The sequence below is a fragment of the Agelaius tricolor genome, unplaced genomic scaffold, assembly GCF_023055355.1.
Source record: "Agelaius tricolor isolate 1412-34295 unplaced genomic scaffold, bAgeTri1.0.p SCAF_14, whole genome shotgun sequence".
NCBI lineage: Eukaryota > Metazoa > Chordata > Aves > Passeriformes > Icteridae > Agelaius > Agelaius tricolor.
In genome coordinates this window covers 4,985,533-5,115,705 of record NW_027269274.1, presented here as the reverse complement: position 1 = coordinate 5,115,705, position 130,173 = coordinate 4,985,533, and the positions used below count along the sequence as shown (strand labels likewise).

General features: G+C 42.5%; 1 protein-coding gene across 2 annotated transcripts; it reads right to left on the bottom strand.

Annotated features, from left to right (window-relative positions):
* Positions 1-53,403: 53,403 nt before the first annotated feature.
* Positions 53,404-129,949, bottom strand: TAFA4 (TAFA chemokine like family member 4). 2 transcript variants are annotated; one of them, XM_071439376.1, is made up of 6 exons: positions 129,489-129,949; positions 105,765-105,901; positions 102,668-102,783; positions 62,355-62,510; positions 58,365-58,448; positions 53,404-55,488 (listed from the first exon to the last, which is right to left on the bottom strand). In XM_071439376.1, the coding sequence occupies exons 2-6, from the start codon at positions 105,842-105,844 to the stop codon at positions 55,235-55,237; spliced, it is 690 nt and encodes a 229-aa protein (XP_071295477.1). In that variant the 5' UTR covers positions 105,845-105,901; positions 129,489-129,949; the 3' UTR covers positions 53,404-55,234. The 2 variants fall into 2 exon arrangements, with proteins under 2 accessions (XP_071295477.1, XP_071295478.1); XM_071439377.1 differs by lacking the exon at positions 129,489-129,949 and adding an exon at positions 129,053-129,327 and having other exon boundaries at positions 58,324-58,448.
* Positions 129,950-130,173: the final 224 nt, after the last annotated feature.

Below are 130,173 nucleotides of genomic sequence, written 5' to 3'. Positions count from 1 at the left end.
GAAAATACTTACAGTGGGACCACAATACATCCATCCCTTTTTCCAGCATGGAAAAAAGCTGCAAAGGTAAATAAGACTGATAAGATTTCTTACAGTCAGTGCTGTTGAAAACCTGGTGGCAAAATTAGGAAGAGCAGCCTAAATCTGCTAGAACGGTTTAGCCCCAAAACTAGAACTGGTTTACCACAGAGTTTTCATTGATTTCTAGTCCTCATGATCTTCCTTTAACATCTTCCTGCAGGCTACAGCAGCTCCACCTTTTGTTGCTCTACCATTTGGAGCCTGGACAATTGGCAAGGAGCCCCAAAAATCAACCTCACAGAAATGAGGGTAGGCCTGGTCTGTGTGTTGCTGTCTCCCTTCCACCTGCTGCCTTTCACACCCAATAGAATTGTACCAGAAGAGCCATGAGAAAGTTGCTCTTCCCAAGACATGAAAGTCATCTTGTGCCTGAATAACTGAGGCACTCATCCCTACCAACAGCCAGGCATTTCTGTACCCCCAGCACCCCTGTTCAAACTGATCTAATTAGTCCCTTGCAATCAAAGGCAGTGGTTTGGGCAGAAGACTTTAAAAATAGGGCTTCACAACTGGTAAAGTTCTTGATCAGGATTATTATAATTTTTTTTTCAAATCAAACCCAAAGTTTGCATAATGAGGATTTCTGGGAAGACAGGGTCTATTACAGAAAAACCAGCTGTTCACCATTAATTGACTCCATCCTTCTCAGACACTTTTTTCAGACACCTGGAATCAGGATTTCTGAGCACATACAAGCCTAGCATTAAGTTAAATGAAAATTGAGGAACTGACCTGAAAGCAAAGATTACCAACCTTAACTTTCAATTTATCAGGACCTTGCCATGATTTAAACACAGGCTGCTCTGCTGAAACACAGAGAGTTTCTCCTTGCAGCTCTTGCTTTCCTCTCTGCTCTACAATGCAGAAATGCTGTTGAAAACACTCTGCACACCTGTGAGGTGACTTTCCTCAGCAGTTAGCACTGGAACACCTCAGACACAGGGGAGCCCATCAAACATGACCTATAGAGAGCCACAGAATCAGCAGGGTTGGGAGAGACCTCCACAATCATCAAGTCCAACCATTAACCTAACCCTGCCAAACCCAGCACTAAGCCATGTCCCTGAGTGTCACATCCACACGGTTTTTGAGCACTTCCAGGGCTGGTGATCCCAGAACTTCCCTGGCAGGCTGTTCCAATGTTTGCCCAGAGTGAAGGAAGCAGCAATTCCGTTTCAGTTTCATGCAGTAGAGAGGCAAACCAGACTCCTAGCAGGAGGAAATTGGTATTAAAACCCTGTCTGGACAGCAGAAGATCCACATCTCACTCAAGACTTTCATATAGAGTGAGTCTATACAATAGCTGTGCTGATCATTTCCTTGGGTTTTAGAGAAATTAACAACTTTAACTTTACAGACTTCATGGTTGCTTGATCTCACTACGGTAAACAGCTCCATATTTTTCCTTTTCATGTTTTATCCTGAAGCAACAGAGCATTACATTAATTGACTTGTCTTATTAATTCAATAAGCTGCTTCCAAGATGAAATGCTTAGCTATGCTTGCTTGTTTTTGGCACTTTTTGGTTGTTGGAAGAAAAGCTTTAAGGCTAGAATTGCTCTGATGTTTTCCACAGTTCACTGAATAATTTTATGCGCCACTGAAGATTTGCCACATTTGGAATTACTGCAAACTGCTACTTTTTCATCATATTATAATTTAATTCACACTTTTAGTATGATAAGAAAACATTTAACAGTTTGCATATTTGAGAAGTATATTTGTTCTGCCAGAAAGTTGTGGTTAAGAATTCATTATGGGTCACTCATTTCTAGGATTTGTAATTTGGGCTTAAGATACATTTAGAAGATTAAAGATGACATAGAAGCCACCCCATTCAAATGAATTATATGCAAGAAATCCAGGGAGAAAAAATTGACCTTGCTGTAAATATAGGGCAAAAATAATTTATTGCAAGCTTGAGTGAGGTTGAGGATTTTTTACTATTTCAGCAAGATATTGGAGGGGAGGTGAAACTATTTTAAGCTTTAAAAAACAAAACCCCGACATTCCTTGAGGGGAAAATATTCATGTAACTATGTGGATTCTTAGATTTCAACTTCTTTAGGAAATGTGAACTCTTGGCTTGCCTTTCAGCTGGTGAAAATGCTGATTTTTTTTCCTTTTCTTTTTTTTTTTTCTTTTTCTTTTTTAGTCTCTACTGGGTGAAAATGAAATTTCTTTTTGGTGTCCCTTAACCTCTCTGTGTCCTTTTGAGGGTCCTGTCACACCATGGGCTGCTGTCCTAGACACAAATATCTCTCCCATTTTATTTCTTGGACTTGGAGTGGAACCTCACAGTGAAGTCTCTGCAGGGTCACTGTGAATATTCTCCCTCTGCTTCTCACTGGCTTGTGGGACCTCCACCCTCCCTGGTGGAAGATGGACTGAGTGGGGGACCCTTTATAAAGCTCCTGGAGTCAGTCCCTGGAAAAACACTTCAGCTGTTCCTGCTCCTGGGGGTAGGAAGGCATGGCTGTAAAAATGTCCTTTACACTCCTTCTCAGCCCAGAGCCAGGTACAATCCCTGCTGCAGCAAACCCAACAAGGTTTTGAGTTAAAGACTTTGCTGGCAGCGAGGTCCTGTTTTTAAATGAAGGTTATTGATCAAGTTTCTGGCCTTAAGAAAAGAAATCAAGACCTAATTTATGCTCAGAGTGACCTGTAGGTGTTTGCACAACAATTAATAGCCACAGTTATGGTAATGCAGCTGGACACAAGGCAATTGATCTTTTCCTTGAAACTTTTTACCCTTACAGCCACTACCTCTAACTCCTCATTATGTGTCCCCATACTCGGTGCATTTCAAAATTATCACACTGAGCAAAGCTCAATGCACTGTTTAAATGAGTAAGGAACATCTGGTGAGCTGAGACTACTGGGACTCCATGGACAGATAAAGTTGTAGCACTTTTCCTCTGTCTATGGAAATGCATTGTAAATTAAATCTGCAAATTGTCTGAAAAGGCCCAGGTCGGAAGGGAGGTGGAGAAGCACCATCATTTGTGCCAAGGTCAAATTCCATGCAGCTTAGCTGAAAGGCAGTGTATTCTAATGCACTCAGTCACAAAGCTTTGTACTGTTCACTCATTATTTTGTACCTTAGAAGTTTTCTAAAGGTGCTTGGGACATCCTACTTTGGCCATCACAAAAGAAGTGCCAAATACACTATAAAACTGACAAACCTTGTGACTATGAAAATATTTCTCTCCCAACCTTTTTTTTTTTCTTCTTTCATTTGCTCTAAAGTAATGTGGGATAAAACTGATATCCCAACCCAGAGCTGCTGAGACTGAACCACTACTGCCTGCTGATCCACCTTGGTTAAAAAAATAAAAAGGAAAACAACAAGTTGTGCACTAAACCATCTGCCATGAAACATAAATGTCTTGTAATAGCAATAAGCCAAGAGCCATGAACCACTTAGCCTGAGGGAGAAGATGTTTCAGCAGGGTGAGCAGCAAGGAAAGCCTCAAAGAGTCGGGTGATGCTCCCAGCATGCTGGGGCAGCTCTGCCCAGCCTGCAGAGTTCCTGGCCAGCCCTGAGCTCCTGCTGAGCCCCCTCTGCACCCCTGCATTCAGGCTGAGAGGCTCAGCCCTTGGGAAGATGGGAATAATTTTTGTTAGTGCTGCTCTGTGGTCAGGGATCCCACACAGCCCCTGTGCCAGGAGAGGATGTGACCGTACCTGGGGCTTGTCCCCGCTCCGTGCCAGGACATCCCTGACCTGCTGCCACCATTTGTGCTCGTGTGTTGGCAGGCCTAACTTCCCTGCAGGAGGCAAAGAGAGGGCACTGCAGGCTGGTGGGACTTTGGTTCTGTTGATCAGAGCTTCTCCTGGAAGACACAGATGTGCCAGTCTCTGTTGTTCCTGCTTCTTTCCCATCCCACGCGAGTGTTTGCAGGACCTTCATGCACATTTTGGCTTTTGTTCTTGCATCACAAAGGGGTAAAAGACAACTGGGAGAGCACAGCCTCCACCTCTGGAAGAAATTTTACCCCTCTTTTTTCCTAAAAGCATCAAAACACCTTTTATTCCAGGTACACCTGTAAGGACTTCTCTGGCACAGCTTCTAACCACAGCCCCAAATGTGAAACCTGACATTAATATGAACCATTTCCTACTGTTTACTCTGTGACAGAGCTAATAACAAAAGACAAGCAGTTTTCAACAAAAGGTAGGGTTAGCTCATGTCACAGCAGCTAAGGAGTATCATTTGAAAACCCCAAAGGGAGTATTTAAGAAAACGTCTTCCAAAAAAATCCCTGCTCTTGTTACCATCCCAGGAAGAAGCAGCAGGAACGTGACACCTTTGCCTTGTTGGTGCAATAATGGTACTGAGAGTGTGGCAAGGCTGAGTGCTGATTGTTCACTGGGTGATCAGTGACATTCCCAGGGGGCTGCAAAGGCAGAGCTTGAAAGGGGAAAAACAATTCTTTGGATTTCCCCTTTCAAGAAATCATTTAAGCAGAGGCAATAATGAAAGGAGTGTCAGGACTGAATCCACAGATGGCTCCAACGTCAGGGAACATTTATCTGAAAGCCAATAAAAATGTGACTGTCTCCTGCTTTCCCAGGCTCTATAACATCACCCTGATGGGTGTTTTCAGCCCAGACAGGTTGGTGCAGGAGGGCACATCTGCTGCTCAGCACAGCTCCCCTGTTGCTTCCTGCAGCCCCTGCAGCCCCCCAGGGAATGGCAAACAAGGCTTTGGTTCCCCCAGCCCCCTGTCTGCCCCAGCCTCCTCCTCCCACTGTCTCCATCATCCCCACAAGGCTCAGCAATTTGGCTGATCCTTTTCTGGGCCTGTCCATCCATTCCCAGAGCTCCCACACTGGGATGTGCCAGCACCTCACTGTCCTGTGTGCACATTAATTCCCTTTAAATCCTGCCCCATTCACCAGGTACCCACAGCCCTGATTTGGGGGACATGAACAGCCCCACATCAGCTGCATCTTCCACTCTCATATTTGGTAACCCACGCCCAGGTGCCCCTCAAACATTTTTCTTCAGAACCACAAGCTCCCAGCCCAACCCCTCCATTTGTTGCTGTACCTAGGGATGTGTTATTTTTAAGTCAGTAGCCCAAAATCCATCTGAGTATTTGGCTTTGATTTCCCTCAAAAAAGCACTTCAGCATCTGGTTTTACCTACCCAGCATGCAGGGCTGTGATATGGATGAACAAATCTTCCACTCCTTTCAATGTGGCTGAGGAGAGGAGAGCAAAGATGCCCCACATCTGGACAAAACACATCTGCTGCCTCTGGAAGGTCTGAAACTCACTTGGTATCAGCTGAAGGCCACACAGGATGGTGGAGAATCACTCTTGGGGCTTTCATGTAAGAGACTGCCTGGCACAGCTGATGATAATCGATGCCCAAGGGCAAAGTGACTGGTATGAACCTAGCTGCCCTCTCAATGCCATGAAAAATAATTCCATCCTTTGTATATTCCTAGAAGAAGGAAAAAAAAAAAGCCAGAAACAAAGTGCTTAAAAACCTGCATTTGTCAGACTGATCCTGTTTAATTAAACAGGAAATTGCAGGGCAACGAAATCAATCTTTACAAAGAAAAGCTGTTTCTCTGTTTACAGAAGAGAAACTTGTGGTGATTTATCTTTAAGAATGTAATTGCCAAATGATTAATAGTGACCAGAGATAGAAGAAAATGAGAAACAGGAGTGACTTCTCTTGGTGTGTGAAGCATGGCAGAGTTATATGCCCTTGCCACAGGGAGCATTAAGCAAGAAAAAAATTTCTGGTTTACACCAGGAACCTGCTATTCTTCTTCTAGTTTCTTCTTTTGATACAGAAGTTATCACCACTGGAGAAATCCAGATATGCTATTGGATATTAGGAGATTTGGGTCCAGGTATGCATTTGTTTTGGGTTTTTTTTTCTGCTCATGGTAATTCAAAATCAGATTTCATCTTCCTTCCCACCCCTTTCCTGTAATCTGCTATGGAAACCAGTGGGCTTCACAACTACATTGTACTTCAGTGAACACCACAGTGAAGTGTCCCAAATACTTCTGCAGTCCCATCTCTTGGGGGTTTCATTCTGGTTCTGGATCCTGCCCTGGCTGCAGGACACCTGAGGCAGAGGCAGGAGCTGAACCCAGATTAGTGGAGGGCCTCAGATGCCAAACACCATTTTCCAGTGTCTGCTCTCAGCTTCCCAAGACATGAATGAAATTTGCTGGTCACTAATGATGGCTTAGAAGTGGGGTTTAGAAATGTGGATTTCCCACACAGAATAACAGATACTGTGGCTGCAGAGTGCTGGCAGGACAGTAAAGACTCCCCCCACCTCCACAATTGCATTCAACACCTGATCAAAGCAATGCCCTTGAATTTAAGCAGGAACCAGATGATGCCCGTAGCTCTGCAGGGAAGGGAAAGGAATCACCAGTGGTTTGTCAGAGGAGAGCACACTCTGGGATGCTGGGCATGGAGCAGGGCATCCCAGACAGCACAAGGGGGCTCTGCTCAGCCCTGATTCTGACTGGAAGCAGCCACTCAGCCACTCTTGAGTGGGACTTGAGAGTTTGACAAGTCACGATTTAATTCTGGAGCACTTGATGATGTCATTAACAACATCCTCTGCAGCTCATATATAGAAATGATACAGAATATAATATGGTTATATATATATATTATACAGCATATATATATATATGTATATATAGCCATTATACAGAAATGCCACTGCAGCCCAACCCAGAGGGGCCATCCATGCCATCCCTCTCACCTTACCAAGCAGATTTAACAAATTTAAACAATTTCTGTTCACTTGGAGCTGGTGAAGGTGAGGATAAGACTGTAACATTTTACAGACCCATAGCTTTTTGTTGCTTATGAGGAAAGGCAGACAGAGTTCTCACAAACCAGTTTAAAAGCCCTCAGTAGTGAAACCTCATGCTTTAAGAAAATGAGGATGAAATAATAAATGTTTATTATTATTCTAATGGGTGTATTATTACTCTAAAGTAATAATACATTAATAATCAATAATACACTATTAATTGTGTATTATTACTCCAAAGGTGGCTTGCACTGAGATGAGGGTTTCAAAGACCTGTAACAGCTCTGAAAGTCGTGTCTTCCACTTGGCCAGAGTGTAAGAGAACCAATTTTACAAGTGTTTCACTATTTTTCTGTTGTAGCTGAACCCAGGCAACATTCTGCTTGTTTTCTCAGCTCAGTCAAGATTCATCTGCACCTCTAGTGGGACAGTTCTGACCCTGATAGCTCATGCCCTCTCCCAACAAAAGTGTTCTGCCAGCATTTCAGTGCCTTACACTAAAGCTCCATGCTATTCTCTCAGCTACACAATTTTTCCCCATTTCCTTTAAATGACTCAAGGAAAATCTGCTCTCAGTGTCTTGCAGAAAGGAATCTGTCAGGCTTTAACCCATAACCTTTCTCTGCTTTACTGACCTAAAATTCTCTTGCCTGTAAGGCAGACTCACATTTTAGAGCATCTATCTCCATAGTTTAGGGAAGGTCATAAAACATTGTCCAAGCACATCCACTCTCTTTTCCCATAGATCATTTACTGATTATCTATGGGCAGCATCCCAGCTACCTGTCTGACAAGTGCTTTCATTCCTGTGCCTCCATGTGAACCCATCTAGACTAATATCCACAGACTGCAATATAAATTCCCTGTTAAATCCCAACCAGTGTAATTACTCAATCCTAAATACTCTCATTTCTTCCTCTGTAGGGTCCAAAAATATCTAGCACGTGAGGATCTCACAGCCACCCTCACTGATCCCCTGCCACCACTTAATTGAATTATAACACCATAAATAATCTGGAGGCTATCTCAGAGGCCCCCCACACAATTTTCAGAGATGTTGCCTGGTGGGTGACCTATCTGGAGAGGTGCAGACAGATTTCTCAGGATTTTCTTCAAGCTGATTATCTCCATATTCCCTGATGGGCCTTTGTTGCAAAAGAATTACCAAAAAAAAAAAAAAAAAAAAAAAAAAAAGTGCAATTTAATTTATTAACAGCTGGTCCCAAACCAAATTCCCACGGTGGAGAAACGCTGAGCAGATAAACCTAAACTTCTGGAACTGAGAATGTCAGGGCAGCAAAGTGTTTTAAGATGGGGATCTGCATTTTGCAGCCAAAGACCATCTTCAGGCAATTTGTGGATTATGCAGGGATACAAATGCATGAGGCACTTAGTGCCAAGTACCTCCTGGCACTCACAAACATAATCTCCACAAAAAGAAGGTTTCCACCACAAAGAGATGTTTTGTATAGGGCCAGAAACAAGGTTGCTTATTTGAATTAAACCTTCCAAGGGCATTAAGGCTAATCTACTGGCAGCAGTAGGTCTGCACTTCAGGTAGATGGAGTGCTTGTGCTCTATTGTAGCCCTGCATCCTCTCAGCACAAGGTATTCAGAAAATTGCTCTTCTCTTTGCTTGCCCAGCTGCTCCAGGGACACTGGCACACTTGTCAGACAATGGATGTGCTATGGGAGCAGTTCACATCCCAACCACACACCCACGAGTGCTGCTGTGTTAAACAGAGCTCTGCAGAGCTGCACAGCACCACAGCCCAATCTCCTTTTGTCAGCAGCCTCTGCCAGCCTGCCCGGGACACCTCAGGGCTGTGGCTGACACACCTGAGGGATGGGTGCCACCAAAGGGACCTGGATGAGCTCAGGAGCGGGTCCCTGTGAACCTCATGAGGTTCCACAAGGCCAGGAGCAAGGTCCTTTGTGTCACCACAGGCTGGGGACAAAGGGGCTGGGAGCAGCCCTGCAATCATTTGTCTCAACGTGACCACAATAAGACACCCTGTAACCTGAGAGCATTCACAGTGATCCAGTGTAACAAATCCACTGAGATTACACATGGTTACAGGTTACATGGTTACAGAGCAGGTTAGACCCCTTCCAGGCACAGTGCTGCCTCTCAGGGACCGTCCAGCAGCAGCAGTGCTCTGTCTGCTTAACCACACACACAGCTGAGCCATAGATGTGGTACAGGAGCAGTTCACATCCCCACCACACTCCCACGAGTGCTGCTGTGTTAAACAGAGCTCTGCAGAGCAGAGCTGCTCAGCACCACAACACACATCTCCTTTTGTCAGCACACATCTCCTCTGCCAGCCTGGGTTCTCCACATGCTTGCTCACATGTTCTCCCCATGCTTGTTCACATGTTCTCCACCCACTGTGTTCTCCACATGCTTGTTACATGTTCTCCACCCACTGTGTTCTCCAGATGCCTCCTCTTGCCTTGCTCCTCCCTGTCCTCTCTCAAGGGTCCAGCAGGAAGGGATGCTCCCTGGATCATCCAGGGAGTGATCTGGTGGCTCTGGCTGCCATTACATGCAGCTGGGGGCTTTGGTTTCCTCTCTTCTTTCTCCCTGTCCCTGGCTGTGCCTCTGTGAGTGCCCCACACGTGGAAGCAGGGATGTGTGCCTGTGCTGCCAGAGATCACAGACCTGTTGAGACTTGATGATTTCCCAGCCCCTCTGCTGCTCTCTGTTTGTTTTTGTGAACCAGAAGCCATTGAAGCCTGATGTATTAATATATAATCCCTACACTGGGAAGCAGCAAGGTCTCCCCTCCTGCTGCTCATGGAGTACTTTTACATCTTCCCTGCTTCCCAAGGAGGGCTTGAGGAAAAAACAGCAAAGGCTCAGGAAGGAGTCTGCTCTTTTTGCCTTCCCATCAAGCACAGCTGCCTGCATGTGTGAGGTCTCACGAGGGGTGTGAGCCAAGCCTTATCCTCATCCAAACCTTCAATTAAGGAAGGACTGAGCAGCGAGCATTGGCGAGCACCAGGCCCACACCAAAGCCCAGAGCTGTCAGTGTGGCTGCCCACAGCAAGCTCCCAGGAGCTCTCTACTAATATTTAGAAAACAAGGGCAAACAAACCCAAAACAAACCCCTGAGCCTGAATTTCTGATTAAATAATACTAAAGTGCACATAATCCAAACTGCTGCATGCCAAGGAACATGCAAGGTGGGCAATCTCTGGGATGCAAGAGTGTCCCTGCTCTCAGCCAGGAGAAGGAAGAGGAGCTCCTGCAGGAACATCTCTTTGGGGCCAGAGATGGCATCCAAACAGAGAAACCAGCAACACCCAGGGCTGATCCTCACCAGCACATAAGGGGCTCCATTTCACCTCTTTGAGTGACTCTCTGCTAACTTCCTCAGAGGTTTTACCCAGCCCAGAGGTGAGTGCCATACCAAATCAGGGTTTGTAACAGACCAAAACCTTCTTTCCAAAGTTTCAGGAACTCCTGGGGTACAGCAGGGACTCAGTATAGAGCTGACCTGCACGGAGAGGAGAGGACACTTTCAAGTGCAAATTCCACATATTCAATTATCATCCACCCAGTGCTGAACCACGTGATGGAAGGGAGGGAGGTACAGGAGGATGCACAGTGCCCTGGGTACCTGTCTGGCTTTATTTTTTTGGGGAAGGGAAATCCCAAATCTGCCTCTGTGCTCTGCATCCCTGAATTCCCACAGCAGTGGGGTCAGACACATCTGTCTCACAAAGGAGAATTAAACTAGGTTACCAATTTAAAAATACACTTATCCTGTTAAAGAAAGTAAGCAAACACCCTCCAGTGAGTGATTGATGTGTTGGGAAGTTACACAGCCTAATGAAGAGCACTATGAGCTGTTGGCATTATTACATTTGCTGTGACCTTAAAAAGGAATAGCTCCAGTTGTCTTTGGAGTACAGCTTTGTATGTTCTTGGATTTCTAATACTAACAGGAGCACAAAATCCTGCACTGATTAAAATCATTCAAGCTTTTGCTTCTACACCAAGGAAAGAGAGAGAATGGATTGTATTACAGGCATTTTGACAGAAAAAATATTTGCTTTCACAGAGGGAGATATAAAGTGTCAGTCCTCCAGTCACAGAGCAGACAGGCAGCTCCCACTCCAGCAAAGTCTGCTCTGACTCTGTTACACATTTCACAGCACCAGAGCCCAGGCCCTGGGCAAACACCTCCAGGAGCCCCTTTGCAGATCCTCCTGGTGCCAATGGAATGGGTCAGGCAGGGCAGGACTGGAAGTTTAAAAAGGTCTGTGCTACAGCATGGCCCAGAGGAGCTCATCCACCACGGGCAGCTCATGAGCCGCACACGAGGCTGCTCTGGAGGGGCTGTGCAGCAGCAGGGACTGCCCTGGATGCCCTCAGTTGTGCTGGGGAGTTTTTTCTAAAACCTACTTTTCCCAGCTTTCTAAAAATCATCTTACTTTTACTATTTCCCACATCAGTGGGTTTGTCCCTCCTCCTGATACCATCTCCACGGTGTCCCACAGGGAACAAAGGGGATTGCTGAGAGTTTCCCACACTGCCAGCCCCTTGAGCATCCCTAGCCCAGTTTCCTGAGACATTTCTCATTCCATAAGCAGCAAAAAATGTTGGGTTTGTGACTCACATTACCAGAAATTTCCCTGTGCAGCCATGCCTATGTGAACATGGGTTATGCTTACATCAGGTTACTTACCCTCCCTGGTCTGAGAACATTTAGCAACAGGGCTGCTGTGAAAACAAATCAGGCTCAGCAAAACCCGTTTCAGAGGCAGCAGCAAATTCCAATTGCATTTCCATTTCTGCAGAGAGGCTGAGGGTGGTTTTTGTGCATCTAACGTCAGTGTTCAACCGTAGGTGACTAATTATACCAGAAATGAAACAAAGTCAATACATTTCCAACTCCATTGGCTTCCAGTTGGGGCTTTACTAAACAAAAAAAGAAGAAAAATAAAGATGAGGCTTGTCTGTTTGAGATTGAACTAGAAGATTTAAATGCACATTTTCAGACTTTATACCATTCTTTCATATTTAATCTTTCTTTTTCCAGTGTTGTTATAAGCTTTCAAGTGATCACAATGCCTGAGTCTTAAGATGCTCATTTGTTTGGGAAAATATATGGGAAGATTTCAGGAAAGAGAAAGTTAAGTTTCACCTGCTTTCTTCTAGAGTAGAATACAATATTATAATTAAATGTATTTATAGAAGAGTGTCTGGCAAAGCATATTTCTGCTGTTGTTGAGAACACAGTGGTGCTTTCCCCTCCTTTATTATATTATCTAGAAAATTAATTATTTCCCTCATCCATTGTTTTTAACAAAATGTTTTTGTTTCTATCAATATGAAATGTCAGACTGAAACATGCAGCTATTTGCTGTGGAGTAAGCACAATATTACCCACAGCTCCAGTCAAAGCACCAAAGACCATAATAATGTTAACTATAATTAGATTATTTTCCAGAGAGTTAGAAAAATTCATTGTAGAGCAGGGGTTTTCATAAGGAAACAGAAAGACTTACTTTATCAAATAACTCTGCACAAAATAATTTTGGAGCATTAACTCCCTTTTGTGCCTTGGCTTTAATTATTGTCTTTTTGGCTTGGTAATGTGTGGATTCCAATTATCACATTTTAACAACATAATAGATGACTCAACAGACAAATGTGTTTTCAGACTACAGAATTATCTTATCCCACTGCTACTCCAAACCCCCTTTACCCACAGCACATATCACAAATACTCTCGAGAACCACCCCTTACCTTCTGCACAGCCCAGTAGCACCAAACACAGGTTTACACCACAGAAATATTTCCTGGCAGGCTGGCCAGCACCTCTCAGGGGTCAGCATTTCACTCCTTCCCTGGACAACGATGGCACAACACTCTTGCTAAAACAGTTCTCTCTCAGCACGGAGCTGCAGGCTTAAAAACATCTGAAGAGACATTACAAGGAATCTCAAGAGACCTTAGAAAGGGGCACCTTCCTGACACAAAGCAGGCAGGCCATCACAAGGAATCATATCAGCAATTTCATCACTTATTTCTGAGCAAGCAGGTGATCGTGGCTGAAATTCTTTTATTCCAGGAAGTCTCTGTAATTGTTTGTTGTGTTTTCCTCCACCTGAGGTCTGTGTCCTAATGGATGTTCCGTGGGCGACTCATCTGGCACCTGGATCAGAGACTGCAGCCTCTATTGACCTGTTTGGTAGGAAGTCAGTGCTGATCATCATTGCATCTGACAAGGTTTAGGAAAACCCAGATAAACAGAGGCTGATAAACTACTTGCTGCTATACACCTGGCACTTAAGGACTTACAGGATTTATAGTGGCTGTTTCATCTCCAGTATTCTTGGAAATTAGAAGAAACTCAGGAACTCTTGAAATGTAAGATTTAACACAACTTCAGCACTAAATTGAAGGACTCTGCACAGCTCAATGACCATTTTGCTAAAAAGGAAGCAAACTCTTTTTTTGTGAACTATAATTATTTTAAATTTTCAAAAATTATTTTTTAATTTTCAAAAATCCTAAGGTATGGTGTTACCGATGGAAAAACCCATCACTGTGGTTCTGCACAGCTAGTCTGGAAATCAAGATATAAGCACTGGTGTTCTTTATCTCACATCCAGCTGGACATTGTAGCTCAATCAAATTCCTCAGTATTGGCCTGGATTCCCAAATAAAAATCTTTTCAGTTCTTCTCCACCCCCACGTATTTTAACTCTCCATGAACACTGAAAGGGTCAATCTCACACCTTAATGGCTTGCAGGAAGGGAATTTTAAGTGAGAAAACACTAAATATTGAACCCTAGAGTTGTGCATTCAGTTGGGGGCTCCTGAGGGTAACCACAGTCAAAAAAAAGGGAGAGGAAATTTCAAAATCTTTAAGTCAGACCAGAAGATAAAACTAAGTGTAAACCAGTAATTAATTTGAGAAACTCATCAACACTCCTGACCTCCAGCACAGGTGAGTGTAGTTTTGTAGTTTCTTCTGGGGGAAAAGTTGCATGTGCCCATGTGGGTCAGTGCATCCCCATTCAGCTACACCCTCAACTACTGAAACATCTTCCAGCTCTCTCTGTTCAAAGGGCTGAGGAAACTGGTGACAAACCAGGTTAGCAATGGCCCCTGGTTTGGAAAAGGTGTTCAATGGTCTCCACTGACACATTTCACACCCCTCCCTAGCAGTGACTCTGCTCAGAGCAGAGGAACCTGCCCCAAGCCATGGGACCAGCACTGAGTGCCACCTCACTGAACTACATGGGCAACTTTACCTGCACCCCAGGCTGCTCCTGGAGGTCTCCTATTCTCAGTGGGCAAGGTCCAAATCAGCTTGCCTTGCAGGACTTCTGCCCAAGCTTCTGTGGCTGCAGATTTGTGAACAAATCTGCATCAGAGAGAGCTGAGAGCAGCAGGAACTGTAATGATGCTACCGCTGGCAGTGAGCTAAATTTCATGTGTCAGCACTGGGATTCACAGCAGCACTGGTGTGGAAATTGGATTAGTAGCTCCATCTAAACAGAGCTTAAGCCATTATAATGTCAGTGGGAGGTTCTGATTGACCTCAGTGGGCTTTGGATCAACTCCCAGGAAGAATATGACCAAACAGTGTTACCACAAAGTGTTGTTCCTAGAAGATTTCCTTTCCCATGACAAAAGAGGTTCTAGTGAACAGCTTTCTAATGGAGAGCCTGGGCCACTGGGAGGATTGTCTGGCTGCTTTTTGAAGGCAGCTTCTTGAGCTGCTGGCTCTTGAAAGCAAGTGCCAGACACGGAGCAGAAAGTTTGGTCTAGTCCAATCTTCCTTCTGCTGTGACCTAGTCAGCCCTAGGTATTATTATCCACATTTTCTCACCGTTGTTTTCCCTGTCCTGAAGTCTCCGGACAGGACTTCAAGAGAGTGGAGAGCTGGAGGGTTTGTGAGCACCAAGCAAAGTCTCCTCCCTGCTTCTTCTACCTTGCTGTCAGAGCAGAACAGGATGCCACTTGAGATGAACATCTAAACTTTTGGACATCTGTTTATTTTTGGAAAATTAAATAAATACAGCAAATATATCAACTTGCACCTTGACTTTCATTTTCCAAACCTGTTAATTAACTGTGGGGGAAAAAATATGTTTTATGGGCACCAAATACCCTCACTACTGACACTGTACAGAAAAGAAAGACATGGTCCAAAGGCTGCCATTAAATGTTTTTAATGATTGCTTGTTGTTAGAAGGGAGCTGCAGCTATGCTTGTACAGTGTGCTCTCTACAAAAAACCCTGTAACTGGGACAAGGCAGCCACAAAGCTTCCTGCAGCTGGCAGGAATTGTGACTGTTCTGTTCAGCTTTAATCATGGCTTTTAAAGCAGATCAGTAACAGCAACAATTAGCCTTTTAGATTGGTCTCAGAAATTACCATTTTTAAAATATGGTGACTCTGCAGGCACAAACCCAAAAGCTCTGAGCTATGCATAAAACAAGCAGCCCCACACTCTGCCTTGTTTGTCACTTGTTTGCTTGCTCCTTTGTCTCTGCAGAATTGTGGTTCTAAAAAGCAGACAGGAACTTGTACAGATTCTCAAGAGGCAATAACTTTAGCCACCTCCTTCTCCTCAATAAACCCACCCTTGCAGACAGCTTCTGCTCTGAAGGAGTGTCTGGCACTCTGGCTGTGAATGAGGAAAGGGAGGCACGGCCGTGGCTGACTGATGCCTGGAAAGGTTGCTGGTTCACACTCAGCAGAAAAACTTGGAATCTTACTTAGTAGGAAAGCATTGTAACAAAGCCATTCAGAATGGAGACATGAGAGAACAAAGAGGTGAAATAAACAGGAAAACTTTCATTGCAGCCAAGATCCCCGTGGGGAGGACAAGGAAAGCACTGTAGGAACAAGAACAAGCACCTCGTTAGAGCAGATGGTGGGGTGTGCACTTGCTGTTGAGAGGCTCTTTCCGTGCACCTCCACCAGCAGCAGCAGCCAGCCTGACAAGGCTGCCAGGAGCTGGTTTGGCTCATATCTGCCTCTGCTAAGCCACTCAGAAGTTTCTGTCTGCACAGCAAGGTTACTCATGGCCCTGGTATCTTTTGTGAACCCTCTGTGTTAGCCACACAAGTCCTGGCATACAGAACTGGGTATCCCTATCTAAGATCTCTCTCCCTACTCTGTGTGGGATTACAAACGCCTCGTTCCTTCTTGGAGGGTTTGCCAGCACAGCAACACAAAGGAGCCTTTTCAAGTACAGATCTGGCCTTTGTGCCTCAGGGCTTAATTCTCTGATGCTGCCACTGCTTTGTACCACTGTGGCTTACAGAGTCTTTAAAGTACAAGTGTAAGTGCACTTGGATGTGTCTCGATGTCAGGTGGTAACACGATGTTTCTTGCCTACCTCAAAGAGCGAGGGAGCCGTGTTATCAACCAACACTTCCACCAGGCTTTGATTTCCCTCAAAAAAAGCACTTTAGCACTGACACTCCTGGCTCCATCTCCCTGAAGCCTGCTGCAAACCCCACACGTGATCTCCAGAGCAGTGCAGCCCTGGCAGGCTGGGGTGCCAGCTGCTGGCCAACTTCTTTATTCCCAAAACTTCATTACCTGTCTCACGAGCCGCAGGTGCCTCGGGCAGCAGAGGGTTTGGAAATGAAGCACAGCATTGGATCCCTGTGGCAGACAGGAGCAGCCCACAGTCTGCTCTGTGTTGTCCTACTTCTGTGAAAACAACAGGAAGATGATGTTCCCTGAACCAAGATTTCCAAGCAATGCAATTATAAAACCGCCAAAGGATAAAATCCATATATATAAGAAATACTGACAAAACTCGCAGCCCAGGCAGCATATCCCTAAAGAATTCTGGTATTTCCTTGGTTTATTTCTGTCACAAAATTGGGAAATTTATAAAATCTTCATTTTTCAACACCATAATTTGTCTTTTTCTCTACTCACTATGGACCTAGGAAGAAAAGAGTTGAAGCCTCAATTACAGGAGGCTTTCAAAGAAGCGAAGGAAAATCAGCTTTATGGAGCAATCCTGCATGATGAATGACATGTGGAGCTGAGGCTGAGCCTTTCATCTCCATGGGCTGCAGGACATGTGGACAGCAGTGCAAAGTACCCACTTTGTGCTTCAAGCCTGTCAGTCACCACATCTGCTCAATCAAATGCCATTGAAAGGTGGAAATGCTGATTTTGTCCGTGATGGCTGATAATGGGTTTAACACCTCCCTGGGAAAGTGCAGTAGGAATTGGCAGGAATATAAACCTTATGTTTCCTGAGGTCACACTTTGCTTTTAAATTGGGACTTTTTGCTGCTGTAAATAGGGTGAATGCTGAGCCAGAGCCATCATTAAGGTTTGCATGTTCTGCACTGCCCATTACTTCACTTGTCTACATCAAAATCTGCACATAGCAGAGACAGCAGGAGTCTGATAAACCAAATGCCTCTGAATGCAGTTTAACATTGGGCTTTCAATTATTCCCACTTTATGAAGTTAATCATTGAGGCAATGTGCATTAACAGCAAACCAAAAGGCACCTTCACCAAGGAGGATGTGCCAAGGACAAATGTTATTGGAATAACTGTGAATGATTCCTATCATAAATAGCAAAGCAAAGGATAATGTGTTTATTTAAAATGTCAAAATGGGCTGCATTCCCACCCCATAACTCTAAGGGGCCAGAAACCATCTTTTTTTATGCATTTGTATTAATTGACATGAGGATGGAGCACAAGAAAATGACTTAGTGCTCGTGTTAACCTTGCCCAGCTGACTCAGCTCCTCCCTACTCACCAGTTCCCAAATTTCACATCTCAGGCACTCATCTCTTCACTGCTTTGCCTTCACTCTCCATCTTCCTCCTCATTCTGTGCTATCTCCCAGAAATGCCAGCACCAAGCACTAACAGGAGCATTTTTGCAGCAAATTCAGGAACGCTTGCCTGTAACAAGAGCAGAGCCTCATTCAGAGCTGTATGGCCCTCGTGGATGTGCAGTTGCTGAAAATGTATCAAGTGGGTGCTGTTGCCTTGATGTTCTCTTTTTATGCCATTCAGCAAAATGTGCTTATTTAGATTCACAATTCCTGTCCTTGGGAAAATGAAAAGCTTTTTCCCATCCTTCCCATCCCAAAATGGAATGGAAAACATCTTAAAAAGTTGATTTTTTTTTTAGCACAGATTTCCAGCCTGTTTTTAGGAACGAAATAATGTAGGTTGGTGCAACAACTGTCCTTGCTGGCTCACACAAGGTGAAGTTTTGTGTCTCATTTAGGCAGGTTCTGTTTCCCTGTGTTGCACAGAGGCTGTGGTGTTTGGTGGGAAATTATGTCCCTTAGATCATCAAGATCTCCTAAGTACGTTTTCTTTATCATAATTCAGGTTTTATACACAGTCCTTGTCTAAACTTCACAAAGTTCTTTTCTCAGAAAACCTTTTTTTTTCCCAGCAATAACTGATTAAAAATTTAACATCTTGTGAAAAATTCAAGAAAAACTGTTCCTTATAATTAAAATTTTAATTGATATCTGCTTGAACATGTTATCCGATTCATTACTGAAATTCTATTCTTACTAAGCTTTTTTAAATTTAAAAAAAAATCAGGGTTTCATTAAAAGAAATGTGACAGGTCTGAATGTCTTCAAATGAAAATTATTTTACATAATGAATTGTGTGGCATTCAAGCCAACCTCATTGTCTGCTCTCATATCTGATAATGCCATGTGGTACAGACAGCCTCTCACATCTATAGAAATCTAATATTTGACACCACTATTTTTAAAATTGCTGTATTAGCATGTAATGCAACTGATTTTCATGAGGTTTCAGGATGAGGCTTATGGAATTGCCCAAGGGGATATTATGCATGGCACCAACAAATCAACCACCCTGCCCACAGCTTTAACTTCTTGCAGAGAGCAATACTTGGTGATAATGCCAACTCTAAAGAAAAATCTAGCAATATTTTCTTCATCTGAATGTGGAAGCCACTTTATTAATGAAGAGTATTTAACTTGCTGCTTGAATGAAGGAAAATGTTTCATAAAAACAGCTTGGAAAAAAGACAATTGCCTATTTCTTCCTAAGATGGTCTATAACTTCTAGACAGTGTCCTGCTAATTGCAAAAAACCTGACGCATTCAAGTAATAAATCAGCATTTCTCAGGGCAGCCAAAATAGCCTTTAAAATTCATTGGGGTAGGGCTGCTTTACTGCAGTGCTGAAACCACAGTTTCTCAACAGCAGCCTCCTGTTCAATCCAAAAATCTCTGCCAAGAGCTGGTAAGACAAAGAGGAAAGCTGGGGCAGAAAAGCAGGAAACAATGAAAGAAAACTTTGCTGCAAATGATACACAAAATGATTTTCAGTTATCTCATTTCAAGTGTCTTCTGCCTCCACAGTTAACCCTTTCGGGAGGGGTGGGTGGTGCAGATCAGCCCTGACTCACTCCTTGCTCAGGCAATCTCCCAGGGGCAGCTTTCCCCACCAAGAGATGGGGAGGCTCCTTTAGGATTTCACACACTTTGTTTGAGGCTGTAGTCAGGACTTGACCACAGAGCAACATGCAGAAGATAACTCTTTCTGGGGATCTTCCTCCCTGCTATGTTCTGCCTGATTCTGTCTGTCCCATCTCTGCTTTGATTTCTATTCCTTTTTCTTTCCTTAGTCAGCCTCTCCCTACTGCACATCATCTCCCTGCATCATCTCCCTGATCAGGAGGAAAAAGTGATTCTCCTGTGGCTCCCACTAACCCTCATGTCCCATCACTTGAAAGGTTTTTTAAGGGTGATGATTTCCAGCCTTCCTGAAATTGAGTGAAAATTAACACTTAGAAACGCCAGGATCTGTGTTCAGTTGATCTGACCCCAGGCAAAACACGGCTCTGGCTGGGGCTGTTTTACATCTGATCACAGCAGAAGAACAGCTCCCACACAGCCTTATTTGTAGCTTTTTATCTCACTGTCCAGCTAAGTCAATCAATTGCTGCAAACTGTGTTGTGCTGCAGGGTAAAGAATAATAGAGAAATATTCAGCCAAACTGTACAAATGTTCCTCCTACTGGTGTGTGTCTGTATGGGAACAGCAGCCCAGCCCCTGCTTGCCAGGTAATGCCACTGGTCCTTGGCAAGGCTCTTACAGCTCTCCAGTTTCAGGGGGTAAAACATAACAAGAGCCATCATTCACCTCAGGAAGCATCCATGGAATAATTACTCCCTCCAAAACAATTATATCTGCAAAATGCTCCTTTTCCTCAGAGGGAAAATCCTCGTGGAGGCTGTTCCCAATTAAGGTTAATATATGCCTCTATTTCTTCAGGAGAAGGGTTGTTCTGGTCCCCACTGGAACCACTCAGAAACTTTAATGGTCTTTGAGGCCAGCCCAGTGACAATGTGTCTTCATTAGTGGTAGGAGTGCTCCCTTGCTTCAGTTTTGTCTGAGGTTTGGATGCTTATCCATCACACTGTGGCATGCTGGGGACAAGAAATTGGACATAAATTTATGGCAAGAACTGAGATTTCCTACAATTTGGCCGCGCCTCATGCCTGATTCAAGGGCTGCATGGAGGATGGCATTTTCAGTAACATTTGCTCTGGTGACACTGCTGGGACCAGCCCCTGCCTCCAGCTTCAACGTGGCTGGGAAATCACAAAATCATGGGGTGGTTTTGGTTGGAAGAGACCTTAAAGCTCATCTCAGTCCACCCCATTGCCATGGGCAGGGACCCTTCCCATAGAGCAGGGAGCTCCAAAATGGGGCTGGGCAGCTCAGCCCTGCTTCTGGACACACTCCAGCATCCCCAGCTCCACCACGGGAGCAGCACATTCTCCTGACTCATGGGCACACTGAAGTCATCCTCTGTTGAGTTTTGGGGGCTGGAACTGCCAAGGGAGGGGAAGGAAAATAATAATTATGCAGCAATCTTTCTTGCTTTATACCTCTGCAAAACAGCTTTGGGCTGATTTCTGTGTCAGTAGCCCCAAAACTACATCTAAGGTTCCTGGGAGGAGCAGGGATTTTGTTGGGTTATTTTTTTAAATGGAATTATTGTTTAATTTCAATGCCATATTAAGCAAACAAACTGCCAGGCTGCTACCCTGCAGCAGAGTCACTCTTACCAATGCCTGGAAAATTTGAAGACAAATTCCCTCTGACTTTCATGGGCTCTTTTATCACCTCGTCCATGCTTTCATCACCCTGCTTATGTTTTCCTGTATATCCCATTACTGTTTACAACAAACAGGGTGCAGTTGTTACTATTGATCACCAGTCTTCTTTCTCTCACACACAGAGTTCTCTCCCTCTCCCTTTCATCATACAGTTGTCAATCTCTACTCTTACCCTGGTTTAGGTATTGTACAAGCTTTTCTTTCTATTTTCTATTATTCAGTAAATGACTCCTCTAGATTGAATCTGTGCTACAAAATATCTGCAATGTGCTGGTACCTGAAGTTCCCCCTAATTGTTCCAATGCTGTGGTTTCCAAAGCTTTGCTCTCTTGCCATGGCTGTCTGTGCAGCATTTCACACAGGTCCCTTGCAGGATTGCTTTTCTCAGCTCCTCCAGCAGAGTAGAGTTTCCTTCCAAAATATCCATGGCATCCAGGTGCCTGTAGCACATTATAATGAATGGGGGAAATAAGTCACTTGTGAGCTGCAGACAGATGAAGGGGTTGTGCCAGCCTTTAAATCACCAGAGCATCTAAATGTTTGTTAAAAACAATAATAAGCACCCTCTCATCAAATGTAGTACTCAAAAACCTATTGGATTTTAATCAAATGAGAACAAAGGCAGCACACAGTGACTCCCATTCATCTCGAGGCATCTTAATTCTGGCTCCAAATATTGCTGCAAGTGAGATGAATGGGAACTGCTGACACCACTGGCAGAGTCAGCTCTTGGCTCCTGATCACTCTTAAAGCAGCTCAATCTCTAATGCTCACCCATCACAGGGTTTGAAGGGAAAGCCTGTGCCTTGGAGTAATAGAGACTTCAACTTCTTAATATAAATGTGCAGAATTGAGCCTCCATCTTCATCCAGTCTTAACTGTTTTGGTGTGTGCCTCTGTGCAATATTCCATAATACCTCCCTGGAAAGGGAGCCACCATGACCAGCCTGGTGGTGCTCCCAGGACAGGGCTCATCCCTGCCCTCCTCATGTGCTGGGCTTTACATGGGTCTCTCTGCAGTGGGACAAGATGAACATTGTAGGGCCCTTCCAAGTGAACTCCTTCCATTCCATTCCATTCCATTCCATTCCATTCCATTCCATTCCATTCCATTCCATTCCATTCCATTTCCATTCTGATAAACAAGGAGCTGCAACCATTTCTACACAAAACATCCCAGCTGGCCCTGAACACCCAACCCAGTCACACCACACACTTCAAGAACTCTCTTACCTCCAGATCCACCTCTGCTGACTGTAACAGCTCTGGGCTCTCTGAGTGTGCAGCCTGCTCTGAAATACACCTGGGAGCTGGAGGGACATTTGCAATTTGGGATCCAGGTAGAATATGTTGAAGAACAACCAGGCAAAAATAACATTGAGGCTGCTTGGACCACGCTGCATCAGCACAAGAGGGATCCCACTGAGAATTCCACCCAGCTCCACCAGGATGGGATCCCACTCAGCACTTGCATCTGTCTGAGCAGTCATTTCCAAAGCCTCTGAGTTTCTCTGTGCTCAAATGAAAGCAACACTTGTGGACTATAAACCAGTAGTTGGATTTTACAATATCTGTGTTGCTTATCAAACTCCTGAACTCTGTGAGAAATATGAGAAACACATGTGAGAGTTGCTTGTGAATATACAATGAAATTGTTCCTTTCTGAGCAGCAGAGCTGCTTACCAAATAAATGAATAAAACAAAGTATTCCTTCTTAACATGGAACTTACATCTTTAATAAATATCAGCCTTATGTTCTCATGAGAATCTCTATTATACAACTCCCTTCACTGATTCATGTATTAATACCATTTTGTATTAAGCTGGTACATAATTGATGATATGGAAGTGTTTTCATATAACAACTCCTTCACTGCATAATATAACCCACTTATCATATTTTCAGCTCAAAATTCAGAAAGTTCACACATGCATTATACACTAAAATGAACACATTAACTGTATAAAAGTACAGTATATCATTTGCAAATTGCATGCAAACCAAAGTAAATATACAGTACTAAATGCTGACTTTGATACAGCTCATGTTGAAAGGCATAAATCAGCTAATAGAAAAAAAAATTTTGAGCTCAGTTGAATGGAAAAATCCCCTGCAGGAAACAAGACCCAGCCTAGTGATTTGGGTGCAACCTGTGTCCTGTATGGCTGTGATTAACACTTGTGTTACCCATTCAGAGACAGGACTTTCCCCCAGAAAACCAGTCCTGTCTTTCAGTACCACTCACTAGAAGCAGGTGAAATCCCCGAAGAAATTTGACCTTTAGGTTTAAGACATTATTGGTTTGTTTTGTATTCTTTGGCCTGCATTTGTTTAACAGGATTTAGCCATACTTCAATATCTAATATGGTAAAATTACCTAAGGCTCAGAAGGTTGCTCTGTTTTATAAAACCTGTTTAAAACTAAGCCCAGGAAGACAGGGAAGGAAACCTCCTTCCTGCCAAACAGCACAACAGGGCAGTGACAGCCCAGACCAGCAGTCCCTGTGTTTACTTACAAGCTTCCCATCCTGTGGAGCTCCTTTTACAGATGCTCAGGCAAAACCATGGATATTGGAGAGCTCTCTGGAGTAAAGAAGGTGATGGTTTGCAGGGGGAGCACATGTCACTTCAGCCATACCAAACAGAGGGAGAGTTCATTTCTGTGCTGCTGCTGTGTCCCAGCCTGGCAAAGGGACACGTGAGATGCCACTGTGGGCTTGTGCCAGCACAGGGCTGGCTCCCAGTTTTCAGACACAGTTCAATTCCCTGTTATCTCCACAAGGGGAAATGGCTTTAAACTGAAAGAGAACAGGTCAGGTTGGATATTGGGAAGAAATCCTTCACACTGAGGGTGGTGAGGCCCTGGCACACGGTGCCCAGAGAAGCTGTGGCTGCTCCTGGATCCCTGGAAATGTCCAAGGCCAGGCTGGATGGGTCTTGGACCAACCTGGGACAGTGGAAGGGGTCCCTGCCATGGCAGGGCGTGGGACAGGATGGTCTTTAAAACCTCTCTATGATTCTGTGCTGCACCATTAAAAATATAACAGTCCTGAATCTCCTGGCTCTCCCCCTCCATCCACCCCAGCACTGACTCATCCCTTCTCTGCTGTCAGAGAAGGTGCTCAGGAGCCCGGGTTCCCTTCCAGCTCCCTTGGGCAGGTGAGAAGCCACAGCACCCCACCTTTTACCTCCCTGCCCTCCAAGTGACCTCTCACTTCCCAGCCCCTGCCTCCTCTGGGCAGTGAAACAAGCCCTGCCCCAGTGACAGCGTGATCCATTATTAATCCAGCATCTCTGCATCTGGGACTCTGAGGCCAAGGCAGAAATAAAAAGACAGCAGCACAGGCAGGCTGGGAGTGCAATCAGAGCAGCGTCTGTAATTTAATAGAGCTACCTGGAGTAATGCTGTAATCTCAAACAGCCTTCCTAAGTTCTTCAGAGAGAGATTCCCTAAATCCTCAAATCAGCTACAAATATATAGTTGCATTACTACCATGGATTTAAATGCCTTTGAAGTCAATAGGGAGATTCATAGGGATTTTTTACAGGCTTATGTGGTATTTACATATATACACACACAGAGAGAAATACATATATATATGTGTGTGTATATATATATAAATCTCCCTAGGGGTTTAATCTGGATTAAGAGTCCCTGAGGAACTCATGGCTGAGACCCTAAGGAAAGGCACAGTCAGAAAGCTCTCTGACTGTAGGGTTTTATTATAATGCCTTTTGAACATAGTTTTTATTCCATTAACCACCATCTTTCTTTCCTTTTGTCAAGGCAAGAGTTGTCTCTATTCTGTAATGTAGACATCACCAGCTCAGAGTATGTTCCCAAGAAGGCCAATTTAAACACTGACAAGAAAATCACCCATTCCATTTGGACAGAGAAAAATTGCATTTCTCCAGCTGGAAAGGAAGAAAATCCTGCCATGTCATCTTAATCAGGTTTGCTGGACAAGTCAGGGAAAGATTGAGGCTTTGCCAAAATGAGGATCAAAATTATTGGAAAAAGTAAATGAGTTTTATTTGCTTGTATCATTGCACTAATTTTCCCAAGGCCCTGGTGCTACCCTGGTGCAGAAGCAAGGGCAGCTGGATGCTTGCATTACCTGCACAGGTTCACTCCCAAAGCTGGGCTGGGTCACCCATTCCTTTTTCACCCCCTGTTTTTATCTTGCCCATTTTGCTCCCTTTCTGCCCCATGGCTCTATTTCCCCCTCCTCACCCTGTACTGAGCAGTTCCTCCTCTGCCTCTCCTCAGCTCCTGCTGGTGCTGGGGATGGCCCCAGGTCAGGGCAGCCCCAGCCTCAGCCCAGCTCTGCACAGGTTCCAGGCAGGGACAGCCACAAACCCCATGGAGCAGAACCCCGTGAGACACCAAAAGACAAAGGGCTGGGGCCCAGCTTCTGCTGGAGGGCTCAACAGGCAAAAGGCAGCGAGGCAAGAGGCAGGGTAAAAATAAACCCAGGTGTCCTTTGGAGGGCACAGATCAGATCAGAAGCCTCTGACGTTTTAACTGACATCTCTGAAAGCTTTTCCAAAGCAGAGAGCAACTTGCTGTGGAAGGGGGAAGTGTTCCAATGAGGAAACATCCTTTTTTTAATTCAGTAAAAAGGATGGTATTATTAAACATTTTTGTTTCATACTAATTTGGGGATAAGGGATTAAAAGTAAATTAAAAGCCTGGTTTGCAGTACAAAGGCTGTTTCTCACCTCAGTGGTTCTGCCAGTTGGGAAGCAAATCTTTTCATACAAGTCCAGGGTGGGTTTAGCACACCAAGCCCTGCTGCTTACTCTCAGCAGTGGCCAAAAATCCTGTGGGAAGCCACAGCACCAGCATGGACAAGGTCTGCCATCACTGCAGGATCTCAAAAAGCTCTGCTGGGAGTCACACAAGGATTAACCCCCAGAATTAGGCACCACTGCCATACAAACACAGGGAAAGGGTAATACAAAAAATCAGCTGAAAATCCAAGTGTATTTCTTTAACCAGATAATTTAAAATTTTGGTCTATATTTCTTTGTTTCAAAGCAGAAGGAAAAAAAAAAAAGAAAAACAAAACTAAAGACGAACAACAGAAAGTGCAAATGTAGACCAAGAACAAAAGGCTGAGGTGTGTGTCTAGTGGATGAGTAAAGCATGAGTAAGGAGGAAGAAACCTCAAGCTTCTTTAAATGTCCTTCTATTGCTAATTAAAACATTGTGCAGAATTTCCCATGGGAAGAATTGTGGAACTTGAGCCTTGCAGCACAATTCTGATAGAGGGGTAGGACACAACTGCCTCTCCCTCCAATAAGATCCTCTCCCACATTTCTTTCCACCATGCTCTCTCAGTCCAGCTTCCCACACTCCTCACCACACTGTCCACCCTTTCAGTGAAGAAATGTTTCCTCATATCCAATCTTAATCTTCTCTGCCATTTCTTCTGATCCTATTGCTTGTTCCTGGGAGAAGAAACTGCCCCCCAGCCTGCTACAATCTTCTTTTGGAGAGTGAGCAGGTCCTCCCTGAGTCTGCTTTTCCCCAGGGTTAACACCCCCAGCTCACTCAGCTGCTTCTCATAAGACTTTTTGGTACAATTTGTCCCAGGGATGTGTCACGTGCAGGATTCTGCAGGTCAGAATCATGGGGCACCTTTGCAATCCTCTCTCTCTGCTCCCAAAACCCTGACCCAGTGCAGCCCTCCTGGCACAGATCCTCTCCTTCCCCCCACAGCCCTGCTCACCAGTGGTTTCAATGCACAAATCCCAACCTCTGCACTTGCTGGAATAATCTTGTATCATGTTCCCAGAGATCAGACAGGATTTATTCCTAGATGAAACTCAGCTGATAATAAAAAGCAAAGTGATTAATCTGCTCACACCAGCCATGCAACACCCAAAGCCCATTACTCCTGCTGGTTGGAAGGAGATATTGGATTGAATCAGAAGGGTCTTTTAGCTCTGTCTTCTTGTTGGAGTTAGAAGCTGCATAGAAATGTGTAGCCAGGGTTTGTGTCCCTGCATCCACCACCTGACTGTTGGTGACTGAGCCTTTGCAGTAAGAACAGGAACCAAAGTCAGGATTCAAGTTCCCTCTGCTACACTTCCATTTAGTACCAAGATCCCAGGACTAGAAATAAGGCCAGTCCTGATTAATCATGTAATTTTTTTGTCTTGAATATTCATTAAACGTCTCTTCCCTTTGGGCTCTGAGCTCTGTTTCATGCCTCTCCCTGGTTTATGGCTCACCAGCTCTCAGTCTCCCCCTCTCCCAAGCTGATGTCCCCCCTGCCTCCCTCCTTTGCCCCATCTTTCAGCCTCCCCCACATGGACAGGCTGTTCCTGGGATCTTGGCACATCCCCACAGCCTTGCCACAGTCCCCAAGGGAGATCCCCATGCCCACAGGCTGGGCAGGATGCAAGGCAATACCCTGCAGCATTTACTGCTCTTCTGGTCATGAAAAAGCTGCACCATAATAGTTTGGGGGGCACAGATGCTTTGAAGATTGGTGTAGCTTCTAACACTTGTGTTTTTGTACCTCTGTGCTGAAAAAAACTTTGATTTCTCCATAGGAATGGTTTAGATCTGTCAAAACCCTGTGTTTAGCTGCTGGTTTAACCAGCAGGGACTGGATTTTCTCTCCTTTTCTGTCAGAGGGTTTGATGAGAGAACTGGTATCAAGAGGATCAGCCAGAGAGTGATGATAATGCTTTTAGCATCTGAGCCAAAGCCCACTGCCTTCAGAGAAAGCCTTTTCATTGACTTCAGTGGAGTTTGATCAGCCCTGTGCCTCACACAGGACTGGGCAGGCTTTGCTTTGAACACAGCTTCAGCATCAGACACCAAAGTTTCCAAAGGCCACCAAGTGGCCTGGTCACAGAAGTTTGAGAACAGGCAAAGGAGAAAAGAATTATTCTTTTTCCCTGAGCTTTCAGTTCCTTAAACACCTTTCTCATGCCTCTCTCAATATATTTCTTTTTCAAGTATTCCCCAGCATCTCCTAAAGCATCCAAAAAGAAAAAAGACATCGACTCATTTTTAACAGATAGCTGATGTAAAACCCAAAAGATTTTGTATAAATAAACAAATAAATATAAGAGGAGTGAAGAAAGCGAACGCAAAAAAAAAAGACTATTAAATGCTTTGAGAGGTTGACAGGAAGGCATTAGTTGAACTCCTCTCTCACACAGCCCGAAATCTGCTAAATGCACAGAACGCAGTTCTGCCCGTCTCTATTTATTGCATTATGCATAAACTCTGCTATCTGGGGAGACGAGCAGATCCTGACACGCTGTGACAAGCTGCCAAAGTTCCTGCAAACAGGAGGTTCCTGAGCAGCCTCCCTGAGCGAGGACAGCCCACACGTGCTGCTAATGAAGGAGCAACCCGCCTCCCTCGGCGCTCAGGAACGCGGCGACAAACGGGGATGGAAAAACCTGGCAGTGGGAGCAGCACTGGAGCAGAGGATGGGATCTTCCACACCTCTCAACAGCCATTGTTTCTGCTTGAAATCAGAAATTAAATGAGCAGTCACCATTGTTGCTGCCTGAAATCAGAAATTAAATGAGCAGTCACCATTGCTGCTGCCTGAAATTAGAAATTCAATGAGCAGTCGTGAGCCTGCGCCTGTGACCATCCAAGGGGTTAAACTCAGTAAAATGCTCTTTGACTCCACGGTATTTTTTGGGGGTGAGACCACAATTCCCTTCTTAGGTTTTCTGCCTCGTTACACACTAAAAACTGAAAGCTAATTAGCAGCTTGCATAAAATGCAGGAGGGATGAGGAAAGGTGTGACAGAGACAGGTGGCTGTCACCAGGGAATGTCTCTTCCCATAAATGCTGGTGCCCATTCACAGGCTCCAGGAAACCTTGTCCCTAAGAAAACAAATGCCAGCTGCAAAGCACGTGGTGTGTGCTCTGCTCCTCTTCAGCAGCTTCCCCTTTGCACCCCCAGTTAATTACAACTTTGAGGAACAGCAGCCTGTAATCATGGACGTGTAAACTCATTTCTCTTTAAATGAAACCTGGCTAACGGTTGAGTTTTACTGGAACAATTTTTAAACAAACAAGCTCTGAAAGTTAAAAGGAATCTTGAACTCCATTAAATAATACAGTTCCTTCACAGGGATTTCTCCTGGGAAGGGATGTCTTCGATTCAAGTGCCATGTTATGACAAGCATGACAGACTTGATAGCGATCTGTTCCAACTCATGACATTGCCTAAATTAGGTTAGATAGAATCTGTGCAGGCTTCCCAAGGAAAGCTCCTCTGGGTGAAAGCACTATTATTTTTATTAATGGCATTGAATTACGATTTTCTTCTCCTAGGAGTCATAAACTGTGTTGCTACACAGTACTACATCATGTAATGTATGTAGTACATGATTCCTTAGTAGGGGTGGAAACTGTTACATTTGCATACATTAGAGCCAGAGTTGTAATCAGAATGTTTTCCCGCTTCCTTCATTGAATATTTATGGATTTCTTTCCCACTTCCCCCTCTGCTGCACATGTCTCTCCTTGACCTGGTGTCTTGCTCCATCTCGTTCAGGCTGTGGAAGGGCTCGTGCAGAGCCTGGCTGCCTTTCAGGCTGCTCTGAGCCTCACCCACCTCCATGCACATGCAGCCCCAGCCTCAGCCATGTGGAAAGACAGATGGAGGCACAAAGCAGCTCCACTCCATTGCTCTGGGCTCAGGAGCACATCAGGCCAGGCAGCTGCTGGTGGCACCAAGGATGCTTGCAGGTAAACAAGGAGATTTTAAGGTTGTAGCAACACCTGAGCAAGCCTGGAAACACTGCAGGGTAGAAAGGCACAGGGTGATGCCTTCAGTGCTGTGCCTCTGTGTTCAGTACATTCCATACAGTTATTTCCAAGGGCTCAGCTCTCTAAAGGCGCTCCTAAATCACTGAGGCTTTACTCAGAAATCCTATTTAGCAGCCCACCAAGCAAACCCATGCCTGTATTCTTCCACAGCTTTGGTGGCTCACATCTTGAATTTAAAAAGAGTCATTCAAGTGCAAACACAGAAGATAGACTTAAAGGATTTGTTCTGAGCTCACATGAGCATACCTGTTTTCCCATCAAGACAGGAGACTGACACCCATCTGTAATTTGCAGAGGGGCTGGGGCCATCTGAGCAACCTGGACAAAGGAAAGCAGCAGGTACGCAATGCCACATGTGAGCACTGAAACAAAGCAGCAAAGCTGGAAGGCTATCAGGAAGATCAAGAAGCAGAAGAAATTCAAATTGCTTTTGAATGCTATGAAACAACAAGAAGTACATAACATTCTAAGAAAAATGCTTGGATCCCAAGTACACAAACCCACTCTTGGTCCATTTTGCTAAATACAGTGTCTGCACCTGGTGTGACAGCACATCTCCAGTCTCCCCTCCAGATACAGTCTGTGCAAGTGCCTGAGCTTAGGGGCAGAATGGGAGCTGGGTGAGATCCCTGGCTCCTGCTGGAGCACTCAGGTGCTGCCCAGGGCAGGGATTGGGGATGTGCTCCCAAGCACATTGGTGCTGATCAAAACAGAGTAGACCTTCCTGATGTCCATCATGCTGGCAAGGCTCAGCCAGGTTAAGAGGAGGCTTCACACCATGTGTCAAAAACCCACAGTAATAATGGGCTGCACATTCAGAACTGAATTATTGCCCCTGCCAGGAGGCTAGAGAGAAACCAAGAGCATTCCTTACAGGCTCAAACCAATTTAAGCTCAGGTTGCCAGAGTGACACGTTGTTATTTCTTAGCTGAGAGATGGTTCAAGGCAAACTTGAGCCCTGCAGGCAGCCTGTGGGCAGCCCAGCACACAGCCAGGGGCTCCTGCGTGGGGCTGGAGCACTGCAGGCTGGAGGGCATTGCCTCCAAAAGGACACAACAAGATCTCTGTGCTGCCACAGAGAAATATTCTCTGCCCCAGAGAGGATTTATGGCTGGGCTGCCAGGGAAGAGCTGCCTTTAATGAAAAGGAGCAGAGAGGGTGGCTGCAGAGTGAGATTCATGAGGGAGTGCAGACAAGGAGGTGGCAGTGCATGGTAGTGCAAGGGTTTTAATACATGACCAAAGATGTACTCACAGCTGAAAGATGACCAAGGGGCTAAAAATGCAGGGAAACATATGGAACCAGTCCTCTGAGGAAGAAGGTTTTTCCTGGGATGGGATTAAAGGAATTTCCAAGTCCTCACAGTAAAGGGAAATGCAATGACAGGAGCGTGGCACCTCTCTGCTTCTTAAAATTGCAGAAATAGCTCTGCAGAACTGGTCTTTGTGCTGAAGAGCAGTTGCAAAACTAAAAGGGAAAACAAATTTTAAAAAGGATGTTGCAATTCCTGTGCCATTGGGAAAGGCACAAAGCAAATAGCATCAGGTGGTTTTACTTCCTGCATTTGAATTTGTGACAAGTTGATGGTAAAAAAAAAAATGAAAAGCATCTTGAGATAACTTTAGCCTCTCTCTTCCCACATGAGACACTAGTCACAATTATCTAATAATTATGTTACAGCCATTTGCCATCCTGGGAAGGACAGACACTGTCACTCAGCTGCTGCATTCATCCTGGAAAATCATTCATGTAATGCAAACAAGGAAGGAACTGGCTTCAAAATGCTATCCAAACTCACAGTGCCTAAAGCTGGAGGAATCACACACCACTGAGCAGACACAAGCCCTGAGTTCCCACCCAGTTCAGGTCAGATGCCCCTGCAACCCCAGTGTATAGAAACATTTGCTATTGTATTGGATCATGGTTTTTCAGCTGTTAATCAGCAGACTGCAGTGCTGTTAATCTAAGATCTTTATGAAAACAACTTTATTTTCAAATAGAACTCTATATTTATGGCTGATAAGTGTCATTTGATCATTTTTGTAAAATTAAATTTAAGTTCATACTGCATGCTCTCCAAACTACTCTATAAAATTACACCTAAAGCAAAAATTATATAAATAATAGACAAACTGATACAGTCCTTAGCCCTTAAAAGTACTGCATGGGTATTATTTAACCATGATATATGCAAACAAAATGCAAATTAAATGGCAGTGGGTGTGGTATATATGCAAATTTCAAACCCTCCCCAGTCCCAATTTCCCCTTCATGAACTGCCTTACAGCTATAACTCAGAATTTATAAGCCTCTCAGTTTCTAATGCAATCTCTGTCATGGGAATAAGGCAAAAAGAATGGAAAAATGATACAAAGTCAACGTGCTGCCTTAGGCCTTCTTCCTACCCAGGGATTTGCCACCCAAGGAGGAATTGGCTTGCAGATGGCCAAGCAAGGTGAGGCACAGGCAGGTGTGGGACTCCTGAAAAACCCCGTGTGCAGTGGGCACCTGGAGCTTTCTGTGTCACCCAGCAGGGAGCTGAGAACTTGAGGGCTGGAATTCACACATGGGAAGCACCATGGACAGAGCTGGAATTCATTCACACATGGAAGCACCATGGACAGAGAGCTGGAATTCACACACAGGAAGCACCATGGACAGAGCTGGAATTCATTCACACATGGGAAGCACCATGGACAGAGCTGGAATTCATTCACACATGGGAAGCACCATGGACAGGGAGCTGGAATTCACACATGGAAGCACCATGGACAGAGCTGGAATTCATTCACACATGGGAAGCACCATGGACAGAGCTGGAATTCATTCACACATGGGAAGCACCATGGACAGAGAGCTGGAATTCACACATGGAAGCACCATGGACAGAGAGCTGGAATTCACACATGGGAAGCACCATGGACAGGGAGCTGGAATTCACACATGGGAAGCACCATGGACAGAGAGCTGGAATTCATTCACACATGGGAAGCACCATGGACAGAGCTGGAATTCACACATGGGAAGCACCATGGACAGAGCTGGAATTCACACATGGAAGCACCATGGACAGAGAGCTGGAATTCACACATGGGAAGCACCATGGACAGAGAGCTGGAATTCACACATGGGAAGCACCATGGACAGAGAGCTGGAATTCACACATGGGAAGCACCATGGACAGGGAGCTGGAATTCACACATGGGAAGCACCATGGACAGAGAGCTGGAATCCATTCACACATGGGAAGCACCATGGACAGAGCTGGAATTCATTCACACATGGGAAGCACCATGGACAGGGAGCTGGAATTCACACATGGAAGCACCATGGACAGAGAGCTGGAATTCACACATGGGAAGCACCATGGACAGGGAACTGGAATTCACACATGGGAAGCACCATGGACAGGGAGCTGGAATTCATTCACACATGGGAAGCACCATGGACAGAGCTGGAATTCACACATGGGAAGCACCATGGACAGAGCTGGAATTCACACATGGGAAGCACCATGGACAGAGAGCTGCCCTGCTGCTCCTTGCAGCAGCTCATGGGGATCCCTCACTGTGGTATTTGCTGGGTCTCTAGGACGAACGATGGATTGATGAATTTGACTCTATGTTCTTAGAAGGCATATATTATTATATTATATTATATTATATTATATTATATTATATTATATTATATTATATTATATTATATTCCATTACATTACATTACATTATGCTATACTAAAGAATAGAGAAAGGATTCAGACAGTATCTGAAAGATACTAATGAAAACACATGACTGACTCCTCAGAGTCCAACACAGCTGGACTGAGATCGGTTATTAATTAAAAATAATTCACATGTTGGATAAACAATTTCCAACCACATTCCAAAGGAGCAAAACACAAAGAAGCAAGGAGATAATTATTGTTTTCGTTTTTCTCTGAGGCTGCTTAGCTTCCCAGGAGAAGAAATCCTGGTGAAAGGATTTTTCCAGAAAATATGACAGTGACACCTGACCAAGGGGAAGCCCTGCAGCTGCTGTGCCCCTCACACCCTCAGCCCTCTCATTTCCACCACAAATATCTCACTTTCCCATGGCACAAATTGCTTTCATCAGCATCTCCCCACGGCTTCAATGCAATCTGTCTCCTTGTTTCCCAGCAATAATGTGAAATGACAAATTCCATGAAGAACTCTATCACACCTCTACCTAGAGGGGATATTTTTTATGTTGCTAAGGCCTAAGAGCCTGGATTTAATTTCTATGAAGACAGAGCCCAGGTGTTTGGACAGAAAATATTCTCCATTTCAAACCAAATTAATATTTTGGAGAGTTGTCACTGCTAAGGTGAGAACTGGCAGTAGAAATGACCTGTGCTTGGGGCACATAGGCCAGTATTTTTCTGAAGGAAACATGAAATTCATCCTTTTGGCTGACCCACCTGCCACTGACACAGGACATCATCACACTCACCCAGCACTGAAGGAGAAATGCCAACAGCTTGAGCTGAGCCCTATACTTCAAACCCACACTGGTCCCAGAAGGAAATTTTCCATATGCTAGTCTGACAAAGCATTACAAGTGTTCTCCTCCATCTCTCCTAACACTTGAAGGCCTCCCTGCCTTTGACTCCCTTTAAAATTTTCTTTTCAAGCATTTATTTGAGCCTTCTCTCAAAGGCTGTGGGACTTTCACCCTGTGACAGCCTCACTGTGTTTTCCTCAAGAGCTTTCCAGTGGCCTTGTTTCCCTCCAGGGCCCTCACCAGGGAGCCAAGGCATCACATTTAGTTTCAAGAGACTCAGTAACAGAGGATCTGTCTGCCAGACAGACTCAGACTTAACAGATTTTTCCTTCACAGTTTCAAAAGCAATAGGACAAAGCAGCCCCTAAGTCTCCTTCACCTTGCTCCTAACTCACACTACAAAAGGAAGTTGGTTGTTTTTCATTCCTTTATTGGGCTCACTGCATTTGTCCTCAAGACCTTTCCCTGAGGACAAACCTAAGTACACACCTAAAGGACAGAAAGGAAGGTTTTCCTCATCCCACTGATGGAGGACTTGGAGAGGGAGCAGAGCCAAACACACAAGGCAGGTCTGTAAGTCTGTCCAGTTCAGTTCCAGGACTCCCAGCTGTACCTCACTACTCACAGCCCTGGCCACTGAGTGGATTTGCTGACTGTTACTACATTTTCTGCTTTTATTAGACCTTCACAAGCCCCACAGCCTTCACAGTCACAGCCATGTAGAAAGGAAACTTAGTATATAGAGCAGAAACAGGGCTCAGAGTACAGAGGACTAAATAATTAATTTTGGTTCTGAGAAAGTACCTCAAAGAAGCACAAATGAGAGCCTATTTTTTAGTTCAAACTCAGTGAGGGCAAACTTTCTGTTCCTGGAGACTGGCAAAGTTGCTTTTTCCCCTGTGAACACCTTTCAGAGATAGCACAGTTTCTCTGAGTCCAGAGTAGCCTGAAAATTTCTGCATGAGAAAAAGGTATTTGAAGAAGAAATCAAGGAAAAATGCAGCTTTGAGCACAACATGCTTGAAGCCCCATGCACTGCAAATAGAACACCCTAATTTGTGACTGCAAACCTGGGAGTAACACGATGATCAAAGGCAGTGTCTGATAGTGCAGTACTTGTGACTTGTTCCTGTCTGTTCTGTTCCCACCTAATTATCCCCTCCTGAAGTGAATGGAAAATAGTTTAATCTGTTTTTACAAAGCTCTTTCCATCAAATTAGCCAGTGAGGTACATGGTGCAGTTACTGCTGGTAAAACCTACACCTAGGAACAACCAAAGACAGAGAAACCATCTCTCAGTGTCTTGGTTTTTTATTTGACAAATTTAAATTTAAGGGGAGGTAGGGGGAAAGTGTGCAGGAAAAGGCTCAGCAGACAGCACCTTGCTCTGGCACACAGGTGCCAGGATGGTGGTGCACATACAACACACCAGCTCCTTTATCCCTATTGATAGAAACAAACAAACCACAGCACCTCTTTCTCTCCCCAGTCCTCTCTCTGCCCACAGGAGCACAGGTTTTCCATTTCTGATGGTTAAACTCCACCAAGGCTGCTGTAACACAGGATGCTGTCCTCAGCCCTTCCAAAACTTCCTAAGGAATGCTCCCTCACACCAGGGATTACACAGCTCTGGTGAGAATCCCACAGCTCCCCAAGGATGGAGAGAGCAAGCAGTGTTTGGGTAGCAGGGTTTCCCACCATTCAGGAGTGTCCCAGCCTGTCCTCTCCCTTGGAAGGAGCAGCTCCTACCCAAGGCATGGTCTCGTTGGAGCATGAGCAGCTCCAGCTCTGGGAGCTCTCATTAGCAGCCAGCTCTTGCTTTATCAGCTGCTGTTAGGCTGCACCTGTGCTTTGGTCTCCTGAGTCTGTCAGAGTGATAATCCACTTGACATCTCCTCAGTCTGCTGTGCATTTTATGGTTTTATGGCTTATTCCTCTCTACCATCACTGTGTACGTGCACTTCGGGTGGGCTGACCTTGAGAGGCAAAAGCTGCTGTTGGATAACTACACCCATAAATCCAGCTCAGCCTCGTGTCCTGCTGATCCCTCTCCAAGCTGAGCCTAACCCAGGCCTCACTGAAACTCCTGGGAAAGCTCTGGCACCAGACATTTTCTCCTTTATCCTCTCTTCATGCTTCTCTGACCAAGTAAGCTGTAGTGTTACTAAGCTTTCCATCTAAAAACAATCCTTCCTTATTTGGAAATAAATTTAAAGCAGTGAATTAGGTAATTATGGAAGACAGTTCCACAAGGGGACAGAAAAGGTTACCAGCCTGTTCCCCTGATCCCAACAGAGAACCACATCTTCTTAAACTATTCATGAAAGGCCTTCTTTAAGCTCTTTTGAGAGTTTTCAGGGGTGAACCCTGCTGCACTTGTATTTAGACACCATTTTTAAATTATTCACATGGTTTAATCCTTGCACAGGTTTTCATCTCAATTCTAGGTTCATAGAGTGAATCAAATCAAAGATCATTAAATTTGAGGGGGTGCCAAGGGCTGGTGTTTGCTTTAAACAGGTGCATAAAATACACGAGACACTGTCAAAACAAGCTGGGAGTCTCTTTGTCTGCACTTTTCAATCTGAAAAGATTCCAAACTATACAGCACAAAACACACAAAGTTGGAAAGCAACCTGTGGGGAGAAATAATGAATAAAACAACTTGATGCATTTCCAATCTGACAAAACAAAGAAACATTCTGAGCAGCAGTTCTAAGGGATAAAAATAATCCAGCTTTTCATTATATGTGTTAATTTATTCTTTACATATTTTTAAAAAACACTGAATTTTTAAATTAGAAACCTGCTATTCCATCTCACTCTGAGTGACACTTGGGCAATACACAGAGAAGCACTGGTAGATCCAAGCACTGAGCATGGTGCATTTGCAGTTACTAGCAACACTTGCTAATTTAGCAAAGGGTGGGGTTTTGCTGAATAATTGGTTTTCCCAGCCACAGATGGCCATCTCCCTCCACCCACAGCTCTGGCCTTGGTGGCATTGGTGGGAGGAAGGCCTTTGAGCATTTGACTCTGTCACCTTACAGCATCACATTCTTTGACCTGTACTTTGATTTGTTAAACCAGTTGCACCCAGTTGAAAAAGAAATGCAAATCCTGCACAGAGTCCAGCAGAGCAGAGAGAAGCCAATCCCACTAGGGCTCAGGAAATAGAAACCACCAGGATGGAGTTGCTGTGATAGCAGTGCCCTGAACCTTCTCAAATTGCATAAAATATTTCTTCCAACTTCCCCATTTACTGAATCAGTTCTGAGGACAGTTGCTCATTCTGCAACACCATTGAACAGAGCAGAGAGGGGGGAAGCCTGACTCTGTCAGGTGACTGCAAGATCAGGTGCCAATAAACCAAGTCAGACTAGGCAGGATTTCAATTTGGCTGCTGCATTTAGTCATGGCTGCCTCGCTGAGACATGACTCAATGCTGTAGACTCTTGGAGAGACACCCCTCTCACCTTTGCTCCTTCTCATCACAAAGTCTGGGACACATTCCACGCTCTGGGGTATATTTTAGTTCATACCAGATGAATGAAGAGGGGTTAACTGTTCCTCAGTTTCAGATGCAGAAAGTATTCCTGCATTGAATAATCAGATTTAAAAATAAACACATGAAGAAAACCCATACAGCAAAAAAATGAGATTATCAGCATCATGTTCTCCTCCAAAAAGAAAGAATTCTGACTCTCTTAATGAAATTATAGATCAGCTGCCTACCACCACATGGAAACTTCATATGAAGACATTCAGCTGTCATGTTATTATCTGGATTTTCTTATGAGGTGAACATATTTTGCATCATATTTTTAATGCAAAATCTGAAATCTTATATTCTGGAAGCACTAGGAATTTCAGACTCTGATGGAATTATTACCAACTAATGAGAGCAGAGATCAGACGTTAAACTACACACCAGCATGGCTTAGAACAACTGAAACTGCTTTGCCTTTCAAAGAAGCCTCAACTTGTCCTAAGTGAGCAAACCAGTCAGAAAAAAAACATCATTGTGTATTTTCTTCTATTGTTTAGATGCCCCCACTCTGCCTATTCCCTTTATTCCTTCCAAGAAGGTCACCCCATGAATCTGTAAACCAGCAAAACAAAAAGTTGTGGAGAAGTGTCAGCTTATTAATCAAGTACATATGGCTCTCCCTGGAAAAGAAACTTCCACCTACAACCAAACTGATGTCTGTGTTTCTGTGCTCCAGAAAAGTTCTTTTTTTTTTCCCCCCAAAAAAAAAGCCAGAATTCAAAATAAATATTCAAAAAGTCAAGTCTTCTAAGTCCTTCTTTCAATGATAAATAATTTCTTCAACCTTTTCAAAAGCTGATCCTTGACCTTGAAGATTCTGAGATGTGTTCTCCTCTTGATGCCTGCCTCCTCCCTGTCAGCTGGCTCACTTTGGCCAACATCCTGCCCAGAACAGGGCTGCAGCCCTTGAAACAGCACAAAGGGCTCTGCTGACACCCAGGTCTTGTTGTCACCACCTCCCTTCCACTCCTAAATTAGTCTGCAGCCTTTGATATAAAAATTGAAGAAACATTTCATAGCAATAACACAATAACATAGCAATAATAGAAGTGGAGAGTTCAACCCCAACACAGCTGCTGTCAGTGGTGCCCAGCAAACCTAAGCATGGGGGCAGGCTCTGCTCTCCCATCCTTGAACAGCCCACAGACATCCATGTATCCCTTCTTCCTCTCTTTTAACTAGGAAGGATGGCTGGGAGAGATGGAGAAGGTGCTGCAGGCTTGCTTAGCAGCAGCCTGCAGAGGACAATGGCCTCATTCTCCCCACTCTCAGCACACCAGAGCACCTCCAGGAGCTCAGCTCTTGGAGAGGAGCAGATGGCTTGAACTGCATCCAGGGAGGCTGAAGTGAATGAAGGCAAGCACAGCCAAAATGCAGGATGAGGGGAAGGATTTCTTTTAGCAGCTCATGGAAATGTTGCTTCCCCCTCTGTGGAAAAGCACACTGCTCACATTTGTCAGGGCTGTGCCTTGGGTCTGACACCTTGCAAAGTCTGGCTGCTTAGGTGGCATCAGTAATCCATGAATTTGTCACCTCTGGGCTGGATTATAATAACTCAATGTGTTTTGAAACTCAGCGTGGAAACTGTACACCAGCTCCAGCTGGTTGGGAATGGGGAACAACTGCTTGTTTGATGGCTTATGTTGCCAAGGGCATATCTGGTTTGTGCTCAAGTCTTTCCCATGGCTCCCAGCCAGTATCTGATGCCAGCTTAAGGCCCTGGTTCTATTTTTCAAAGCAATTAGTGTCTCAAGTTCCAACCACATCAAAGTTTGAATTCTCATCCACGAACCCCCATGGCATCTGTGAGATTTTGAGAGGTCTTAAAGCTCAGAACAAAGCACCTAGGGGAGCTGTGAAGAAAATAAGGTGGGTTTTATCAATAGCTGTGGAATATTTTTCTAGGGGGTATCAGGCAAGTCCTGACTCTGGTACACTTCAGGCATATTTCTTTAAAGTGGATTTACTTCCTGACCTAAATTCACAACCCAGATAACTGTTTCATGCCAAAACTCTTCCCAAAGCCCTCAACATATCAAATGCCACGAGTTCCTACTCCCATTTGGAAGAACTACAGAGCCCATTAGCTCACACTGCCACTGACCTTGCCCACAACATACAGATGCTCCAGCAGGTTAATACCCATAGAGAAAGTACAGCAAAGTAAGAGCAGCGAGAGTGTGTTGAATGCTTCAACCCATTCTTGACATTTTTTTAGATGACAGACCATACCAGGGAGGAAGTTAGAAATTATTTCTATTTGGTATAAACCTACCTTCTCACATCTGGCAGTTTTGCAGCTTCATCAGATGAATTCTTTTGTTCCATTCCTATTACAAATTACAGAAAGATTTGGGAGGTTTGTTATTTACTCCTCCAGGTTAAGCACCTTGACAAGAATCCAGGGTGATGTTATCCTACCTAGCACACCAGCCTGCAGGCAGACTGAATTGTCTCCAGTATCACCTAGTGGAATTACCAGTTTGTTTCCTGTGAAAGCTTGGTTTTCCTCCTCTCCATAATTTTAAGAATTACAAAGGGATGTTCTTTTGCAGATGAACAGGATTTTATACATGGCATGTGTGTCAAGCAGACTTTAAAATGCAGTTTCTTCAGGAACTGTATTTTTTCTACATGGCTGTTTTCCCTCAATAATTCTCCTGCTGTTTTCCTTCCCTTCCCAGTGCATCCCTCTCCTCTTGAACTTCCTCAGCATCAAGTCCTGCTTGTGGTAGATGTGATTCTCTTGCTGTTCCCACCAACATCCATGACATCTCTTGTTAAAAAACAAACCCAGAGTAGCACAGGCAACTCCTCACATTCATCATATTCTGCCCTCACTCAGACAAGATTAAAGACCTTTCAGTAATTAAAGATGGAAGGGTGTCATTGAAAGGCACAGGGCAGCAGGGGAAGGTGAGTTATCCAAGCAACACATCCATGAGTCTCTTGTCTCTTCTGACCCCTTGTTCTGAAGGCTGTTTGTAAATCAAGATTAATGAGAAGAACAGCACTTAAGTGCACCTGATCATAAATCTGGGAGAGTTAGTACACTCTCTGACAAGATTAATATATTTTATATCTGACACTGTCTGTGAAACATTCTGTGCTCAATTTACTACCGTCTCAGACCTGAAAGTGGAGCACGGATTTCCTTGCAGAGCAAATTTCACTTTTTGCAGAGTGTTTCATTTGCAACTCTGTATCCATTTTCATTTCTCTTGAGGTTATTTTCATTATGAAATAAACTTTTAATATAATTCCAGTATAATTATACATAAACCAACATATTGGCAAAAAGCCACAGAAGAGTGCTGTTGGTTAGATCATTAAAACAATTTGGGAATTTTTTGAGGAAACATCAGAAAATGCCATTTCACCTAATTCAAAACATTGCAAATGAAGAATTGTTCAAAAATTTGTTAGCTGGGGAGAAAAAAAAATCTGTAACCTAAACTACTTTTCAATATACTTTTTTACTTGAAACAGACTGAATTTCACATAGACCTGCTTTCTTCCTTTGAAATTTATAATGATCAGCAAATACTTCATTTACATTTTAAAAAGTCTGAACTCAAACTGCAGTAATTGCAATTTACTGAAACAGGTTTTTTTCAACTAAGCCAGCTCCTCCCTTTAAATTCCCTCAGCTGATGAATAAGAATGGTTGAGATTTTGGGTTGCTGTCATAATTTGAGATAACAGCACTTTTCAAATCTTGAATTTCTCAGCAGTTAAGAAACCATTCCCATGGTGCCATAACAGCCACAAGGACTCTACAACAAATTGTAGCAGATATTCAGATGTCCAGAAGTTCTTGAGCATGGTCAGTGGACATGGTGATGATTAATTAGCTCCTCAAGTTCTCTTTGGTGGGCTGAGCACAGCTGGGATCAGCATCACACATTGCAGAGAGAATTGTTTTGTGCAAGGCCACACCAGCTGCAATGCCAGTGTGACACAACACAAAACAAGCAGAGGTAATGCCACCCAACTCATCCCTTGTAGCTGAAATATAATAGAGCAAGGGGAAATGGGATTCAGTCCAACTGAAGGAACTCCTCACCACTTGTTTCCTCCCAAGCTGCCCCCAAGGTCCCAGTGAGTGTGCCCCAGTCATGATGGGCTGGTGGCACAACTCCTCCCATGGCCATTCCCTCCTCCCAGGGCTGCACTCATGCAACCATGCCAGGAAACACCTCCTGTCCCCTGCTGAACCAAAATCAGACCTAGAGAATAACCAGAGGGCTCAGTTTTATTCCTCTGAAGAGCAACCAATGCACGTAGAACATCCATCTTCAGGATGCTCCTGCAATTCACACCACAGCTCCTGTGGCCTCCAGGCTGACACATGCCACAGGAAGAACACACCTGGCAGAAGGCAATTTCCCTCCCAAGGCTCATCCCTGTTCACAGCTCCTGTCTTTAACCCTGTTTGATTCCCCTTTGCACAAGCAGCCCCGCTCTCACCAGTTCCTGCCCTCTGACACTGCATTCCTAAAGGCAGCACCCCACAAAAAGTTTGCTTCTCGTTATATTTCTTGATCTTCACTGCCACTGTCACCTCCTCCCACCACACCATATGTTTCCTCATCTCTTCCCTGCTGAGCAGTCTCTGGTCTCTGAAATCTGACAGCTGAAGTGACCTCCCCCTCCTGGTCCCCAGCCCTGTCTCAGCAGAAGTCAGGGACTGCAGTTGGCACACTCTGCTCTCCTCAGGAGCACACCTGCAAACAAGGGTAAAAGCACGTCCTCATTCCACCCTTAATCAGCTCTCTCTCCTGATGCTGTGGGGGTTTTGGGACACAGAGGTCTTCTGTTATTTGGCTACAGAGTATTTAAGCAGGTCCTCTCACCTGGTTGAGGTCACTGGATGCTTCACAACACAGAATCTGCCCCCAGTATTACTGCAGAATATCCATTTCTAAAGCCTTTTTGTCACATTTTTCTCACCAGCACCACAGAAGAGCTTCTGCCATAGTGTGTGAACTCTCAAAGAGATTCTCAAGACACAAGGTCACAATTTCACCCATATACAAACCAGTTACTCCTGTTCGTGCTTCAGCTCCACAGCCAGGACTGAAATAAAGCAAAGTCAAGTTCCCTAATCTTCCACAGGATAAAACACCCAGCAATCAGAGGCTTATTAGCAGATAATGATTTACTTTCTACCCACCAGTTATTTGAAAAGATCACCCACTCTCCCTGTCTGAAGTATCATCAGGGTTTCTCCAAAAGTCTACTCCATTTATCATTAGGGGGATTTACAGTGTAAACAGGACAACTGCATTACTAAGTCTAATTACCCTGAGAAGACAAAGCACCGTGTGCCTACACATCACCCTGGAATTAGAAGTCCAGGTAGAACAGGAGAGAGGCTTTTAATTAAACAAAGTCAGTTTCCTCTCACAGAAAGCCTACAATTTAATTTAAGCACACACACAGGAAGAACAGCAGGTCAAGCACCTTCCCCATCTCGTGAACCTGGCGCCTAGTGATTGCCACACACTGCAATCATTCCTACCCACCTGCCTCACATTTCTCTTCAGGAGTATTTCATTCTCTTCTTGGCTTTCTTTGCTTTAATTAGGAGTAAGGAAAAGGTTGTGGTGACTTCATAGCATGTCAGATTTAATCTGCATAAGACCCCACCACATGTTGGGGGAATGTGTGGCAGGAGTTTTTAATAAAGGATTACAGAATGCACCTGCTGTGGCTGAAATATTGTGAGCTTTTTTGAAGCTCTGGGAGGCCTGCATAGGGTCAGCTTTGACTTGAACATTTATTACTTATCAACCTTTGGCATTGGGATGGAGTCTGGAGCATGGTGATGATATCAGCTGATTTAAATTGCCAAAAAAAAAGTGATCAGGTTGTTTGTACAAAACCAGAGAAGTGTTTGTCTTGATGCCTGCTGCAGAGATGGGTAGGATTCCTCTGCCCCAGACAATATTGGGGTTTTTTTGCTCCCAAATGTCATCAGATAATGACTTTTATGCCAACAAGTTAATTGCAAAAGCAAAGCAATGAAAATATATACTGAACCACAGTCACGTATTTTCTACATTTGCTTCCAATTTAATGTAATGAACAGAGAGTTCTGTGAAGGAAGATTGCAGATGCCATGGAAAATAGATGCTGTTTCTGAGCAAAACCATCATGCAGCCAAATGAGCTGCCAGCTCCTCTCTTCTGGTGCCTCTTGCACTGTTTTCTTCTATCTTCTACAGGGTGTGGGGTCAGTCACCTTCTCCATGGGAAGGAGCCCAGCCCAGAGCTCCCCAGGACACACCCTTGGCCATGTGGTGCAGGTTTGGGACAGATATCCTCACTCCAGCCAGCTGCAGCAGCTCCACACTGCTCAGGCAGGTCCAGGATTGCTGGGGCAGCACCTGCACACTTCCCTATGTGTTTGAGATGCCTCCTGCTCACACTTCCTTCCCATTTTCTGGTTTTGAGGTGATCTGAGCTAAGAAAATCCCGCTGTAGAGCACTGCTGGGATGTGCAGGTGCAGTGCCTGGTTCAGCAGCTCTGGCACCCCGAGCAGAGCCAGGAACCAGCAGTTACACAGCCCACCTCCCCAGGGCTCAGAGCTGGACCAGCACACCGGGAAACAGCCCCCTTTGGAGTGTCAGGTGTCTCCTTTTGGATAAATCACTTGTCAGCTCATCGCTCACAGCTGCCAGGGTGCACCAGACTATTTACTGCATCCCAGCCCTGTGGTTCTAATGGCTCACAAAAGAAGTGAGAGACATCCTGAAAATACACAGAGCACTGACAAGTGCTAATGGGGCTGCTCTCCTGCTTTAAAGCAATTCTATTAACACATTATGCTGCAACTGAGGGTAATTATTTCCAAGGGAAATGGCTCCATGACCCAGGATGGGCTCTCCTAATGGCGATTAAACTCACATGTGACTAATGCACAGAAGACATTAACTGAAGTTTGAGGATTTATTAAGATTTGCAGAGACATCTCCAGGGCCACAGAAGACAGTCTGCTTGGGTTGCAGAAACCAAATACAAAGTAAGAAAAGTTGGCTCATAAAGCTGAATAAATTAATTTCAGATTGTTCGTAATACTCTCAATTATAAAGAAATGCCTCTGCAAATCCAGCATTTTATTTAGTAAGCACATGAAAATGAAAGGGTTGCCACTCATAATATGTAATAAATGTAATAAAGTATTGCATTTCACCTTCAGTTAACACTAACCTACAAAAAGTGTTTGGACAACACTCTCAGGCCCATGGTGTGATTTCTGGGGCTGTTCTGTACAGGGCCAAGAGTTGGACTTCAATGATCCTTGTGGGTCTCTTCCAACTCAGGTTATTCTATGATTCCACCAATAAATATTAAGATAATTTAGAAAAATTAGAAAGGGGTTTAAAAAATGGTGTTTACATTGTTTCTCATCTAGCATTGTCTTTCTCTGCCTTCCTGCAATCTGATGGCAGCACAGCACTGTGCATTCAATCCCATTCAATCCCTGCCATGCATATAAGCAAAATACTGATAAATGGGGTTCTCCCTGTTCCTTTGCAGCACCCAGCTGGCTAAGCCAGTGCTGGAGAAGAATGAAAACCAGCAGCTGATTCCTCTGCCACTGGAAAATCTCCACCTGTCTCCCCCCTGACACTGGCTCTCCATTACATGCCAGTCATGCTTTCACCTACCCCTGATGCAAATCCATCCCAGCAGCAGCTATAAACAGGGCCAACAGAAAAGTGATAATGCAACTTCTGCTGTGCCATGCATGCTGCAGCTCAGAGTAACAGCCTTACCAGCAGCATGAAAGGAAACCCTTCCAGGGCCTTCCACAGTGAGCTCTGCCACCACAGACTGCTGAGAGGGTACCAGGGAGCCACCAGCCTCCCACACCTGCCAGGGTGGCTCTGCTGTGTCAGGATGGCAGCTGGTGGCAGCTACAGAGCAGTTGGCAAACCTTTAGCCCTTTAGAGGAAACCATTCTGCAGCACCTGTCTGTAAGAACCAAATGCTCTCATGGAGAGTTTCCCCGGCTGCACAATACTGTAAACGTTCCTGAAGAATAAATTGTGCTGTTTGGAAAGGATAAATGACTCTCATCTAATTCTGTCCATGCAAGAGCAGTGCAGGAGGCTTTAATGACTGTCTCTCATTGCCTTTTGAATGTGTGTTTATGCACAGTTTGGATATAAGGAGTGGAAGGGAAAGGAGAACAGAAATGAGGAAAATTTAGATCTACATCTCAGGCTGAATGAACATAGCAGCAGCTTTTACCACACAGCCAAATTTTCCAGTGCCTGTAAAGCCTCACAGTAGCTGCACACAGTCAATATTTGACAGACAAGTTGGCTAAGCTCTTACATCTCACATTACCTGCTTGCTACACAGCAGACTGGCTTGTAGGCACTTGGGCTGCAGGAATCCACATTTGGGAATCACCAGTCTGGCTTCTCCTTGGACCTGTGCCCTGGGGACAGGATGGGAACAGCCCTGGCTTCTTAGCTCCCACTGTCACAAGCAATAGAGCAGAGGGGGATAGAACTGCCTTCCAACATTGATGGAAAACCTTTGGGCTCCATCATTCATTCAGGATTTCTATGGATAAAGGTGCCCACCAGGATATCCACTGCATTTACCCACCTATCTGCATTTATTCAACCAGTTTGGCACTGCTTTGTGTCACAACCTGCAGCTGGATCTCAATCTCCATGGTAGGACTCTGGCTAGGAGCAGCACCAAATCCAGCATTCCTCTCAAGCTGGTGACACTCTCTCCCAGCCTCCTGCTTGGGCAATCCCTGAAATCAGCTGAGAGCCAAATGCCAAAGGTGCAGAACTGGATGAACATTGACAGATTAAAAAAATTAAAAAAAAAAATTTAAAGGAGTGACTTCATCAGTCATCAAATATTGATTTGTGCTAGATCTGAGGATACAGGGAATCACACTCCAGAACATAATGTGCAGTGGGAAAAAAAACATTAAGAAAGGAAATAGTTCATAATTTCACAGGCTATATATATGAATAGCAGATCTATCTATCTATAAATTTATATATCTACTTATCCAGCAAGTAAAACACAATTGGTAGGCTCAATAATGTCATTCCTTCATTAAAAGCACCTCTAGAATCTCCAAAGCAATCCTCAAATTGGGCCTCCCATAAGGGAAAAAAAATATTGTTGGAGAATACAGAAAACATTCCTGCTTCTTTCAGCTTGTCTGACAGAACATAATTCTGCACACCTATGGATCAGCAGATCAATGATCCAGGAACATAACTCTGTTGAAATATTCCTGATGTGGTGAGCATTAATGGCTCAGAATAGGCCTATAGGGTCTCACCCATCAGTGCACCTGCAGCAATTCAGAAAACTGTAGCATCTCTGAAAGTGCCATCAGCCCATTAAACCACAGATCTACAGAAGTACCTCTCTCTAAAGGAGCAGCAAAATCTGATTTGATTTGGCAGACTCAAATAACCTCATCAGAGCTATAAACTAAAATATCTTCAAAGGTGCTTATGGGATCGTGTTGGATCGTGTTGAAAACCCCACACCTTCTGCATGCTGTGAATCCAGAACTCCATTGGGTAAACCAAGATTCCATTCATGAATTCATGTCAAAACAACCCAGAAAAACCTCCCCCCACAGCCCAGCCAGCCTTCCCCATCCATCAGGGTCTCTCCCCAAAGAGAGAACATCCAAAAGGGATTGGATTTGTGCCATCACTGCTCAAGGTTACGGGGGGAAAAGACACAACATCTAGAGCTATACCCAATCCATATTTAAAGGTTTCCCTGCAAAAATGCTTACAGATATTTGGATAAAGCCTCTCTAAAATAGAAACTAAAATATTGATACATTAATCATAAATAAACATGTACCACAAATGCAGCTTTGTAAGAAGAGGCCTGAAAGGTATTGTAAACAGCTCAAAAAATTTCTCCTTGCATGAGCTCCAACACTCCAGATTTGTTCGTTGCTAGGCTTAATTTTCATTCATGTGAAAAAAAAGGTTTTGCTAAAAGAATGCAAATATTCCTATGCTTCATAAAAGAAAGTTCCTTTTTTGACATGATTACCCTAATCTAATTAAAAACTGTGCTTGTCACATCTTGGAAAATTAACTGTCTTCACACAGGGTGAATGCTATCATTTCAAGAGGTCACAATAAATTACTTATAAACAAGAAAACAAAATTAATTCCTGATCTAAGCACCAAATTCTTTACAGACCTAATTAAAGAGCAAAACAGCATCCTGAAGTGACTCTGAACAGAAATCTGCAGAATAGAAATCTGTGTGTTTAAGGGAACAACTCAACACATTTGGGAAAGAGATGGAAAGCACCAAATGAATAATATAAAAGATGAGAGACAGGATTTTATGCAAATGCAATATGAATATCAATACACCCCAACACTAGAAGAGTGAGTGCATCATTATTGTGGAAACTGGGGAATTGGCTTTGTTGTCATTCAATGCCAAAAATCAGTGCTCAGTATCCTTTTCTCATGACACTGTTACAATTCATAAATTATTAACTGGAGTCTTTTGTAAAAAGTTCCTGTTTACAAGGTTACTCTGTAAGTTAAAATGTTTGTTTGCCCTCAGATCTCTACTGTAAAGCATCTGTGGGTAGATTTACATGATGAAGTTGACAGATTTGTATTTTGACAGTACATCTGTCATCCTCGCTTCCCGTGTCAAGGGGTCAGGTGTGCACTCGGTGTTATCAGGTGGCTCATTAGTGTCCTGTGGGATGTGCTACCTTGTCTGCTTTGCTTTAAGTGACAAAAACCGTTCTTTCTAGCCCTTGCTGCAGGAATTCACATCCCCTCTGCAATTGTTTGTGTTTTCCTGCTGTCAGAAGATTGGATTCTTAGCACACGAACAGGGAGAACGTCTCTGGACACAGCACTATGTGGGGGCAGAGCTCAGTCCTTTCACACACCCCCTGATCCATCTGAGGGCGTGAGTGCCCCCTTGGCCTCTTCTTTGCAAGGCCTGGAATCCACATTTTGACACTCAGCACAGCCACACTACATCTTGCACCATCCCTGTGTAAAAAATGCACATTAAGGAGAGCCAAGAAGCCCTGAGCTCACTGCTAACCCCGGGCAGGCACTCGTGCTCCCTGCAGGGGCAGCACCTAATCCTCAGGCTCTGAAAGCCATGGGCTGCTGCAGGAGCAAGCAGTTTTCCCATGACTTTCCAAAGGCCCTGTAAAAGTTGTTGAAAGCAGCAGTACATTGCTCTGCTCTTCCTGCACTATTCCTCACGGATTTGCTAATGCCTCCTGCTGACTGCAGGCACATCTTCAAAAGGCAGAGAGAGAACATCATTGTGCATTCATCTGCACCCGTGTGAACTCATCAGCTCCAGGAGTTCCACAGGAATCCCAGTGACAGCAGAGTTTAGTCCTGTGAATAGCAGGGCTGTTTTACAAAGCACCGATTTTATTTTGTTGGGAGTTAGAGTAATGCATTTTACATTGATTTTACCACTGTAGTAGATTACTTTGTGAGCTACTTAATTTAAAGGGTAAGCAAACAGCTGACAATTTTGCTTGCAAATCACTTGTTCTGGTGAATTTTAAGCAATGGGAATATTTGTCGAAAAACATGGTAAAGAAAAAATCATCGTGATTCTGTAAACTGGAAAATCACCCAGTGCATGATGAGCTTGGGTGGATCTGCAAAGTACTGTACAGCAGATAAATAGATTCTGTACCTAATTTTGTGCTGCCTTTTAGGCTCTTTTTCCACTGCTTTAATGTTCATCTCCTTCTCATGGTGGCTCATGGATGGCCTCGTAGATGTTCCTTTAAGTTGCATGAAAATTATTTTGCAATTTATTGTGGCTCTCTAAGGCCTCAGCCATATGAAGGCCACAGGTTAAGAGTCCTTGAAATGTCTTGAATAATGCTTTGTATCAATAACAAGAAGTGTCTTGAGGTAAAGTTATCTTACCCATGTCACATTGCCACTCTTCTGGCTCACTGAGAGCGTTTGTGGGGTTGGATGAACTTTGCCCCTCAGATTTCTTTTCATGTCTGAGCCAACCATTCTCTCTACTCAGAAGACCCAGTAACAAGTGTCCTGACTGGAAGGCATTTCTGTGAAAAGCCTCTCTGGTGGTTCAAAGTTTTTTAAAAAGTGGAAAAAAAGTACATCCACCCACAACCTTGAACTGCAAAGAACACAAATCAGGATTCTATAGCCAAGAGCCAGGAATGGGAGCCCCAAACCTTCACCCAGAGAGAGCACTAAAGAGCAGAAGGGATGCTGAATAACTATGATTTATACAATTTTGTATAAATGTGGCTGCAACTTCATGGCAGCATGGATTGTGATCAAGTGAAGCTCAGCTCCAGTAAGCAAACAAAACATTTGTGTTCCTGTTTCTCTGCTGGAGGCTTCAAGGCATAAACACTAAGCATGTAAGTGGGGCCAGTACTGCAAAATTTCATCCAAAAAGATAAAAAATTACATCCCAAAATTAAGAAGTCACTGCTAGTGCTGGATTATCCAGTTTCCCTAAATAACCCCAATGAGGCAGATACAATGCAGGTTATGGCTGAGACAGAAAACTGAGAGAGTTTAGAGAACTTTAAATCAGCAACCTTCACAGCAGCCTGAGGTACCTCACTTTGCTTTATAACCACAAGGAAATATGGTACCTGCATTTCAGCTAAAGCCCAGTGTCCTGATAAGATCACTGCTTCACCACTTGTGATCTTAGACATCTTCCAAAATGGAAAACTTACATTGGCTAGAAGAGATTTATAATCTCTGAGCTTCAGCCCAGAAAAGTGTACAGACTGAAGGTGCAAGCATTTTCTTCTCTGTTATGGAGTGGGACAGGAGAGTGAAAACAGAGCTGATTTTCCAGGTAAGTCTCCCTCATGCCTGCACCTTTTACAAGTCATTACATCTCAAAAGACCAGAAATATATATTCATTTCCAGAACCCATCTTGGGCTGGTAAAATGCAACAGTGGCTTTTCACAGGCTTGAGCCTCCACATGCAGAGCAGCCTTAGTGATTTTCCTGGCAACATTTCACTGACTGTCATTTTGCATAAATGATTGTAATAACAATATGCTACCAATAAAACATGCTACCAAAACTGCTCTTCTTTTGAGTGCTTGTGATTTCTAGGTATTAATGGGAATGTCACACTCATACACACAGAGCACAGCAGAATGGCCCCTGAAGTGTTTTCACTCAATTTCTCCTGGTGGGTGACTTTGTCCTCATAACCATAATAAAGCTGTGGTACTTTATAAAATGCAAAAGGTCTCCTGAAGGTTGGTACATGTTGTTATTCTAACCCCCATTTGTGAAATTTCATGCAAATTACAAAAATCTGGTAACTGAGACGTATTCACACAGCAGAGATCTAGACTCTAAAATACAAGCTGCTAACTCTGCCCAGGCACTTTTTTTGTTTGTCTTTTTAAGTAACTTTAACAGCAAAAAACATAAAAGAAATTATTTGGAGATATGCTGCTTATTCATCAAGGCAAAGTCATCATTTAGAAAAAAGCTCCAAGGTTTATCATTGTTTAGTTAATCCTGCTCTTGAAAATGAGGTTCTGAAACTCTAAGGTAACTGAAGTGAAAAACAGTACATACTTCATGTTTTCAGGTGTAGGACTCTCATTTCCAGGCAGGGAGAATCCCTGCAGCCTTAACCTTCAAAAAACCACCCTCCTGAACATAACCAATATATTCCAAATTCCAAGGTGAGCACATCCATTCTGAGTTTGCCCAGAATTATTACCCCAATGCATTGCTGAGAGACACTGTGCTGCAAAAAGCAGTTCTTTAAATGACATTACTACAGTTTAGAGGTACTAATTTATCCCAAATATTTGTTACAGGATCATCTCTATCTCCATAGATATAGAGGCATCTATTGTTATGACAGAAATCTTAACTGTTCTCTTACCTCAGGGTCTTTTCAGTCTGCCAGCAAACTGTGAGTCTTCAAAGTCATTTTCTATTGTTGTAGGTTTGTTATAAACTAACCCTTGAGAAAATTTACAGCAAGTGTAAAAAATTTATCCACTCTCTTTAGATCCAGATTTGAACAAAAATCCTTGAAGATAAGACTTAGAGGTAAATGGAAAATGGAAAAAATCTATCATGGATTTAACAGAGTTGTATGATGCAAGGGAAACCTTGAATGGAGTTATATTATGATAATTTAATTTCTAGATAAATAAAATGCCATAGATCTAGTTTAATCTATATATTCAAGCATTTATTTTGATACCACAGATATTTCCTTATCTAACTGGAGAAGAGAAGGATGGTGGTAAGGAATGGCTGAGGGGTGAACAGTGGCACTTCCTGCCCAAAGTGAGACAGGATGGAGATGGAGCTCCTCACCAGTCAGTCCTGGCAGTGTTCAACACTCCCAAGAAGCAGCAATGGCAGATGCCAAATAAAGCACATAATTCTGGCAATCTGTGTTCAAAAATATTCACCAAAACTGCAAGGAGGGCTACAAAGACAGGCAGAAGGGAGAAAAAAGGCCATAAAAAAGCCACAATTATTTTATGCCTATTCAAATGTCACCTGGAGGCAAGGAAAGGCATCAGGGTCATCCTGATGAGGGACAAAAAGAACACAGTTAATAAATAAGATAAAGGTATAATCAGAAGATGAATCAGTTCAGCTTGGATATTAATATATCACCAGAGAAGTGAGTGTCTGCAATAATCTTTGTTTGACACTGCATGGAAAGACACTGATTGCCACTTTTAGAGCAAGAGGATTTTTCTCTGAACCAGCACAGGAGAGTGTCTGTCCAAACAAAACCCTGGGTGTGATGAGCCACAGGATTTGGCCCCCAGAAGCTCAACAGGGGGAGCAGCCTGAGGCTGCAAGGAGCTGGTGAGGATTGCTGCTTACCAGAACTGCTCTTCCTGAGGATTGCTGCTTACCAGAACTGCTCCTCCAGAACCAGCAGGGAGACACAAACTGCTCCAGAGAGAGCACAGCAAGGATCTGAGGCACGGATCTCTCTCTTCCACTGGCAGAGCAGCTGGCACAGATTTAATTCTGCTGCCTCTCAGCAGCAGGGCAGAGCTGGTGTCAGATGCCAGACAACAGCACTGGAAGCAGCAGCAATGCTCCAAAAAGAGAGGCAGGCACACATCACAGCACCTGTGCAACGAATCAGAAAAGGCTGTAAATCGACCCAAGATCCTCTGGAACAAAGCTCCTTTAGGAATAGAAAATCTCTGCCATGGGCTGGGCTTCTAGGAAGGCAAGTCATTCATTTGGGCCATATTTCATAATCCCATGCTACCAAATTTATGTTGTAGTTTTCCCCTATCCTCAGTGACAGCAAAAGCATCTTCCAGAGGCCATTTCATGGTATGTGACATACTGCACCCCTTTGGGGTAGGACTCAATTACAGAAGTTCTGGTTTTGTTCTCAATTCCACCACAAATCCAGTATATGACCACTGGAAGTAACTTGTTTTCTTTGTATTTACCTTCAAAAATAGACAACTTTTCTCTAAAACTCTTTTTTTTCCCATCTAGTACATCTCAGCAATGGTTTTAACTAAACATCACCATAGAACGCTTACCAAAATAAATAAATTCCAGTTACAGGTCAATACTGTACAAATAGCAAATGAAAAGGATCTTCCCTGATGACACCAGGAATATATATGCAGAGAAACAATAGAAATAGTAAAGGTAATTTTAAAATTTAATCAGAAAATCAAAACAACGGAAAAATATTGGGAATGTAGAGCTCATTAGGGCAAGCAGAGTCTATTAACTGTTCAGCTGTCCAAGCACAGAGCAGAAAATCTCTTGTTTGCTTATCACTGAGTACAATGACCACTATGATCCCAGCTGTAATCAAATACACAATTGAAAGTGACCTAAACCAAGGAAATCAAAACCAAAAAAAACACAGGGCCAGATCCTTCCACCACTGACTGTGGTGGAATTAACTGGCTGAATGCTCCCACTCACTCCAGCAAATCAGAAGTTAATAATTATGATGACCCTGAACAGCTTCCCACTGCTGATGGGACCTTTCCCCTACACTAGAGAGCTTATGCACAATCACTTACATAAGTACTGGACAGCTTTTTTTTTTTTTTCCCCACCTTTCAGTCTATATAAAAATTGGATGTGCATTGTTACCCCAATATTTACATAAAGCATAACAATGACTTCTGTCTCTGGGTCACCAGCAGTTCATCTGCACCACTGCACTTCAGCCTGCTGCAATGTCAGGGGAAGCAGACTGGCTACAGCTTCACCTCTACCCTCTATTCTATTTATGAAGACTGATGACAAAAAATCTCTAACAGGCAAATAAGAAAAAGAGCATGAAATGCATCTACAATAATAGGGAACAATTATGTGTCTCAAAATGTAACCACTTGGAAATTCAGTCTGTCAAGGAACTGGACATTTAATTATTATAATCATTCTAAACAAGAACTAATTGAAACTGAAAATTTACTTTTATCTAGAATTTTGCTTATGAATTTTAAGTATGTTACCTATTAGGATATAACCAAAGCAATGAAAATCCAAACAAATTACTCCCCTTCCAGTAAGCCTTCCTTATGCAGTACAAGCCTGCTTTCCTTTTTTTGAGGCATCTCAATGAATATTTCTAGCTAATGGCTAAATTCTTTCCCATATCTAGATTCAAAGAGGCAAGGAATATGTATACTTTGCTATTCCCCTAGAGAATGGATTTATTTTAGGACAAGAAAAACTATGCCTGCTTTCAAATTTTATCTCTTCCTCATGCTTTCCTGCCATCACTTATGAATGTAAAGGTTAAACTACCTAGAACTATCTAAGGAAATAAATCTAATTGCACAGCTATAACCAAAGTTTGCCCTACAATAATTGCTACTAATTCTATAAGTTCCATCTTTTCACCTTCATACCACCTTGATAGGTTCTAAATTACAGTTGAAAATACACTAAGACATAATTTACTAACACAGTCCCATCGATTCACTGGGATCAGCTTTGTATTTTTATGTTGTACTGTATGCAAGAAACACCTCAGACAAATCCATAGAATCATAGAGGTTGAAAAGACCTTAGAGATCATCTGTACCAGTTCTAACATCAGCATTTTCTTTCTATGATCCCCTAAGTTACATTCATGACCTGAACTCATTTAAAACAATTTTACATATCTTTGTGTCATTAGGAAAGTCTTATCCTTGGTGCACCACGAGAAGCTCAGGTGTGTTCTTCCACTGGTTTCAGCCAGGTCTCAGATCCTTGGGAATCCAAGGTGCATTTCAGGTAGAATCAAATCTCCCTGTTTTTTCTTGTGAGATTGTAATGTACCACTGAACAGCAAAATCCAGGTTCAGGAGCTGCAGCCACAGTTGAAAGGTTGAAAGCCACAGTTGCTGTCTCTTTTCCCAACTCCTTTGCAAGTTCAAAGGGTGAAGGCAATAACAGCATGACAAAAAAGGGTCTCTGTGTGACAGCCAAGGAACAGTTCCACGTGCCATAATTCTGGGAGTGGCCCTCAGGTTTAGCCTTGGCTACCGTGTTACCTATAAAAGAAGAGGAAAGAGTTACTTACACAGAATTGACCAAAAAAAGGATTATATCAAGTGCATTGTTACTGCAAAAGAACTGTGCACATGAATAGACAATAAATGAACTCGCCCCAGCCACACCTTTATATCAGAGAAGCAGAATCTCCAAAGAAATGTCAATTACATGTTATTTGATAGCATGAGGGGGATTTGCAGATAAAGAAATGGCAGTTCACCATTAAATTTGCCACCAACCTCTCCTGAACATCTGTTTTACTTTGCTTCATGTCATTCCCAACACCAATGCCTCCAGCACAAGTGTAGGATTTACATCCCAAAGGGCCATTCATGCAAACTGCTGCCCATTCCCAGGGGTCCATCCTATGGGAGGGAATCAGGGACCAGGCAGCACATGGGAATAAATTGTTCTTGCAGCAGAAATCTCCCCCAGCCAGCAGAACTCCCACAGGACCCTGGAGGGGCTGCAGGGACGTGTTCAAGCCTTGATGTACACACAGGGCACAGCTCTGGCTGCACAGTGAGGAGGGTCCTGCTGGATTTCCTGTCCTGGAAATGGATGAGAACAGGCAGCTGGAAGGAGGAAAGCTTTGTCAGCTCTGCTCTGCAGTGCCTACATGTGTCACAAAACCAAACAGACACTCAGCATAGAGAAGTTTTTATTTCCCTCCCTGAGGGAACTGATGGAAGATGCGAATTCCTCAGATTTGCACATTTTAACTGTCCCACTCAGACACTAACTGTTCATCTAAACACTGAGTCGTGTCAGCAGTCTCCTCTGCTTCAAATATTTTAGTCACCCTTTTTTTGCTTATTTTCATGGAATAAGAAGATAGAGGACTTAAAGTTGATTAAATGACATTTCCTCTTTCAGTGTATAATTAACCTGTGGAAGCCACTGTCCCACGTAGCACTGATCCCAGGGTCTTAAGAAGCTTTAAAAATTGATTACAAATTTAAATGGTAATGAGATCATCTCTGGTGCATAACACAGAAAAAGAATTAGTATGGAATGGATCTCAACTATTGTGTTTTAGACATAAGGCAACTATTAAACTGGAAAAAAATCATGGATGCATTCACTTTCTGTAATTGTCCCAAAGGGTTTTGATGTGTTTGATTTGAGCATTCCATTGCTGAGGCTCACAGGTGGCTGAACAATGTGGGCTATGGGTCTGACAGTTGAAATAGCTCTCTTTGTGTAAAATTTTAATAACATACCTAAGAAATATTTTGTTTATTGATCTGAGACAAATCTTTGGTTCATTTCAAAATAAAAATATGTTACACCATCTTCCCTTTTCCCTGTGACAAGGGAACTTGTCTTTCCATTCTAGTTTCCTTACAGCTGTCCAGAGGAAGGAAGAGGCAGCTGCATGAATGAGGATCTGACAATTCAGACATCAGTGCCAACATAAAAGTCTTTGTTCTGCCCCCCACCCCTCGAGAATCTGTCCAAGGCATCAAGGATAATTAACCCTCGCTCAAGGATAATTAACCTGACTCACTCTTCTCCAATAAAGCCCTTTTGGTATAAACTGTCAGCTCTCTTCTGGTATGTCCAGAGATGAAGTTGCCTTGTACAACATCTAGAACTCCTGCTCACCAGTCTCACCCTTCAGTGGATGCTACAAGGCTACACCTGATCTACAAATGAGTAGGTAAAAATCAGCTCTGGGAAAAAACTGAAGGGCTGAGGGTGATCTTTATCTTGCAGTAACTGAGTGCCAGTTATCCACATTGATTCCAGAGTTTGCAGGCTAAATTCCAGGTGTAGTGTCCACCACAGGAGATCAGCAGGACCCAGGCATGCTATGAACTACATCTTTGGCACTTGATAAATATCACTGGCCATAGAGGCATAGAAAGGTTTGGGTTGAAAAGGTTCTTGAAGGTCTTCTAGTTCCAACCCCCCTGCCACGAGCAGGGATGCCACTTCCTTTGTGCAATGTCTACAGACCACCAGTGCCACACCACAGCTGCCCAAAACATCCAATTTCCTCTCATCCATGCAGAAATTAGTGCAGTTTTCACTCCTCAGAGCAGCCTCCACTAAACAACATTTGGTGACAGTATTGCTTATTAACTCAGACTGTAAGCTAATGAAGAACATTCTTTCCCAGCTAGAAGAGGCTGTAAAGGGAAAAGCTGAGCATATGTCTCTCCTTGCTATTGCCTGCTAAAGACTCCTGGTTTATGATGTATTTAGACATGCAGTTTGCTGTGACTTGTTGAACTTCAATGCACTGAACTCATTTTAAATTGCCAAGCAGACAGGGGACATGATATTTTCTCTCCATTAATTAAGAAATAAGATGACATAGCAAAGGGTTGGTTTAAAAAAAAAACAAATCAGGCCAGCTACAGGGTGGTCTGTAATTAGAAATATTCTGAACCAGCCTGACTTCCAGTGATACTCAGTGTCATCAGTGCAGGTTCCCAACAACTCCCAAGCCAGACTAGTACTTTCAAAAGATAAAAGGCTGTCCAGCACAGGAATCTAAGTTTATGTGACAGTGGTAAAGATCTTGGATCCCTGTACTCAGCCTGCAAATTGAAGAATTGCTTGTGGAACATGATTAGCCCTCTAGCACTGAGCACAATGAAACAATTTCTTTGGCTCACTGCAGACTGAATCAGGACCATTTTCAGTGTGACTGCAGGAGTGAAGGGGCAGCTCTGACCTAGTATTTCCTCTCTGAGAGCAACTAATTAATCACCGCTTTCCAAAACTTTGAGAAGGCCAAGACTGGTGCTCACACCCACAGATACAATGCAATAAGACCAATCAGCAGACTGGCACCTTTAAGTATAGGTGATCTCTGTACTTGCCTTTGTGGTTTTGACTTTATTTCCACTGCTGCAAGACCAACCTGAATAGTCTGGTAGTACTTTACAGTCCTCTCCATCCAAACAGGGGTTCATGTGACACCACCACTTCTGCAGGACAATGGAAGCTAAAAAACAAAGAAGCAGGAAAGAGAAATATCTTTTTTATCACTGTTGGGTTTTTTTGTAGGGAGGTTGTCTGTGCCATGTTCAATTAGTTGATTTCAAAAGGTAAAATCAACAATGACTGGTTTAATAGTTAATTACATGGAGTGTGTTTGAGGTTAAAAAGTGGCTGAACACTTCACCAGCTCTCCAGAAGGGTAAATGCCATATCCAAATGAGAAAGAGGCAGGCACCACCAGAGACTGATTCCAACATTTGAATTGACCTCTGGAAGTGCCTTTCCATCTCCACAGACTACAAAAATGACTTTTCTCCTTCATTTGCATGCTTTAATCAAGAACCTGCTGTAAGGGGGAATGAAGCTGAGGCTTCTTCTTTAATCCATTCATGTATATGGGAGATTGGACAGAGAAATCCCAGTTTCTTCCTGCACTGGGTGAGAAAATAGAATTGCACAGAGATGTAAACCCCAGAGGTGTGTCAGCAAATACTGCAGGTAAGAATGGGGAAACCTCTGGCAAGCACTAGAATATTGACTAAAAATCCATTTGCAGTCACACTGCCACTTCTGCAGTATGTTTTGGAAGGCCACAGTTGTACACCTTAACTGGGCAAATTTATTAATTCTCTAACCTTAAGCCAATTTCTATTAAGACCATGCCTATTATTTTTAGAAATGAGTCATGACCTTATAAACCTGCTGTTAACAACAGCACAAACACCTGCATGCATTTCTCAGTTTTGCTTTGTTCATGGCACTCATCAAATCCCAGAAAATTGTTATGAAATATATCAGTACACAATCCTACATAATCTATATTGGATTTCAAAATAAAATATGGCTTAAGATGTGGATTCAGCTAGTCTGCATTATGCTACTATGTGCACAAACTATTGAATCACATGCCTTAAAAGATAACACACTCAGATGAGATGAACAAAAATAATGGAGTCTACTTCTTGTAAAGCACTTTTTTTCCCTTTTAATTTCAAGACATATTTGTTCTTCTGCAACCTTTAAATTGGGGTGTCAAGCAGGCAAGCTGACATCAGGATATTGCTGAAATGTTCATTCAATTACTTTTGTTTTGCACTTTTACTGAAAAGCATTATGAAAAAACACACTTCTGGAACACTGCTTTGGCTTTTATAAACTAAATATTTCAGTCTTATAACATTACAAAATAAATGTATGAACTTTCACCAGTCATCTGGGTCTCAGATCATTTGCATGCTTCAGTCAAGAACCTGACTGATTGTGGACAAAAAATGGGTGAAACCTGACTCTGCTTCCTGGGAGGTGAGAGATCATTTCTGATAAGGTCAGTAAAGGTGGAATGAAAAACACCCAGAGAAGATGGCAGCACCCAACAGGGCTCGGGGCACAGAGAAAAACACAAAACAAGGGGGTGTAGGAAGGAAGGAAGCACCATGATCCTTCCTGGAGCAGGGCTGGGTGATTTCAGCTGGGAACACCAGGGACCAACCACAGCAGTGATCAACAGATAAACAGCAGAGATTGCTGACCTATTGCAAATTGTCACCACTACGGGATAAGGACTGAAGTTCAATAAAAATTAAGAAAAGCTACAAGCCAGTTGCTTTATAAATTTTTGTTTTGTTGGAAAAATAATTATATTATTTGGGTGTATCCTTTCCTTTAAACTCCAGGCAAATGAAACAAGCCTGCATTCAGGACAAAGGTGCTGGAAAAAGCCCCTAAATGTCTGTATGAGTCTGTAGTATGCAAAATGAAGACTCAAACAATTTCTTGCTTTCACAGTATAGGAGTCTACTGAAGGGAATGTACAGAGTGGGAGAAAACACATCAGATCCTGAGGCTGAGGAAAGGGAGTTTCAGCTTCTGTGCTGCAGCAACTCACTCCAGTCCCAGATGCTGGCAAAAATAAGCAAAGCCTGCTAAAGCATTACCCTAAGGAGTGAGGGGGAATCAAAGGCTTCCACTTGAAAAGTCAAAATCTTACATTCATAATATTTTGTTGCACCTAATTGCAACTATACTTGAATAAAAAACCAGCTGTTAAAATCCTTCAGCAACTGTTGACTGAATCAAGCTTCTGCAGTATTTATATATTTCTGCCATAGAATGACAGTGTCACCTTTGCTGTCTTTGAGTTTAAAATAATGCCTGACTTCTACTATCTGTTACATGTAAAAGTATTTCTGCTATTTGATGTCACCTAAAAATGCAGAAGACACTTCTGATTTAACAAAAAAACTCCCTAAGAAAATGCACTGTTAAACTTAACTGTATTGCTGAATTATAAAGCATAAAACCACTAGGCATCTAAAATTTTTTTTAAATCTACTTTTTAAAAATACCTGTTTCGACAGCTTTGTAATAGGTAAAAAAAAATCAAAAAAAAAAGATTCACGTTTACACAGAACACAGATTTACATAGAACATATTTACATTCACATAGAACACAGTTCTATGTCTGACACTAAATATTTCTGAATACAAGATTAGAATTGGACTTAGGAGCTTTTTGTTTTTTTACGTTTAAGTGAACCGGTTGCAATTTTGTGTGCAAAAGAATAAAAATGGGATCTTGCTTATGAATTAATGAAATGAGGGATTTTGGTAACTTTAAGATTAAGAAAAAGTCTGTCTTAACATGAGCAGCAACCTCTACAAAAAATAGGCAAATTAAATGGTGAAATATTGATCTAGAGAAAAGCTCTCCATGTCAGATGTCCCAGCTCCATCTGCATTCCCAGTCTCAGGGTTGCATTTATTATCCAGTGAATTTTTAGCCAAGCTACTAAGTCTTAAGACATCTGGAAGAGTTAATATCATAAGCTTGAATTTCTTGGCTTATGCTGCTTTCAAACTAGTTTTAGAGGAGAATTCTTCTGCGGGAAAAAATTAAGAAGTTTTATTGGCACAGACATGAAATGGACCAGCACATATATTAAGAGGATTAATTACACCAAGATTTATGCACAGGCTCATTATCATCAACACACAGAGATGTCTCTAAAATTAACAAAAGGAAGGATTACACTTTTTTGAGGCAGTGGGAAGTCAGACATCAAGGAGAATAAACTCAAGCAATCTAAGGAGGCAGGAGTGAGCAGAGGCTCTCACTATTGGAATATTTACCAATATAGCTGGACAGGATGTGCCTGAGCTTGTCTGGCCCTTGGTGCTAAGCCAAATAATGGCACTGTGGTGTTTCACCCCAGAGACACTTTTGGCTGGCTGGGTGTGTGGTGTTTCACCCCAGAGACACTTTTGGCTGGCTGGGTGTGTGGTGTTTCACCCCAGAGACACTTTTGGCTGGCTGGGTGTGTGGTGTTTCACCCCAGAGACACTTTTGGCTGCCTGGGTGTGTGGTGTTTCACCCCACAGACACCCTTGGCTGGCTGGGTGTGTGGTGTTTCACCCCACAGACACTTTTGGCTGGCTGGGTGTGTGGTGTTTCACCCCACAGACACTTTTGGCTGGGTGCTGCAGCTGGGCACGTGGGGATAAGTCCAGGCCTGCAGGAGCTCTGGTGGTGCTGGGATGGAGCCTCCTCCCTTAAGAGGGTCTGCTCCTCAGGTTTTCCCCTGATGGAGAAGCTTTAAGGTGATGGTGAAGGAAAGGAGTCAGTTCTGATGGAGGGTTTGGATCCAGAGCTTTATTCTGGCCCAGAGGCCTCTGAATCCAGCAGCAGCTCCAACAGAACTCCCCAAACCGTGTCCAATGCCCTCCCAGGGGTAGAGGGCATCCTTTGAATCTGCCAATCACTCAACACCCTTCTGGAATGCCAGGACTGACAGACAGCGCTGGGAGGGGTCAGGATGGGGAAAGGAGAGGGGATTGACACACTGGGAGGGAATCTTCAGGGGAGGGACCCAAGGTTCTGAGGTAAAGCCTGAAATCACAAGGCAGCTCTCACCTTCCACGCAGGAGGGCTGAGCCCGCGTGGTGCCGGCCACCTGGCCCGGGAAGCAGGAGCACTTCACGGTCTGGGAGCGCTCCTCGATCCGGTTCTTGTTGCAGCACCGGTGCACGGCCACCACCTCACACGTCCCCTGCTTCACCTGGTGCTGCCCTAACAGTCCCAGAGGTAAGGCATGGAGAGAAAAAACACATCAGTGCCTGTGAGAAACCATCGAAACGGGATGACTGTCGTGGCAAGGAGGAACGATGAGGAGGCCTTCATCTTATTAGAAGGTGAAGCTTTCTAGAAGCTTTCTCCATGGCCTCAGGTCAAATGCAGTGTTCTCTTGGGAGTCAGTGTCTGCCAGCACAGAAAGCCTAAAATTCTCAGCAGCCAGGGTTCCAACAGGATCTGGATCATTCCCTGAGTTTATATACTGTTCTTATGAAATTAGTTTTTATAAGTAGTTTCCCAATCTATCTTCCCTCACCCTTACAAAATCAGACCAGGTTGGCGCAATCAGTTAAATGATGACGGCAAAAAGAGCACACTCATCTTCCTTTGCTTTCCTGACATCCATCAGGTTTTATATTTAGATCTTTCCCTTCATAAATGAACTCAGTGGATAGGATAATATTTAATACAAGAGAGACATCTTAAACAGTAGGGAAACTTTTGACACATCCACATGTAAGAACTGCTTGCTATGCTTGTCATCACAGACAGGCTGAGAACAAGGTAGGCTGTAAAGCTGTCAGAGACAGTCAAGTTTTGCCCAAAAAAAAAAAAAAAAAACTACCCAAACTGCATGAATTTCTTCAGTTCCCTCCCAGACCATTCTGAACAAACCTCTGATAAATATTGTGTCCTCCTGCTTTTCTCATGAGTCACTGTTCCCTATTTCTCCAAGATGATTTTTCTCCTACCTTTCTCTTCCTTGCTCCTGCCTTCACATCTCACCTCAGTGCTCCTTGCAGCTGATCATTTTCTTCCACTGCCAAACTTCCTCTCCATCCTGCCTAAACCTCCTCTCAGAAACTCCACTTCACAAGCCCCTCAGCTCCTTGCATAAAGTCATTTCCATGTCCTCACTCTCCTGAGCAGCCCTCAAGTGCTTCATCTTGCATTTGTCGTGTCTTATTTAGAGTAGAGCCTTGGATGGCTCTTATCTGTGTTTGTAAAGCACCTTGTAAATTAACAGCACTACAGAGCAGGGTGAGTTATTTCATAAGAGAGAGACAGAGACAACACTGAGAATAACAAAAATAGTCACCATCAAAGCAGCACAAAGCATGAGAAGAGAGACAGATATTGGTGTAGGTGTGGCTGAAATCAAAGGCACAGAGAATAAAGAAATGCAGGGGGAAGGCAGAGAACTCTCCACAAACAGACAATCCTCCAAGTGCCAAACCTCACAGTATCCTGCTTCCTCCTCCTCAACTCCATGTTTGCCCTGTTTGGAGATTTTTGTTTGGATATTTTGGGGTTTTTCGGTTTGTTACAGTATCTGCTGCTAACTAACATCAGGCACACCTTCACAAATGAAATTTTCCTGAGGGATAAAGAGCACTGTAACTTTTGTGCAGAAAATGTTATGACTTGATTAGTGTGAGATCTTAACTTTCAAAAAGAGTTAGCAATGCAATTTAGACTTCTAGGGGGGTTCTTAAAAAAAAGTATTAAATACATACATATAACTTTTTTAAAAAGTTGGCTTGGCAGTGTTCCTTGCTGTGTATGTTTTGGTTTCACAAGTATTTCAAGCACAGCTGAAATACTTGTGAAAACTCTTCACTGCTTGAATTTTGTTGCCAAATTTGTATTCATAACAACCTCAATGGACAAGAAACTATGCATATTCAGTTTTGGAGTGGAAATGTGGTGTTCTACTTGAGCACTCAACTTTTTAAAAAATTATATCTACACAGAGCTTTTTGGGGTTTTTTTCCTTTTTTTTTCCCCTGAGGACAAAGCTACACTACTTTTAAGCAAAATGTGCTACAGTAGAAAAATGTATAAGGTATTTTACAGCAAGTTGGCAAAATGCTGAAGACAACATAAAAGTATCTTAAAGAGCCACTGTAATAAGTTTATTGGCAGACTCTCACTTTTCATGCAAGTACCTAATAATAAACATGGAATAAATGAAAACAGTTACTAGTCAGGAGAACAGCAGCTTCTCTGTAACTCAATATGCAAAACACACAAAAGAGAAAGCAAATTTCTCACTTCATCCCAAAGTTCCTCATGTCAGGTATTTTGTTCCTCAAAATACCTGACATGACAATGCTTGGAGAAAAGGTGGCACAAGTTCTGACAGAAAAGATTTTCTAAAATGAGATTGTTATTTAAGAGAGGTTGTTAATTTATTTATAAAATAAATTTAATATTTAATTATCTGGTTTTTTAGTGCTATAGGTTGAATCAAAACTCTTTGGAGTAAACAGGAGAAAATTTCCATTGGTTTCCTGCAGTGCCCACTGTGGTGGTCCTACATTCACTGGAATCAACAGCAGAGTTTCTATTCACTTCAGGAGAGCAAGGTCAGAGTCTGCTTGGTCTCTTGAGAATGAGATTTTATAAAGGAAGCAATAAAAAGCAAACATTTTGAGCTGCTCAGGCCACATATTTGTGTTTGCCATGTATCTCATCTGAAAAACCAAGTGGTCAGGCCTTGTCCTTAGGCAAAGTCACAATTCACCAGACATCAGATGCTGAGACAAGAGAAGAAGCCTTTTTTCCAGAAGGTACATCATAAGGATGGACAAGGTCCAGCTTTGTTTAGGAATTTACTTGGAATAAACTTCCTCCCCAAGAGGGATTTCAATTCTACACATGCACAAAGAGGAGAAAACATTAATGCAGTGTTGAGACAGCTCTGTGCTGAGAGCAGTGGTTTTAAGGTTAAGGCCCTTGTATATCTGGGAGGGTGAAACCTCTGTTTCAACCCTCTGGGATCATCACTTGGGCTTCCTGTGCTTCTCAAGCTCTCAAAGTAAAATTGACCCACCAAACTCATCTTTGTCTCAATCCTAATCCCTGCATCATCCTTCAGGTGTATTTCCTCACAATGAAATTGGAGTAGAAAATGCTTTAGGAAATGCTTTGCAGCCTCTTCTTCCCCAAAAGGGCCCAATCTGCTTTAATTAGGAATGCTCTTTAAGCGCAAGGTTTCGATGCAGCCAGTGAGACTCACGTTTCAGAAGGACCATCAATGGTCTGATAAAGACACAGCACTTTCAAGCAGGCTGCTGGGACTGAGGAGGATATTTGAAACCGGTTGCCATGCAGTTCTAGCAGAAGTGCAAAATGTAATGAAACGTAGTAGAACTGGAAAATGAAATGCTGTTAGACAAGGCTGCTCCCCAAACTGGCTCTGCCTGGATCCACCTGCTCTGCAGCACAGCCTTCTCCCTTTCTCCTCACTGCCCTCTGCTCAGCACCAACCCAAACCTGGCCTATTTCAATTCCTGTCACACAAAGAGCAGCTGATGGGCAGCAAATGCAGCCTTCCCAAAGTGGCTGCCCATGGCCCGGCCTGCAGGGCAGAGCCCAGGGAGGAGGTGGCAGCTTCCTCAGTGGCTTTTCATGTCCTCTCTCTGCCATGCAGACACTGGCATGCATGGCACGGCTCTGTTTTGGCAGCCGGTCCCTTGGCTGGGGGGAGACACTCTCTGTGCCCTGAGGGTGCTGAGGGCACCTGGGCCCACAGCGGGGAGACACTCTCTGTGCCCCGAGGGTGCTGAGGGCACCTGGGCTGGGGGCAGACACTCTCTGTGTGTGCCCCGAGGGTACTGAGGGCACCTGGGCTGGGGGGAGACACTCTCTGTGCCCCGAGGGTGCTGAGGGCACCTGGGCTGGTGGGCAGACACTCTCTGTGCCCCGAGGGTACTGAGGGCACCTGGGCTGGTCGCCTTTGCAGCAGAAGAGACACCAGAGACATCGGTAGAAGAGAAAGGGCCGACTCTTAGCAGGGGTTAACCCAAGGTTTTATTAGGAGTCCCAAAGGAGCTCCTGCACCTCAGGGGGCTCCTGCCGAGAGCCCTGGGAGATGTGCCAAGGTCACATTTAAAGGGAGGTGGAAACCAAAAGTAGAGAACATCCTACCAACCATTAAGTGACCCTGAGGGATGGATACTGGGGGATAGACATATAGGACAGCGTATGGGGCAAGGCTTGGGGGGCTGACCCCTGGCCTCTGGCTGATCACTCGATGACTTGGACTGAAACTTCTGGATGGAGGGGGTGGGAGGCTGAGTGATTGACAGAGCCAGGGTGGGGTTTGGGGATGATCTCATCCCGGGAGAGGGATAACACAGGTAAAGGGAGGGGGGTACAGTTTGGGATGAACCATTTGGGAAAAATATGGGGATACAAAACAAAATGACTTCAAAGTATTACAAAGTATAAAAATGCGCTACAGCAGGTTTGGGCAGCACCAAATAAAACGTAATAAAATGCTTTAAAAATAGAAAGATTAAAAATAAAAATTAAATAAAATTAAAATAACAAAATTAATTTAAAATAAATGAAAAACAAAATAAAAACTGTAAAGTGCTGTAAAGTGCTGTAAAAGTTCCATAAAAGGTAGTGCTGTAATGCAAGACCCTCAAACACCACAACAATCATCAGCTTGAGTGGGCAACACCAAATAAAATAAAAAGCTTTAAAAATAATAAAATTTAAAAAAAATTAAAAAAATAAAAGTTTTAAAAATAGAAAAAAAAAAAATTAAAATAAAAAAATAAAATAAAAGCTTTTAAAATAGAAAAATTAAAAATGAAATTAAATAAAAAATGAAATTAAAAAATAAAATTAAAAGCTTTAAAAATAGAAAAATTGAAAATAAAAATTAAATAAAAAATAAAATTAAAAAAATAAACACCTTAAAAAATAGAAAAATTAAAAATAAGAATTAAATAAAAAATAAAATTAAAAAAATAAAAAGCTTTAAAAATAGGTAAATTAAAAATAAAAATTAAATAAAAAGTGAAAATAAAAAAATAAAATAAAAAGCTTTAAAAATAGAAAAATTAAAAATTAAAAAAAATAAAATAAAAAGCTTTAAAATTAGATAAATTAAAAATACAGCTTAAATAAAAAATGAAATTAAAAAAATAAAAAGCTTTAAAAATAGATAAATTAAAAATGAAGATTAAAAAAAATTTAAATAATGAAATAAAAAGCTTTAAAAATAGAAAAGTTAAAAATAAAAACTAAATAAAAATAAAATTTAAAAATTAAATAAATGCTTTAAAAATAAAACAATTAAAAATAAAAATTAAATAAAAATAAAATTAGAAAAATTAAATAAAAAGCTTTAAAAATAGAAAAATCAAAAATACAAATTAAATAAAAAATAAAATTAAAAAAATAAAATAAAAAGCTTTAAAAATAGGCAAATTAAAAACTAAAAAAAAAATAAAAAGCTTTAAAATTAGATAAATTAAAACTAAAGCTTAAATTAAAAATGAAATTGAAAAAATAAAAAGCTTTAAAAATAGTTAAATTAAAAATAAAAACTAAATAAAAAAAATTAAAAAAATTTTTTAAATGCTTTAAAAATAAAACAATTAAAAATAAAAATTAAATAAAAATAAAATTAGAAAAATTAAATAAAAAGCTTTAAAAATAGAAAAATTAAAAATACAAATTAAATCAAAAATAAAATTAGAAAAATAAAATAAAAAGCTTTAAAAATAAAAAAATTTTTAAAAATTAAATAAAAAATAAAAAGCTTTAAAAATAAATGAAAAATAAATATTAAGTAAAAAAACTTAAAAAAAGAAGAAAATCTATAAAAATAGAAAATTTAAAAATAAAGAAAAAATAAAATATAAAATTTAAAAAATAAAATAAAAAGCTTTAAAAATAGAAAACTTAAAAATAAAGATTAAATAAAATAAAAAAAAAGTAAATGTTCCATAAAAGGTAGTGCCGTAAATCACGACTGTCGCAAAAAGTGCCGTAAAGCGAGACTGTCGTAAAAGGTGCCGTCAAGCGCGGCTGTCGTAAAAGGTGCCGTAAAGCGCGACTGTCGCAAAAATGCCGTAAAGCGAGACTGTCGCAAAAGGTGCCGTAAAGCGCGACTGTCGCAAAAGGTGCCGTAAAGCGCGACTGTCGTAAAAGGTGCCGTAAAGCGCGACTGTCGCAAAAGGTGCCGTAAAGCGCGACTGTCGTAAAAGGTGCCGTAAAGCGCGACTGTCGCAAAACTGCCGTAAAGCGCGGCTGTCGTAAAAGGTGCCGTAAAGCGCGACTGTCGCAAAAATGTCGTAAAGCGCGACTGTCGTAAAAGGTGCCGTAAAGCGCGACTGTCGCAAAAGGTGCCGTAAAGCGAGACTGTCGCAAAACTGCCGTAAAGCGCGGCTGTCGTAAAAGGTGCCGTAAAGCGCGACTGTCGCAAAAATGCCGTAAAGCGCGACTGCCGCAAAAGGTGCCGTAAAGCGCGACTGTCGTAAAAGGTGCCGTAAAGCGCGACTGTCGCAAAAGGTGCCGTAAAGCGCGACTGTCGCAAAAGGTGCCGTAAAGCGCGACTGTCGCAAAAGGTGCCGTAAAGCGCGACTGTCGTAAAAGGTGCCGTAAAGCGCGACTGTCGCAAAACTGCCGTAAAGCGCGACTGTCGCAAAACTGCCGTAAAGCGCGACTGTCGTAAACGGTGCCGTAAAGCGCGACTGTCGTAAACGGTGCCGTAAAGCGAGACTGTCGCAAAAATGCCGTAAAGCGAGACTGTCGCAAAAGGTGCCGTAAAGCGCGACTGTCGCAAAAGGTGCCGTAAAGCGTGACTGTCGTAAAAGGTGCCGTAAAGCGCGACTGTCGCAAAAGGTGCCGTAAAGCGCGACTGTCGTAAAAGGTGCCGTAAAGCGCGACTGTCGCAAAACTGCCGTAAAGCGCGACTGTCGTAAACGGTGCCGTAAAGCGCGACTGTCGTAAACGGTGCCGTAAAGCGAGACTGTCGCAAAAATGCCGTAAAGCGAGACTGTCGCAAAAGGTGCCGTAAAGCGCGACTGTCGCAAAAGGTGCCGTAAAGCGTGACTGTCGTAAAAGGTGCCGTAAAGCGCGACTGTCGCAAAAGGTGCCGTAAAGCGCGACTGTCGTAAAAGGTGCCGTAAAGCGCGACTGTCGCAAAACTGCCGTAAAGCGCGACTGTCGTAAAAGGTGCCGTAAAGCCTGGATGTCTCGCTTTACGGCACTACCTTTTATGGAACTTTAACGGTACTTTACAGCACTTTACGGATTTTATTTTGTTTTTAATTATTTTTTAATTAATTTTATTTTTTAATTTTAATTTTTTGTTTTAATTTTTTTATTTTTAAAGCTTTTTATTTATTTTTTAAATTTTATTTTTATTTAATTTTAGTTTTGATTTTTTTATTTTTAAAGCATTTATTTTATTTTTTATATTTTTTTAATTTTTTTATTTTTCTATTTTTAAAGCTTTTTTTTTAATTTTATTTTTTATTTAATTTTTAGTTTTAATTTTTCTATTTCTTTTATTTTTTTAATTTTATTTTTTATTTGGTTTTTAGTTTTGATTTTTTTATTTTTAAAGCATTTATTTTATTTTTTAATTTAATTTTTTATTTCATTTTTTGTTTTCATTTTTTTATTTTTAAAGCTTTTTATTTATTTTTTAAATTTTATTTTTATTTAATTTTAGTTTTGATTTTTTTATTTCTAAAGCATTTATTTTTTATTTTTATTTAATTTTTTAAATTTTTCTATTTTTAAAGCTTTTTTTATTTTTTAATTTTATTTTTTATTTAATTTTTAGTTTTAATTTTTCTATTTTTAAAGCATTTTTTATTTTTTAATTTTATTTTTTATTTAATTTTCATTTTTGGTTTTTCTATTTTTAAAGCGGTTTATTTTTTTAATTTTTATCTTTAATTTTTAGTTTTGGTTTTTCTATTTTTAAAGCTTTTTATTTTTTTAATTTTATTTTTATCTTTAATTTTTAGTTTTAATTTTTCTATTTCTTTTATTTTTTTAATTTTTTTTTTTATTTGGTTTTTAGTTTTGATTTTTTTATTTTTAAAGCATTTATTTTTTAATTTAATTTTTTATTTCATTTTTAGTTTTCATTTTTTTATTTTTAAAGCTTTTTATTTATTTTTTTAATTTTATTTTTATTTAATTTTTAGTTTTGATTTTTTTATTTTTAAAGCATTTATTTTATTTTTTATTTTTATTTAATTTTTTTTATTTTTCTTTTTTTAAAGCTTTTATTTTTTAATTTTATTTTATATTTAATTTTTAGTTTTCATTTTTCTATTTTTAAAGCATTTTTTTATTTTTTAATTTAATTTTTTATTTCATTTTTTGTTTTCATTTTTTTATTTTTAAAGCTTTTTATTTATTTTTTAAATTTTATTTTTATTTAATTTTAGTTTTGATTTTTTTATTTTTAAAGCATTTATTTTATTTTTTTTTTATTTAATTTTTTTTATTTTTCTATTTTTAAAGCTTTTTTTATTTTTTAATTTTATTTTTTATTTAATTTTTAGTTTTAATTTTTCTATTTTTAAAGCATTTTTTATTTTTTAATTTTATTTTTTATTTAATTTTCATTTTTGGTTTTTCTATTTTTGAAGCGGTTTTTTTTTTTAATTTTTTTAATTTAATTTTTAGTTTTGGTTTTTCTATTTTTAAAGCAGTTTATTTTTTTAATTTTATTTTTATCTTTAATTTTTAGTTTTAATTTTTCTATTTCTTTTATTTTTTTAATTTTATTTTTTATTTGGTTTTTAGTTTTGATTTTTTTATTTTTAAAGCATTTATTTTTTAATTTAATTTTTTATTTCATTTTTTGTTTTCATTTTTTTATTTTTAAAGCTTTTTATTTATTTTTTTAATTTTATTTTTATTTAATTTTTAGTTTTGATTTTTTTATTTTTAAAGCATTTATTTTATTTTTTATTTTTATTTAATTTTTTTTATTTTTCTTTTTTTAAAGCTTTTATTTTTTAATTTTATTTTATATTTTATTTTTAGTTTTCATTTTTCTATTTTTAAAGCATTTTTTTATTTTTTAATTTAATTTTTTATTTCATTTTTTGTTTTCATTTTTTTATTTTTAAAGCTTTTTATTTATTTTTTAAATTTTATTTTTATTTAATTTTAGTTTTGATTTTTTTATTTTTAAAGCATTTATTTTATTTTTTATTTTTATTTAATTTTTTTTATTTTTCTATTTTTAAAGCTTTTATTTTTTAATTTTATTTTTTATTTAATTTTTAGGTTTGGTTTTTCAATATGTTTGGTTATCAATATGTAGCTGCAAGGGTGTCTGTTTTCCACCTCAAATCCTGCTTCCTTTAGGTGAACAGTCCTGTTAAGCCAATACCGAAGGAAATCAAACACACTGGCCCTCAGCATACAGCCCCCAAAACCTGGGGCTGCCTTTCAATGATCTTGTTTGACTTTTGAAGCAGTGCCAGTGGTGCCCTGAAGTGCCAGGAGTCAACAGACACCCTGCTGTTTGCAGAAGCTGAGATTAAGAAGCCTCCTGAACTCAGCCCTGGGTTTGGGAGCTGTTTTCCTGTCACATTCCTCTTTGGCAGCTCCACAAGCAGGTGAGGGAAGGTGTCCCCTCTCCACCTCCTGGCAGGAGTGGGTTTGAAAACAGCACTGCCGCGCAAGGGAAGGCAGCACTCCCCTCCCTCACCCCTCATGCACAGCTCTTATGGAGTACAGCACTAAAAAGCCCCAGACATCTGCATGCATCATTTGCATTAATTGGATTGCCCTTGTAATAGTCTTTCCCCTCCTACATGCTCACATCGATATTTCCTCCTGCTTGTTCACACACATCCTGACACTTTTTATGCTGTTGAGCACCATATGAATTTCTTCTTAATATTCAGACACATCTGTGAGCAGGTGCTGAACAAATGCTGAGGGTTAAAGTGGTGCCTTTCAGTCCTGTTTTTGCCAGTGCTCAGAAATCTAGAGGATAAACACTTGTTTGCAGAGTGGCTTTCACATTTAAGAAAACTCACAGAAAATCTTAACCAATCCTATCTCATTCTATTCCTCCCTAGATCTACTGAAACCTGTTGTATCTGCATTCAGGTGCCCAACAACAGCAAAAAGAAAGAATATAAGAATCCTCTCCTGCATGTTTTAATATTCATCTTGCACTAAATAAACCTTCACCTCAGGTTTAAAGTACACTTAACATGCAGCTGAGATTATACTGACAGAAACACTCAAGAAATGCCTTAAAATATTTTATAATTGATGGATTCTCTGGAAGCCAAGTCATTAGAAGAGCAGGGAGTGAAGAGTTTTCAAAATGTGAAGATCACAGTAAATTAATTCTATGCTGGACACATCAGGAAAGCCATTTCAGGGAGAAATGCGGTGAGAGAGAGGGAGAAAAGCTGCGGAGAGCAAAGCCCATAAATTCATAGCTCATCACCTGTAAACCTACTCAGATCTGTGACTTCAGGGCTGACGGTATTTGGGGTTGAAATTCGGTTACATCTTCCCTTTTACATAAGAAAATCCTCCAGAGGGAGAAACATTTTATCAGCAGCAGCATCCCAGGAAAGTCTGTCACAGAGCACCTTCTGCATACTGAAGGGAGAGCATGGGCCAGCCAGGCACAGAGCAGGACAGGGGATGGGCATGAAAACCACACAGCTCTGTGTTTCCTCTTATTAGCAGTATGTGTTTCTATCCATATCCTAATTTCTTTACAGCTTTTCTTCCCCAGAAACACCAGTGCTGCTCTGGTTCACTAAGGACACTTTCTCTGTCTCCCAGTACAGGACACAGACACAATGGGATAGGGCTCCCCTGATGGAACAACCTCTAGAATTCTTCCTGCTGTGAATTTTGCTGCCTTCCATAATGAGAAACCTACAGATAACAGCAGCCCTCAGGTGCCCAGGTCTAGAATGCTTCTTAATGACCTCAAGAAGTGGCCACATGAAGGTTCTGTGACTATTTCCTTGTCATCTGTAGGATTTTTATCCCAGAAGAATGTGCTGTGCAGAGCTGCAAGGCAGCCCCCCAGGATTTCAGAGAGCACAGACATCTCTGATGAACAAGAAAGTACAAACCAGAAAATTATTGGGCTTGGACATTACTCACAACACTTGTGTTGGCTTGTAGAGATGAGTCAATAATCACTACTGAACTGTTTATTCTCAGTGGTATTCTTAAGTATTATTCTTAGTACTTGTTTTTTCAACAAACATATTTGACAAGGCCTTATTTTCACTTTCTTCATAGAAGCCAGAGGGCAGATACCAATTAATACTTCTAAAACTCTTTGAAAATCTCAAAAGAAAAGAGGGAAATACAATTATTGTTAATAAAATATCAAACATGGTAGTGATGCACTTCAAAACCACAGGGAACATATCAAAGAAAGAAGGAGGCTTTCAGAAGGTTGCTAACCAATTCTGTCCACATGCATTTCATCTCTGTGACTAATTCTGATCACTCCCAGGGAGTGCTGTCTCAATGCAATATACATGCAGGCAGCATGCCTCCACAAGAAATCCTGAACAAACGCCTCTTTCTTCTCCTTTCTTGGCTAAGAAACATAAGGAAAGGATAAACTTAAGGGGAGTTTTTATCTCTGTTTCATAATCTGCCACCTCTGATGAAGAGAGCTACTATGCTGTGGAGAGCAGCAAATCTGGAGTAGGATGAGCCCAGCTCAGCACATTCCTCAGAAAGCCTCAAAAGCAGCAAGCTTGGTCTGCACAAAATCAACTGCATCATTTATTTAAACAGTAAGAGGATGGATGTCAATAGGAGAATGAACAGCTATGGAACTAAATATTGCAGACAACATTAAGAGAAACAAATGAGTTTAGAAGTCAGCACTGATGCTGTTTGGAAGAGGAAAGCACTTTAAGAAGCTTGGTGCCAGTTCATAATCTGCCTTCATCTCATGCTGGCTTCTGCTTACAAATACATGGGCATAGGAAGCACACACCAGAAGGCAAATATTGTTAGAAAAACACAAACATTAGAGGAAATAACACTTGCTATTTTTCATATTCTTTGCCAAACTTATTTACAAGAACCAATCCGGCTCACAGGGCAGGGTTTTTCGAGGGGTAAAAATGGAAAAAGGCTGTTTCTAAAGATGACAACTCTTCTCAAGAAAAGAAGCTAAAAGTCACTTGGAAAGTAAAATTTACACACCATGTTAGAGGCTGAGAGAATCAGCAGAGCTTTCTCCCTACTACCATTCCATCAGCCACTGGATATTTTTCATAATTTCACATTCATGTCACAAGTTTCTATCTTAGATGCTCTCCTTCTAGGGTCTACAGTACAGATATAGGTATACACACACACTTTCTCAGAAATTGTCTCTGAATATACAAATCAGTCCAGTTCCACTTTTAAAGTTCAACCTTTTCACTTATGGGCAGTAAGGGAGTGCTCAGAGATAGTCCAGATCTGCCCCAAAAGCCCAGTTCAGCTGTTCTAGGAATAAATAGACAAGAAATATCTTCCCATAATCTGCCCATGATAGTAGGCAAAGTAAGATGTAACACACACACAAAAAAAAAAATCAAACAAAGACAAAAAAAAAAAAAAAAAAAGAGGAAAAAGAATCCTGTTTGCTAACCATTACTCTTACAACCCTCAAATACACTGCAGGATTGTGATTCCTAGTGCTAACATCTGTAAGAAAAAAGCAAGCAAAGATACCATTGAACAGATGGAGGAATAGAGGATGGAGCCTCCACAATGTGCAGATTCCAAACCAAAGAGTTTTTCTCCCAATTTATAAAGTTACAGATTTTGTTCACATCAAGACATTTGTGCTTTTTTTCCTTGTGGGAACCAGCAGTGTGGTATGTGCAAAATCCCAATCAAGATTTTAATTGGGGAATCAGAGAACCAGCCCTGAACCACTTTAACTTGTTTCAGGTGAGAAGAAACACATGGGATAAAAAACCAAACAACTCTCAAAACAAGCACCTAAGTAGAAAGAAACCCCAGGCGTACGGTGGGAATACCTCTATATCAGAAAATAGGTGAGTGACCTCAAACCCTGAGACCCAAAGAGTTAATGAAATCATGACCCTTCAGAGCAGGTGGAGGAAGCTGCTGACACAGCTGGAGAGGATCATGTAGCACAGTGAATCCTGTGCTGAGTGTCAGAGGTCACATCCATATGGAGATTAAAGTCCCCTGGAATAAGTAGCACAGGTGACCTTAGACCAGACACAAGCACAGAGACTTCTCCAAGGGATGAAGCATTAAATCTGAGTGGTCAATAAATCAAAACAGCTGAGAAGGTGCTGGAAATGCAGAGGGGAGGAGGGAAAAACTGCTGCAAATGGGAAGGTGGATGAAGGGTGACCTGGAAGCAAAAACAAATTAAAGCATGAACATCTCTATCTGCCAGGGGGCTTGCTGAAGTCAATCAATGAGGTCTTGATTGCTGGGCACCAATATTCATCAGCTTCAAGCACACACATCACTTGTACAGACAAAATCCAAGACTTAAAACCTCATAAGGCACCTCAGAGCAAAGCAGTGTTAATAATTTCCTACGGGCAGCTTCCTGCTGTGGGGCTATTTTAGGTGAGGTAGAGGAGAAAATGCAAAGGAAAGATTTGGTTTTCAATCATAACTTGTAGCAAATGAGCAACATTGTGCTCTCTAATACAGAAGAATTTCCCAGGTGTCCCATTAACATTCACTCCCACTATTACACGTGGAGCACAATTTTTCTCTCATTTGTTCCTTCCTTCACAAATTTATCATGAGAAAAAAGAAAGAGAATAAAACCAGTTCCCTGGAGAGATTTCTGCTTGCCTGGAGAAAGCAGGTACACACACATCCATACAGGCCAGGCTTATGGTTACCACTTTGTAAGCAAAAATTTAATTTTCTGCCTCAAGTGAGAGCTGATTTCCTCTTACAAAAGGGTTGTTCTTGCCATAGGAAAGCAAAAATAGCATATTTGGGACCACAAACTGAGAAAGGCAGTCCCATCCACATCAATGATGAAGCCATCCTGCCCAAGGTGTCACTAACACAGCCCTTGCAGGCACCAGGAGCTCACTGCCATTTGCAGTTGCCCTCCACACCCAGTCTCAGGGCTGTGCTTGACGTCTCAGAGCAGCTTATTGCTGCTCATCTATGGCATGACAGAAGTTCATTTAATAGTATCATAATCTTTAAGAAATTAAAAAAAAAAAAAAAAACAAGAACAAAAAACAAAAAATCAAAACCTTTTAAGTCTGTCTCATGCATGCAACAAAATATATTTTGAGGATTAAGCCTTGTGCCTTTCTGAGCATTCCTCCAGCACCTGAAATATCTAATGATCATTTCAGGCTTACTTGTGTAAAACAAACATTTGTAATCTACTAAATACCAGAGGTATTTTTAACCCAGTTCAAGGTCATTCATCAGAAAAGAATGATATTTGTTTAGAGAATATGAAACACTAATTGTCATCTAAGTCATTAGGTTCTGCAGATTAAGTAAATGGAAGCTGCCAGAAAACAAAGTAGATGTTTGGGGAAAAAAGCATTCTCTTCATTTCAAGTGAAAATTGAATCTTTATTCTCATGTCCAAATAGAATCAGTAAAACTGGGGAGAGCAACCAAGGAAAGATGCACTGCACTCAATTTCACTACTCAAAACAGCTCACACTCACAAGGCATAAAGAACTTCTGCTTTTCTGGGGTTTATTTTTATCATGCAAAGGTATATTTCCCTCCTTAAATTACTTTGATGGGACTGTAGAATAATAGGACTTTGCCTGAATTTGATAGTTAAAGTCAGCAAATAAATAATTATTCATTAATTAACCCTCATTTGGCAATCTGTTCCAGAAAGATCTAGACATAACTGTTATCATTGAATGGGTGGTTTATGAAACACTTCTGCTTGTCCTTTTTGACATTCTTAATTTAAAAGACGGGCTGTGAATCCCTCTTTCCACTAATTGCTCTGTGTTTATTAAAATCATGGAGCAGCATTTGTTGCCAGTGGAAGAACTGTCTTTTGCAGAAACCAGAACCAGCAGATAAGACTGGATGTGAATGATAGATTTCACTGCAGAAGTGGGATGGGGTTTTCATGTGATAGGCAAATCAGGCAAATGGAATTCTGAGGAATGGTACAAGCAATCAGACCAGTTAATGCACTGGGCACCAGGCCACCAGCTCCTCAGCTGCTCTTTAATCCCTGGGAAGAGCCCTCTGTCTTGATCACCACTGATTAATTATTTTCAAAGTTTGTCTCATTTTATATCAGCTGTAATGATTACCTTGGGTTTATCTGATGGAATAGACAAGGAAAGCATCACAGCAGTCCAAATATAAGATCCAGCTGCCAGTTAAGCAATAACAGGTCATAAAACTAAATGGAACTAATGCATTTTTAACTCTGAGTGGCATGAGGACTTCTCAGTGGTTTCAGCATGTACAGACTCTATCCAACCTGGCTGAACAGTTAATTGAACTTAAATTGTTTTAACTGCTAGATCCAGAAGCGCAAAGCATAAGTGAGGTTTCCAGAATGTCAACAGACATTTTTTTAGTCAGCACTGTTGAAATATAGGGGATTTTCTTATATGAAAAAACCCCACTGCAGACTGCCCACCATTTTGTCTGCACTGTAACAGACACAATAAAACATAATCACACTGAAATAAAGTGAGAATCAGCCTGGTAACTGTTTCCCATAGGCCCACATTTAAACTCATGACCCCAGCTGACACTGCTAATGACAGAACAGTAATTTAAAGGTCAGAATTCAGAAGTTGTCAGTGTCTATACATTTCATTTATCATACTGATGACTCTCTGTCAGAGCTTCACCATTAATACTTCTTTTTCTTTTCAAGATTCTGCAGCTCTCTTGAGCCTCTCAACTTTCACTTTTTAATCTTCTTTACCTAAGAATGAAAGTGCAAGACTAAAATTTTAAACATTCCAATTGCAGGCTATAACCCAAGAAAATCCCAGAAGGGTGCAGTTCAAGAGCCAAATGTGGAGATCTCTGCTCAGTCACTGGGCATGCACAAGTGGGTGCTGCCACAACACACAAAATGTGCTGATCTCTCACCTTATATTTCCTCCATGCTATTTATATTATTAACCCTTTTATTTTATGCAGCAAAAAGTTGATTTTTAAGTCAGTATACAGCTAGTTCTCAAAAAATTTAGCTTTTTTTATTTGGCACCTAGCAACAATCAAGACATTTCACCCAGGCTTAAAATGTGAATTATTATAAAAAGGCTGTTCAAATCAGTAAAGACAGAGTGTTAACAGACCCTTCTCAGAAATGAAAGAGCTATCAGTTAAAACATTATTTTTGTTCCACATATCCCATTCCAAGTATCCAAGAATCCAGCTCTTCCTCCATTCTTATTAAAATTGACAGTCCTTGACAACAATTCAGTAGATTTTCTATTTTAATTAAGCCATGCAGGTTGAAGTGAAAAGTTAAAACATAACTTTATAATGGCACAGAAGCCACCATATCCTGCAATACATACCACAAAAACAAACTGGAGAGTAGCATCAAAACCTCCCCCCAACACCATGTCACAGCTTTGACAGAGACCACAACTCTGGGAGTTTGATCCTTGAATGAAATTCAATCCTCACTGCCATCCCTCAAAAGACTAAGAGAGCTCTTGACTCTTGCAGATTATTATATTTGGAAGGGGGTTTTTGACCATGAGATGGAAATTTGCCCCCCAATAACTGAGCACATTTCTTCTGTGATGCAGCAGATGCAATAATAGCATTTTCCTGTGCCTGTAGGAAACCAGACAGACACTGGCTTAGCTCCAGGACACTTGACAAAGCATATTTGGATTAGAAGCTCAGAGGAGTTAGAATTGAAGAGGAAGTCTCAAATTCCCAAGGGCTTTTAAATGTCCCGTTCCTATGTTGGCAATGAAATCTATTTGAAATAACAGCAATTAGATGTTTAAATAGCAGGAGGACACTTGGATATTTTTCTAGATGTTGGCCAGAAAAGAAGTAAATCATGCATGCAATTCTGAAAAGGAGATTTACTTCATTCACCAGAGAGGGATTGCTCTGTTTAGCAGGAACACTTGTCACAACTGGGCAAGTTGCAGAACCAATGTAGTGAAATTGTCCCTTGCAAGGGTCCCAGCCAGCTTGTCAGATTTGACAAAGTTGCATTCTTACCAGAAAACAACAGGCTTCCTCACCTGGGGAATTTTCCCTTGGCCCTAGTAAGACTATCAGTAAATGCAGAGATGAATTAGAATAGTCATTAAGGAGACAGAGCATAAAAAATGAGCCACAGGAAAGGTCAGAGCAACGAGGGTGAATGAAGAAGAGCACGTGCCCTGTCACCACCACTGCAGATGTGAAGGAAACAACCAAGGGAGAGAAGCAGATGTTCCTGTTAAAGCCTTGCAAGTTTCATGGCTGCTTTCAAGGATAATGGAGCAGCCATAGGTGGCAGGAGAGGACGTGTCATTACTTTCTGCAGTGCTGGTGAGGCTCCCCCAAGAGCCATTGACTTTAACAGCAATGCTCCACCATCTCCTGTCTGAGGAAGTTAAAGGTGACCTGGCACAGTTGTCATTAGTTTCACTCCTTCCTCAAGGATGGTACTCTAAATAAAGCAGTTGGGTTTTCCTCTTGAGGTCAGCATATTAAAAAGGGGAAACTATTAACAGGTTTTTTCTGATGGTATTCTCAAAAAAAAATTTCAACCCCCAGTTTGTGCAGAGGTTTTCTACCCTTAAAAAATGCATTGACTTTAACTCACTAGAAAACAGTTTCTGCCAGTGTGGCTTTTCTTGATCTCAAAACACACATTGCCTTGCAATATAAATTGTCAGAACAGTAGATAGCTTTGAAAATCCATGGACATTCTTAGATTATATTCAGTGTCCTTTTGATGCTTCCTTCAACTCAGTGCCTCAGCAGGGACAGGGTGGGAAGCAGCCATTTTTTGCAATAGCTGTTCCTACAGAGCAGCAGCAGCTCCATAAAGGCACCTTCCTCTGCAAGACCCCTTGCTTGAAGGTCCTGAGGAGCCAAGAAAAGGTCAGTTTAATCTGTAGTGAATGCCAGCAGCAGGAGACAGTGAGAGCTGCATTAGTGGCACTGTCTGTGAGGAGCTGCCAGGTGCTCCCCAGCCCTGTACAGCACACATGCCCATGGAAAAAGATTCCCTTCCATTCACACCTGCTCAACTCCTGTTCTTTTCAAAGCTTCTCAGGACGCTGTGTGGGGTTGGACAGCCTCCCTCACACTGTTCTTTGAGCCTTTAAACGTGAACTTCTGGCAGACTCTGCTTTAAACAGGAACTGCTGCGCTGCCTCCTGCTGCTGGGCTCCCTCCAGTGCCCACGCCAGAGCACTCGTGTCCAGCAGCATCATCACTGCCCAGCAGGCAGCTCCCAGCAGCAGGAACCTGCCCAGAATCACATTAATCTCCCTCAGTCAGCACAATCCAAGAAGACAGCAGAAATTCTGTCTCCTATCTGGATAAGAGGGAAGGAGACAGCCAGAGAGAAAAGCACAGCCACGGCAATTTTTCTTCAGTGAATTTGTACTTATCAACAGCCCTGAGAGCTCCAGCTCACTGCAAACCCAGCACCTGTTTGAGGGCACTTCGTGGCTTAGGAACAACCTTGAGGTGAAAGGCTCTGTATCTCATTACCAATCCATCAAGTCTTCTTGATCCTATGCGATTGCATCTTGTAATTATTTGCGGGCACCTCTTTTGAGCACAAGAATTTAAAAGATTTTCTTTATAGTGACTATCCACCTTCAGAGCATGCAAGCCTGGCCAGTTGAGATTAAACAATATAATTAACAGGTTGGTTTCTGCACTACCACTTATCTGAAGAGAACACAATTGTCAGCACACTGACAGTCCTGCCTAGCCCAGTGTAATTCTACCTTGGCAAACAGAACTTTCAAGGAAAATAACTCTCCCACTTGAACTGCCATGACTTTTCTTTAATGAAATATTCTGAGTCTTGTAATGTAAAAATACCTACATTTCTGCATTTAATAAAAATATGAGTTTTTCTTAACAAATATTAAACAATTGTATTGTTAGGGAACAGGCATGGTGGTATTCAACATGACAATGCAGAAATAGAATGGCTTTTCAAAAGTCTTTTGTTATTTCATATGTGATTAAGTGCCTGCAAGATTTCTGTTTAAATACTTCTAACAAAGTCAATTACTTTTTACTCCTGAATTATAGGTGAAATATGTAATAATTTTAATTGCAGTCTCCAACAAATTTCTTCTGAGAATGCAAAAATGGCAGTACAGAACCTAAGGTAAAATTTCCCCTTTATTTTTGGGCAAAGGCTAAGGGAGAGACAAAAAACGTGGGAGACTTAAAAGATTCTAAAATGAGTATAAAACCTTCCTGGGTTTAAAACAAGAAAATACAGCAAAGGACACATTCCACTGCGAATCAGTGACTGTGATAAGGCAGGATACATCTAGAATGAATATTTTAATTCATTCTGAAATCAGTGGCAGATGGCCTGAGGTTATCATAAATATGTACACTTTGGAAGTAGCCTTAGCTGAGAAGGGATCCAGCTTCAGCAACAAAAACCCCAGAAGAGCTCACTTACAAACAGGAAAACAGGTTTCTCACTATCCTGTTCCAAGCAGTCTATGTTCTGTGAGGCTGCAAAATGATGATTTATCTTTAATCACAATTCAAAATTACACAGCAAACCAGACCGATGAGCTGACAATATACATGCTCATAATTTGACCTGGCCATGTACAGAGTGCTCCTAACTCCAAGTTATACAAAGCACTGCTTCACAAGGCTCAGCACCAGAGAGAATTAGACCTTCAGATATTGGAAACCTCTGACACTTCACTTAGAATGTCCTACTTTTACCTGAAGGAAATTTGCCATGCAAGTTTCCTGAAAAAGCAGGGAAGCACCAGAAACCACATCCAGTGCCAGCACCCCCAATTTCACATGGGGTGAGTAAATGGCAAAATTCAGCATCACCTGCTCCTCAGAGGCTCTTAACTCTCACACATCTCAGAGGCAAGAGCTGGACAACTGAACCATCACAAAGATGTGATTTCCCCAGGTACCAGGGCAACGCCAAGGAAGGGAACATCCACATGGGAGTCCCTGAGCCAAACATTCTGCACTGGTGGTGGGTGGGACAGTGGCAGAAAAGTGAGATAATCATAAAATCATCAATTCATAGGCTTGGATTTGAAGGGACCTGGAAAATCAGTTCCAACCTGCTTGCCATGGGCAGGGACTCTTCTCTAGACCAGGTTGCTCCAAGTCCCATCCAGTCTGGCCTTGGACACTTCCAGGCATGGGGCAGCCACAGCTTCTTTGGGCAACCACCCCCACAGCCAAGAATTTCATCCCAATATCCCACCTAAAGCTGCTCTCTTTCAGTTTGAAGCCCTTCCCCCTTGTCTTGTCACTACAGGCCCTTGTAAAATAGTCTCATTAGCTTCTCTCCATCTCTCTCTTAGCCCCCTTCAGTCCTCACAAGGATTTCTCTGCTCTCTCCACAGAGCCCACAGTACAGGGTTCTGATGGAGCCAGCTGGCAAATGATTTCCAGAAAAGAACTTGGAGGAGTTTTCAAGTATTTCTTCCAAAATGACTGCAGCAGTGGGGCACCTGAAGGCCTGAACCACTGCATTTAGTGAAAATTTCACTCCTTACATAAGTTTTAGGTATAATTACCTTAAATATCAAGTACCTGAAATATCAATAGTAAAATCTCAGACCATCAACACCCTCCTTTAGTTAAAAGGCTGCTCTTTTTCACTCCTCTTGAAATCTATTGAGCCTGTGAGCCAGGGTGGATTTGTTCCCAGTGTGCCCTGGCTTCACATTTATTCTTTCACACAGGCAAGGCACTGAGAGCACTGAATTGCCACCTGTGGGTATCTTTTACAAGCCACTGAACAGCAGGGTGTGTCAAAAGAAGAACTCAGCTCCCTTCCTACTGAGAACCATTCCACTTTTCAGTTTGTGCTCATTAAATTCCACTAACTATTAGACATGAAATCAGACATGTTATTTGGCAACAAACCTGACATCTATTTACAATTGTCTAGGAAAAAAAAACCAGCATTATTTCGCCTTCAGGAATGCATTTTGCTCTCTAAGATTAAAAGGTGCAGTGTTTTGAATATCATAATTTATTTCTCCTTTTATTTATTTAAAATCACTGACATTTTATCAGGAACTTCAGTAATATATTGTTATTCAAAAAGCACTGAAGTTGGGTAAGAGAGAATAGGTTTCTATTCCTTCTAACATTCCTGTCAGTTCAAACCAGAATGATATTTTTTTTAGTTAACTTTTTACATGTCCATCAAATTTCAGAAAAAATTCCAGTCAGTAGAGAAGAAAAATCTGTTAATCTACACCACATAAAACCTGAAAATACTGCAAGTGAAGAAACAGACATATTTGTGCATGAAACACCTTGTCAAAATTGGGACTATCCTCTTTAAAAGAGTTTCTCACCTCGTATTTCTCCTTCTCAGAGCTATGACTGATCGTGATGCACAGCCTAAAGCACAGGTGAGTTCCAAAGGAGAGGTGGATGGCAATTACCAGGGTGAATAGATCCTGTGTTAGAGATCCAGCATGCTGCCAGTCCAACATTAGCCCTTGGCAGCTCCTGAGTAACTTTAAGCATCTCTATAGGGGTGGATTGTTAGGTAGTTTATGTTTTATGGCTCACAGACAATTTGTGGGGAATCTGTTAGAAGTTGAAAGCAGCTTTGTTTGCAGGACTCTTAAATGGTTTCCTCAAATACCTTCACACTGCAAGGTGCTGCTGTCATGGGGGCTGAGCAGGGACCCTTTTCTCCCAGCTGACACCTCAGACCACACCACAACATGGAAAGTGATGAATTAAAGGACTGAGGGACAATCCTGGAGCAGAGGGTGACCAGTTTCTGGCTAGGGGCAGAGGGAAAACACAGGATTTGTGTTGCTTGCAGTAAGGAATCAGGTCTGGGTGTAAAGGTAAATGCAACATGGTTTGTGTCTTGTCTTCAGCAGTACTGAACCAAGACAGGCAATTAGCCAAAATGAGAATGGACTCAGTGAAACTATTTGTTATTTGTTTATTATTCACTAACATCTGATAGAGACTCCACAGAAACAAAATCCCTTCCTGGAGGTCTTTGCCTTGCTTAGAACTCATTACCCCAGAGACTGGAGATATCACTGATGCTATTTTAATCCACTAAGCTGCTGTTGCTTAGCTATGTTGCAATTCTTATAAAACTCTGCTCTGCACAAAGCAAAACCTTCTCTCTCCTGGCAAGAAGTCCTTGAACTTGAAGGTTTGAATCTCTAGCAAGCCAGACTGTGGCAAAATGACTAGTCATAATAGCAGTGCAGGATAATGCCTTACATTTCCAAATTTCAGGTTTTGCTGGACTGTATTAGTGCACATCCAGCAGCTCTTGTCACCAATAATTACTATCCCACAGCAACTACACTAAAGTACCCACCAATTAACTAATTTCATTTTGACAGTTTTAGAAGCAGAAGAGGAGAAATATTGATGTCTCCCAAGCACAGTCAGCAGCTGACACACATCTTCTTTCTATCCAAAGGAGCTGCTGTCAAATGAATTGCTTAAAAAGGTATTTGAGGTGGTTCTACAGAATGCAGCAAGGATGCACTGCAGAGCCTCCTGCAAGTATTCATTCTTGCTATTAAGATTGGTACAAATGAAAAATACTCCTTGGTGGCAAGAAATGACAACTTGAGAAAAGTAGTATTTATAGATGGCCAGTGTTTTAAAGGCTGAGTGAGTTTTTAGAATAGACATTTCTTCTAAGAAATAAAGCAAATCTTGACTTTTTCAGCAATATGCACTAAATATTTAATAAGGGATCCTGGAGCTCAGGAAGGTTTAAGACACTGTGTTAGAATATTGAACTAATAAGCTCCTCCAGAAAGCCTCTAAATACGTATAGTTAAACATTACCTAGTTTATTTTAATTATTTAACACAGAGACTGAAGGAGGTTAATGTGACCCAGTGGACTTGTTTATGTTGAAAACTATTGCTCTCCTTACTCAAAAATCTGCATGCTGAGCTGCATCAGAGCACAGAGCTACAAGGGAGCCATAAGGAATGGAGGTTTACAGCTGCCTGCTAACACCAGGATGGGAGTGTTTGCACCAGGGCTGTGCCTGCACAGAGACACAGCCCATAAACAAAGTCAGGCCCATTAATTTTATTTACATCACTTGGAAAACTAATATACCTAAGTTAGAGGTATAGCTGAGAATGCCTTGGGTGATGGGGGATATTGCTGATTTCCAAAACTCAGGTTTAGAAATATAAAAATCCCCATCATTAACTCTTCAGTTCACAAATCCTGATAGCTAATGGTGCTTTCTTCAAACTACAGATGATAGTTCACTTGGATCTCCAGCCTGGTCCTTCAGCTATGACAGGAGAGAAAGTTGCCTTCACTAAGCCACAGAAAACAAAGAAATAACCAAACCACCCTGGAAAACTCAAGTGACAGAGGATAGGTACTAAATATTATGGAGAGAAAACCAGCTTTGCATACAAAAAGGAGGAGATGAGGGAAAGACAACTATCCATGGCCCCCACCAGGGAAGGGAGGGAATAATCCAGTTTTAAGATAAGACCCAGCATATTCACCTGGATAGCTCTTCTTTAGAAAGACTAAAAGCTAGTCTTGAATAAGTAAAAGGCTTGAGTTTCATTTTAACTGATTATCTTCTTTATCAAAAGGAATCTCGTTCAACATTTGTTTTCATTTGTCCTTGGGAATGCCAGCACAAGCTGGGGCTTGTGTTCCTTTTTGCACATGGAATGCAAAATCATCCATCTCATGCACAGCATAAGCTGCCAGTGAGCAACATGGCTCAGCCCTGCAATGTCTGCTTCAGAGAAATGTTCAGAGCCATCACTTTGATTCTATAAACTGGTATTTTTAAATAAAGGTTGTTAGAGACTAAGGAGAAAAGCCACAGAGAGCAGAAGCCAGGGGACCCTTAGAGGATCAGTGGCAGAAGGAAGGCACTGGAGTTCACTGTGCTCATGGAGTCACATGCACTCAGAAGGGAACATATAATGAAAATGTTGCATATGTGTTTCCTAGAAACAAAGAATCCTCTGTGCTAGAGCAATCCCATCAGCAGACCCATGCACAAAGCTCTGTGCTGCTCTACCATTGGAGATCTACTGGCTTTAAACTGCAGAATCCTGCCCAAAAGGATGGGAACCACCTATTTCAGCTTCACAAGAGATCTGCTCTGCCATCTCCACCCTTTCTCACCACCAGCACTTTCCTGGAGGTTATAACCATGACTCTGTTTTGTTTCTAATTCATTGCTCTGCTTGAGTGGAAGGTGTATTTTTAAACCTTCACAATTCCACAGTTATTCAATGTCCAAGACTTCAATAAGTTGGGGTTTGTGCTTTGGAGCTTTGCCCTCTAGAAAAACAGAACTTCATGAAAATTACTGATCTCAACAGCCTGGTTTTCAAACAAAGCTGAGGTAAAACAATGCAAAACCTCCAAGTAACATCAACATCATCTTCAATCACCTAAAAATCTCAGTACTGGGGAAATCAATGGGGCAGAAACTCATCCACACAAAAAGAATATAATAATTACTGATTCACATGTTTTATCTGAGAGTGAACCCAGGGGGTACCAGAGTCTTCTTTAACCCCAGTCCTGAATAAAAATAGCACATTTAAGTCTTAATTTTGTTGGCTTATTTTTCCTTTTCTGCAGGAATTTCATTAGTGCTTTCCTTTAAAGCTCTCCCAAAACTCAGTTATGTGCCTGGAGAGCTTTTAAAGGAAAAGCTCTTACTCATTTAGCATCTCCCTCCAGCCCCTCCTAGCTCTAATTACAAGGTACAGATTAAAAATACAAATTAGTTGCATCATTGCATCCTTGGCCTTTTGGGAAAAAAAAAAGGGGGGGGAAAACCCCCCAAAACACACACAACAACAACATAAGCAAAATGCCAAGGGAAAAAAAAAAAAGGTGAAATATCCAACCTAAGGTAAAATGTTAAAGTCAAGGAGCTTGTACTGGGAGAGGAGGGAAGAAAAGATGAAGTCCAATTTTAAAAAAATTTCAGTACAAAGCTCACATGCCTGTGGCAGTCTTGCTTCAGTACAAAGTTGTGCAGCATGCAGGTGACATAATTAGGTCACAGGGGGCAAGGCTTCTTGGAACTATTATATAAAGAAATCCATAAAAGTTCTCAAATTACACACCTTCCAGGTTTCAAGAAGGTTCAAAACAGCAGCTCTGCAAGCAACCTGGTGTGAGTCCTTCCTGGCAGTACAAAGCATTGCAGTTAAATGATCTGGCTAACTAGTTGCTTTCCATCATCATTCTGTTCTCAGCTTGCAGCTATTTATGGGATCCTGCTAAACATATTTTATAACTTTGTCACTGAACACAAAAAAAACACTAAAGAAATCAAAGGTGAGCTACTATTGGTGTTAGCCTGTCATTTGAGGATGAGAAATGACATTGTTCATGTAACAAATGTGACTAATAAGAGACTTGAAAAGTGGGATTTTCAGAAGAGTCTTAAGGGAGCACTGAAAACAATGACCTTTCCTGGTCAGCATTTGCTGATGATATCTAATGCTTGATATCTAATGCTTGATGTCTCAAAGGGATGATATCTAATAATCAAAATCTGATGGAACAGAAACCAAGTGTGAGCTGGACACTGACACCTGAGAAGAGCACAGGCTGTGCTGGGAGGGATGGACCCCAGTGTCTGGGTCACAGTCTGCACTCACACACCCTCTGCTGGCCCAGCACTCTCAAAAATAACTGAGAAGTCAGTGGCAGGTGGAGGCAGTGTAAAATATCATCTCTCCTACTCCTTTGGAACTTTCAGTCCTTCAGGGTTAAGAAGTGTTTGAAATTCAAGGTGCACACAGGGTTGCCCTTTAGGAAAGCATTGTGAAATACAGAGTCTCACTAAACTCAGCAAACCACAGCAATCTCCTGTTCTCTGCAGCAGTCCCAGTTCCATTTACTCTGAAGCATTTCATAATCAATTCAGAACATGCTGGACTGTTGGATTGACAAATATCAAAATAAGAGCAAATTGAAATGTAAAGAACTAAAGAGAAGAAATCACTTGCTTAGGACAGAAACAAAGTATTGTTCTTATCACCTGTAGCCCATCCCAACACTTGGAACCAGACACAACATCAGGATGAACTTAACAGCAGCCTGTCTATATATGTTACAAGTGCATAACTCATCTCTTGAATATATAATATCATTTCATAATGAATGTACATGACCAAATCCCAGGGCACTTCTACGCTGTGGCCTTAAAACTTCCAAATTTCCCTAAAAACCCTCCAGTTTCATATGGATTATTTTATGCCTGCCAGCTAGAGCTGCTCTGTCCTCTCCATGGATATTCCATCTTCTGTCACCTGGAGCATGCACAGCACTCTCCCACAGGGCCAGGCACAGACCTAGATTAATAATGCTAAAGAAAGAGCTTCCCTGGATGGCACAATTAACGCAAAACCAAGGGATCTCTTGACTTTTAAAAAATTCTCCTTCAAAGCAATTTTTCCTTTCGGCTTTTAAGCCAACCAGATCAATCCAACAGCTGGGAGAGTCATGTAAATCAAACAGCCCCAATTTCCACAGTGCAGCATCAGATAATGCATTCAGCCAGTGCTGGTGTTGATAAGTTTGAAACAGTTTTGTGTCACTGTATCTGCAAGCAAGTTCAGAAGGAGGTGAACAAGTTGCCAAAATCTTGTTTCATTCCAGGATTAAGGGCTATAACAGAGGTCATGTCTGTACCAGCTCCAAGCTTGCTTTTTTTTTTTCCCCATATAGCAATTCTCCTCACTTCATTGTCTCCATATTCTTGCCTAAAACCATCATAAAGTCCTGTGGCTGGGATTAAGTCTCTCCTACATATCCAAAAGGAAATATTGTGGATTTACACTTAATAATTCAGCATTTATAGCCCTGCTGTTCTAGGGAAATATTCTGTTCTGATCTCATATTTCCTGCTTGCAACAACCATCACTATCCTTATTGCAACTGCTTAATGCCATATTCACACCCTAGTAAACACAAGTATTTTCTCTTAAACCTAGAACCACCTCCAAAGAAAGCAGGTGTTGTCTAAAATAAAGATTTGTACAGTCAAGGGTCTCTCTTCAACATGAGAAAGTCCCACAAAAATTAAATTTCAAATGATAGCAACATTTTGGGTATCTAGGTAGAGTCCAAACTTCAATGAACAAAACAGAGCTTTTCAGTTTTTAACATCTGGCCTCCTGCAACTAAATATTCAGAGTCAATGCTTTCTTTAAATTGCTCTTGGATAATTAGTAAATTCTGTAGCTGACAGCAAGATATTTTCTCTCAGAGTACACAGTCCACACACGAATAGCTAAAAAATACATCAGTGACACTGAGGTGAACTGCCCACACTTTCATCCTAATAGATTGTTAGCCTTGGAGCTGAGCTGGATCTCATTTAAATACTAGCACACATATAAAGTGTTGCAGGTCCAAGCACTCAGCATAAAATCCTGGCATCTGGTTATGAAACATTTAGTTATTATGTACCTTTATAACATAAATGCTAAACATCTTGATGCTGTACGAGACGTTGCCACAAATTTTAAGAAACATAATTTACATTTTAAGTAGACTCCAAAATTCAGATAACTGCTTCTAACACGAGGATACCAACATGAGGAATGTGGGGCTGCTTAAGGTCAAACCTAATTACAAAGCCTGCTAAGATGAGGATCATTTTTTAAGCAGTGCAAAATTAAATTATTTGTCAGCGCTATCAGGCAGTAAATACCTGCCTGTTTTAATTGCTGTTGATACAGCCTAATAAAACTTGGAAAGGAAACGTTCAGGCTTAATTTAATTTCTCTTCCCAGGTCCAGATGTGCCTGGGAAGCAGCGGGCTGGGCTGGTCCTGGCTGCAGTGTCACCACACCAGGGACCTGTCCCCTCCTCACTGCCTGACCCGGCCCCTGCTCAATCTGCAGCAGCAGCGCACGGGTTGGACACTGAGCCAGCTAAACACCGAGCTGTGCCTCCCCTGGACACACAGAGGCAAACCAAAGATGAAGTGGGGCGAAAATCCCGTGGAAATGTGGGAGAGCATGTTCCCGGCGGGAGCGTGGCAGCGCTCAGCCCTGTCGCGCTGCTGCCATCCAGCGGGGCTCGGCACAGGCACCGGGCAGAGCATGGAGACCCAGCCACGGGCTCAGGGAGAACCATCCCGGCACTGCCCAGCAGCGCAGGCACCGGGCAGAGCATGGAGACCCAGCCACGGGCTCAGGGATGCTCCTGCTGCGCCTCCCGGCACTGCCCAGCAGCGCAGGCACCGGGCAGAGCATGGAGAACCAGCCACGGGCACAGGGAGAACCATCCCGGCAATGCCCAGCAGCGCAGGCACCGGGCAGAGGATGGAGCACCAGCCACGGGCACAGGGATGCTCCTGCTGCGCCTCCCGGCACTGCCCAGCACGGCCGAGGTTTGCGGGGAATGTAAAATAAAGCGTGAATAAGAAGCCTGTCACAGACATGCTTTATGGAAAATCATTTCGTTAGGATTTTTTCTCCTGAGAAGCTGAGAGGCCTCAGGAACAAAATGTAACCAATGGTTATCTGCTGCTGTGGAATGCAACAGGTGCATCTGGGATTGGTCTCATGTGGTTGTTTCTAATTAATGGCCAATCACAGTCCAGCTGTCTCAGTCAGACTCTCGGTCAGTCACAAGTTTTTGTTATCATTCCTTTCCTTTCTTTGCTTTCAAGCCTTCTGATGAAATCCTTTCTTCTATTCTTTTAGTATAGTTTTAATATTATATATATATATATATATGTATATCTCATAAAATAATAAATTAGCCTTCTGAAACATGGAGTCAGATTCCCGTCTCCTCCCTCGTCCTGGGACCCCTGTGAACACCACCACAGAAGCCTTTGTAAGAGTTTGCTCCTTCTGCACAAGGAACAAAGAGACACCTCCTGCCCAGACTCACTCCTGGTGCTGCCTGGGAAATCACTCCATGGGCTCGATCCACTTCCACCCTGCAGATCTTGAGGTGTTTAAGATGCTGGAGCTGAGAGAGGAATGGTGACACAGAGCTTTGTAACGTGCAGGATCCTATCTATTGTCTATCTTATACCAGCACAAATTCCAAGTCTTCAGATCTAGAATTTCACTGCACTTAAAATGGAAGTTCAGCACATACCTTGTATAAACTCACCAGAAAAATCCTACTGGCTGTGAATCTGCTGTGATAGGTATCTAAATATCTTGTTAAATCTAGCTTTAAAAGCCTGTATCTGCCTTGTTTCAGTATTTGGGAGCTCAGAATACATGTAGAGCAAAATGAGACTTTGATATTCTGCTATCTACTTATCATCTCCTCAAAGATAACAGACAAGCTAAGAATTTGTAAATGATAGCATAACATTTTCATTACCAACATCATTACTTGTGGATGATGAAGCAGAGACAGTGACAACAATTTAAAGCCAACACAAATTGTCAGGGTACTGTCTACAGGGCAATTTATGAAGAAGATAAATTTCTGATGCTAACAGGAGACAACAGCAAGACATCAATGGCACAGACTCCTCCAAATCAAGGAGAATGGGAGGGAAGCAGGGGGAAAGTTGGCTGACTTGGGACCAGGAAAGAGGAAAAGACAAAGATTTCCTCAGCAGTTTAGCTGCACAATCAGTGCTCTGCTCTGTGAGACTCTGAGATGATGCTGAGACAGAGAAACAAGTGTCAGTCTCTGTATTTTTCAGACCTTCATATTTCCTGTAAAATTGCTACAAGAAACAGAAAATGATCATTTATCCACTTTTAATATAACTCATCTTTAAATCCCACTACACAGAATTCTCCCAAAGAGCAGCAGTGGTGTAGCAGCCAACAAAGAAGGGAATGATGCTTTATTTTTGGTGTATGGGGGAAACAGGTGAACTGTGACTGCTAAACCAGTACCTAATATTAAACTACACCACTGCCAGAATGGGAGACTCATAATCCACATTTCATCTGATTTGATTATCTTGGGGTTTTTATAACAGCTTGAAAGCCTGACATGTTGTGCTCCCTGTGCAGTCAACTTGCCAGAAGAGCAGGGGCACAACCAGAACTCCTCCAGTCTCCAGAAAGTCCTGAGTGCTATAAAAATCACTCTACTGGAATCACAGGCAGAAGCCAGGGCTGCCCTGTGATTACTGCACCAAGTCAGCTTTTACAGAGACTCTGCAAGGGTATCTGCTTTGATTTACTGCTCAGTTCAGCTCTGAGCAAGACACCCAGCCCAGGACACTCCCAGTGATTAATTTCAGGAGGACTCATTTAGGGTAGATGTGTTCTGTCAGTAAGGAGATATCCTTGATTTGCCTCTGTACCAAAACACAATAAATCCATTTACCTGTTAAACAAGCTAACTGGAGCGTTAAAGCCCTGATCATTCACACATCCCTACAAACAAGACTTGCACAGCACCTGACATGAAGAATAAACTCAGCTTTGGACATTTCTACCATGTTACTTCTCAAATGCATTTTAAACTTCAGCACTTTTTTGGATAGAGGATCGCACGCTTAACTGAAAATGTACAATATATTATTTGATTCTAGCCAAGAGGTTATGTAGTCATTAGTGCAGACCTATTTATCTCCCTCTCATTTCATCATTCAGAAATTTAAATGTGATTTTTGAATTTCAATTGGCCTATCAAGCGCTCAATGACATCATGAGATCCTGTCTCCACTGAAAGGGATTTCTGCCTTTCTTCTTCCCTAAGACTCACATCCTGTTCACTCTATCCTGCAGTCCTTTCACAAAGCAGATAGCTTAAATCATCAGATTTATACAAAAAGACTAAGTAACTCTCATTGCCCCAGAGAGCACTTTGCAATTGGATTTTTACACACACTCTCACTGAAGCATGGTGTTTATCCTTGTGATTTTCATATCAATTTCTTTTTATATTTAGAATTACTTTGTTTAATGCTTTCTTTACAGTGTGTTATAACATCACTGATCCCTTCTCTGCTGGAGGCCAGTACCTGCTGCCCCTCAGCTCCAGGTTCCTTGGTGTGCTTCACACTGCATCAAACCAGGGTCAGCCAGTGGGTACACAGCCCCTGTGCTCTCACCTCCCTCACCTGAGACACCAGGAGCCCATTTCTTCTCTCCCCATCCCCAGAGCCAAGTAGCAAACCAGTTCCTAATCACCATGCTAATATAAGAGCAGTGGCAATTAGCAAAATCCTCTCAGTACAACCATCTGCTGAGGCTGCCACAAACCAGACATCTTCCCTCTGCTTGTCCCCTGACTGAATTCATCACTGCACAACAGGCAGCTTTCCCCTGGTCAAGCAGTGACCCTGCTAATAATATTTATCATCTAACAGATCTCAGACTGAAAGGTCATGTCATATTTCACCAAAAATATATAGTGAGCAAAACCTAATAAATAAGAATAAATGTCCTTTCTTTGCAGTGCCTTTTGACCAATTCAGCTAACAGACTCTGGACTGAGAAATGCTGGAACTAAGTTTGGGAAGGAGCTCCCCAGTCACTTGCCAGCTCTGGCAGGTGGTACCTGTGCTGACCAGCACAGTGCAGTGATGGTGTTCAAGTGTGGTGTTTGCATAAATCCCAGCCCAGCCACCAAGTCCCAGGCAGGACAATCCAAACCTGACCCCTGGCTCAGCTGAGACCTGCTGGTTCCCAAGACATGGAAGTGTTCACCATGCACACAAGGGTTTCATCCCCCATCTCTTAATGATGATTTTTGCTTTACAATCATCTCTTAAATGAGAATGATCACATTTGCCGTGTAAAGCAGGTCACATTGCTGACAAACACCTTCTATTGCTTTGGCCTGGCTGCCAGAGGAGAGATCACTGTTTATTTAGGCTGCAGGATTTGGGGCAAAGACTCTTCTCTTTTTTGGAGGGATGATACAGAGGAAATGCTGAATCACCTTTATTCCCTGATAAACTGCTCCTTCTGCAGCCATAGCTCTTTTTAATGCTGCTTTGATGCTGTTCTGGCTACAGCCAAAAGAAAAATGGAAATGATTTTGCAAAAAACCCTACTCAGGTCTTGGGTTTGATCCAGAATTCAGTCAATCCAAATCCCTTGATACCAGGGAAGGGTCAGGAAAATTCTTTCAAGTCACTGCTGGATTAGATTTGCTGCCCCAGAAGAGGACATGTTTTCAGAGCAAACTCTCTTTTCTCTCTAGCTTGGCACAAACTATCATGTGATACAGTCTGATAAAAGGATGTTTCATTACATTAGCATAGCAGACTTATTTGTCAGCTGCAGACTAATTATCTTGGCTCCTTGTTTGGGGACTGTGGCATCCCTTGCAGTAAATTGCATTTTGCTGAGGGTAGCAATTTTACTCAATTTCTAAAGAGTGTCAACACAAAGTTGAGGGGTCTTTTGTATTTCCAAATAAAATATTAAAAATAGTGTGTGGTAGGGGGAGAAAAATAGCCCATCTGTCACAGTATTTCTGAATGAAATATCAAACTATTGCTTTTTTCTATATAATTCAAACAACATTGAACATAGATCTGATAATAAAACACATTATATTGCCTCCATATTTCTGAAACCTTGGAAGAGGAACAAAGGCTGAAAAATTAACTCTATGCAAGTAAATTATTAAACTCAGTTGTCAGCAGCCATTCCTAAAAACAGACAGAGTTGGACACCCAGCCAAGCAATTGACAATCCTTGCAGAGCAATCAGACTTTCTTTTAACAACATGCATTTACAAACACTGAAAATAAAATTATCAGCTACGTTTTTTTTCCTCAGTGACACAACAGCACTAACTTCAATAGAGTGCCTGCAGAGAACAGCAAGGACCTCTTTCTGCATTCACACTCTTTCAGATGAGAAATTTCAGTTGACTTAGTTTTGGTTGGGGTTTTTTTTGCTTTATTTTTTCCCACTGGAAGAATACCAGCATCTGCTGATAGGACTCACTGGACAGAAATGATCAGCACAGCCACAATTCATGCCAGACACATTGCTGGGGTGAGTTAAGCCAACTGACATCATATGCTCTTTTCTCAAGTTATATTCTGACTTGATTTTAACATTTTCAATAAATTTTGTTTCTAAAGACAAATCTGAGAAAATTTAGTAACAAGTGTCAGTGCTGACACAGAGTCTTAAGATCTTCCTGTTTGATCTCCTCTGAAAAGGGCATCTCCTCATCATGGCAAGTCAGGAGAGATTTTGGGTCCCTTTCAGAGACAATCAGGGACACCATGAGCAAGGAAGATCAGTGTCTGCTCCCTATCAGCCTTATTTCCTGTTATGCAGAAGGAAATCTCCTGGGAAAAGAATGGAAGCTGTAGAAGATGGGATTTACAGAGCACAAAACATACTTTAATGTTTTACACCCAATCTGAAAATAAAATAAACCCAAAAGTTTGGTTCATTTATGAAATGTACACCTTGGTACATTTTGATTTTTGCTTTACAATCATAATTTTGTTTTTGCTATCAGGCAAAACCAGCCAATGTGATGCAACACCCTACAAACAGCTGTTAACACACCCCAGGTCTGCTAAACACAGAGCTTGCCATTCCACCCCAGCTGATTTGTGACTGTTTGTACAGAAAAATGGACATCAAAGTAAATCTGCTTATTCCAAAATATTCACTGTGTGTTAAGATTCTACTTGAAGGAAACACAGGATGCAAGTAGGAAATACAGCTAAGAGAAATCTTGCCTCACACTTACCTGGTCATTATTTCTCAAAATAACAACATAAATCAGAAGACTAGTGACCATTCATGGACTGCAAGGCATATGGATGGAATAAGTGGAAATAAAGAAAGGAAATAAATAAATAAATAAAGGCCAAACACTAAGCAACAGGACAGTTGATCCTAGAATTTTCCACTCATAACTTCTGGCATTTCTGGAGGTATTGTTAAAGATTGCCACCCTGGAAGATAATGAATGTCAGGTATAGCTTCCATCTCCAGTGTGATGAGGAGAGATTACCCTGCTGAAGCCTACAAGACATCTTTAATCTCCTGATTTAGAATCCATTGTCTGCTATCAGTTGTCACTCTCCTGAAGGAATGCAAGAATGCTGCCAAACACTGAAAAACAGCTGCAGCAAAGGGCTACCAGCAGCAATCCCGAGGTGCTCTGCCAACAAAACACTTAAGTGTTAGTAAAAAAAAAAAATTCCATCTCCAGGTTCTTCCATTATTAATTAAACTTTTTCTGGTTTCCAAGAAGAAGTGCTTGCTCAAAGATGTCCTTGAAACCAGGCATTATCAGCACCACAAACTTTCAAAGTTACAGTTGAGGGGCAGCTCTCTGGAGGGCAGAGCACTGTGCTTGGCACCAGAGCAGGGCTGGGCACTCCTGGAGTGGGAGTGGAGCAGGCACAGGTGGGGAATGCTTGATGCTACAGCCAAGGATGCCAACACATCTCCTGCTCTTCAGTACAAGGTGAATATTTTGTACCCACCCACAGCCAGGGCAAATGAAAGCCACCAGGGAGAGTCAGCCCTCCCTGGGCAGCCTCTGAACCACCCTTCACCAGGCAGCACAGACAAGAGCAGACAGCCTAAATCACCAGAAACTGCTGCCCATTTCCGTGGGCATTAGTTCAAGCCTGGGCAGCCACCCATTTGGGATGAAAGGCCTTACAATTACACTGAAATGGGACTGTAATTTTGGGGCAGGCTCTGCCCTGCTGTCACAATTAATGCTAACTGGAAGGCTGTGGCAATGCAGCCCAGCCAGTGAGCACAGAGCTGGGGATCAATAGAAGAACAGACCCTAAAACAGTTTCCATCCTTCAAAAAGGCAGTGATTTGCCAATGGTGAATGCTGTGAGTGACTGGTTTTAGCTTTAATAAAATCATAACTATGAAGTTTAACTTTTCTGCTGAGACACATCCGGAGTGGGCTGGAAACTAAATCACAGAAGAATCAAACTCCCACTTCAGTGGGGTCAGGACTTCATCTCAAGCAGCTCTTTTAATCATTTCAGAGCAAGGAACTCGATGCAAGTCCTTTACATCTCAATCTCTTGCCTTCATCACTCTGGCATCCATCCTCCCAAGGACTCAGCAGGCTGACCTCCATGGAAACCCAGAACAGAGCTTTTTGTTGCATCACTTCACTCAAGTGAACACCAAGGACAAGATCTTTTCCGTTCTATTTGTGGATTTACACTTATCCAACCATTTCTGTCTCACACTAGCACAAGACAATCCATTTGCAATGTAATATTTTTTTTCTGTTATCAGATCTAAGTTTGGGAGAAGTAGATATAAAAGAAAAGACACAGATTAAAGAAAGCTTTCCTGGTTAGAATTTTGGTCAATGGAATATAAAGATTAGCATTTACAGCAGGTGGCAGCTATGTAAAAAAAATGATGGTGTCAATGTAAAATGACAATATTTTCACAAGCTTTCCCCTATGGCTTTAAAATAAGGTCACTTTGGTACTGCAGGAAAGAGCTTGGTATCAGCCTCCTGCTCTACAGTTTGACTAACTGGGCTTGACCATTTGTATTAAATGAGACTCTCTCTTTTTTATTACAGAATTTCCCTCCCACTTTTGAAACAATAACATTTGAAACACAAGCAGGCGCATTTAAAAGTTTGTCTGTAATTCTCCCCCTCCCACCCCTCAGCTCCCAGGAATACACAAATATTTTCACATGCAATCACATTCCACACAGTTAAAGTGTGCATTCTTGGAAAATGACACGAGAAGCTACATTTTATCCCATTAAAAAAAAAAAAAATCAACACTGAATTGTTGACTGGTAACATAGCTATGCATCTAGTTTGCTATGCATCTAATTTGAAGTCATTATCAAAGTCTGTCATATATATCAAAAGCTCTCATTGTTATTTAGAAAAAAATTGAAAATGGAAAATAAATATGTCTTACACTTTTTTCTCCACAAAAATAAGTACACCAGCAAACTTCACACAGAGAATTCTGCTCCTTTTTGTCTTAAAGGGAACCTATTTCTCAAGTGAATTGCCTTCCCTACCTTATTACTTGAAGAGATTACAGTCAGGGCTGTATATTGTAGCTACCCTGTATTTAGAAGCTGGGTAATAAACCACATAAATAGCACACTGAATAAAACATTAAGACATAAAAGGAGTTAAATAGAACAAAGGGCTAAAGCTTATTGTGCAGTAACCATGCCTGACCCGTGGAAATACAAAGGACTCATAATTCTAGTTAGCAAAATGCAGAGTTGGGATTTAAATCAGAGGAAGCCAGCGGTGGCTGAGTGCTGGAGCCCCTTCCACAGCCTTGCAGGGCCCTCTGGTGGAAACAGGAATCCATCTCACGGCTGCCCAACAGCACTGCCAGGAAAAATGATGCTCCCACCCCAAAATAAAGGGAGAACGAGCAGCATGGGTTTTCCCTGTTTTCTTAAAAGCAGCAATATTTCTAATATAAAGCTGCATTTTTCAGCTCTCCTTTAAGGAGATTAAATCCTGGAGCCTGTGGAAGTAAGGAATTTTCCCTCTGACTCCAGTGAGAACAGGGTCTGTCTATAAAGCCCTGAAAGTAGAGAAGTCTTTAAAGTCACAAAAAACTGCAGTTGATGTGGAACATTCTAAAACTTAGACCCTTCAGCAAAGCTGGAAGCGTTTCAGGTGTACATCATCACATAAAACAATCTCAAAAAAGCCAGGCTGCAGCAGTAATGCATGGCAGAAACTGCTCAGCTGGCTGTGCCAGCTCAGGGTCTGCAGGGCCAGCCCTCACACAAGCTGACCTGACAAAATGTCTTTTCAATGCTTCTTCATTTGTGACTTTGAGCAGTGAGGTGGAAACAAACCTTTTCTGGTATTAAATGTATGTTGCTTCATCCAGAACAGCATGGAATTGGTCATTATATTGGTATTAGGTACTCAAGAGCTTGAAATACTGCCCATTTTTTTAAAAAAAGAAGTAAAATTGATGCTTATGCTTTCCTTTGTTATTGTCAGGGCAAAAGAGAAACTCTACAGAAGGCATTCAGAGCAACAGAGTCAGATTAATATTCTCATGTTTCTTCTCCACACAGATAAACAAGGGGCTGCTAAAATAATCTGCACAAGCAGCATCTTCAATGATCTAATGGTGATGAGAAGGAAAATTTCTCCTCTGCCTATTGCCTCTGCCAGTCAGGGCAATCACTGTGCCCTTCATTGTTTTCCCAATGAAAAACAGGCTGCAGTCTCCAAGCTGGATTCAAGATCCAAACTGCTCCAAAGCAAGGCAGGATTGAACATCTCTCCTCTGACAGGTATTTCAGGGGATATTTGTGGGGAATATTTCACAGAGCAAAAGAAAGAACCAGGTCTGTCTTACACTTCATTACAGGGAAGGGCCTCCATTGTCAAAGGGATTTCTCAATGCCATTCTCTCCCACTTCTCAGCAGCAGAATGGCTGTTGGGTCCATAAGATCCAGTCTCTGTCCCTGCCTGAATAGGGCACACAGCTGCCAAATGTGATTTTTTCAGGCACCATCTAGCATGACCTGGGTCAATAATTGTCTTTCCCCAGATTAGGCTCCTTTAAAATGGCACTATTTTGAAAAGAAGAAGTCGATTCCCACTTTTCATCTTAAATTCTCTTGTCTGCTCTTGGTTAATAAAAGTTTCTTAGCTGTAGTGAGTACACACTTATTTGAAAGGTGCTGATGATGTCAAGTACAACACTTAAAACACACTGATTGTCAGGAGCAGACACAAGCTGTTCTTCAAAACCAGCTCCTCTCAAAGCATCCCAGGCTGGGCCCCTGATGCCTCCCAGCTCAGCAGTACCTGTCAGGGGACACCTGCTGGACCTAAAGGACAAATCCTTTGCTGAACCCAAGCCTTGGATTCATCCCTCTAATGTGCTTCAGGACATTTTACTTTGAAAAATGGGAATGCTGCCTATTGACTGCAAAAATTTTATCTCAATTGCTATCCAAGAACACGCTAATTTGTATGAAATAAATGAGGCTAATTATTTGCTTTCCACAAAACAGGCTCTGCTAAAAGCTCTGAATTATTTGTTTTCCTGATGAACAAGGCAGCACCTTGCTCACATAATAGATTCCATCAGAGATTTGATTATCCATTAGAAGGACAATCTATGTGTTGTGTCAGGCAGCAAAGATAAGATGAGGCTGGGAAATGCAGGGCCCTTGAGAACAGACCCCTAAGCCCTCTGTGGTGCCAAGAGTCAGATTCAGGGAGCTGGAGAATCAAAAATGGGAACACTGCTTCATCTACCACATGGAATCAAAGAGGGATGGGGGTCACTTCAGTGTACAAAGGAGGCAAACTCACACTTGGGGGAGAACAGGACACCACAGTCTAAAAGGGTGCATGAAGGCTCCAGCTTCAAGGGGGTCCATTTGAAAAACAGCTCCACAGCTGGACCAAGCTACTGATGAGGAGCAGAACCCTCTGTTAGCTCACCAGAGAAATCACAGCACACAAACATAAAGTCAAGCAACTTGACTGTGTTCGTGGTACATCTTTGACAAGGTGGAAGGAATTCCATGTGTCAATTTAAGGTATGCTCTCAAGCACTCTGAAATTTCATGTAAAAAATACTGTCATGATTTACAGAATACACTGTGTTCATCATACAAACCCACAACACAAGATCACTGCTGCCTTATTACAGGTATTTCCCTTAGGTACACAAGGAAAGTGCATCTTGAAAGGACAAAAATAACATTTCTTCTGACAATACCACTCCCCAAATGACAAAAGCTGCTCTTCTCCAGGTTTGTCTGCAGAGTCAGCTCTGAAATGCTCTGCTATTAACTTGTGACTGTGCACAGACCCCCTTCCTTCTTCATGGAAGGGCACAACTAATTCCCAGAGCAGCACGTGGATCATCCTCCACCACTGCATTCACTGGAGTCACTCCTCAGGCTTTTGCCTCTCCATGCAGTTACTCTGCACAAAACATGGCTGTGTTTTACAGCAAAGTGAGTGCTGCATAGCCAGGGAAAGCAGAGCTGATGATGGGGGAAGGCAAGGAGGAGGTTTTGGGCTCTCAGAGACACAGCAGCCACGTGCGGGTCAGTCAGTCCTGCTTGCCAGTTCTGGAGATATTTTGGTGAGCACAGGAGGAGCCTTCAGCTCCTGCCTAGACAACCACTGGAAGCAGCCAGGAAAGAGATCAATAGTTTGTCTCTTCTGGAGGATGGAGCCTCTACCAAATGCAGCCTCACTTCCCAGCCCTGAGGGGAGTGGATGCTAACATTAGACTGGACCCACAGGAGTCTGGCTCAGAGCTCAGGACATTGCATATGGATTTGAGGAGTAACACCTGATTTAGGGGCACATCACAGAGAGTAACACTTGCAGAAATCCTCAAGCCATGAAGCTGACTATGGTGCTGAGAACAGACCCATGGTGGGGTTTGCAGCCAGACTTTGGATCTCTCCTGAAGAGCAGCACTGACAGGGGGTATTTTGTAACCTTACCTCCCTCTCTAGTGGGATCAAAGGTGGATAATCTCAGCACAGCTATCCCATTTTATTCAGGACTTGCACAGATGCCTTCACATTAACACTGGTACATCTCCATCTCTTTCTGCTTTCAAGCTGATGTCTGCAAGATCCTACCAGAGATGTTGCTACAAAAATCCAATCTGAAAGTCAATCCAGCTTGTTCTGAGCTGTTTCTGGCATTTATAATATGATAACACATTGTGCCTGGTAGGTATTTCCCTACAATAGTACAGCCCCTTAAATGCAAGATATTTGTTTTCCTCATTATGCCAGTTTGGAAAAGGAGGAGAGTATCAGAGGCTGATCTAAGCACAGGTCAGAATTTGTGTCAGTCAGTGGAAGAACTGGCTAACATGACTCTGAGGGGTTCGATTTATTGCCCACCACTGCTGTAAAGTCAGTTGATAACAACAGGATTAAGAGGGTGAAGATAAAGATACATTTCAGAATGTTTTTGGATAAGGATAAAGCAAAATGACACAAACAAATGCCAAAGACCTAGCAGTCATGAAGTCACTCCAAAAACCTCCTGGCAAGCTTCAGTACATAAATAACTAGAGAAAAGCCATGAAAATTTACAATAACTCTTTTTTTTTTCCTTGTTGGTGGTGTATTTTTAACCTATTGCACTGATTATAACATGCTGTCAACAGCCTCATCAATTATCCATTGCTAGAAAGTGGGCTCTAACATGCTGCAAGTGGTATTAATTGGTCTCAGTAGCACATAATGAGTTTAAAAGCTCCTACCTGTGTGCCCCCGGGGATGGTGACTAGAGGCGGACAACAATTTACAGCAGACCATTAACACATAGAGCAGAAAGAGCCAGTCAGACAGAAGCATTGATTTGGCACAGAATCTCATCCTGGAGGCAGAAAAGGAAGCAGTTGAGTGAAAGAACAATGCAAGTAGGGAATAACATAAAAACGATGTGGGGAAGGAAAAGCTGAAGAATAACTGATGTGGGTTATTGCAAGGCAACACTCACAAAATCATATTCATTACTGGGTTGGGATCAATTCTTTGTTAAGGACATTTTATAATTAGAAGCAATGTCTATCACACATCACATTACCCACAAACACATGTTTGTAATAACACATTATGAGTGCCATGCAGTTCTATGAAACTGAGATAAGGGATGGGTTCTTTTGTCTTTTATCAAGACCTGCCACATTCAAATTTAAACATACACATTTATGAGTTGTGCTACTATTTTTAAACTGCACCTCCCCCAATGACAGAAAAAAAAAGTCATTTTTACTTAACACTTCTCAGGACATATTTACTAAATAAATATATAGTATAATAGTTTACTGTAATATAACATATAATTTACTGTAGCCTTGCACAGTTCTGGGCTGGGTCTCCCCAACACACAATATTTGGGAGATTTCCTGGAGATCACCTGGTTTGCTGAGGGTAAAACACTCATGAAGCAGCACCTCAGTCAAACGTGCAAGGACTCAGTTCTCTGCCAGGGTGTTGGAAACTGCATTTCAGAAAACATTTGCTCTAAAGAAGGTGTTGTTACTCTTATTCATGTTACTCTTAGAACTAAGATTCCAAATCCTCCATCATTTTTCTGCAAATATCTTGAATTAAATCCCTCAATAGCTTATGTTATGCCATTCATCATACAGAAAGGGAATCTAATCATCTTTTTAAACTGAGTTATGATGATTTATTGCTTGCATGATACATAAATGGGCATTATGTACTTGAACCCTTAGATACTGTGTTCCACAATTTCAGCAAATTCTGCAAGCAGGAATACATCAAATTTATTAAAGGCAATTTATAGATTTGCATAAATTGAAGCAAATACTGTTTTCATGGCAGTGACGTTAGTCTGCAGCTAATCAGCATGCTGGGATTTGGGCAAGCCTATCACGAGTTTATCTGCACCAAAAGGTCCTTTGGGAACTGCTTTTCCTCTGCAGATTCCAGTTCCGAGTCTTTTCCAAAACAAAATTATCTGCATATCTTGAAAATACCTAAGACTACTCAGCTAATCCAATGTTCAAGTGCTGAATTTAAAAAAAGAAATCCCAAGCAACACACGCCTTAGACAGCTCTACTGTCACAACCAGGTAACACGCTTGGGTGTTGTTTAAATTTGATAAACATCTACCAATGAAACCAAAACAGAGGCCTTGTTTTCTCTCTTAAAATTGCTCACACAATTTCCCTTTTCACACTTTGCAGAACAATATTTTTTCTCTAATTGCAAATGCTGATAAAGCCCCAACAAATAAAAAATGCACTTATTAATATCAAAAGTTAAGAGACCAGAAGCCTGCTGCAAGTAAGTATATTTTAGCAACAAATTCTGGTTTACACTGTAGAAAGAAATACATTGGTGCAAACTCCAGCACCTTCAGCCTACAATTTGTTATTTTTTTTCAATTACATAAAGACTGCAAAGAAACCAGCTCACCATGTCTATAGATTTCAGAGAATGAAAATTATATGTAAAGAAGCCACACTTTAAGCACTGATTTGGCAAGAGGGTACCTTTGCTGGCTTTAAGAAGATGCTCTGTTTTGAGCCCAATATATTTCCACGCTGAATGCAGGAACAAACACCCTGCTGGCCTTTTACAGCTGTATGTAGGAGACTTCTGTAAGCATGAATCAAGCCCAGAAGATAAAGACATCACTGCTCCTCACCCATCCAATAAGTGCCCTCTTCTGGAGCACTCCCAGGCTAATTCAGAGCAGCTGAACCAAATTCACCTCTTGCATGCAGCTGAACCCATAATGTCACTGCAGCTAATGGGATTGAGTCACTGTGAAACCAGCATAAATGTCACTATTGCTGTTGGTCCAGTGTAAGCCTAAGAAAACTGCCTGGTAAGTTCTAAAATTACTGTACCATTTCAGATTTTGGTCATCCAAATCTTTCCCAGTGACTGAACTTCTTTTTTTTTTTTTTTTTTTTAGGAGAGAGCTGAATTTAACCTTAGTTTTCTTGGCCTCTCCATGAGAAACAAACAGGTTACAGCTCATGAACAGGATGTCATCATCTGCTCAGCTTCCAACCCCATCCTTCTGTTGCTCTAAATGCAAACACTCAGATCTGATCCAAGCACCACCCCAGCTCTGGTGTCACTCTGATGTATCACCATGAAGACACAAACCTTCCTCCAGGTTTCCTGTGGAATTAAACACCCCAGCTCAGGCATTCTGAACATGCCATTTCTGGCAGGAGGTGGTGGAAGGGGCAGGTGTGGTGATGGACAGGTCCCAAACCATGCATCATATGCTCAACAGCTGCTGTTCCAGCATTTTAGTGGACCCAGGTGCTCCCACCATTCCCAGTGCAGCAGCAAAACTGGTCTCAGTGGAAATAGTCTTGTACTGACTTATTTTCAAAAGTCTTCCCCAGCTGAGTTTGACTCTTTTGAGACATTAAACAAGGAATGTGAAACCAGGGCTCATCAGGTTAACAGGGTAACCTCAGCCCTGAGTGAGAACATTCAATTCCAGGAATAAGTGTATCACCACAAAGCATCCACTCGGTCATATCCAAACTGAAAGGCTGCTAAAAGCATCCAGTACCATCCAAAGGACACATCTGCAGGCTTTAGTCTGCCTTGCAGGTAGACAGGACACAAGTTTTCAGCCTGCTAATGTACAGAAATACAAGAGGATCTTTGAAAAGGCAGAGAAAAAATGAAATTTGGCAGACAGATGCAGCAAGGGGTGCTGAGCCCTTCAGCGTCAGTGGGCTGCTGCTTTCAGAAATGTCAAGCCTTCATTCTCTATTGGATTCAAGTGGATATTGTTGCTAACCAGAACAGAGAATCTTCAGTGTCATTTGAAAGATAAAAAGTGCTCTTACCTTGGGGACTTTGCAAGAATTTTGTTCCAGTCAAACACAATTATTTCAGTGTGTTTTTCATAGTTATTCCAGATTCCCATTTGCAGCAGCAAATAAGCCTTTCTGCATCTCAGAATTTTTTCATTCACTTCGGGGACCTAGAAAGAAAGCCACATTACACTGCAATTAACGTCTGCAAAGGTGCTGTAAAACACATCTTTGTTACCAAAATCTTAGTTTCACAGTGCCATCTACAGTGCAATCTGGGGCAAAAGGCAGCAGTTTTATTTCTCTTTTCTTTCTGAGAGCACAGAGAAGCTGTGGTGAGGCAGCTCTGAGGTATCACTGCATTAACCAAAGGCAGAATTTGCTGTACATGGGGTTGCAAACAGAATGTGAGCAGATCTTTGGGGTCTCACCACCCAACTGCTGGGAAAGCCAAAAGGTCTAAGGCTGCACCACAGTGCAAACACATTTCCACATGGTTCCACGAAGCCTCCAAGAGTTTGAAGCAGAGATTATTAAAGATAGGGAGGAAAATCTGTCTCTGTCTCCATAAAGATTTGGCCCAGGCCCTGTGCCTGCCTCAGCAGAGAGGATCACATCCACAGCAGAGTGTCTGGAATTGTGTATTATTGCACCCTCTGACCCTGCTGCCTCTCCTGGCTTCCAGCATCCCCTCTCACACCACCCAGCCCACCTACACCTACAGCCCACCTGGTAAGTTCTAAAATCACTGTACCATTTCAGGTTTTGGTCATCCAAAAATGTTTTCCAGGTTACTGAACTATTTCTTTCTTTTTTTTTTTTTTTTCAGGACAGAGCTGAATTGCTGAATTTAACCTTAGTTTTCTTGGCCTCACCATGAGAAACACAGAGGTTGCAGCTCAAGCTGTAACCCAGGAGTTACACTTTGAAATCTGCACATGGAAGCACTTTTGCAGCAGCTCTGACACATGTTGTGCAGAATGAGGAGCTCAAACACTCCATTTTACAGACATTCAGGCCTCTTTGCCTTTGCTGTTTATATTTGTTCTCTCACTTCCATCCCTGGGCAAAACTTGACCTTCTGCTACTGAAAACATGACACAGAGCAATTTGTGAGAGTAATAATAATGTGGTCTTCACCTAGACAGCAATCACAACCTTTTCTTATCTTACCCACCATTCTTTCCATTTCACTCCTCCTTTGATCAATTTGAAATTTGCTTTTAAGAAACATGAAATTACAGCACCACACTGGAGGGCAGAGCATGTCTGGGGTCATAAAAGCACATAAAAGTTCCTTTCAGAGCTCAGGACAGGAAGGCCCCTGGCTCAACACACTCATGGAATCACAACCTTCCAATCACAGGTTGGAAGGGACCTTAAAGCTCATGTTGTACCAAACCATGGGCAAGGACACCTTCCACTGGACCAGGCTGCTCAAAGTCCCATCCAACCTGGCCCTAACAACTCTTATTTGTTCAGAATGCCATGAGAAAATAGAGTAATTGCTGGAATTAAAGAGGTGCCAGGCTAGCAATCTACAATTAATCACATTTTGCTCTCTTTGCTTTCCAATATGGAGTTCCAGGCTGAGCCAAAACCAGCATTTCTATCAAATCAGTGGATATCAAAACAAAATGTAGGCAAGGAGTTGTCTTAAGAAAAAGCAGTACCATCCTGCATTCATCCTTTCTTCCACAAATACACATAAAATAAAAAATAAAAATAAAACAACAGTGTGCCTCAAAAGACCCATTAAAAGAAGCAAACAAACAGGATTTTCAATATAGCATTGACTGACTGAAATGGTTGTGTGGTACATTTTTACCCATTTCATAATAGGACAGGTAGATAAATACACTCTTACAGTGCTCTTGTAGAAATCAATACTGCAGCACACTAACTTGGGGGTTAGTGCTTATCTGTTCCATAATTTTTATTAGAGAGGAAAATAAAACACTGTGCAGATGCAGCTACAGGTAAATACAAACATCAGTGTAACCTGCTCTGTAAACACATGTTAAACACTGGTAAAAGGCAAGGGAGTATTGATTAGTCCAACTCATCCTAATTAAGTGGATGCAGTGAAAGTGACAGATGATACATCCACCTGCATATCTCCAGGCTTTCTAATGCCTTCCAGGCAGTGATATTTCTTTAAAAAATAGAGTTGTATTAGGGGAGATTAAGGCAAACTCCTGAAACCAGCTTCAGCTGGTTTATGTCAATAAAGGAGACAGATCAGAACAGAAAGAAGAGGCTCACCTGGTTAAGAGCTGTAAAAGGAATTCCAGGCTTTTGATGGCAAAAGCATGCTTGGTGTGTGTTCTCTGAACAGTGGGTTTAACTGCTGGCCCCTGTCTTGTCTCAGGGTGACACATTACTTTGGAAAACAGAGCTGCTTGTTTGTTTTTATACAGTGAGCTCTGCCCAGTGAGCAGCTGAACCCCACCTCCATCTCCAACGAAGATACAGAAAAGAAGGAAGAGGGAATTGGAGAGGAGAAAAGCTCAATTTTCAGTACTTATGCATGGACTGGCCATGAGCAACTCCTGCTTTGCCCAGGAGTTCCCCAGAGGCTACACCACTCCCCTGGGTCAGTATTTAGGGCAAATGAAGATTGTGAGACCTGGGATCTCTGGAGGGAATTGCAATGGTCAGGTCTGCTGCACTTCAGTCCCAGCACAATCTGCTCTCTGTGCCTCTGCACTTGAGTAAAATGGGTATAAACAGCATTTCCCTGTGCCAGGGAAGAGTTTCAAGAACAGAAACAATAAAGGTCTAAAGTTATTTGAAAACTGTATAGGCACTGTATAATTCCTTTGACAGATGGAATAAGAGAACACTTTAAATTAGGTACATTTCCTACCAATATTTACATGTTGTAAAATACTTTTTATGGCTACTTTCTGCGAAGAATAAATTACTAAACCATTTTGTGCCACCTTTTATAATAAGCTATTAAATAATTTAGAAAACCTCCTTTCATTAAATATTTAAAAGGCCTTAATTTCTCCATTCTGAATAATTCCTCACTTAAAATACAACTATGCATCTCTTAATGTCTCCTCTTCTGTAAAGCAAGGGGTGAGAAGGAAAGAAATTTGGGGGCCATGTACTGTTCAGGGGATTTGCCAGCCTGACTTTAACCCCAATGTCAGCCTGGCCAAATTCTTAAATCAAACTGAGTAAAGGACAAAGGGAGAACAGACCAATATCTGACATTTCTTAGAGAAGGGGGGAAAAGATACACAGCAAGTACACTCTGTGTATTTGAAAACTGCTGCTGCTGAGGAGAGCTAGAGACAAAAGAGAGAATTAAAGCAAAGATCTACACACTGGCTGACCAACCCAGAACACATTTTGGGGCTAAATCACTGCACACAGTTATTCAGTGACAGTACTAGGAGGGGGTGTATAAAAGAGAGGAAGAGCAAATTTTACACAGGCAGGTATTGACAGGACAAGGGGAATGGTTTCAAATGAAAAGAGGAGAGATTTATATTAGATGTTATATAAAAGGTTTTCCTGTGAGGGTGGGGAGGCCCTGGCACAGGCTGCCCAGGGCTGCTGTGGCTGCCTCATCCCTGGAAGTGTCCAGGGCCAGGTTGGACAGGACTTGGAGTAACCTGGGACAATGGAAGGTGTCCCTGCCCATGGCAGGGGTGGAATGGGATGGGCTTTGAGGCCAGGTAGTGATGTCCTGTCGGGATACGGGTCACTGTCGGGACACAGATAACTGATGTCCCTGTCACAATAAAGGTCACTGTCCCTGTCACGACACAGATCTCTGCTGTCCCTCCCGTGGTGCCGGAGCCGCTGCCGGCGCTTCCCGAGGATCCATCGGGCCGGTGCTGCCCCCTGGCGGCTGCGCGCCTCTCTCCCTGCAGCCTCTCCCGCATGGCTGAGCCGGGCCGGCCCCGCTCCCAGCCCCACAGGCCGGCCCCGCTCCCAGCCCCACGGGCCAGCCCCGCTCCCAGCCCCGGGCCAGTCCCGCTCCCTGCACCGGGCCAGCCCCGCTCCCTGTCCCGGGCCAGCCCTGCCGTCCGTGCAGCCCCGCTCCCCCTCGCTCCGCAGCTGGCCGGGACAATTAGCGCCCCTCATTAACCACACGAAGCCGTCGCTGTGGCAGGGCCCGGGCGCTGAGCTGCCCTCAGAGCCTGGGCACGGCAGGGACGCGCTGGCCTTCAGCCCACAGGGACAGCCCTGTCCTCCAGGTGCCCATCGGGCCCGGCAGTGGGTGGATACAGCGAATAACGCGGCTCACATTCTGCATTTGGTCCCTTAACCCTCACCCAGAAATCTCTGCATCAGCTCACGTAACTGCAGCTTGCTCTGAAGGCTTTGAGGGTCAGCAAATCCACCTCGGCCGAGTTATTCCAACAGTTAATTAACCTCACCTTAAGCACTGCACCTTCCAGCTTGTACCTCCCGGCACATTCCCGTGTTTTCCCAGCTGGCACATCCTACCAGGACGTGTCAGGCCTTCAAAGGCCTCCGTTCTGCCAATCCTTACTCACAGCAAGTAGGGGTTACACCAGGTAGGAAGGCACTGAGCAAACTGAGAGAGGACTTAAAGTTACCCATGTAGTACAGTCACAGAATCACAGAGTCACAGAACTTTTTGGGTTGGATGGGACCTCAAAGCCCATCCTGTTCCACCCCCTGCCATAGGCAGGGACACCTTCCACTATCCCAGGGTGCTCCAAGCTCCCTCCTGGTCTTGGACACTTCCAGGGACGGGGTAGCCACGGCTTCTCTGGGCACCCTGTGCCAGGGCCTCGTCACCATCACATTAAAGGATTTTTTCCTAATATCCAATCTAAACCTACTCTCTATTAGTTTGAATCCGTTCCCCCCTGTCCTGTCTCTTCATGCACTTGTAAAAAGTCCCTCTCCACCTTTCCTGTAGGCTCCCTTCAGGTACTGGAAAGTAACACAAGACTAAGCTCAGAGTGCAAGAAAATAAAACTTTTGTTGGACCTATTCCTTCCTCCCTTTACTCCCAGAGTTGGTGTCAGCTCTTCTGCTTCCCTACAGGAATCTCTGAGGGATGGAGGACTGGTCACATCGAGCTCCTCACGGCAAAGTGAAGTGAGAAGGCTCTTTGGACCACCCAAAAATCATCCAGGCGGGTATCCAAGAAACCACAGGGTCACTGCAGCAGTGCTCAGTGCTCTCAGACCCCAGCAGGCTCCCTGCACACTTCATGGGCAATTTTTGAACTGTTTTTTTATAACATCACGTCCCATTTACGACATCAGTCTCTGCTGGCAGCAGCTCAGTCTGTCACCCCTAGTCTGGCCTTTCCACAGGAATATTTCAAAATCTCACTGAACAGGATCTGGGGGTGGTGGGAAGGAAAAGAAAACAATGCCATTGAGAGCTAGAGGAAATAAACCCCACATCCTCCTGAGGAGGGAGAACTGAGCTGCTGTTACATCCACATTACAGGAGGTGTCAACCACACCAGCAGCCAGACCATGCACACACAGACAGACATCCTCTGTGCCACGGGTTTGGAGGGAACTAAGGCTGTCTTCAGCAGCATTTGGTGTTCTCTAGGGTAAATCTGTCCTCACCACCTCCTTTAAACATGAGAACATACCTTTTGTCTCTTATGGGCATGTAAAGATAATGCCCTCAGAGGATATCCTGCAAAACATGCCTAAATCACCCAAATTTTCTATCCCAGACACCAGAGACTTCATTAGGTAATAGTGCCAGAGTCACAGTTGCCACTTGGGTGGATCATCTGTTGGAAAGGTTTTTCAGCTGGACTCATTTTAAGTGAGAGTCTGTGGCCTCCAAATTTGAGCCAGCAGAGCTCAGGTCACACAGCAGCAGAAAGAGCAGAGCACAGGATCAGGAAAGAAATTCCAGCAAGGAGCAGAGGGCTGACTGCCAGAACACCCAAAGTCCAGGCAGAGTAAGGAAGAGTTTAAAATCAAAGCTGTTGCTTCCTCTGCTCTCTCAACACAAAGTGAGTTCTCATCTTTCCTCCAGGATAAAGTCCACCCAGACCAAGAGGACTGCTCAAGGGCCAAGTGCAGCTATTCTGTCAAGTGGAGGCAGAACAGACCCTTTTCTCCATACATTATTCATTGTTCATCACCACCCCACTAAGGACCATTCTACCAAACTCCAGGAAAGGGAGTTATCACCATCAAGGTTTCATTTTCAAGGTTGCACAGACTTACCAATGTGGACAGCCAACACAGGAGATCTCATTACAGCACAGAATTTCAACTCTTTCAATTACCTTTATCAGAAAGAATTTTTCCTTGTGATTATCCAGGTTCCTTCAGTCCCTCTTTGCAGCTCAAAATCTTCTCCACCCCCCCTGCACAAGTCCTGCTTAAGAGGTGTGCAGGCTTCAGGCACTTTGTTCAAGGGAGAGCAGGAATTACTCCAGCCCTGTTCAAAGAGGACACAGAGCAGAGACAGTGCCCTGCTCCACTCCCAGCTGCCCTCCCAGAAGCAGAGCAGTTCCCATCTAAAGCAGGCAGCACACAAAAAAAAAAAAAACAAACCAAACATGGAGAGAAATGTCTTTGAAGGAAATCTCTCCAGCAGAATGTTTCAGACACAGCAAAAACACATTTTCCCCTGCTGTAAACTTTGTCTGCCAGGTAGCAAAGCATTAAAGTTGTTCCACAGGGTATCTTGAGCCATAAAACACTGTTTTCTATACCCTGAGCTGATGGAGGAATTTAATTTCTCCCATGGAAGGCAAAGATAGCTGACCTGCTATAGAGCAGGTCACTCACCTTCCTTTCCTCTCACCAGGGACCCAGGTGAGCTGATGGTTATTTTGGTCACTCAGAGGAGGGAGGAAGGGATGGAAGGGATGGAGGAGGATAATTCCTGTCCATTTGTGCCTCTGGATAATGCACTGGGAGGCCCCAGACCTACTCTGGGTGTGTGGTGGCCAGCCCAGGGCTCACATGCAAGAAGTAGGTAATTCCTAAGGCTGGCTGCTCAAATTAAAAACAAGAGGCAATCCAAGGGAAATAACATGAAAATTAAGAGAGTCGGCAAATGCAAGTGGTAAGAAAATGTGAAAATAACTCTTTGTTTAGTCAAGGAAAGAAAAAGTTAGTTGGGAGACATGTCAGCTGTCTCCTTGAAGAGGCTTTCTTTAAAGGGCAGTATTTAAAGTGGTTCTCTGTAACTCCTGCAAATAGCATAAAAATAAATTCAGTGTCCTGCAAAGATTAATTGTGTGCATGGAGAGAAACTTTCTGTACCTAAGTAGGGGAAAGTAGTGGTACAAACTGCTCAAAATCTCATGGAGCCTGGTTCCTGGAGGTTTCCTTAAAGTGGATGAGCACTTGTGAGATCATCAAGGCTCCCTTCTCCATCCACAGGGCAGATTACATGTTTGCTCAGGATATGTAACAGGACAACATATCCTTTATGCCCTGGAGCAAAAAACAGCAGTGGAACATAAATGTGAGGTAGTCAGTCACTGTTCAGTGTCATCCTCAATGCCCTGAATCGAGTCAGAGGTTACTGAAGGAAAATCCTGGCAAACTGAAAATGCCTGCTGTTCATGTTGGGTTTTTCATGCAGGCAGAGTCAGGGTGTGTTGTATTTCAATATGTTCTTGTGGTTCTTAGAGTCCTCATGCAAACAAATTTGGTTCTTTCTGGTTCTACTGCATTAGAATATTTTATTCTCTTGTTATTCCCAAAAACACCTCACTCACAGGATGTGAGTGCTTCCCTAAGCTGTGTCAGGCCCTGACAGCAACAGGACCTGTCCATTTCTCTGTCACCAATGTCACCTGTGCCTGCTTTGGTTTCAATTCCCAAAAAGCTCCAAGAGGAAAGCACAGAACAGCCAGCTTTGCTTTTAGAACACAAGCATGTTTTATGAGCACTGAATGCACGTTGGCTGATGAAGAATCCCCTCTGTCTGGGTATATGGGATAATTGTTCCACTTGGGACTCATTAGCTAATTATTTAAAGATTCTAAGGAAAAGCATTTCATAAATACAGCACTAAATTTCCAGAAGTGTAATTACAGGCTGAACACACATTTTTTTAGCACCTGTGTTATTCACTACAAAACCCAATAGCAAAGTACCCTGTGCTGTGCTGTCCCTGCTCTCTGGCAGGTGTGGGGCAGGACAGGAAACTGCTAGGAAATTGAAAAGGAGCATTTTTGGTATTCCCATTCTGGTAACAAAAACAACACAGTCATCTTGGAGTGGTTTAAAATTCTGCCCCTAACATACAGAATCTCAATATTGAAGTACAAAACTTGCACAGGTGAGGGAAGCACAGACCAGGCAGCCATAACCCAGATTCTTGATCTGCATCAGCTTCTTACTCAATGTTAGAAAACATTGTTTGCTTATCAGTAACTTCCTCAAGTTACTCTGGGAAAAAAAAGAAAAAAAAACATTGCTCTACTAAGCAGGAGAATTCCAAAATAGGATTTCTGACTTACCACTTCAGGAATTGTTACTCAAAAGTAAAAGGTGTCACATCACACATTGACAAATCCCTCCAGCAGGTCCTGCCTTTCTGCTAGTAACCAGAAAAATTCCAAATCCCAATATGAGTACATAAAGCAGCACTCCCAGCTATTTTCATTTCCAGACACACCAGGAACTGCATTCCCTTATGCAAGAACATTTCAGAAGTCCCATAAATTTTGCTCCTCACTTCCAGAAGGAATTTCCTCCACCCTTTCCTTCCTTTCCTCTTCCTGCCCAGTCCTTCATGCCTCCTTCCCTGTGAATCTCAGCCCTTCTTGCTTTCACAGCCCCTCTCCCTGCCTCCTCTGGGGAGTTCTCCTGCTTGAGAGCAGCCCATGTGTGAATCCCCAAAAAAGGGCTGGGAGGCAGGAGAAGAGACCCCCCTGAGGTACTTACTGATCAGTCATGAATCAGGTCTCCCATGGCAGGTTCATCATCTGCTGGATGCTGTTTTCATCCCTCCACAGGCTCAAGGAAGGCACACAGAGCTCTGGGTACTGTTGCAGTGGAAAAGGAGCAAACCTCTAAAAGTCCCAGACACCTTCCTGTGGCTGCACTACCAGGAGAGGAGAGCAGCAGCCACAAAAACCTGATACCTGCTCTTCAGAAACAGTGAGAGAGGTGATAACTGGTATTTCCTTCTCAAATACCTGGATTGTCAGAGGATCCTCCTTCCAGCCCCTGTCCCAGCTCAGGGAATGTTTCCATGCAGGAGGCTCAGCCAGTGCCTCTGCCTGAAGTATGACCCCAGCTATATGAGTAACACCAGGTCCTCTTCATGGCTAAGGCTGGAAACTTTCTTCTTTATGTGGGGTTTTTTTTGTCTTTTTTTTTTTTTTTTTTTAAATAATAATCCTTTTCACAAAGCTCAGAGAAGCCTGAACTTCAGACTTTCAGTTCCCAATCTGCCTATGATGGATTTTTTTCTTTTCCTATTCTTCATTCATGCAAAAGCCTCTTCATGATCATGTAACCACGTGCATGATGGGAAGAGCAAGGGGGAGGGTAAGTGGTGTAATTTTGATTGTGCTTTGAAATGCTCAGGGCTGGAAATGAAGCATGAGATTCCCCCCACTTCCCCTGCCTCTCTTGAAGGCAATTATGATTGCCTTAAAGATGTGAGATCTGTTGAAAGTAACAAATCATTGATTGTTTATTTTCAGGGTAGACAACAATCAGCTTTTAATCAGCTTCTCATCACCGCTAGAGAGCTATTAACTCTCTTAAAAATAATTAGAAAACAGAAAAGAAAAATCTTCTCCAATTATTTTCATCCAGGAAACTGAGATTTTGTAGGAGAAAAAAAACAACACACCTCAAGACTCACAGGAAAAAAAAGCTACCATAGTGGCACATTAAATTCTCTCTTTTAGCAATGAGATATCGTTTGCCACAAGTTGGATTGTACTTCCTGAGTTTGTATGAGGTTATGGATATTGGCACCTGAATAAGAATAATATGAATAAGAAGAATATATAAGAATAAGAATAATATATATATATATATATAATATTCTTATATTATATATAAGAATATAATAAGAATAATATGAATATGAATACTGAATAAGAAGCAGTATTTTCAGTCACCCTGGACAGACACTCAGATATTTCTGCTGAATATTTTTGTGTAAGGAAATGGATTGCATGAGTCTTCCATTTCTCTGATTTCTGACTGTTCACAGAACCCTGGCTCTCAGATTCCCACAGCACACATTTTTTTCCATTTTTGAGTAAATAGTCTGTGAATTTCTGTCCTGGGGGAAACAGTACTCAAACTTAACTACAGTAAAGAGAGCAATCTCCTAATTTCAATTATATTGCAATTAGCAACAGGTATGAAACATCTCAAATATCACTTTTTGTGATTTCAGATGGGCAACTGAATAGTCATTTCAGCTCATGTACAACTTACCAGAAGCTTTTCCTACCAAAAATGCCATTAAAATATCCCCTCAATGTGCCTCATTAACTACTACCACACAGAGTTTGATAGTACACTGCTTGTAACTCAAATGTAACTCAAATAAAATCAACCACGAGCACTTTGCAGGGTCCTGAGACAGCTGCTGCCGTCCTGCCCAGCAGGTATTTGCCTTTCAGGTGATGGCCAGGCAGTTCCTGGCTGGTCCTGGGGTGCAGTTACACAACAAGGAGCCTTTGGCAGGAGACTGGGGCACAGACAGGTTTTGTCACTGTCACATTGCAGGGAACCTGCCCTCCAAAAGAGTAATGGACTGCAAATCCTTTATGGACTCTAAGGGACAGCCCTCTAAAGAGTGTGTGAGTGCTCAGCTAATTAAGTTCTCCCCCACCAGGACCCCAGTGGCTGTGTCTTTTTATTTTACTTTCTCTATTGCCCATTGGAGATGAATTGTGATTACTTTAAAAAGGGATTCCTCTTGTCCATTGATCAGTGCTGTACCCACTTGACCTACTAGTGTCTCTTTAAAGATTGATGAACTGGAACACAAAAGTGGAACTCTCTCAGTTTAACTGTTCCCACCTGAGCTCCCTGCCCTGTGAGAGAGGTTTTTAAGGAGGCCCATGGAGTGCTTGCACCATTGGTTCAAATTATTGCACACAGAATTTCCATGGCCTGGCAACAGGCAAGACAGCAAAGACAGTCACAGGACTAGTTTGCATTAAAAACTGCTTTCATTAAAAATGTGCTACATCTCAGGACTAGAGCAGGAATTTAAGTCTTCTGCTTCAGTACTGGTTCATTAATTAGATGAGAAACAGCAACACTAATTTAAAGAAAAATATGGAAAAAATTTCTTACTGGATTTATATTTTCCCCTCACGAACTGAAACCCCTCCTTGCAAATGACAAATGTTTTGGCTAAGATTATCAAGAGAGGCTGCAGGCAGCCAAACCTTCACTCACCAGAGGGTATCACCACATCCAAAAAGGAAGATATATATATATATATATATAGATAGATAGATAGATAGATATTTAATCTATAGCTGTGCCTTGCACTAAACAAACCCCACGTTTTCACATAGCTATGTCCTGCCAATTTAGTCTAATACACCGTTTTTTAACCATGGATGAAGCCCTGTCCACCTCTATCCTCCCTTAAAATTGACAGACAATGGCAAAAATTCACTTCTCTGCTCACAGAAATTGTCTAGTGAGCCAAACCCAAAGGACATTTTCCAGAGAGTGCAAGCACCCTTATTTTACCTTCCTGCTCCTTTTTCTTCCTCTAGGCTGGTGGCTTTGAGCAAATAGAATAGCTACTTGGGTATTTATTTGTCCAGCTTCATTGAGATTGTATGATTTTGAGGAGCACTTGTGAGTATGAAGTGTCTTGTAGCAGCTGTGTGTCACAAAGACAGAAGAACCCTCTTGGAACACTGATGTTGCTGCATAAACCAGAATAAATGGCCAGTGGAGGGTATGGTTTATCATTTTAAATTATTTTTACTCTCCAGCCAAAGACAGTTGGTTTCTTAAGCCATGATTTTATCCTTTCTAATTTGACTTCTCAATTGTACCAGAATTCTTAATTATTTCACTGCTTGCAACAGCACCATCCAATTTATCACCTGAGAACAGCAGCATAGCATAAATAATCTATTGCCTTTTTAACCTGAAGGTCTCAGCATTTAGTCTTCAAGAATATGAAAAATTTCTGATTTAATAATGGAATGTTCCTGTGAATGTCACCCTAAGTGGAAAGTATTGCTCTCTGAAGTTTCCTGTTCTCTCAGAAGAAGTCAGCAGAGCTCTCTGAAGCTTAAACCCAGCTTAAGCTCCATTCCAACAGCCTGGAAACAGCTGGAGGTTATCTGGGATCCCCTGGAGATCTCACCCTGGCCACTCATGTCCCGAGGTCCCAAAACTCAGAACCACAGCCAGGTCCTGGCTGTGTGTTGAACAGTGTTGAGCAAAAACCATGAGTGAAAGGGAAAATCCAGATGTTGCTCCCCTGGCACACAGGATCAGGAACAATCTCTGCTGTAAATTTCAATGATCTCGCAGTAGGAGTAAGATTTAAAAATAAAAATTTCTCTAAGATTTGCCATGAAATAAAAATACAGACTATTAATTTTCCTTGGCTCTTATTTACATCTTTGGTTCTGAAAGTCCTGTTTTGGACAAGAAGCACTGACTCCCATCCACTACTCCTAGCAGAGCAAGACCCACAGTGTGGCACAGTGTTTGTTACTCATCTCAGAGACACAAATATTATGTTTACCCAAGAACTGAAGAAAGATTAAATTAATAAAACAAGGTAAAACAAAGTCAAGCCTGAAGCGCCAGAGTATCCCCAGCACTTTGCAGTTTGGCAGGGCATTGCTGGGTGGAGCAGAAAGAGTAAAATTTGCTGCCCAAATCACACTTTACTGTCAAACCATCCTGTGGGAGCTCTGCAGAGACATCCTGCTCAAATCATGTCCAAGCAATGCTTTACCAGAGATCTTACAAAGCCTCCCCAGCCCCTTCCCGTTACAGGTATGGCCCACCCACAAGCTGCCCCTTTTTTCTCAGCACTCAGGACAGCCCTGAGTTAGGAGAAGGCAAAATCTGCCTTCTGTGAAGCATCTCTGTCCTAGCCTAGAAACCAAGCAGAGATGTCTAAAAACGACAGGAATAACTGAACTCCACCCCAGCCATTGGACAATGCATTTGCCACAGAAAGGCAGTGACCCAAGGGCCTGAGGCAGAAGCTCAGCCATGCTTGGCAAATGATGCGTTTGTAGCTGCACTGAGATTGGAGATTCAAGCTTGAAAACCAGCAGGACCTGTGAGCCCCTCAGAATGCAAGCATGAGGACTGTGAATGCCTAATTCCAGGTGCAGAGCCGTGCACAGCATCACTCCCACCACAGAATCACCTGGGACTGCTGTGGGTGCCTGCTCCATTAACACGAGACTGAAAAACCCCCTGAGTGGGAGACACAGAGGAGCCCTTCCAGCAGCAGGCTGTTTGTCTCCTCCTTTAATAACAGCACATCTTAATAGAGCAGCTCCTCCTCCAGCTCCTCCTCTGCCCTGTGCACCCTGATGGTGCCTCCTGGATATTAAAAGCAGCGTTGGATGAGAGACGGAGGCCCCGAGCCGTCCCTTTTCTCATCATGTATAATTTGTAAAGCTAGTCAAAAAATAGCAAGCAATTTAGCCTGGAATTTCGCCAGCTGGGATATTCATAGCACATGTGATCAAACAGCAGAATTTGCCAGTCACTGGAAAAACAATCAGGCTCTGTAACCTGACTTCACCGCCGAGGACAGAGCTGTAAACATCACTATTGATCAGGGCAGAGCTATTTTCATCAGGCTGCACTGCTCTGGACATTAAACATCTGCAGAGTCAACACCTACACTGCTGAAGTTAGGGCAAATAGCTCCAAGAATTTAACATTCTGAGACATGAGGGATTTCCAAAAGAATTAGCAGCCAAAGACACTATGAAATTACACTGGAAATTGGAGAAAAAGATATCATAAATGGATTTTATGTAAAACTCTGGGTTATGGTACAGCTTATTGACATATACAACAAATTAAAACAGCTAATTCATCTTACTACCTTCCACTGATAATTTTTTAATTAAGTTACTTATCTTTATCTACATATTTAAGAATGTAGGTCTTTCATTATTCATCTCTTAAAGAAAATCAATGTTGTCCTGATTTGCTACAGCTCAAACAAGGGAGCAGTATTATCTATGCTAGGACTGACTAATAGAAAAAAAAATTCATTAACTTTATTAGCAAGCCCTAAGAAAATGCTATTGAACACATTTTCATACTCCTAAAAGTCTGAATTATGAACCAAAAGCTTAATAGTGTTCAGTATGACTAAAAGAGGAATCATGATTTTTTTTTAAAATGCTTATAAAGATAAAAGGAAAAGGTACAAAATTACTGAAACAGTTTAATGAAATGTTTTAGAAAGTTCAGCTCTAATTCTGGATTATATTATAAAAACCACTAGCAAAAAAAGCTTTATATTCTCTGCTTTATTATTTATTAATTATTATTCCGTATTTTCTTTATTACTGAGACTGGAAGCTCATCTGTAGCACTCGTTAGATGCAGTGTCTAAGTGCCTATCCACCACACAGTTTTGAAATATTTGCACATCAAAACAGACTCTGGTTTTATACTTGGGATTCTAAAGCTTTATAAAAGGCACTGTGAAAGGAGTAAACTTTGAATCTCAATTTCTGGAGAAAACAGACTTTTTCTAGTCATCTGGAGTGTCCTTTTCTTCTCAAGGTGACCTTAAGTTTCAGATTTGTGAAATGCTTTCCCCTTGTGTTCAATCCTACAGTGTAATAAGTTTTAAAAATGACTATTTATCTTCTTTAATATATTAGTCATATACAGCAGGAGAAGCCTCTGTGGGGATTTTTGCTATCGGGTTTGCTCGAGCCCAAGTCAATGCTGATTTACAAAACATAACTTACCCTTAGTAACAAACAATCATGGATATATTTATTGGAATAACATCTTGCCATTCTCCTCCAGCAGTGTGTTTTGGTTTTCAGTTCCAGTGCTGCAGATTGGGGGATATTTACAGTGACCAAGGCAATTTGAAAGTAATGCTTTTATGTTGCCCATCTTATTACAATTTTACAAGCCTGAATTGCTGGCATTTGGCAAAACAAATAGATGGTTCTGAAAAATGTTAATGAAATGCAAATTAGCCAGGCAGGTATAAGTTATATTTATGTCAGAGAAGTGAGAATTGGTGCATTGCTCAGAAACTGCCCATTGCAGAAGTTAAATTTAATGAAGTTTAATTTTTTTTAGATTTTGCCTTGCTAATCATGACCTCGGCTGCCTGCACCATGTAATGACAATAATGAATAAACATGCTGTGCTTATGAAGAACTAGAACCTAACAAGCTGATCAATTGTTAATTCTATAAAGTGACTAAAACGTGTCTCCACTATCAATAAGTAAATCAGCTTCTATTTGCAGTACTAATGCACCTTGTACATATCCTCCAGCTATCCTGCCCTTTTCTGTAATAATGTAATTATCAGTTTGGTCATATTTAAGTACAACCTGAATGAGATTTGAAGTTATTTTTGTCTTGAGGGTGGAAAAATAGCAGGAAAAATTGTTTGGGTATTTAAAGAGACACAATACATTTATTTGGAGGATGCAGATTTTCCACTTGCCCTCCAATTAGTTATAGAAAATTATTCGTTTGAAAGCCAATTATTTTACAGCATTGTTCTTAAATCATACAGGCTATTATCAGACAGATATTCCAGAGAAGAAGGCCTTTTTATTATTAAAGCCCTTTTGCTCTAAGCCTCTGTAACAAAGACTTTAAACAAAAGACAACAGTGCTCATTAACTGTAACAGAAGATGTTTCTTCTGTTGGGGGAAAAAAAAAAGCATTTAAAATAAGACTAATTTGGCTTTATTCAGGCTTTATTTTTCCTCTTACATGGGAAAGCACAGAAGGTAGATCAGATCTTTAGCCATAATACAATTATGTATATTCCAAATATGCTAATTGCAGAGAGCTGACTGTCTCCACTACATTCCAAGCAAGATTTAGCAGTAATAGTTTATCCACTGCTGAAGAACATGTTCAAGAAAAAAAGATGTTTAACACATGCAAAACCCAGGAGTTTTGCTTGAATTACCTGTTTTCCTTCTCATTCCTAGAGCTGTCTGCAAAGACGCTGGGAGGAAGCAGCTCCCTGTTCATCCACCTAAAACCATCCCCCAACCTCAGTCTGGGGTGCAACCAGTCAGGAAACATCACCTGGAGCATTTCACAGGTGAGTGATACACACTGGAGGGTGAGTAACTGTATTTCAAGTGGCTACCCTAATTGTATTTGAAGTGGCTGCCCCTTTTTCAGAGTTATAAACAGTAATTATTATTAATGTTTACAGATTCTGTGACTATTCTTCTGTTGTTAAACTGAAATATATGTCACAAAAATACATTAGAAACATTGCAAGAAGGAAATGTTCTGGAGGGAAATGCTCTTAAGTGTGTGGATAAGCTCAATATAGCAATTAACTTCTAACACTTCACCATGTGTCATTTCTCAGGTGGAAGGTTACACTCATTCTGTCCCACTTCAGCCCAATCCATCTCTCCATGACAATTTGGTGTAGAAAAGGAGGGATAGTCCCTTTTACCTGCTACTCTCTTAAATTAAAGAATCAGCACAGCTTTTTAAAAGGTATTTGATCTAACAAAGCTTTGTGCTTTCAGTGGTCCCTGAACAGAAACAGATCTGTTAGTAAACAAAAGCAGAATTAATCATTTCAGCAGCACACCAAAAACACGGGGATAGTTTAGTACTAAAATAATTATTTGGCTTTTTCCTCCTTCAGCCCCAGTTAAGCCCATACACTACATAACTGGCAGGTATTTCCACAGTTAAACTCTTACTCCAGTAGTACTTTGCAGTTAAATAACCCAATTTCAATTACTCTGTGATGTGCTTCCAAACAATGAGATTAACTCAGAGGTTCAGAGGCACTGTTTAAGTGGGTAGTGTAACAGGAGTGCACACACATGACAGTCTCTCTGTATTCCACAAAACAACTATTCCTTTCTGAGACTCAGTGGCCTGGTTTATGTGCAGGTCCTCTCACTGCTGTACATCTGTGCTTGGGGAAATTTTCATAGCACTTGACTTCTAACCACGGCACTTCAGAGGCACTAAACTGGCAGTGCAGAGCACAAACAGTGACACAGCCAGCACCAGAGAGCCAGGATCAGGCTTTTACCCCTGCCTGGATCCAAGCTGGGCCAATTCCATTGCATCCCAGTTTTCCTTGGGGAAGAAGCAATGCCCCAGAGCAAGGCAGCCACAACACTTCTGTCATTAAGACTACGAGGATTTCCTTCACACTCTCTTACTTTTGCTAGAAATAAAGCAAATGGCTGTCCTGAGTACAGCCCTGGCATTGCCACAGACCCTGGCACTGGCCAGAGGAGGAGATCACAGCAAAGAGGAAGAGATGAGCCCTCCTTCCTCCCTAGTAACATTGCCTGCTGAGCATTTGCCAGGAAATGGGAAGGAAACCAGAAAGGAACATGGGCTCCTGAATGCCCAGTGAAGAGACCACCACCAGCAACCAGAGCTGCTCTATTTTCTTTTCAGAATTATCCTAGAATCGTGGAATGGTATGGGCTGAAAGGGACCTTAGAGTTCCAAACCCCACCCCAGCATGGGCAGGGGCACCTTCCACTATCCCAGGGTGCTCCAAGCCCCATCCAGCCTGGTCTTGGACATTTCCAGGGATGGGGCAGCCTCAGTGTCTCTGGGCAACCTGTGCCAGGGCTTCACCACCCTTACTGTGAAGAATTTCTTCTCAATATTCAAACTAAACCTGTTCTCTTTCATTTTAAAGCCATTCCCCCTCTCCCTGTCACTACAAGTCCTTGTAAATTATAGGGAACAGAGTCCTACAGACTAATTTAAGCAGGGCACCTTCACCCCTCTACTTGTGTCATAGAACCATACTTCCATTAAAGAACCCAACCACACCTGTTTAATAGCTTAAACATAACAAGTTGCATTTAGGAGTCCAAGCTAAGTTAATTTTGCCAGGAAATTGTAATACGGATACATTACATTAAATTCTGAAACGTGGCATTTCTCTTCCTGTCTCCAGCATTATTAGCATCTTACAGTGGCTTGAATTAAAAAAGAAACATTTATTTTATCACCCTGATACCAGCCTGCTGCATTATAATATTTTTGAAACAGGGAAATATCACAGCTTGGCATCATAAATTCAACACTGCAACAAGATAAATCCTTCCCATTAATGTAAACCACTGTACTTCCCAATATATCTGCATCTGCAACACACTTGTGTTTGCTGACTATCATAAACACACATAACTCTCAGTGAATAATGGAAGCAGCAGGAAAATCCGAGGGAAACTGCTCTCCAGACTGAAGCAGCCACAGCCTGGTCCTACAAACAGATTCACTCATGCAGGGATGGTCCTGCTTGTGCTCAACAGCATAAAATGCCATCGTCCTCACCACTGGAATCCACACATTACAGCAAAGGACATCAAGGCACTGCCACTCCTTAATTACACATGCACAGAATGGATGCTGGAAGCTTTATTAACTTACATTATATATAAATCCCAGAGATGCACAGAGGAGAGGTTGGGTACCCTATCAATTAAGAATTTCTGGATTTCTCACTGAATATTTAAGGTGACAACGAATTGACACAGGAAAAAAAAAAAACGGAAAAGAAGCTCACTTAATTTTGTTGAAAAGAAAAATCACTTAGTGCTTCCTACAACAACTCAATTTCCACCTTTTCCCCTTTACACTGAGATCAACACTGAAACTTGCTCCAAATGGGAATTTGGCACGCAGTTTAGGAAATGCAAACACATGAATTAATAACGTGAATTATGCAAATACGAACCTGAAATTTGCAATTTGTTTTAAAAAGCTGAAAGAACTCCTCTTAATTGGTTTATCCATGTCTAGGCATTACTCAAATGATTTTGGTTTAGCAGTTAGCAGCCTCTTGCAAGCTCAGAAAAAAAAGTCTACAAATGCTTTAAGAGCTAAAGCACTGAGTTCTGCTCTCTCCTCTATAAGGAGGAGGTTTGCTGCTCCCAGAGCCAGAAAGTCCAAGCTGATTCCACATTCTCCAGCTCAAAGGGATGTAGCACATGACTAAGTCATGCTTGGCAAGAAGCTGGAGAACAAAAAAGGGGCAAGAGCTCTGCTCTGAGGGTTGGGGAGTAAATTCTTTAACCGCCTTTTACCATCCTGTAACACCAAGGGTGGGATTGCTGCCCCTTAATGTATTTATCCTTGTTATACCTCACAGCACATGTAGCACAACTGCTGTGGAAGGAGGGAGAAAACTTGTACTCTTGTACTGGTGCTGTGCAGAGGGAAATATCCTTCTAGGAGAAAGACCTGACCCCAGCAGAGTTTTTATTCACAGATGTTCCCTGTAAAGTGTAACTGAAATTGAAACACCACAGAAAGGGGAATAAAAACAACGGGTCACCTTTGGAGTCACGGAGATACCCGGTGCTACTTTCCCTCATTTGAGCTTTACTCTGCCACTGTTGTACCAAGTCTGAGAAAATCAGCCTTTCAGCTCACAGCCTTTCCAAAATAACTGCTGGAAAATATAAAATAGAGCAAAACGGGTGAAATCCGCAGCCCTTTGTTCCTCCTCACAAGCCTCTTCAGAATAGCAAAGAGGCTTCGGAGCCAGAGCCTGACAGAATCCTGTCCTTGCAAGCACTCAGGATGCTCTGGCACTGCAAAGCAGCTCAGCCCCAGCTGCCTGACCCCAGGTGAGAGTGAGCTGTGATCTCCTGATCTGCAGGGCTGGCACCGGCTTCAAAGCAGCCGCCTGCGTGATGGTTATCACATTTTCAAAGGGGAAAAGAGATGCTGAAGGAGTTCTACTAGACCTTGAGAAAAGGAGTCCCAGGGCCATAAACTCTGAGAGAGAGACAAGGAAAATCCAATACTTCGGATGAAAAGTATTTGTATAGGAGAGATCTTTATTCTGAGTGTGCTTCCAAAATCCAGGACAAAACATTATGCTCAAGATTTTCCTCCAGAGACTGGAATGGGGCTTAGGACTCAAAGGTATCTTGCTGCTCCATATTCATATTGATTAAAGGAATAAAAGATTGGTCTTAAAGAGTTATAAAATATTGGTAGTCCAAAGAAAACAATTTTTTGTACTCACAAATTCAAGTTTAGTTCTAGATTTAGAGCTCATTTTTTTCCATGGCCAGCCGAGGTAGGTGGAATTACGAAACCACAATAATTTCAAAATATCATAAGAAACTTGATTTTTCACAAGGCTGAGAATTAATTCCTTTCCATCAAGTATTTTACTATTTACTTCTCCATGTACAATTTTTTCCTAACACTGGAGGAGTACCAGCCAAATTCTGCCCTTTTCACTCTCAGCCCAGTCCTTAATTGGGAAGCTTTGCTGGAGAGAGGACAGCAGGTGCTGGCCTTCAATTAATAAAAGATTGGCATGGGGAGATCAGGGGCTGCTCCCAAGTACCACCAACCAGTTACCAATTCAGATCCAATCCAGAGCAATCACATCTGGAAGGCAGCACAGCTAACACCTGCACCTGAGCTGGGAGACCAGCAGAACTGGTGGATTCTCAGCAATTTATATAAAACTCAGGGAAGTCCAGGTGAATTTTTTTATGCAATCTAAATAATGTTCCCCAATCACCAGAGCTGGAGCAGCCTTCTAAACATGCTTCTAAACAGCTGAAGAAAAGGGCCATGAGAAAAGTGGCATGAACCCAGACAATCTCTGCACCCTGGAAAGGCTCTTCAGTGTTGGACTAAAGTCTATCACCAAGACTCTTGTTTCTTTTTGCCTGTGTTTTTCTTCAATAATTGGGAGATTTTAGCCATCAGAGTACGTCAAACCTGTACCTCCTCCAAGCACTGAAGTCACTCAGACAAATATATCAAACATCAATATGAAACTAGAATGGAGAAAAAAAATAAATCTGCTACAGCATCATCTAAACATAAGACACTAAGTAATAGCATTTTAAAAAAATCTATTTCACACAGATGAAAATCATTACAGTTCTCTAGAGACCCTCTCTCTCTCTGCAGCTCCCCATGTCATTTCCTAGCTGGTAAAAATGTGCCACAGGATATCAAAAGACGGTTACGTTCTTCTAATTTTAATATTCCTCTAATCCAATAATGGCTTGTTTACTGCTTTCTAATTTAAAGGTAATTCATTAGATGGATCCTGTCACGTCTTATTGGCAATGAAGGCGTAAGGATCTTGCACAGAGCTCTGAGGCATGTCAGTCATATTGCTGATATTCTGTGTGGGTCCCTCAATGCAAAGGGCTATTGATGCAATGGCACTGATAAGGGACTCTGTGTGGTACCTGCATACAAAACACAACCAAAAATATTAAAAGACTTCAGGGGTGAAGTCTGGACCCAAAAATTTATGTTTTAGCATTGAGAATTCTAGCAAACAGAAATAAAAGTGATTTGAGTGCAAATATTTGTGATAGTCACAAAAGGGTCTTGCACAGGCTGTGGGGAAGCACCTGCCTGACCTGCAGGGGAATTGGATGAGTCTGCAGCAAATGATGAAGGTTAAGGAAACATTAGACAGAAGAGTCAGCCTGAACTCCAAAATGAACATTTCAGGAGCCAGACCATGCCAGGCAACATCTGTTGTGATTCTCCAAAAGCTACCCCGAGTTTTTGAGCAACCCTAAGGCAAAGGGACAGGAGCTGAGGCCGAGGGCTTCAGACCTGCTGGACCTAGGATGCACCAAGGTGAGGGTGAGAGCACGGCAGGAGCCATTGGCACAGCAGGGCAAGGCTCTTTCCTGCCTCACCAGCCACGGCAGCGTCCCCGGGGCTGCACAGAGCCCCTCCTCACCCCTCGGGCTCTGTGCCCACCTCCCCTCCGAGCAATCAGGCAGAGGAAAGCAATTCACTCCAGGTAACAGCACTGTGTGCTCCAACACGCTGCCCGGGCAGCTCTCCTGCCACAAGGGCTGGGAACTCTTTGGCTGTTTGCACTCTGCCAGCAACCAGCCCAGCCACACCAGCTCCCCCTGGGCCAGGGCACTGATATGCCCATTTTCAATAATCTCATCCCAAGAAGTGAAACCTCTAGCCAACCAGACTAACCACACACTTAATGAATTGTTGACTGTCTCAGAGCAGGACACAAGGCTGAGAAAACGCAGTGACACCGTGCCAGGAAACCTCACCGTTTGCACAGACTGGCGTTATTCCCCAGGAGCACGGCAGGATCACCAGTTTGGACGCCAGTTCGGGTCAGTACGTGTCCAAACCCATCCCCTCATTGGCTGTCGGTGATGTCATGCCCGTGCATTAATCCCCGGTGACTGCAGGTTTAACATCACACGTATCACCCCATCTCTGCTAACGACAATGACCACGCGCCTTGGAGGAAATTACTCGAGCAGAGAACAAAGCAACTTGTTGAAACAGGCAAAGTCGCATCTCTTAAGTGATTATTTCCAGCTTTTCTCTTGTCAGAGTGAAGTTGCTGGGGTCAGGAGATGGCACGTGCCTCGCTGAAAGGAGTGAGTATTGTTAGAGCTCTGTTTTAGAGAAAGTAAATCCTCCCACTCAAAAAGGTGGAAGTGCCAGTGGTGGGAAACCAACTGCTCTGGGAAATGAAAGTATCTCAGGAGCCATAAAAGATGTAGCTGAAATTATAAACACTTTTTAAAAGAAAAAAAAAAAAAAAAGGAAAAAAAAGGGACATTTACAGAGCAGTCTTGACCCTTTGCTAGCGGCACCCTGGAGTAACGGGGGCAGTAAATGAATTTGGCGCACACACCCCAGTGCAGAGACAGACTGAACTCCAGGACCGATACCTGGAGTGCTCCGGACTGCCACTCTCGCAGCCGCTCTCCCGGAGCCTGCCCAGCCCCAGGGCTCGCTCCGCCAGCACCGCCGGTACCGCTGGCCCGGGGGGACCCGGCGTGGAGATCCCTCTGCCCCCGGCCGGGCGGCCCCCGGGCCCTCTCGGGGAGCAGATAAACCCCGTTAGCCCCACACTGCCCTCCGAAACACAAGTGACCGGGCAGCTGGAGCGATGCTTCTCTCCCGGCCGCCTCCCCCGGGTGCGCATCACGCACCCCCCGCCCGGGACGCGCAGCGCCCGGCCCCGACAGCCGGGGGAACCCGGCTCCAGCCCGGCCCGGCACCTCCCGGAGGGCAGCCCCAGCCCCAGCTCGGTGTTCCCGGCACCGAGCGCCAGCCCGAGCAGCCGGAGGGAGCCCCGGCCGCAGCCCAGCCCGCACCCCGCGGTGCCCCAGCCCCGCTCACCTGGCGGCCGCCTCGCCCGGGAGCGGCTGCGGAGGCAGGAGCAGCGTGCGGGGAAGGGGAAATCACCCCCGGGGGAGCGGGGACAGCACCCGGCGCTCAGGCTGCCAGGAGGATGCTCCGCACAGACTCCCGCACGTAGCGGCGCAGCGCCCAAAGTGGCTTTGGAACTCCCCTCCCACTCCTCCTCCTCCTCAGAGCCTGGGGAGGAAGCACGATGTTAGGGCTTCGGCGTCTCTCCCAGCTCGGCGGAGCATCCTCCCTTGGCTCTCCGCGGTCCCTGACCCCACCGGGAGCGCAGAGCCCGAGCTGCTCGGGCGAGCTGCCCTCTCCTCCCTCCCTCCTTCCCTCCCTCCGCACCGGGCAGAACGATCGCGCTGCCTTCCGGAGACACAGCCCTCGCTCAGCCCGGGTTTTAATCGCCTGACGGAGTCCTGACCTTATTTCAGCATCCGAGCGGTCGCTGCTCAGCCGAGGGAAGGTGCGGGAGATGTTTCCGGGCTCGCAGCCGGGCCGGAGTTCGCAGCATCTTTCGGAAACAGCTGCAACTTGAGAAGGGAGCGGGGGCTGAGGCCGTAACCTCCCCGCTCCTCTTATTGCATGTCCACGGTCCTGCGGGTTATCAATAAATCATCATCTTCACAAATTTGGTTTAAATGTTGAAAATGAAAGCCGGTGTTTCCCTGGCTACAAAGTCGGGGTCACTTTGCCTCTCCAGCAGCCACCGGCAAACGGAGTCTCCTCCTTGCTCTGCACAACCTTTATCCCCCCACTTCACACCCTCAGATTCTCCCCTGGCTCTGCTGCTCACCTAAACAGTGACGTCCAAATAAACGCTTCGGGGGCTGTCAGCATTTAAATATGTGTAGAATGGAGTCTCATTTCTGTGAGAGAGGGCAGTGTCTCACCGTAGGTAAGCACCGGGCTCAGTGCAACAGTAGGTTGATCTCGGCTCTGTTACCTAAGCCCTGGTGTGATACAAATCGTCATCGTCCTGGACAAACATTCCTATAATTGGAAGAATCACTGAAAAAATGCCTTGTGGAGCAGAGCAAGCTACTTTTATCACGGGAAAACCCTCGTCGGCTACTGTTGTGGAATGGCAAATTGCCTTTCCAGTTGTC

What these genes read in the sequence shown, in the direction of transcription:
- TAFA4 (XM_071439376.1), bottom strand. Translation starts at nt 105,844, where the DNA reads ATGGGAATCTGGAATAACTATGAAAAACACACTGAAATAATTGTGTTT. An exon ending in CCATCCCCGGGGGCACACAG is followed by an intron (nt 62,511 to 102,667) that starts GTAGGAGCTTTT and finishes TGGGACTGTTAG; the next exon opens with GGCAGCACCAGGTGAAGCAG. An exon ending in TCAGCCCTCCTGCGTGGAAG is followed by an intron (nt 58,449 to 62,354) that starts GTGAGAGCTGCC and finishes TTTGTTTTTTAG; the next exon opens with CTTCCATTGTCCTGCAGAAG.